The sequence below is a fragment of the Camellia sinensis genome, chromosome 4, assembly GCF_055761805.1.
Source record: "Camellia sinensis isolate YWXY chromosome 4, ASM5576180v1, whole genome shotgun sequence".
Classification (NCBI taxonomy): domain Eukaryota; kingdom Viridiplantae; phylum Streptophyta; class Magnoliopsida; order Ericales; family Theaceae; genus Camellia; species Camellia sinensis.
In genome coordinates this window covers 115329608-115473786 of record NC_138964.1, presented here as the reverse complement: position 1 = coordinate 115473786, position 144179 = coordinate 115329608, and the positions used below count along the sequence as shown (strand labels likewise).

The 144179-nt window shown below is 41.0% G+C and overlaps 3 protein-coding genes, 1 long non-coding RNA gene and 1 pseudogene across 4 annotated transcripts; 1 reads left to right on the top strand and 4 right to left on the bottom strand.

Annotated features, from left to right (window-relative positions):
- Nucleotides 1-7146: 7146 nt before the first annotated feature.
- LOC145823410 (uncharacterized) lies at nucleotides 7147-8160 on the bottom strand. The gene is made up of 3 exons (XM_082922953.1): nucleotides 8043-8160; nucleotides 7862-7960; nucleotides 7147-7653 (listed from the first exon to the last, which is right to left on the bottom strand). Exons 1-3 carry the CDS (start codon nucleotides 8151-8153, stop codon nucleotides 7237-7239), a joined length of 627 nt encoding a protein of 208 aa, XP_082779079.1. The 5' UTR covers nucleotides 8154-8160; the 3' UTR covers nucleotides 7147-7236.
- A 250-nt stretch (nucleotides 8161-8410) lies between these two features.
- On the bottom strand, nucleotides 8411-9780 carry LOC145823990 (protein MAINTENANCE OF MERISTEMS-like). The gene is made up of 4 exons (XM_082923573.1): nucleotides 9019-9780; nucleotides 8730-8891; nucleotides 8454-8636; nucleotides 8411-8416 (listed from the first exon to the last, which is right to left on the bottom strand). Exons 1-4 carry the CDS (start codon nucleotides 9679-9681, stop codon nucleotides 8411-8413), a joined length of 1014 nt encoding a protein of 337 aa, XP_082779699.1. The 5' UTR covers nucleotides 9682-9780.
- A 24300-nt stretch (nucleotides 9781-34080) lies between these two features.
- On the top strand, nucleotides 34081-38336 carry LOC114262574 (uncharacterized). Its single transcript, XR_014365697.1, has 4 exons — nucleotides 34081-34918; nucleotides 36717-36781; nucleotides 37095-37149; nucleotides 38126-38336. It is a non-coding gene; the product is annotated as an uncharacterized LOC114262574 (long non-coding RNA).
- A 33585-nt stretch (nucleotides 38337-71921) lies between these two features.
- Nucleotides 71922-72794, bottom strand: LOC145823989 (uncharacterized). Its single transcript, XM_082923572.1, has one exon. It carries the CDS (start codon nucleotides 72792-72794, stop codon nucleotides 71922-71924), a length of 873 nt encoding a protein of 290 aa, XP_082779698.1.
- Nucleotides 72795-89748: 16954 nt separating this feature from the next.
- Nucleotides 89749-105671, bottom strand: LOC145823988 (protein BIIDXI-like; annotated as a pseudogene).
- Between the last annotated feature and the right edge of the window lie 38508 nt (nucleotides 105672-144179).

Sequence of the window (144179 nt, the reverse complement as noted above, 5' to 3'; positions counted from 1 at the left end):
GCTATGGGCAGATGAGCCGACAACCATAGAAGAGGACTTTGCTAACTTGCAATTTCGCGATGATCAGGAGTTGGAGGACGCGTCCATTAACTGGAATGATTATGAGGGATCAGAGGAGGCCACTGGATGGCTTGAAGATCAACCGGATGCAGTGGGGGAAGCCCAACCAGAACAGAGCCCGGCAGGGGCAGAAACATCATTTGTGGCCGGAACGGCCGAAAATCAAGTTGTACCGCCGGAGAGCGCCGGTGTTAAGAATTCCGCTCAGGACATGGGCATTACGGATGTGGGAACTGTTGAACAAACAACTGTACTGATGCAGTTGGAACAAGCAAAGTTTGAGGAAGCTGAGAGAGCCAGAAAGGCGAAGGGCCCTGAGGGGACCGGAAGTGCTGTGTGCACAAAGACAGACAATGCTGCGAGCGTTTGGACAGAGAGCACTGAAAGTGCGAGTAGATTGGAGCCGGACAGATGTCTGTTGGCTGCCAGCGGAATGTGGTGGGAAGATGACGATTTGTGTCTTGCCCACACCGATGAAGACTGGGGAAATGGCCAACCAGATGATACTTGGTATCTTGACGAAGTGGACCACATGACAAGAAGTGGGCGGTACTTCAAGCCCCCACACTTAGACCAACCCGAAGCATCTAGGAAAGACAGAGAAGCGGAGAGACAGAAGGAGAAGCAGATCGAGGATGAAGCTGTGCTGAAACAATTAAAGAAAATACAAGCAGACATCTCCATCTGGGGACTGCTAATGGCATCACGAGTGCACAGGGAAGCTGTCCTATCTGCCATGGACAAGTCGAAACTTTCTATAGACACCACGCCTGAACAGCTGGTTGGGCTGGTTTTTCCGGGAGGAGGTTCCCCGGCATTAACTTTTTCGGACAAGGAGCTACCGCCTGAGGGTGCAAATCATAACAAGCCTCTCTACATCTCTGTGGAATGTAGAGATAAGTGGATACCGGTGGTACTTGTTGATACCGGGTCTGCGATTAATGTCTGCCCAACCAGAACGGCATATGCAATCGGGTTAAAACCCGCGGACTTCATCCCAACCACCCAAGTGATCAGAGCATATGACAATACCAGCAGAGAAGTGATGGGGACTGTTAAAATTCAAACTAAGGTTGGTCCAGGACAACACAGCATCGAATTTCATATCCTGGACGTTCCCGCAACCTTTAACTTACTATTGGGGCGACCGTGGTTGCACCAGGTCAAAGCAGTCTCTTCCACCCTACATCAAATGCTGAAATACCCTCACGGGAAAGGGGTAGCGGTCGTTTTTGGGAATTCATCAATCCATCCGCCGCCGGAAGTGTCTACACCCGTCTTAGAAATCGAGCACGGCACGGAGGATGTGTTTTTGTCGGGGTTCACTTTGGCCGAAGCTCAAGTAGTGCAGAATGTCATGGCCGCGAATGAGGGCATGTATGTTAGTGCACAATCCATATACCTCATGAACAAGCTAAAACATACCCCTGGAATGGGATTAGGGAGAAGTGGCCGGAAAGGCGTCTCAGTGTTGGCCGAAGTGCCGCACAATCCTCACGCCTTTGGACTAGGTTATCTGCCCACCAAGGAGGATTGGGTGAGGAAAGGAAAAGAAATGGCCGGAAGGGCCAGGGCAAAGAAGGCCGGGAAGCCATTTGATTTAATACACAGGCCCATCTGGGGTACCCTAAACGGACGTTTCGTCCGGGAGGGGGAAGATTTTCCATTCTGCGGCTTCCCGGAGCCATGGCTAAACGCGAAGGGGGAGCGCGTGCCTGGTTTTGAAATCTTCTTCGACATACAACTATCTGGGGATGACGTTGCCGAAGCGCAGACAGACCCACCAACTGAGACTGAGCAGTGTGAAGCAGTGGATCCTGAGAGTACAAAGATGGAAATGGGGGTAGCACTGGCGAGTCTACTATCAGATCCTCCGATCGGCCAAGAGTGCTCGGGGGATAACTCTTCGGTTTCTGTGATTGGAGATGAAATAGCTGCGGGCTTTCCAGCGTCGATCTTGGATGCATCTATCGCACCTTCTCTCATCTGGCAATATGAAGAAGGCTTTTTATCTAGCAATTCCGGGTCAGGTAGTGAGCCGGAATCTGATTCTACCGAATCTTCTGCGTCGGAATCAGATTCCAGCTCGACTGAGTCTGAGTCCGGTATTCCTGGGGGTGATAACCCGGATACCACAGTCCTGTCTAGGTCGTCTTTTTCATTTTCTTTTGAGTCTGTTGTAACAGAGGAATCTGACGGCTTGGAAGTATTTAATGAGAATGATGTGGATGTGGTTTCCGAGTATTTTTCTGTGCCTTTGATTTATTGCTTAAATCAGGATTTTCAAAACTTTGATGAAAACAGCGAGGAAGAAATTCCCCCAGTTTTGCAACGATTAATTGATCAAGAGCAAGAAAGATTTGTTAAACCTTTAATCGATGAAATCACTTCTGTGAATATTGGTACTGAGAAGGACCCGCGGCTGGTCCAGATCGGGTCCACGTTGTCTTCAGAGGAGTGCGAGCGCTTAGTCGCTTTATTAAAGGATTTCAAAGATGTTTTCGCGTGGTCCTATGAAGACATGCCTGGAATCGATCCTAAGATTGTACAGCACCGGATCCCTCTTGATCCAGAGGCCCGCCCTGTCAAACAGAAACTCAGAAGGATTCGCCCGGACTGGGCCCTCAAGATTAAGGAAGAGGTCACCAAACAAATTGACGCAGGGTTCCTGTTGGTGTCTGAGTATCCAACTTGGTTGGCCAACATAGTTCCGGTGCCAAAGAAGGACGGCAGAATTCGGGTCTGTGTAGACTTCAGGGATTTGAACAAGGCCAGTCCGAAGGACGACTTCCCCTTGCCGCACATCGATGAATTGGTGGATTTCACGGCAGGACACGCCTTGCTTTCGTTTATGGATGGTTTCTCAGGCTATAACCAGATAGTAATGGCACCCGAAGACCGAGAGAAAACTGCGTTCACTACCCCGTGGGGGACATATTGTTATCGAGTGATGCCATTCGGTTTGAAAAATGCTGGAGCTACGTATCAACGGGCAGCAACTACAATATTACATGATATGATCCATAAGGAGGTCGAAGTGTACGTGGACGACATGATTGTCAAGTCCAAAGATAGAGAGGGCCACTACACCGCCTTACAAAAATTCTTTCAAAGGATCAAAGAGTTTCGGCTGCGACTGAACCCCCAGAAATGCACGTTTGGTGTTACAGCAGGGAAGATGTTAGGGTTTCTGATCACACAAAGGGGCATCGAGGTCGACCCTTCCAAAATCAAGGCCATCTTAGAAATGCCACCACCAAGGACTGAAAAGGAGGTGCGAGGCTTTCTAGGTAAAGTGCAATTCATAAGGCGGTTTATCTCTAAACTAACCTTGACTTGTGAACCACTTTTTGGTCTCCTGAAGAAAGGAAAGAAATTCCAATGGGACGGCCGATGTCAAGCAGCTTTTGAGCAGATCAAAGAGTACCTACAGAACCCACCCGTGTTGTCACCGCCAGAGCCGGGGAGACCGTTGATACTATACCTTTCAGTAACTGAGACCACCATGGGTTGCATGCTTGCGCAGGAATCAGAAGACAAAGTAGAAAGAGCCATCTACTATCTGAGCAAAAAGATGTTGGATTACGAGACCCGCTATACACCGCTGGAGAAGGCTTGTTTGGCCTTGGTATGGGCAACCAGGAAGCTGCGGCACTACCTGTTAGCCCACTCTGTAATGTTGGTTTCGCGTTTGGATCCCATCAAATATCTTTTCGAAAAACCAGCACTTACAGGTAGGCTAGCTCGTTGGCTGCTGTTGCTCTCCGAATTTGATTTGAAGTATGTGACGCGCAAGTCAGTAAAAGGCAGAGCGGTAGCGGAGTTCCTTGCCGACCACCCGGTTGAGGGGGATGAAGCGGTTGAGTATCTATTCCCAGATGAAGCCATTCTGCACGTCAAAGATGAAACTTGGACAATGTACTTTGACGGAGCGTCAAACCAGTATGGGTATGGGATAGGGGTGTTGCTGATAGCGCCTGATGATTCCCGTATCCCTTTAGCATTCAAGCTCCGGTTCAAGGTTTCCAACAATGAAGCAGAGTATGAGGCATGTATTGCTGGCCTAGAAGCAGCCCTAGAACTAGGGGCGAGACGAGTGGACGTCATTGGGGACTCGAACCTCGTTGTGTCTCAAGCAAAAGGAGATTGGAAGGTCAAAGAGGAAAGGATGATAACCTACCACCAAACCTTGGATTTGTTAATTCCTCGGTTTGAGAAGCTAAATTTCACCCACCTCGTAAGAGAGAACAACAGGTTTGCAGATTCATTAGCAACTCTATCTTCTATGATAGACATCCCGTCCGGAGTCCGGATGCGTCCAGTCATTATTGATCAGAAGTTTGCGCCAGCGTACGAGTCGATTTCCGCCATAGATGAGGTTCAAGACGGCAACCCCTGGTACTACGACATCTGGAACTTCTTGGAAAAGGAGATATATCCACTAGGGGCAAATGCCAAGGATAAGAGGGCTGTCAGAAGAATGGCTGCTCAGTTCGTTATCTGCGGGGGAAAGCTGTACAAAAGGGGTCATCTGGGAATGCATAAGCTCTGCGTAGAAGCCGAAGAGTCAAAACACCTGATGGAAGCCATCCATGGGGGGGAGTGCGGTGCACACATGAATGGAGTAATGCTGGCCAGAAAGATCCTCAGACAGGGCTACTACTGGTCAACCATGGAGGAGGATTGCATTGGTTTTGTTCGGCGATGCCACAAATGTCAAATTCATGCAAATCGCATGAACATCCCACCGTCAAAACTATACAACATGACTTCGCCGTGGCCTTTTTCAGTCTGGGGAATTGATGTGATCGGAGCTGTTACCCCGAAGGGGTCAAACGGGCATGAGTTTATCCTGGTAGCGATAGATTATTTTACAAAGTGGGTCGAGGCCCAATCATACGCAGTGTTGAAGGCGTCGCATGTCGCAAAGTTCATCAGGAACAACATCATCTGTCGCTACGGGGTGCCAAACGAAATAATTTCAGACAATGGTTCCCACTTCAAGAAAGAAGTGATAGACTTGTTGGAGAAATACAATGTGGCTTTCCATAAGTCCTCTACATACAGGCCGCAGACCAACGGAGCGGTTGAGGCCGCCAACAAGAATATCAAGCATATACTACAGAAGATGGTGGAAACCTATCGAGATTGGCCAGACAAGCTGCCATTTGCTCTGTGGGGCTACAGGACTTCAATCAGAACTTCTACTGGAGCAACTCCGTATTCATTGGTCTATGGAATGGAGGCTGTTCTACCCATTGAGATTGAGGTCCCATCATTACGAGTATTGGCTGAATGCCGGATAGCCGAAGCAGATTGGCAGCGAAGCAGATTCGAAGAACTCATGCTCTTTGATGAAAGAAGACTGAAGGCACTGTACCACATCCAAGGCTATCAACGCAGAATCGCCCGGGCTTTCAACAAGAAAGTTAAGTCCAGGAATCTGAAAGAAGGAGATTTGGTGCTCAAAGACAACCGAGCTCCCATCCACGACCCAAGGGGCAAGTTCAAACCCAATTGGACTGGTCCTTATATCATCAAAGCTATCTGGTCAGGTGGGGCTGTGGTTCTGATGGATCTAGATGGCTTGGAGTTCTCACAACCGATCAATATGGACAAGTTGAAGAAATACTATCCTTGAGAGGCTCGCTAGGCCGAAAACCCGCAAAGGGCGACCTAGGCAAAATTCAGAGCACAAAAAAATTAGAAAATATAAAAACTGAGCTCGCAAGGTTGAAAACCCGCAAAGGGCGGCCTTGGCAAAAGTTAGAGCGCAAAAGGAGAGTGAAAATACTCGAGTGAACCTTAGCCTGAACTACGTAAGACTTGATTCCCATCTTTGGGATACGTAGGCAGCTTCGTCTTGAAGTTCAGTCATAAACTTTTCCCCGATCAACTTTGTCCAATTCGATCATCTCAGTCATCTTTATCTATCAGCGTTTACCGTGATCTCCGGTACAGTGCTGTTCAAACTAGGGGCAACTTTCCGTTGCCGCGACGGTGCAGAGTTACTCAGACAAGGGGCAACTTTCCGTTGCTTTGGAGTGCCGCATTGTTCTTCAGACTAGGGGCAACTTTCCAGTTGCAAGGATCTAGGGTTGTGTATCTCAGTGACAGATTTTCGGCATGTCCAGTTCCGATCCACATCGAAAATAGTTTTGAAAAGTTTTAATAAAAGTTGACTTTGTTCAAATCAATCTTTTTATGACTTAGACCATTTTTGGACCAAAAGTGGAAAATTTTCAGTTCCATAACTTTCAATTTCATTGATTTCAAAATAGAGTTCTCCTGCTCTTGTATTACAATCGAGGTTGTTTTTTTTAGTACAATCATAAAGAAAACTTGAAAATACTAATAAGCAATAAATTTGGGGCATAGTTGAATCAAGTATCTCTGTGTCCCACTCCAGAGTTGGACGGGATATCTGATGCCAAGTTGGGCCCAACTTGTACCTCCTTTTTTGAGCCAATCCACATATTCGTCTAACAAAGCGCAACTGAAGGTTGAAACAGGGGCCAGAAACTCTCTAGTCCTCCATGCCGTGGCATGTCTCTGGCCGGCCAGCTCCCATGGATGACTGGCAATGTTGCAGTGTGTCCCCTCGGCCTTGTCTTGCTCTTCGAAGGAGAACTCCAAGCATTACCATACAACAGGAGAGCCGAAGGCCTTCATTTCAGACGCGTTCCGATGCCCAGATCGTCAGAAGTACACCTTTTGTTTTTGAGCTTTTTGCTTATCGAGTTGTTGTACTTTGTTTATCAGTTGTTTGTCGAGCGGACGTGTTTTGTGTTTTGAGTCCTTGCTCTCTGTTTAAGCAAATTTTGTTAAAGTCTTGTTTATTTGCGTTGTTGCATTTTGCTTATCGAGTTGTAAACTTGCTAAAGATTCTGTTATACCTTAGTAAGTTGAGTTGTTTAGTTTGTTGCGTCGGTTCACTACCTGATTTGGTGATTACACAACGTACATTTCCTTTCAAATTCATTTTTGCGCGAAACAAATTGATGCGATACGATACTAAAAGTTCAAAATACAAACACCTTTTCAAAAGCTATTTCATTTCATCATGCTTTACAACGAACAAAAGGTACAGGTTTTACAAAAACAAAACTGCCTAACAATGTGCAAAGTGCTACAAACTACTAGTAAAAAGAAAAATAAAGCATGGAAATAACAACATCAAAATCCTCGGGAACGGGAACGAGAAGCCCGCCTGGTCCTCTTTTGTGGAACAACCTCCACACCATCATCAGAGTCGGAGCTGTCGTCCTCAGGATCCTCCTCAGCCTCGCCTCTGTTCCCCGAGCCAAAACCGGAGCCTCCCTCCTCGACAGATGTCTCGAACTGACGGTCGGTAGCCTCCTCCTCCTCCTCCTCATCAGACTCCACCTCCACAACATGAGCCCTGCGTCTGCGGACAGGTCTCCCTCGAGCTCCTCGAAATGGCCTAGATGGCCCGGCTCCTCGGGAAGGCCGAGATGACCCCTCCCCCTGATAAGGCCCGGATGGCCCAGCTCCCTGATAAGGCCCAGATGGCCCAGCTCCCCAATGAGGCCCAGGTGGCCTGGTCTGTGGCTGACCGGACCATGAAGGCATCTGAAAACAAAGAGTTCAATTCAAATACATCAGTCCGAATATATACATCAGATGCAGATACAAGCAAAAGCTACGTAAAGTGGGTGCATGTAAATACAGTGTACAAGTGAGGTGTGTGTCAGATGTGCTCTACACAAGTAGTCTATCGATGCAGTAGAAATCAGCATGTCATCAGAAGTATGATAAATGCCAAAAAATTGAAGGGTACCTGAATGCCCGCAACAGACAACTGTGCCTCCCTGCGTAGGACCATGCCCTCGAGTGTGGCCACCAGCTCAACCATCTCCTCCATGTACCCTCGCGATGGCTGCAAAAATGAGTTCATAATCATCAGTGAACAAATGAGTATTTAAACATCTGAAATGATGAATGACGAAAGTGGAGCGTACCGGCGGTGAGTCCGGATCAATGGCATATCGATCACTGGGCATCCGAGGCTCTAGTGGAACTGGAATCGGAGAGCTAGTCCCATACTGCCACGCCATCAACTCAGTAGGCATATCTGGCCATCCCGGATGAGGATGAATCGACGGGTTCGGAGGAAACGGTCTACTCCCACCTCTAGATGCGCCAGCCCTGCTAGAAGAAGGGATGTCTGTAGCCCGAGCCTGAGCCTGATCCGAGGATGACATACCGGCAGGTCTCATCATCGGAATACGAGCTTCTGTCAATGGAGGCATCAAATATATGTGACGATAGGTGGCGTAGTCCCCTTCCGCAACATATAACAAAGCATCGCTGCCTAGCATGGCGCCGACTACCTCTGAGTAAGAGAGCCCGTCAGCGGTCCGCATACTAGCCGGAGGTACCGCGGGAACATCCTGAGAAAGATACCCCCGTACCTGGCACAGAAAGCGCTCCCCCAGGAACCAGACTCTGCCGACTGGCCCTTCGAGCAGGACCCTATACCGGGAGATGCCTGATGCTCCGGTATACTGAAGTAAGAGATCATCACCCAGAGGTGCCCAAGGCTGCCAAGTAATCTGCGGATGATAAATGTATAAACCAATCAGAAAACGAGAATATACAGAGCAAATCAAAGATGAAAATGAAAAGAACTGAAAGTTCTGAAATACCTCTGAGTGTCGCACAGTGTCGAAGTACTGTCGCAGGCGAACCAGGGTCTCTCGAGGCCTCGCCCGGTGCGGGCCCTCAAAAATCAATGAATATGGGGTCACGGGAATCCCCACCACCTCCAGCACTGGGGCTAACGATGGGAAATATACATAAGCCCATAACTGAGAAGAGCAGTGCAGAATGTAAATACGAAATGCTGAGAGCAAAATGCAGACTGTAAAAGTACGATGTGTGTGCAATGCACAAGTAATGAAGAGCAGAAATGTAAATCGAGGGGACAGAAAGTACCTCCCAAGCTCTCCAGTAGCCGCCAAGCAAATCGCCCCGCCCGCGGGAGGTCGCGCTCATGTAAAAGTAGAGGGTAGCCAGGCCAGCGCCACCCCAATCATATCTACTGACCTGTGATAGGTCGACTAGAGCGCTCAACAGATATAGCCCAATGGTGTTCCCTCTGTCGGCGAACAGGGTAGTCCCGAAGAGGAACATCAGGAAGCCACGAGTATACTGCTCTGTCTCCTCAGGAGTCTCGGGCATCATCTCAGCCCGCCGAAAATGGGAGGAAAACCAAGTATAGCGGACTCTCCCAGAGACCCTGTCAACAGGTGGGCGAGCCCCCAACAAATACATCCAGGCGGCCTCCCACTCGCCCATATCCTCATCGTATGGGATGGCCCAACCTCCGACATCAAGGCCGGTCAATACAGCAAAATCAAAAGGGGTCATAGTCATGTCCCCGGTGGCAGAGAAATGAAAGGAATTGGTGGTGTCCCACCATCTCTCTACCAAAGCTGCCATCAAGGTCCTCCTGGCAGGACAGCGTGACAACCCGGCGCAGAAGGGCCCAAACCCTGCCAAGTCTACCAAACCCCTGACGCCCTCCGGGAGCTCAGCATACCAATCCCGTGCCATGGTAGAACCATACCCTCGCACACTGCGGGAACCACCCTGCATTCAGAATGAATATATGTGTCAATAATGAAATAAATGGGCTGTGTGCCAATAAGATGAAATGGGCTGTGTGCCGACGAAGTAAAATAAACTACATGCAAATTCTATCTACCTGGGCTGCGTGTTCAGAGAATTTGAATTTTGGGCTGCGTGTTCAACTTTCAGTTAATTTGTGGGCTGCGTGTTCACTATCTACCTGGGCTGCGTGTTCAGAGAATTTGAATTTTGGGCTGCGTGTTCAACTTTCAGTTAATTTGTGGGCTGCGTGTTCACTATCTACCTGGGCTGCGTGTTCAGAGAATTTGAATTTTGGGCTGCGTGTTCAATTTTCAGTTTATTTGTGGGCTGCGTGTTCACTATCTACCTGGGCTGCGTGTTCAGAGAATTTGAATTTTGGGCTGCGTGTTCAACTTTCAGTTAATTTGTGGGCTGCGTGTTCACTATCTACCTGGGCTGCGTGTTCAGAGAATTTGAATTTTGGGCTGCGTGTTCAATTTTCGGTTTATTTGTGGGCTGCGTGTTCACTATCTACCTGGGCTGCGTGTTCAGAGAATTTGAATTTTGGGCTGCGTGTTCAACTTTCGGTTTATTTGTGGGCTGCGTGTTCACTATCTACCTGGGCTGCGTGTTCAGAGAATTTGAATTTTGGGCTGCGTGTTCAACTTTCAGTTAATTTGTGGGCTGCGTGTTCACTATCTACCTGGGCTGCGTGTTCAGAGAATTTGAATTTTGGGCTGCGTGTTCAATTTTCGGTTTATTTGTGGGCTGCGTGTTCACTATCTACCTGGGCTGCGTGTTCAAAGAATTTGAATTTTGGGCTGCGTGTTCAATTTTCAGTTTATTTGTGGGCTGCGTGTTCACTATCCACCTGGGCTGCGTGTTCAGAGAATTTGAATTTTGGGCTGCGTGTTCAATTTTCGGTTTATTTGTGGGCTGCGTGTTCACTATCCACCTGGGCTGCGTGTTCAGAGAATTTGAATTTTGGGCTGCGTGTTCAATTTTCAGTTTATTTGTGGGCTGCGTGTTCACTATCCACCTGGGCTGCGTGTTCAGAGAATTTGAATTTTGGGCTGCGTGTTCAATTTTCAGTTTATTTGTGGGCTGCGTGTTCACTATCCACCTGGGCTGCGTGTTCAGAGAATTTGAATTTTGGGCTGCGTGTTCAATTTTCGGTTTATTTGTGGGCTGCGTGTTCACTATCTACCTGGGCTGCGCGTTCAGAGAATTTGAATTTTGGGCTGCGTGTTCAACTTTCAGTTAATTGTGGGCTGCGTGTTCACTATCTACCTGGGCTGCGTGTTCAGAGAATTTTTGAATTTTGGGCTGCGTGTGTCAAACTTTCGAAATCACATTGAATATATGTTGTTAGCATATTGTGCTTGTTGCAATTTCTCTCTTGCAGGCACGATATTGTATGTACGGTTCAATTGAGGTTGGTGCGACCAGACGAATCACGCAGGTATTGTATCTTCTCCGTGTGAGACATGGCGGGGATTGAATAATCCCCCGCGTTCTTAACTGCATGAAATGTAGTTGTCGCTTTGCATTCTTACTTAAAATTGTTGCATCTATTTGCGAATACTTGCCTCATTACAGCTAGCTGCATTTGCACGATCATCGGGCTACCTTCGGCTTCTTGCATATCATTTGCATTTTGCCCCCTGCCTGCGGGCATGCCTGCAGGCACATCTTTTTCTATCTTGTATGTTTGTCTGAGTCTTCGGCCTTGTCAAAAATGGGTCGTCTCTAGGCTTTGACATTCACTCCCGTCACTTGTGACTTCCGAGTTCTGTCAAAGAGGGGCAACTGTAGACACCCCATTTTTGACCGACCTTAAGACTCAGACGTCACCGATTAAGCGCTTGGTGATGTTGCATAATGTGCTTGTTCAGAAGTTTCAGAGTCGCGGCTGTGAGCCCTGCCTCCGGACTTCCAAACCCTTTTCTGTGCCTTGTCTCGGTTTGCGAGCCAGACTCGGTTTTCTCCGTTTCTTTTCCTGAGGGGAGGGAGAGGTCCCGTAGACCATCTCTCAATGTCCGTAGGCTACATTTGGTGGCCGTAGGCCATTTTGCCCATTTCGGAGTCCGGTTCCCGGTTTTCGGAGCCGTCAGGCCGTGTGCCTCGGTTCGGGACCACCTAACCATCTCCGTTTGCTTTGATTTTTGGCATACATCCTATTTCATCCATTTTGAGGGACACTGAGGGCTGAGAAACCCACTTCGAGGTCAAATACAATTTTCGGTGCTTAACAGCCCATTTCCGGGACCTCGAAATGCGTGTTTTGGCCCCGGAACATTCGTTTTGCAATGGTTTTCGTTCATTTTTGGCAGGTACCTCTGTTTTATCACAGGGAAGGTCACTGAAGGGTGGGAGGCCAGCAATTGTTGCAGCAACCAGTTATCTCTCCTCCGGAGCCTCCCGGCGCCCGTTTTTCCAACTTCCGGGCTAATGTTGAATACCTTAGAGCCAGCGTTGCCAACTTTCAACCACATATCTGTGATCTACACATCTGAGAGGCCCCTAAAAGTTCATGGCCGGCCATTAAGGTCACCTGACCCTTTTGACCCCTTTCTTCCGGGCTAATGTTGAACCCCTTGGACCCTTTTTCTCGAACTTTGAACCACATATCTGTGATCTACACATCTGAGAGGCCCCTAAAAGTTCATGGCCGGCCATTAAGGTCACTTGACCCTTTTGAACCCCTCTTTCCGAGCCACTGTTGAACCCCTTGGGCCCACTTTCTTGGAATTTCAATTACATGGTTGTGTTGTACACACATAGGCCTACCTCCCCAATACCTGGCCGGCCAGAAAAGATGGTTGACCCTTTTGACCCCTAGCCGGCCGGCTAGGGGGTGTGGCCGGCCGGCCACCTCCGGCCAAAGTGAGCGGCCGGCCGTGCTCTCCTCACTGTGCCCCTTCCAGCTGTGAGGCAATATCCCCCAGATATTTTCTGTATCCGGGGGATATTTTGGGAGAGAGTTTTCCTCTCCATTTGACCCCCCTTTTACACCCCCTTTCTTGACCTTATAACCAGCTGAGGACCTTCTTCTAGGGGGTTAGAAAATTTGATCTTAAGAACTCCATAGCCAACTCCATCTTCATCTTCTTCAATTCTTCAAAAACCCTAAGTCCATTAACCTCCATTCCTTCTATACCACCAAACTCTACCACCACTATCTCATTTCCAGCAGCTAGGAAGGGTTCTTGAAGGCCAAAGGAGCAGCAAATCCATCCAAGAAGCAACCAAAGTCTAGATCTTCAAGGGTAAGTTCCACTTTGATCCTTTTGACCCTTTCCCTTGATCTATTTCTAAGCCTCATTTCTTTTTGGTTTCAAGCTTCGGTCCTAACTGAAAAGGACCATATTTTGAGCTCATCATCACTTCTCATTAAGGGCTCAACCTTGTTTGAGCTCTCCATAATATACTTGCTTCATTGACCATGTTGTATGTCATGATTTTGTATGCCTTTTTTTGACCTATGAGCAATTTATTTTCGGGCATGGTGTAAACTGATATGAGGCATATTTTGAGCCCCTCTTCAACATTGGAGAAGGGCTCAACATTGTTTGGTGTTTCCATATGTCACTTGTAGTTATATCCCCTATTTAGCCCCATTTTTGCATAAATTAATAGCTCTCTTTGCTTCTGTTTTTGGACCTTGGTCCGAACTGAAAGAGGTCTTATTTTGGCCTATACTTCATGTTTCATTCACACTTTTTTTCTGTTTGGTGATTATTTTATACACTTCATGTTTTAGCACCTTTTGAGCCTTATTTTGCATCATATTTTTAGCATGTTTGTATACTGATTTTGAGGCTGCCATATACTGTAAATGTTCATATTTTTGGTCCATCTTCAGTGTTGTAGAAGGAAATTTTTCAGTTTGAGTTTTGCTTATACCACTTGCTTCTTTACCCCTCTTTTGGCCCCCATTCTTGTATGCTATGCTTCCCTTACCTATGCTTGCTGTTTGGCCATGTTTATAACTGGAAAAGTGCTTATTTTGGGACTGTCTAGCTTCTGTCTTTGCATTGCATGTCCATGTTGTGCATGTTTAGTATGGCTATAGGCCATTTCGGATGCCTAATGTTGCATTTCGGGTCATTTCCTTGCATTTCATATCATTTCGCTTCATTTCGGGACTGTTTTCCCTCATATTTTGTTGCTGAAATTCCATTAGTATGCTTGCATATCATTTCCATGTCATTTCATATCATTTTATCATCGCCTCGGTTTGCGTGCCCGTGTGCACGCATTTCGAGGCACTTCATTTTCTGCCATCGGCATCCGATGTGAGTGTGGCTGAGGCTCACTCATGTTGGTATAAGCCCATTTGTCATTTCCATGTTATTTCATCACATTTTATCATCGCCTCGGTTTGCGTGCCCGTGTGCACGCATTTCGAGGCACTTCATTTTCTGCCATCGGCATCCGATGTGAGTGTGGCTGAGGCTCACTCGTGTTGGTATAAGCCCATTTGTCATTTTCCATATCATCGCCTCGGTTTGCGTGCCCGTGTGCACGCATTTCGAGGCACTTCATTTTCTGCCATCGGCATCCGACGTGAGTGTGGCTGAGGCTCACTCGCGTTGGTATAAGCCCATTTGTCATTTTCCATGTCATTTGCATTGCGTATGCATTGCCTCGGTTTGCGTGCCCGTGTGCACGCATTTCGAGGCACTTCATTTTCTGCCATCGGCATCCGATGTGAGTGTGGCTGAGGCTCACTCGTGTTGGTGTAAGCCCATTTGTCATTTCCATGTCATTTTATCATTGCCTCGGTTTGCGTGCCCGTGTGCACGTACTTCGAGGCATCTCATTTCCATCATTCTGTCATCGCCTCGGTTTGCGTGCCCGTGTGCACGTACTTCGAGGCATCTCATTTCCATCATTCTGTCATCGCCTCGGTTTGCGTGCCCGTGTGCACGTACTTCGAGGCATCTCATTTCCATCGTTTCATCATTGCCTCGATTTGCGTGCCCGTGTGCACGTACTTCGAGGCATCTCATTTTCATTGCATTTATCATCGCCTCGATCTGCGTGCTAGTGTGCACGTACTTCGAGGCATCTCATTTTTATTGTATCTGTCATCGCCTCGGTTTGCGTGCTAGTGTGCACGTACTTCGAGGCATCTCATTTTTATTGTATCTGTCATCGCCTCGGTTTGCGTGTATGTGTGCACGTACTTCGAGGCATCTCATTTTTATTGTATCTGTCATCACCTCGGTTTGCGTGCCCGTGTGCACGTACTTCGAGGCATCTCATTTTTATTGTATCTATCATCGCCTCGGTTTGCGTGCCCGTGTGCACGTACTTCGAGGCATCTCGTTTTCATTGCATTCCGTCATTTTCTCGGTTTGCGTGCCCGAGTGCACGTATTTCGAGGCATATCATTCCATAGCATTGTGTATGCCAAGATTGTATCTTAGCTGCATTTCATGCATATCATGCATATTGCATCGCGTCCGGAATAGGAGTTAGCCCGGGCACGGGAAACGAGGTACATTTCGTACTCCGAGTGACGGAATGTGTCTCAATTCTCCAGTCACCGACACTCCGGATTACCCATGATGGAGTTAGGTTTTAGCTGTAGTTTCATGTGCATTCATCCTATATTGAGTTGTGCATTTCGACTCCTCGGCCATCATGCCTCGGTATGCGTGATTGGTGGCACGAGGATCGAGACATGCATATATCTGTGCAGATACATTGCTATGCCCCTTTTCTGCTCTCTGTTGCAGCAAATCAGGAATCAGCAACTTTTTGGGACTTGGCACGCATTTCAAGAACAGGTGTAAACAGAGGCTAATTGGGGCATTCCGGTGGATTTCCGCGCAAGACAATCCGGACATGCATCATCCATCAGGAACAAGACAGTCCCTGGCTTGCACGCCAGCTTTACTTGTTTTCTAGTTAATTCATTAATTAATTAGAATTTTGTAATATTTTGGGACTGTAATATTCTTTTATTCGGGACTGTAACATTTGGACTGTATATTTATTCGGACCCTCTGCGCGAGGGCACAACTGTAATAAGTGTGCGTGTGTGTGATGTATGTCTTCCAACCCCACGTCTTTCTCCCTTTTATTTATCCGCTTTTGATGGTTAGATTAGGGCATATTTCAATTAGCATACAGTATGACAGCATGTTTGCATCATTCATCTGTATTGCATGCATCGGGCTCGGCGCATCATGCTAACTGCATTGTACTTTCAATTCCAAATTGAATACATGGTAGTTATAGCATTCCATATGCCATCTTAGAATAACCGAGCCTGCTATAGTTGCATTTTGCATGTGTTGCATTAGGCATTTCTGTACACTTAGGATCATGCATGATTTCTAATATAGTTTCTATTTTGGCTGGGAGTACTCGGTGAGTTTTATGCTTCAGCATCCTTGCATGCGTGTGAGTGAATGCCATGATAGCATGCTTACCATGAGGCTATGTGCTTATATGATATAACTGCCTGAATGCCTGTGGGTGAAGGTCGGGTTATCTGAATTGGAGTAAATCATCAAATGTTTCAAGCCTACCTGCGGATAGCAAAACCTCTTTCAAAAAAGGCAAACATGAAATGTTTTGTTCCAATTCGGGCGACCCGGTCTATACTTATATGCTGTGCGCATCACATAGTAACCTAGGCTAATAACCGGTATAAGAACTCACAATGTTTTCAAAAATTGATATCATGGTTAGTAGAGGCCGGTCTATGACCGGGCGAGCGGGGGTGCTCACGAAGTGACCTTCCCCAATCGTACCCAAGTTCCCGAGCCGAGGCAACTTTGGTGATGACGGACACGTGGCCTTTTGGCACCGAGTCAGGGTTTCCTAAATTTCCCAAAATAAAATATTTAGGTGGCGACTCTGTATCTGGCAAAGCAGTCCATGTTTGGCACTTCTTTCAAAAATCAGTTTTCCTAAAACGATTTGCCGGATTTGGACTCTTTGGTTCAGATTTAGAACCGTGACTGCGAAAGTCGAGTCCGAGCTGTAGCGAGGTCCCCCCGCGGGCTTGTTACAACAATGCAATGCAACCTAAACATGTAAACAGCATGGCATGCAACAAGTATGCAACAATGTTATGTAATGCAACAAGCATGCAACAACATGCAATGTACCAAGCAATGCAACAACATGAAATGCGACAAGTATGCAACAACATGCAAAATGGAACAAGCATGCAACAACATGCAATCTAACAAGCATGCAACAACATGTAAAATAGACTTAAACAATAATGGACAGACCTCAATTATGCCCAAATCAGTGGTCAGAATGCTATGAAATGATGGCATGAAATGCAAGACAAGTATGCATGCCAATTGGCCTATCAAATAAGCATAAGAACACAACTCTCAAAGGTGCTCGAAGAGCGACAAATGCAAGTTGTAGACGTCCCTGAACGCCCCGGGAGGATGAGTCCCCGTTCTGTTCATTTGGGATCACTACAAGTTCGGACTCTCAAATTGTCACGGTTCTAAATCTGAACCAAAGAGTCCAAATCTGGCAAATGGTTTTGAGAAAATAGATTTTGAAAGAAGTGCCAAACATGGACTGCTTTGCCAGATACAGAGTCACCACCTAAATGTTTTATTTTGGGGAAATTTAGGAAACCTTGACTCGTTGCCTAAGGCCACGTGTCCGTCATCACCAAAGTTGCCTCGGCTCGGGAACTTGGGTACGATTAGGGAAGGTCACTTCGTGAGCACCCCCGCTCGCCCGATCAAAGATCGGCCTCTACTAACCATGATATCTAGTTTTGAAAACATTATGCGTTCTTGTTCCGGTTATTAGCCTAGATTTACTATGTGATGCGCACAGCATACAAGTATAGACTGGATCGTTCGAATTGGAACAAAACATTTCATGTTTATTTTTTAAAGTGGTTTGATGGTGCTACCCGCAAGTAGGCTAAGACGTGGATTTGCCACCCTCGGGTGGGCTTAGAAAAACATGATTTTGTCACTATCTAGTGGGCATAAAACTCACAGTCAATGCATTTATTCCAATTCAAATAATCCAACTTTCACCCACAAGCATTCAGGCAGTTATATCACATAAGTATATAGCCTCATGGTAAGCATGCTATCATGGCAATCACTCACACACATGCAAGGATGCTAAAGCACAAACACTTACTGAGTACTCCAAGCCAAAACAAAAGCTACGTTAGAAATCCATGCATGATCCTAACTATACAGAAATGCCTAATGCAACACATACAAAATGTAACTAAGATAGGCTCGGCTATTCTAAAGATGGCATGTGAAATGCTACAACTAACATGTATTCAATTTGGAATTGAGATACAAATGCAGTTAGTATGATGCGCCGAGCCCGGTGCATGCAAGACAGATGAATGAATGCAAACATGCTATCATACTGTATGCTAATTGAAACATGCCCTAATCTAACCATCATAAGCTGATAAATAAAAGGGAGAAAGACGTGGGGTTGAAAGACATACATTACACACACGCACACTTATTACAACATTGCCCTCGCGTAGAGGGTCCGAATAAATAATACAGTCCCAAATGAATAAATAATACAGTCCCGAATAAATACAGAATCCTAATTAATTAACAAATTAATCTAGGAAAGTAGTAAATTGGCACGCAAATCCATGGACCGCCTCAGCTCTGTTCCAAATGATGAATGATGCATGCCCGGGTTGCCTTGTGCGGAGAATCCCTTGCGATGCCCCGGTTTGTCTCTGTTTGCAATTATTCTTGGGATGCGTGCCAGGCTCCGGAAGGTTGTTGATTTCTGATTTGCTACAACAGAGAGCAACAAAGGGGTATGGCAAAGTATTTTCACATATGTATGCATGACTACTCTTCAGGGAGTGTAGTCCTCGATCCTCGTGCCACCAATCACGCATCTCGATGCATGATGGCCGAGAAGTCGAATTGCATGACTCAATATGAAATGAATGTACATATGGACACAACAAGGCCTAGACTCCATCATGGATAATCCGGAGTGTCAGCGATCGGGAATTGAGACACGTTCCGTCACTCGGAGTACAAAACATCCCTCGTTTCCCGTGCTTGGGCTAACTCCTATCCTAACCACTATGCAATATGCATGATATGCATGAATGCAACCCTAACATGTAACCTAGCATACACCATGCTATGAAATGGCATACACAATGCACGATGTAACGAGGCATACACAATGCTCTAACATACAACCTAGCATACACAATGTTATGAAATGAAATAGCATACACTGTGCACGATGGACTTACACCAACATGAGTGGACCTCAGCCACACTCACATCAGCAGCCATGAGATGAAAATGAGACACTCGAGATGCGTACACACATGCACGCAAACCGAGGACTGATCCTGAGGCACGAATGCCACTCTAACAAGGCATGTCAAGGTATGAAATATGGAATACAAACATGCAAGTTCCAGCAGTGAAATGTGGTGCAAAATGATCCCAAAACATGGAAGCATGGCACCCGATGCACGAGATGAACCCCGAAACTCGAAACTGGACACATGGAATGACTTATAGCTATACAAAGCATGCATTATTTGATCATGAAGTCTAAAGACAGAGCCAAGGCAGTCCCAAAACATGAACATTTCCAGTTCAAAGCATGGCCAAAAGATGCTAGCGAGATGGACTAAAGTAGAATGCAACTTTGACTAGCAAACATGAGTTATATGGCAAGTATAGGATGCACATGGAATCTTACCAAACCAACAAAAATCAGTGAATAAAACATGTGAAAATATGCCCAAATAACCATGGAGATGCAACCAATACATGCAAAAATGATGAGCTCCTTTAGAGGGCCATGCAATGGATTATTAAGCACATACAAGGTGGACAATTAGCATGGCATAAGAAACTATGAAAATCAAATATGGTAGTCTTAGAACTCACCAAATTGACCCTGGAAAGTGACTTCAAAGTATGCAAGATAGGGTCTCTTTGGAAGGCCAAAAATGACCACCAAACAAGTCAAGGTAAGAGGGGGTCACCCCCCTCTGATTTGGAGGCTCAAAATAGTGTGCTAGCCATTAAAAATCTACTGGATTTCAGTGGCTAGAAGGCCAAACCAAGCATGCAACAAGAGCTTAGGTGTAAGGCTCAAAATAAGGGACAATCAAGCATACAAGGAAGCATATGACCTCAAACAAGAAAATGCCCTTAATAAAACATGAAGATGGTGTCAAAGCAAGCCTTTTTCCAGTTTATAACAAGTCTCAAAAATGAACATAAATAGGGCTAATCTATCATGCAAAAATAGGCCTAAAAGAGAGAATAGAGACAAGGGATAGAAGCTGGCCCCAAACAGTGAAGTTCCCTTCAACAAAGTTGAAGAGGGGCCCAAAAAAAGGCACTTTATAGTTTATATCAAGTCTCGAAAATAAACGCAAGTGAGGCTAAAACAACATGCAAGAAAAAGGCCTAAGAGAGGGATAAAGAGACAAGTGGTAGCAGCTGGCCTCAAACAGAGGAGAGACCTTCAACAAAGTTGAAGAGGGGCTCAAAACAAGACATTTTACAGCTTAGGACCAAGTCCAAAACAGCTCAAAAGTAAGACTAAAATACCATGCAAAAATAGGTCTAAAAGAGGGATTAAGCACAAAGGGTGAGGATAAAACCTCAAACAGCAAAAAGTCCACTACTAAAAAAAGGGCCTTTTGAGTCAGTTTTTTGAGTCGACAAATTTTACCGTCACAAAAGGTAGCCTTTTTGAGATAGCACAGAGTTACCGACTCAAATACCAAACCTTTAGCGTCAGTACCGTTGGCCGACACAAAAAATTAATATTTGATAGCGTTATTTGAGTCGATTGAATTTACCGACACAAAAGATGGACCTTTTGAGTCGGCATAGACCTTTTACGTCGGCAAATTTGTGCCGACGCAAAAAATTAGACCTTTTTGTGTCGGCAACTGATGCTGTAGCAAAAAAAAAATTTATAGCCAAGATATATATATATATATTTACTTGATTATATTTAATAAATATATTTATTTATACATATACTTTTATATTAATATTGAGTGTATATACTATAAATAATATATATCTCATTTAATATCTGAAAGAGGTATGGTGGTGAAGTGGATTTAGTGCGGTGACCTCAGGTCAAATTGTCCAAATGGTGTGTGTTCGAAACTTGGGAGCCTCAATTAGAAAATTATGAGTTAAATTTTTTAAAACATTTAACCATTTTTTGAGTCGGCAATCTACCGTCTCAAAAAATTAAAACTTTTTGCGTTGGCAAATTGCCGACTCAAAAACTTTTTGTGACCCCACCATTTTCGTCCCTTGAGTTGCCGTCGAAACGCCGTTGCAAAAAGTTTTTGCGTCGGCAAATACGCTATTTGCGACGGCACGCTGCCGACTCAAAAGCCCTATTTTCTAGTAGTGGTCCTTGATCAAACATGAAGAGGAGCTCAAAATATGACTATTTACAGTTCAGGTCGGAGCTAAAAAATGTAAGAAAAATGGGCTCAGATAGCATGCAAAATAGGGCAAGAAAAGAGGAAATAGGGACTCAACCTTGTAGCATAGGTTTCCAGTAGCTTTGGTCCAAGAAAGTGAGCTCCTAACCTCTGAAAAATAGCCTCAAGTTGCTGGAATGGAGTGTGGAGGTTGTAGGCTTGGAGGTGGTGTGTAAAGGTCAAGAACAATGGGTGTTTGGAGCTTGAAAATGGAGAGCAATGGAGGAGGGAAGGGTGTATGCTCCAGCTAGTTTTTCTAACTCTTCAAAATGGTGGTAGAGTGCTGGTTTTAAAGAGGGAGAGAGGCCAAGGAAAGGGGGGGAAAAACAAATTCAAATTTCCCTCCCAAAAGGCAACCCCTCGAATACAGGATCTGGAGGGAAACAGCTGGCACAGCTGGAATACACTTGGAGAAAGGATCATGGCCGGCCAGGTTCAAAAGGTTCAGGTGGCCGGCCGGCCAGGGGTGAAAAGGGTCAATCAAAATTGCTGGCCTCCCATCCCAAAAAGGTGGCCTCCCATGTGTGCACAACACAAATATGTGGTCAAAACCCAAAAAATGTGAACTAGGAGAGAGAAAAGCCAACTTTTTAGAGGGGTTCAAAAGGGTCAAGGACAATTACTGGCCGGCCTATACATATTGGTGGCCTTCCAGGTGTGTACAACACAAATATGGGGTTTAGGGCTAGAGAAAGTGGCCCGGGAGTGCTCAACATTAGCTTTCTAGTGAGGAAAACGGGTGATGGAGAGCGATGAAGAAATAAAACTGACTTTTCAGAAAAATTGCAGGCCTCCCACCCTCCTACAAGCTTTCTAACAATAAAAATAAGGTCTCCACCAAAAATGAACCAAAACGGAGGTACGGGGACCGAAACGCGTGGCCTGGGGCCCCGAAAACGGGCTGTTAAGCACCGGAGGTGGCATTCGACCACAAAGTTGGTCTCTCGGGCCACAGTGTTCCTCAAAAGGGAGGAAATAAGGTGTATACCAAAAACCGGAGCAAACGGAGGTGGTTAGGCGGTCCCGAACCGAGGCACACGGCCGTCGGCTCTGAAAAATTGAAAATCGGGCTCCAAACGGGAAAAATGGCCTACGACCACGAAACGTAGCCTACGGCCACTGAGAGATGATCTATGAGACCTCTCCCTCCCTTCGGGAAGAGAAAACAAGAAAACAGAGCTTGGTTCGCAAACCGAGGCAAGACACGAAAGAGTCCGGAAGTCTGGAGGCAAGGCTTGCAGCCGGGACTCTGAAATTTCTGAACGAGCACAATATGCAATATCACCGAGCGCTCAATCAGTGACGTCTGAGTCTTAAGGTCAGTCAAAAATGGGGTGTCTACACAAGTGTATGACCACACTATAAGCTCTGAAATCATGCATGGAATGGTGCCAAACCACTCAAACAAGTCAAGAATAGCATGCAAGAAAGCTCAAAACTTGAAACTAGCAAAGAGATTTACACCATGGCCACGCAAAGCAAGCCTCAAAGGGCCAAGGGCAACCAAAACAGTCCCAAGACAGGTCAAGATAAGACCAAAAACATGCTTGAACCTAGTCAACACAAGCTAGAACAAAAGACCAAAAGCATGAAGCATGCAAGGCTAACAAGGGGTATTACACTACATCTATCAAAACCAAACATGGCATGACTTTGACAACAAAAATTAGAGTTATGGCATGTCAAAATAAGCCCCAAAACCCACTGAGATGGCATCCCAAAAGTTTAAGCAATAAGACATGCATAATGGCTCATGTTCAAGGTTTAAAACACAAACCTCCCAATGCATGGAAAATGTGACAAATGTGAGTGCATGACCACTCTATATGGACTGAAATCACATATGAAATGATGCCAAATTATAAAAATGGTCTAAACAATGCATGCTAGTGACTTGGACACTCAAAGCTAACAAGCTAGAATGCACTATGGCTATACAAAGTATGGCATGCATGACCAAAACAACACAAATTAGAGCTTAAGCATGGTAAAACAAGGCTAAAAGTTTCTTAGAGTTGAGCCAAAACATGCTAGAATGATGGTCTAAACACAAGATGCATGTTAAGGCAATAGAGAGGATTGCACTACAAGTGCATGGTGCATGTAAGAGGCTATCAAACCAACCTTAGACAGAGGTATATCATGCTGAAATAACGCCAAATACTTGCTGAAATGGAGCCAAAACAAGCTTAACAAACATGTTGCTTTTATGAGCTACCAATACAAGAATACAAGACACAAGGAGAAGGGATGACCCTCGCCTATTTGGGATCTCAAAACCACCTTTCCATCACTGAAAATCCTCTGAGTTTCAGTGGTGACAAGGCCAAAACAAGGTGGTCCCAATAGCTCAAAAAGGAAGGCACAAAACAAGGCCAAACAAGGCCTAAGAGCGGGTAGACTACCCCCAACACAAAAGTGACCTCAAACAAACATTACAAGCTTGAAAAATTAGAACTTTTTACAGTAGAAAGTTAAGCTTAAATCAGCATGCAAATAGGTCCAAAAGCTTAAGCCAAAACAAAGGTTTAAGGGCTAGTTGACTCACCCTTGAAGAGCACCTTCAAGAACACAACTCCAGTAGCTTTTCTGAGCTTAAACCAAACCAAAAACTCTAACACCAACTCCTAAGTACCTCAGCAACAAAAGGATGGTGTTATAGTAGGTGTTTGTGTGCAATAGTGTGAAGAATTTACACTTTTGAGCACAAACAAGAGCAAATTGAGAGAGAGAGAGAGATAAAATATAGAGAGAGAGTGATATATGTTTTGTATATCAACTTTTCAAAACCTTTGGAAAGGGAGAGGGGTCTCCCTTCTTATAGAAAATCAAATCTGAAGCTTGTTGAACAAACTTGAGTCTTGATTCAATCCCACCATACACGTGTAAGAAGGATGAGAATTGTGCTCACCAGCTGTCACAGTTGGCACAAAAATATCTACAAAAGCAGATGGAAAGGTCTCAGCCAAGAAATATGGTTGATCGACCAAAAAGAGTGCCGATCGGCCGCCACTTATGGCCAATGGCAAGAAGAAAAGGCCGATGGCACAAAGCCTTGGCCGATGGGTTGCAGGGATGGCCAACAAGCCACCCTCTTCCCTTAGAAGAAAAACCACAAGTCCTTGGTCCACAACCAAGCACAAAACAGACAAGTTGAGAGATCCTAAGGCAAGGCGCGCAGCCGAGACCTTCGGGAACTCAAAACGAACACGAGCATGAATAATCATCGAGTGTTCAAACGATGATGTCCAAGTCTTGAGGACGGTCAAAAATGGGGTGTCTACAGTGTAGTTTTGGTATACTAATTTAGTTCCATACTTGTTAGTGTTGTTTATTTTTATTTTATTATTTATTTATTTATTATTTTTGAACATATTGAACACATACATACCAAAAAAAAAATGATAATGAGAATTGCATGTGGTGAAATAAGTAGGCAGACTTGTGCTTTGATATTCTCTATTATTCTCATGCTATTTCCACGGGTATGTGTGTATATGTTTTTGGTGTGTGCAAGACATGGGTAGATGGCTTGTCCACCCGAGCCTCCAAAAAGGCCAGAGGTTCATCCTCCTCGGCATTACCGCCGCCACCATTGTCACCACCATCCTCGCCACCACCACCAGTTCAGTCGCCAAGACCGAAGTGGGCTTCTCGCCAGCTTCACAAGCTCACTCCGTTCAACATCCTATATTTTCAAAATGACCCATCCACCTTTTGAGTCATTCAATAGCTTCAACTTCGGCAATAATTAGGCATTTGCACTGTTATTGCGCCAACTTATCCTGGTCTGGTCCAGCTTTTCTACCAGAACATGTACGAGGAGCCCATGGTATCATCTCCCCGCCTTCTGTCCACCATAGATAGCCACATTATCAGCATCATGCAACCCATGATTGCCAGGGTGTTAGGTCTCTATAACGAGCGTAAAGGTGATTCATTCCCTGAAGTTGCGGATAATCAACCCATACCCCGCATTATCCAAGAATTCTTTCTAGGGGCCTATGGTGATCCTAACTTCACGTGCCTGTGCCTGTGCCAGTGCAAGCTACATGCTCGCTTATTATTCCTTGACTCGGTGTTGTATAAGAATGCCCTTCCACTTGGGCACAAAGCTAAGCACCGACAGAAGTTTGTGTGGGTCATACATTGTTACCAGCATGGTTACCGGGTAAACCTTCAGCACGTGATTTGGGTGCATATGCGGAAATTTAGATAGGATGCCTTTCAGCCTCAACCCTTGTAGAACACAACTTGGTCTCTGCCCTTTGCCAACGTGCTCAGGCTCCTCTTCCAGCTAAACGACCTTCCGATTGATCCGAATGAGGAGACTGACCCTGCCTTCCTGACTTTCAACCAGCGAGAATGGAAGCATAGCTTATCTCAGATACCACTACAGGGCGATGTCTTGGTTGCTGAGGTAGATGATCCCATACATGGCCCACTTCCTCCTACCCTGAGCCCATATACATGACTAGAGAGGAGTACTTGCATCTTCAGCACTCGGTGAATCAGGTCCACAGTATTTTTCAGGATCACCACCAGCTTTTCATGGGATTGTGCACGGATTATCAAGCGTATCAGGATCAGTCACTAATGGCATTTGACCAAATCAACACCTGACAGCTCGACTATCAGCAATCGGTTGCATCCATGCAAACTGACTTTTATGCGTATCGGGAGTCAAGCCAGCAACGTTTTGATCAGCTCGACACTTAGGTTCATGATGAAGTGTTTGAGACTCAGACGTTGATACACGCCTTGTTTGAGTAGCATTTTCCACCACTGCCACCGCCAGATTCTCAGTAGTAACAAACTATCTTTTGCTTTGTTGTCTTCTTTTATTTATTTATTCTCTTTCTTAAAATTTAAAAGAAAAAAAAAAGTGTGTTCGTATCTTCCTAGCTAAATGTGCACCTACAATGTCTGGTAATACTCTCTCTCTTTATTATTTACTTTGCATTTGTTTCCTTTAAGGACAATGGCATATTCAAGTTGGGGGATGAGGGTATTTCTTTTGTGTATCTCTACTTGCCTCATAATTCATAATTCATGTTTATACTTGCTTCACTTGATTGCACCACTTCACTTGGTGTTGACTTATTGCTAGTAAGGTGGTGATAGAAGCATATGTTAATTGGGGAACATAGTAGACTTGTATGAAAAGTATTTATTGAGTAAATACTCGCATATGATGTTTGCACTAGGATAGTTGTTTGTGTTTTTAGTATTAGTAGACTTGTCATGGGCATGCCTTGATTCGCATGAACATGCTATTATAGAGATGACCTCTCTATTATAATTCCTAGTGTACATCATTAATAATTTCCAGTGTTGTAGAAAAAATAAATGAGTAGCCTTGATTTTCACCAAAACCAAAAAACAAAAAATATAAAATAAAAACTTGACTTTTTTGGGTTTGTAGCATTTTTAACTCGAGTTATTAAGCCCGTAGGGGTATTTCTATACCTAGTGCCCTAAAACCATCTGGTTTGGGAGTCATTGGCCTAATACTTGCTGCATTGGTTAATTAGAAAGTTTAAGGGACCTAGACATTACACAGTTAAGGAAACATAAAGAAAATGACTTGTTTGGATCCGTAACCTTTTCAACTCAAGTTATTAAGCCCGTGGGGGTATTTTCACACCTAGTGCCCTAAAACCGTCTGGTTGGGGAGTCATTGACCTAATGCTTGTTACATGGGTGATTAGAAAGCTTAATGGATTAGGACATTGCACAATCTTTCAAAAAAAAAAAAAAATTGTGAGATTCTTGGTTGCAAAAGTTTAGTTTTTCTGTATAGGTTGGATGTTATTGTGAGTTACATTGGGTTATTATAGTAGACAGTTAACTAGTTATGGAGATTGCACTTTACACCGAAGGTACTGATGATCTGTTTTACTAGTACTCACAAGTACATGGACCTTAACTTTTGTAATACTGAATTGTGTTTTTTGCTCAATAGATTCCTTCATGCTTGTCCATTGTGCCTTCAATGACTCATCATGTCTTAATATTGCACTATACTGGCACATGAGTTAATTCTTGAGTGTGGTGTGGTTAATTGTTGTTGGGCAGATGTAATTATGTTAATATTTGTGGGTATCATTTCTGAAAACCCTCACGAGACTATACTCATCCACTTGGGGTAATTTTGTGGTTTAAAGGCTTGTTGCATATACTAAATGTAATCGTTCTTTCCACGAAATAGGAGGTAGTTAGATTTTATTTCATTTTTTTTTCCCTTTATTCCTTACATGAGGACTAGCAAGTTGTAAGTTGGGGGGATGTGATTGAGGCCGAATTATACAACATTGAGGCCGATAATTAGGATCTCTTAATCTTACTTGCCAGTCAAATTGTATATTTTATGTTTGCTTAATGCCAATCAAGTTGGATGCGGTTGGAGTACAAAATGAGCAAAACCACAACATGTTAGCCATAAAAGTACTTCCCGAACGTTCGAATGACCATTCCTGCACGTGCAGTCCAACCAATGAAGCAACACAGATACTGCAAAAAATTACATGTGCAGAGGATTTTTCCCGTACGTGTGAAACCCTCTCCGTATGTGCAGTGGTATTTCCCGCACGTGCAGCCGTACCTTGAAAATTGTGCCCGATGTTTTGAACCTGTTTTCAAAATTCTTGAGATATAAAAGGCAGAAGAAAAGGCTGGATTAGGGTTTTTTAATTTTTCAAATGATAGGAGGCTCTAGGGTTTGAAGAGAAGGGTTTCAAGCTTCAAGAATATCTCTCATGGTGGTTTTCTCCTGCTCTACCTCTTCCCACTCCTCCATAAGTAGCTAGTTCTTCTATTTCTAGGGTTGTGATGAAACCCTAGCTAAGTAAATACGGTTTTCTTTTTTATTTTTGATTATGTACTGGTTTGAACAAGTTGTATGGTATTCATGAAGTTTTTAAATAAATTTTTCATTATTTCTTCAAGTATTCTTCTTTCTGTGATTGTAGAATGCTTTCCATGCAATGTTTTTTTTTTTTACTTTCATATTCAAATAATTATTAATATATGAGATTGCGGGCAAACGACATCATTTTGGATGGATTTGGTGCTAAAATTTGAAATTTTCGTTAGTTTAACAAACGGAGATGGACGGAGGACGTAAATTATGACACAAAATGAAATTCAAGGTTTAAATTAATGAAATTGAAACCCTGTGATTTAATTTGAATTTTTTTTTGGTAATTTGTCCTTTTTTTTTACTTACACACACTACGCCAAAACAGGGCATTAACGGCGGTTGTCATTACCGCCGTTAAAGATACTATTAATGGCGGTAACGAAACTGCCGTTAATACCGCCGTTAATGTATCTTTAACGGCAGTTTCGTTACCGCCGTTAAAAAAACCGCCACTAAAGTATCTTTAACGGCGGTAATGAAACCACCCTTAAAAAAATACCACTAAAGCCCTCTTTTAACAGCGATAACGAAACCGCCGTAAAGCCCTCTCATTACCATCGTTAATGACGGTAGTCATTGCTGGCAGAGCTTCGGCAGAACTCCGGCGAGTAGTGACCACGCGCGGCCAGACGTTGAACATGACCATTTACAATAAAGCAAAAGTAATGTTTAAATATTTATTTAGGGAATATATTTCATATAGAGTGGCTATGGTGGAGTGGTTGGCGTGCGTGGATTAGAGGTCAAGGGTTCGAGACCTGGGGGTGCAAGAAGAGAATTACTTTTTTAAAAATTTGAACCTATTTACGGTGGTAAAGAACCGCCGTTTTTGGTCCTATATTACTGTCGTTTTTTGTCGACTTTTAACAACGGTAATTTACCCTTTTACGACGGTTGTACCTTTTCCGACACGAGTATAAACGGCGATCCTAAATTACCGTCGTTAAAGGCTTTAACAGCGGTTTTACATCCTTTAACGGCGGTAAAAAATCACCGCTAAAGCCCAATTTTGACGTAGTGACATGCAACTGTACGAATTATTAGGTGCTCCAAGTGCAACACATGACAATGCCATCCATCAATTTTCATGTTTTTATGTATTGGGTGCTCTAAGTGCAACACATGACAATGCCATCCATCAATTATCATGTTTTTATGTACCAGCACAAAATCAGGGACTCACATTTTTCCATCAATCACAACTCTTTTGTGGCACCACTATTTGGTCATGTCTCCAGAGCACTAAATAACTTTTAAGTAGCCACGCTTCAAGATGTTGATGTGACATTTATTTTTATTTTTGTTCTTTCAAAACTTGATAATTTTTATATATATTCATTTTTAGGGAGTATTTGAAATGCTCTAAATAAGTATATTTTTTAACTTTTTACGAAAAAACATGAAATATGTGTTGAGTTTGAAGTGATGTAACACAGAAGTGATATGACCCAAATAAGATGATTGTGATCTAAATAGGATAATGTGCTAAAATAGTATATGTTGTTTTAGCACATGCCAAACACCCCCTTAATGAAATTTATATTTATGTAATTTACACAACAAGATCTATCAAATAAGACTAATATTGAATATAAAATGTTGTAAGAATAGAATATTAATTTTTTAGTTGTACGAACAAAGAATTTCTTAGTTTGTGAAACCGGGAGTTTCAATTTTTCGCAATTTTAAAATTGAAAAATTTCTCAATTTCGCACAGAAATTTCCATACAGTTGTTTCGCCAAAATATATATATAGATATATTTTTTTTATTTAATTTTATATTTAATATCAATAAGACTACAAACGTATACTTACGAATTCAGAATTTGTCCAGAAAAAAGAAATCAATGGTTTAAATTCATTTGGACTCCACATTTCATCAATTTAGGCCTCTTTTGGCAATATCTAAAAAAGTTAGCTTATTGGCAATTTGACTTATTTATATTACATTATCTCTGTACTTTTTTACACGTCTTTTCATAATAAAAAAAAAAAATCAATTTATAAGCTATACGCAAAGCAATCCTTAATCTCCACTATATAAACATATTATTGACAAATTATGGGTGGATGGTCTTGATTCATAGCATTTTTCATTTAATATTGGTTTTCTTTGATAAATCTCGAAGAGTAAGTTATAAAAATATAAATTTTACAATATAAAAAACGAATGCGTTGTATAAAAATTATGAAATTTTAAATTTTAAAATATAAAAAAAAATGATCATATCATCACGCTTTTGCATCAGTATATTTCAGGTTCTTTCCCTTTTTTATTGAGGAAAAAATCATCTAAAAATAAAAAATAATTGAAAAAAAAGGATTATTAGAATAAAAAACTTTACACGGCACTTATCTTAGCACAAACTCATCAAATAGGACTTGTAGATAATTATTTCAAAAGAAAATAAATATTATTAGGCACAAAACTAGTGGGTATTATGGGGGATTCATTGTCTTCGTGTTTCTTGATAAAAAAATTTGATTAAGGGGTTGTTTGAGATGACCTAAATATGTGTACTTTTTGTCTTTTTACGAAAAGATGTGCATAAAAGTAGAGAGATGATGTGATAAAAAAAAGATAAAAAGATGGATTATTTTAGAGTTGCCAAACTTGACCTAAAAATGGTTCAATTATAATACTTTTTGGCTAATATTTCTTTTTTTTAATGTGTGCTCTAAAGACACATGTAAAAAAATTTAAAATATATATATAAATTTTGTATTGCATTGGGCATATACCATTTTTTAAATAGGTTTTGAGCAAAAATTTATTTTACCCCTTGTGATTTGAGGCCAGAGTATTTTATCACGTTATGGTTTTAATATAGCAAGAAAGTTCCTGTCTAATTTTGGATTAAAGTGCAATCATTAATACTGTTAACAATGGATGTGAAATGGTTATAATACCCTCTAACCTTATACCTCTTTTGTTATTTTCTTTATCTCTCATCTCTCACACACATAATTTATAATGTCTAACATTAATTCATTAAATCACAATTAATTATAAGTTCTTTATATATTGTAATTCTTCAATTTTTATTCTAATTTTAATTTAATTATATTTTAAATATCAATTAATCCTAAATATTTAATTATTTATTGCAATTCCTAACTTTTTAATCTATTTTTAGTTTAATTATATTTTAGATCACAATTAATCTTAAATTCTTATTTATTTATTGTTATTCCTAACATGTTAATTTAATTTTAATTTCATTATGTTTTAGATCTATTCTTAATTATTATTAATTTTATATTTTTATTTAATTACGTTTTAAATCAATCTTTAATTATGTTTTAACTTATTTTAGATTGGGAGAAAAAGGGAACAACATTATCTTTCTGTCGTATTAATTTCACTTCTTTTTTTCAAAAAATCAAACTTACTTTAAAAAATTATGTGTGTGATACACCTTCCGTTAGTTTAAATAGTAAAACCAACCGCGACACAATCTAAAATCACATGAAAATTTTCTTGCTATATTTAAACCATAAGGGGATAAAATCCTCCAATTTCAAACCATAAGGAGGTAAAATATTACCTTTACTTTTTGGATAAAGTACAACAGTAGCCTTTGTATTTTATTCTTGTGTCGTTTTAGTCACTGTACTTTAAATTGACTTGATTTTAATTCTAAATTTATGATTTTGTCTCAATTTTGTCCAATCGATTCAACTCTTAACATTTCTTTTTATACAAAATACGTGCATAAGTGTCACGTGTCATACTTGTAAAGGCAAAATTATAAACTACTCAACTCAATTAGTTAATCTCAACCAATTTAGTGACAATTTTTTTAAAAAAAAAAAACTAACAATATTATTAATTTGACCAACTTAAAAAAAAAATCCAAAATTAAAAATCAAAATCCAACCAATTAAAAATATAAAAATTAAAATAATATAAAAATAAAATATAAAAACCACCGATATTATTTGTCCTATTTTTCTAAAGTTCTCTTCACACTACAGTCCCCAATAATCAATAAGGGCACTGGCACATAGACTATTTTGAAGCTGGGTGATCTTAATGCACCGTCAAATTTTTTTTCTCTACACCCATTTTATCTTTTAAGGCACAACAATTTATTCCCAAAGTGAAAAATTAATTATGCATATGGTGTATGTAAAAAAAAATAAATAAATAAATAAAAATTATTAAAAAAAATTAAAAGATGTACTAAGAAGGTTCCTTAAACCTGTTTTGATCTTTGAAGAGAGGAGAAGATCATGCGTTTATTTTTTATTGAGAAAATTATAAATAAAAAAAAAATTAGAGAGTTTGACCTTTATAACAAAATAATTTTAATTTTTATAATTTTATCAATTTAAAACTTAATCTTTTGATTTATTTTCAATTTAGACCATCAACATATTTTCGTTAAGTAAAACCCACTACAAAAAAATTAAAGTTTTAGAGACCGAAATTTAAGGACAAAATTATTTTTTGGGCAACAAATATTTTTGTTGCGAAAAGTGTCATTATATTTTTAGCAACTAAAATTTGACATTAGTGATGAATTATTATCCTTTTGAAACCAAATTTTCTGTCTCAAAAAATAAACCATTTTGAGATCAAAATATTTTGTCACTAAAAGTCTATTTATTAGAGACATGTTCAAAATTTTGTCGCTAAAAGCCTTATTTTTTTACTTTTCGGGACGACCTTTTAGCGACTCTCCTCGTGACGATGGAAATTAGTCCCTAAATATCTTTTACAACAAAATTTTTACTTTTAGAGACCAAAACATTTGGTCTCTAAAACTCTGATATCTTGTAGTGACCGAGGAAAAAAATATTATTTTAGTCACTAAACTCAATGTAAGTATTTATAAAATGTCTAAATATTATTTCTCATTGAGTTTAATGATTAAACTACTCTCTTTGTTTTTGTCAATTTTATTTAACGAAAATAAGTAGATGATTTAAATGGAAAACAAATAAAAAAATTTGGGTTAAATTGATAAAATTAAAAATGGCAAATTCATAATTTATTTTGTTTCAATGATCAAACTGAGAGAATTTTATCATTATTATTGTTATAATTTCTTCTCTTTGTTTTCTGTATGGTACAATATTTAAAAGGAATACTGCTTCTCTCCGATTATGAGTTGAGATTCTCTCCAATATTTAACATAGGATTTTTGCTCGCTTAATTTTAAAATCTTCATGTATAGATTATAAATGAAAAAATAAGACTATTATAATACCAAGTTCCATTTTCAAAATACATAATCAATTTATTTGAAATGAATATAATAAAGTCATATGTAATTATTTGAGCAATTTAAACTATACACATATCTATTTGTTTTATAGATAGTCTACCCACATGAACGATGAAATATACAAAGTCCTGTGAGACCCAAACGAACATTTTGTGGCACCTCAAAAAAAAAAAAAAACAAAACAAAACAAAAACAAAAACAAAAACAAAAAAAAAAGCTGAAATTAATTATTGGCTTCTTTAAAACAGTTTGACCCCCCAAATAATTAAATTGCAATTTAAAACAATTTTAGAAAGAGCAATTTAAAACAATAATTTGTTGGGAGATTTTATTGTTATCTAGTAAGGTAAAAGGGAATGATTGGAACAGCATGCATGTAAATTGTGTCTGTATGTACCGACCAAGATTATAATAAAATTTGAACTAATTGATTATTTGAGTTCTAATGATAGATGAAATAAAATCTGGGGCAAGGTTCAATGTTGGAAAGACAGTCCTGTTACATGGTTTCCTCCATAGCATGCCAAAGTTCACTTTGAAGAATAAGTTTTGGGTATAGCCAATCAAAATATTCATATTGAGGTAGCATCACTACAAGAATTTACACATTTGCCGGCCAAAAAAATTTTGGTCCCAAAAAAATGACATTTGGCGACCAAATATTAATTAGTCGTGAATGATCATTATTTTTGGTGACCAAATATTATTGGTCGCAGAATGTTATATTTTGGCGAGTTGGTCGCAGAAAGTGGTATACTTTTGCCGACCAACTACGAATTTAGTCGCGGAAGGTCACATATTTTTTGGCGACCAAAAATTTGGTCGCCAAAAACTTTTTTTCAGCAACTAAAAAAAATTAGTCACCAAATTAGTACTTTTAGCGACTAATATTTTAGTCGCCGTTGATTGAGATTTGGCGACTAAAAAAATTTGTCGGCGAAGGTACCCTTTCTGCGACTAATATGGTCTTTTGGTAGCCAAAAATTGGGGAGGGAAATTTGAAACGTAGAAGACATAAACAAATAAAAATATTCGCTTGCTTTCCCTCTCCCTCTCTCTCACCGTTGCCGTTCTCTGTTTCTCTCTTTGCTCTATGTCTATTTCTCTTTCTCTTTAACATTCACATAAACACAAACCCTAGGCCACCATTCAAAATCACTATAGTACAAGAATTCAACAATACTCAACCTTTGCCCTCGGTCTCTCTCCCTTTCTCTCTCTCTCTATATATATATATATATAATGCGGCGAATTTTAGTACAGAGAGAGGGATTTGAGCTCTGATGAATTGATTCCTTTTCTGCTTTGATTCTTCTTCTTCTTCTTCTTCTTCTTCAACATAGCTTCGACTTGCAGCTCTAACAGGTTAGTTCCGACTTTTCTTCTTCTTCTTCTTCACTATTTTTCGATCCTTCTATGTGTGTAACAGAGGAGACCAAACAAAGAGGAAGATGTCAGACCTAGACAGTCAAATTGAGCAGCTGAAGAAGTGCGAGCCTTTGAAAGAGTCCGAAGTCAAGTCCCTTTGTCTGAAAGCCATGGAAATCCTCATCGAAGAGAGCAATGTTCAAAGGGTCGACACACCTGTCACTGTAAGTGATCAACAACATGCTCTTTTTTATACTCTGCTCGTGTATATATGTTAATTGCCCTTAAATCTTAATTGGGTTTTGTTCTGTTTGGCTTATTGTAGTTGAGCTATTAGTGATTTAGTATTTAACCGTTTGATTTGTGTTGATTATGTTTTCAGAATCGATCAAGATTTATGTATTAATTTTGGAGATTTTTGTTAAGAACTTAATAAAAAGAAAAGAAAAGAAAGAATTTGAGGTTTTATGGGATTGGGAATTGGGTTTCTATAAAATATCATTTTCTTGAAAATGTGGTAGTTGAAACCCTCCTCCCCCAATCCTCCGGAGCAACTTGTTTAGCGGGGAATGGGTGTTTGAAAATGCAGAATATCTTTTTGATGGGGCTGACATTTATTTAGACTTAAACGAACTGCAAGAATACAGTGGCTATTTCGTTATAACTTATAATTGTTTCAAATCAAGTGCAATTTATATACTTGTAATTTGATAATATTGCTACAAAGTTTGGTTTTCATTATTTATTTATATATTTATTATTTTCATTATTGAGCTCAAGTATGTGTTGTTGATGAATTTCACTTATCTTTCTTCATTTTTTTAGTTTTATTTATTAATCTAACATTGTGGTTTGAATTACTTTTGACAAATTTGGTCAGATTTGTTAAGTTGACCCAAGTCCTACTGGACGAATCAGTATTGAAACTGAAGCTGGTGATCTATTCTACCAGTTTTTTTTTTTTCCTTGCAGGTTACGTACACCAGTATAATTCATTGGATTCGCGAGTCCTTACATTTGATACCTCATTTGGCCTTATAAAATGGGTTTTATGATAGTGTTTTACATAACTGAACAGATTTTGTTGATTTTACAAATAGGTTTGGAAAATGAGATTTACAAAACCAAATCAAGCAAGACCAGTGGGATTAGAAACTAGACTCAATAGTAGGTTAAACCTGTTGAGTTACATAATTTTTTGGGTTTGTGGTTTAAGAGATAATGATTTTTGCAGTTCACCCATTTGTTCTGTCTTTTTGTCAAAAATGAGTTCCATGCATTGTTTAGATCATAACTCCACTTACACACAATCTGACTTGTTGCGACTAGCGGCATTTGAAAATAGACTTAATAAGGAACACTTCGACCAAATTTCATGATCTTTGAGTAAGTAGATTAAGAGATGTGCATTCTCAAAGTTGATGGTTCTGGAGGAGGTGTTGTCAACACAGCACTCCAATAATAAATTAAAGCTAATTTTGACCCTCATGCCTTAATCCTTAACCTGGCATGGTGCTACACAGATTACTCAGTGTGTGTGAAACACTTGACTTTTCGTTTTAAATTTTAAATGTAAATTATAATAGGCATGTCTGATCAACATGTAATTGTTAATTAAAGGTGTCTGTTAACGCCAAGGGTTTGGCCTGATGGATGAGGCCTGGACTTGGTAAACTCTGATAGAAAGTGAACCTATTAGTAAACTCTGATTGAGTGGGAGCAAATATTGTTTTAAAGAAAGTGATTTATTGCGCTTCAAAGCCTTCTGTTAACAGATTTTCTTTTAAACGTTTGGTTTAACTGATGCTATCACTTTCCAGCCAACCCCCGTATTGTTGGGATCAAACCCAAGTACATTTTGTTTTTGGATCCTGCAACATATTTCTGCCTTGTTTAACAGATCATTTTACTATGGCTGACTATTGTACATTGCAAGGTTACATCTCCCATGATTAATTCTCTCCGAAATTATATATTGGTGTAGTGAGCTAATTTTGAATCTTATTTTAATGTGAATTGCAGAAGCAACACCTAAGACAATGGGGGTAAAAGGTCTTGCCCTTTATCACTTGAAATCGCATCTTCAGGTTTGTTGTTTCCAATTTTTTTGTATGCATATAATTTGATATTGTTCTCTAGTTTTGTTTGTTTGACATGCTCAAATGTCAAACCTCTTTCCCATGACCCTACCTATTCACAAGCACAAAGGAAAATATGAGAAAAAGAAAGACTCCTTGAGCTTTCCTGCTGGAAGGGGTTGAACATTTGAATACCAATTTGAACCATTCTTTTTCAGTTTCATTCTGTTGATTTGTTACTAGCTTTGCTCATTTGCTGACTCTATAGATAACAATCTTTAATGTATTCACAAGCATAGTATTTGGTGTCTCATTTTTGCAGAAATGTCGTTTGGGAAAGCAATCTTGCAAGGAGTTACCTGACAGCTCTAAAGATGGTATCAACCTTGTTCTCACTATAATGCTTAGTAGTTTATACATTGCGTTATTGATAAACCATATGAAATTTAGCCCATCTACTACATTTGTATGTTGAATTTAAGGTGATCTTCAAATCAAACTAATAAAAATAAGTAAGAACTACTTGAAAATTTAAATGCACACAAATGTGAGAACTTTTTGTCCTTTGGTATTAGGCATCCTTATTTCCATTAAGTTCATAAATTGAAGGTCTGGTTTTGGGGTGTGTGTGTTTTATGTGGGATATGAGGGAGCATATCGTTGAAGAGAGGGAGTAGATGAATATCTGATGCATCAGGGAGTGAAAACGATGGATGTTTCATGACACTAGTATTAGTAATTGAAATTCGTATTGATTCATTGGTATTGTGTAATTGGAATTACAGCGTCTTGCATTGCTAAGAGTCAAGACACTTGTTCATGTACAGCATCATCGTCAAAACTAGCTCAAGATTTAAATGAGTATGTTGCACACTTTTTCCTTCTTTTTTACTTTTTATTTTTAGCAAGTCTGAGACACATAAGCATTGAAGCCGAGCAGTACAAATTTAAACTAGCTCACTGTAATACCTGTATATAAACCTAAATTGACCTTCTGGTAACTAGTTTTGAGCTAAACAAAGCAGCACAAATATGTTGTTGTCAATACGTGGTGATGACAAGTACTTGGAATGCTTCAATTTACAGTAGCTCTGTCCCCTGCCTTTGTAATTTTTATTTATTTATTTATTTTAATATGGGTAAGATGTGTTTGAATTTCATGGCACATTGTTTTTCACATAATTTGATTAATCCATGAAAGCCTTGCCCCCCAAATCCCTTATTAGATCATGATCATGAAGAAAGCTGAAGTATTTTTCTTTTCAAATTGGAGTATTGTGACATTGTTTGATTGAGCAAACCAAATAGGATGTGCTGTGAATTGAACATTTGGGTTCATGCCTTGTCTTTCAGGAGGTAATGATGCTTCTCACTCAGCTGAAGCTACAGCCCGTAGAGGATCAAGTAGTTTTGCTCGCCCTGACGTTGTATTGTGTTGTGTTGTTAATGAATGTTAATGAATGTTAATGCTTCAATTTAGAGTTGTATTGTGTCGAATGTTAATGAATTATGTATTGTGTCGAATGTTAATGATTCAGTTAATTTGAATGATGCTTTAAAATTATAGGTTTTGTTATGGATTGAATGAATTATTAGGAATTATAGGTGTATTGTTTTCCTGCTTTGGCGACCAATTTATTAGTCGTAACAAATAAATAATTTTTTTTCGCAAAAAATGACAATTGCCGACCAAGAGTTTTGGTCGCAAAAAAAACATCTATTGCCAACCAAAACAGCTCTTGGTCGTGGAAACTCACTTTTGCCGACTTGGTCTTTTTGGTCGCGAAATGTGATAATTGACGACCAAACTTTTTGGTCGCGAAATGTGACAATTGGCGACTAAGAAATTTGGTCGGGAAAATATCACTTTTTGCGACCAAAGTGTTTTAGCGACAAAATGAATTAGTCACGGTAATTAAATATTAAGCGACCAAAAATTTAGTAGGTGAATCCAACTTTTGCCGACCAACCAAAATATTGGTCGCAAATTACTTTTGCCAACCCTCAATTGGCGACCAAAGTAGCGACCAAAAAATTTAGTCGCGGATAACTTTTGCCGACCAAAAATAGACTTTTAGCGACCAATTTTTTTGTTGCCAAAAGTGTTAATTCTTGTAGTGCATGTATTATATGGTTGGATTAGTATGAGACACTAGATATCTATCTAATTTTGTCGGTAATATTTTATTAGTCAATGACACTATGTAAAACACAAATTCTTTGACAACCTAAAATTGAGATTTTAAACAGGATTTTTTGGACTCACTCCAAGAGTGCAAACTCAGAATATCTGCGACTATCTGCTAACCTCACATATCAGGTGAAATAAGATATCAGAGCTTGAACCTAAGTCTTTGTAAATAGAATTTAAGTGGCTTACATTCAAGTTGAACCTTATGAGTTTGTAAAACATGATATTACAGTTACACTCAATAATTATTCCACTTTGAGAGTGGGAAGAATCTTAGTTGTTGATCTGAATATTAACATTCATATAAGGTCGTGAATGTCCCATTTTTACAAATTGGTAGGATGATGAATATGGGAATAAAAAATTGAATACTTGAATTTAGCATCATGTTCAATAAGAAAATACCTTTTTTACTAAGTCAATTCTTGCTTCAAGGTTAGGGATCTCTCTTTGGTGACAGAAAAGAAGAAAATAACTAAATATGGATTTCTCACTAATTGATGTACTGTATTTGGATTAGTCTTTATGATATCTTTGAGTATTTTAACATTATTGTTCATTAATAATCCATAATATATATATATATGTTACTGAAATGCTTGACAATAATCCAGTGATTTTTATTAATTATTGTAAACCACCATGAATCTACTTGATAATATGTTGTAATTATACATCTGTCAAATAAAATTAAGCCAAATTAATTGAGAATGTGACTTCTAATCATTAAAAAAAAAAAAGCTTTAAAATAAAATTTTAGTATTCAATATAGTTACATTTTTATATTGATAATCTAATGTGTGGCTCACATAATAATCAACTCGATGAGTGCACAAAATATTTAAAAATAATATTCTTGCTTTCTATATAAAAGATGAGATACATCACATTACCTAATTAGTCATATATAAACTATCATACTACCCAATCACAGCAGTATTACTCAATGTAATGGGCTAATATTAAATAAAAATCTGACTAGGGAGAGACAAGAATACCATCCGTAAATAATAATAATAATAATAATAATAAACAGAAATGTATACAAAAATATTAGTGTATGTTCAGGTTCATTTTGATGGGGATTCTCACCATTTTAACGAGCAAGGATCCTCTAGAGTGATTTTTTCCTAAAGTTTCCTAGAGTGCTCCATTGTGTGGTTGAGATTTATTGGCAAGTCACATCAATTTTTCTGATGTGACTTGCCAGTGAATCTCAACCACACAATGGAGCACTCTAGGAAACTTTAGGGAAATTTCACTCTAGAGGATCCTTGGTGCATTTTAACAATGAATTAATTCACACATTGATTTTTTTGTATATATTTTATTATATTTTTTTCTACAAGTAGCATTATTGTAGGATGGAAAGGAAATGAAAAATTATTAACCGTTCTTGGGGTCCTACTTCTATTCGACTTATTGGACCTGCTTGGTACAATTCCATATAAGTTGAAAGTTGATACAGTCAAAGAACAGAAATTAAAAACACATTTTTTACTATTTCTCAATAATCACATTTTTCTAATTTATCTATTTCTACTCCATATGCTATAAACAAAAATTACACCAAAAAATTCGAACATAAAATTTTAAAGTAAATTAATAAAAAAAATTAAAAAATGCCATAAAATACATTAAATTGGACCACAAGTTGACACTTGCTTGTGCTTCCCACTTGCTTCCTTTACTTCTTATAAAGATAAAGAAATGATAAAAGGGTGAGAAGAGAAGGGCACAAAAGGAGTTGGAGATTTTTGGAAGGTTGCTCTCTCAAAACCCAAAGTGTTGCACATGGGACAAAGATGTCTATCTATCTATTCCATTTCCTCTTTTATGTTTTTGTGCTTTCTGAATTTTGAGGGCAGTGGATTTGCCTTGATTGTCCCAACAGTAGGCTCCCCACACTAGGGCACTTCCCCCTAATCTTGTCCTAATAGTCCCAAGACATGTTGGGGCCATTCGCTCCTCAATGGTCCTCTAATCTCTCACCTTGTGTCTAGTTAGGTTTTGTAGTGCATCACTTCCATTGAGATAAGTTAAAATGTTTCTTTTTATACTATAATAATTTGTGAAAGTATGTTAAAGAGACACCAAGATTATATGAAATCCCATTGATTGGATGAATATTCATTCCACTACCAAAAGGGAAGATGAGAGTTTGCTAAAGTACAATGAAGGCATGGCAAAGAAAGGAGATCAACTCATCCATAATGATATTCGTGAAGCTATCACACCACTTTACAAAATTTTCAAAATTACCAGTCCATATACACAAATAGGAAAGGAGAACGGAAGACTTTACTCCATGCCACACCCTTCCCTTGTCTTACTTTATTCATATTTAGTAAATGCTATTTTGATATCAAATATATCTATGTTTAGTGAATGTTATTTTGATAAGCAATCTTATCTATTAGACCACTCTCCCACCCTTGACTGCCCTGCCTGTCTCATCCCATTGGATATAGGCTTTTACAGATTTTTGTAATAGTGTGATTGTAAGGAAATTTTGAAGAATTCAAATGTCTGTAATTCAGTTGGTCTGGTAGCATTTCCATCCAATCAGTAAGTTATTTGGATGACACTTTGCATATTAAAGAGAGTTGTTCATGATCCTTATTTTTCTATCATAGTACATATCAATGCTAAGTTTAATATTGAAAATGCAAGATTTTTTGGGCAGAGAAAAGAAAAAGAGGTGCATAATAGAATAGAAGAGTTTTTTTTTTTTTTTTAAAAAGATCATTTATATGATCCATCAATAATAAATATATATTTATCTCTGTATAATTGGGATGGGAAGGGATTACCATTCCCTAACATTGTCCAATTCCTTTCAAGTTTTTCATTTCATTTTCATCTAAATGCCAATCCTACTTTATTAAAAAAAACTCTCAAATCCTGGGAAGCACGGATACGGATACGGGATATGGGTACGATACGATACGGATACAGCGATATGACAAAATTTGAAAAAGTAAGATACGGATACGGCGGGGATACGTTCATAAAAAATTTGTAATAGGTTGTTGTACGGGAAAGAAATACGCCTTCTCGTATAATCCTGTTGACCAAGTCCACGCTCCTCCGTACGACGTCGCTTTGTCACCTGAAAACACAAACGTGAGCTAGCCGGCGGGTGTGTGCCGGAAACCTCTCCGATGCTTAAGTCAGTGGGCTTGACAAATAGACAAAGCTCTATGTTCTCAGAAAGCAAAATTGTGTTGTGTTCAATTACCTCCTCCAAGGTGATGTTTGTGAGCTTTTATAAGTTTCCTGTGGCACAATCCTAGTAGGACTTTTATTCCTCCATGCAGAGTCCTCCTAGGATTCATACTCCTAAGGATAATGCTTATCCTTTTACACCCTCCCCCACTGCTTAAACCAAGTGGGATGGTTTTTACTTTGGCCGAACTACTATATGACCGAAATAAGCTTGGCTATGCAGAGCCACTGAGTAAACCGAACTATTCTTAGTTCGGTTCCACCTTTAACTCTATCCTTATCTCGGTTTTCTCATGTACAACCAATGGTATGGTCTTAGACCGAACCAATGACTTTCGGCCGGTATGACTCCAAGACCGGCATAACTCTAAGTCGTTCCTGGACCGAAGTATCTTTATAATTCCTGAGCCGAAGTAATTTTACCTCCCTGGCCGGAGTAACTTTGTTTCTCCTAGGCCGGAGTAACCTTGCCTCTCCTGGGCCGGAGTAACCTTTTGCATTTTTATTGAGCCAGAGTAAGCATTACGGCCTTTTTACTTAGTCCTTCGCACTTTGGGCCAGAAAGCCCAACTCGCAGCTCGGCCCAATTTTTCCTAAAAATTACCCTCTCAATTGCCCCTTAATTCCATCTGCGCAACATGATTGGGATTACCAGTCTACTGGCCGAGCTAGAATTTATTAAGCCTTTCCAGCTGAGCTAAAAACCCTTTAGCCTCTCCAACCGAGCCAAAAACTCTTGGGCCCTTAAGCCGAGCTAATTTTACTTCGGGATTTACTTTGTCCGGTTAAAACGTCTCTTCAATCACGACTGTAACGCTTCCCTTTCCGTATACACGTGGCACGCTCCCATTCGTAGAAGGCAGCTGTCAACGTCGTCTTCGTGTTTCGCAATTTTTGAACAGTTCCCGCCCTCTCTCTCTTTCCACAAAACAATCAACCTGCCTTTGAACCATTCACCTTTACTATTCTTCATCTTCTCTCTCTATGCTCTTGCTGTTCTTCCGTTGCTTCCGAAGACTGATTTTGCTGCCACTTTCCCATCTTCAGCCTCCTCTTCTTCAATCTGGTAAGCCAGCCTATCCTTCTTGCTCTGTTTTGCTTTCGCATCTGTATATCTTGTTTTGTATGTTTTTTGCAAAACACATTTGTATAGTTTTGTTTTGCAACTGTACTTTCATGGGAAAACCAGCAGTATCGTATGAGTATATGCTATATATCTCATAAAAAACTTGATTTTGATCCAAAATCATGTTCCAACCGAACTAGGGAACTGTTTGCCCCATATAGGTAGATCACTTTAGATAATAACCGAACTAGCACTTGTAGGAATAACAGTAGTTTCAGAAAGTTACCAACTCCTGATTTCCTCTAGCCGGAATAACATCACCGAACGAAGTTTGCACTTATTACACTAGGAACCCCGTCTTTCAACCGAGATAAACCTTGGGGCTAAGCCAGCTTTCTTAGTTTCTGAACCAAACTCAGAAAGCTGCCCCTAGGGGCTCAACCGAAGTGACAAAACTTCATAGTTCAAACCGAGACAACTAACCTCATAAATAGACCCGATCTTGCAAGCCTTAAGCTCAAACCGAGCTACCTAGCATTATGCTGAACCGAGATAGAACCCGTCCGTAGAGCCGAAGTAGGGTTCTTTACCTTTCTTTTAATTTGTAGCACGGTCCAACGATCTGTGCTTAACCCCTTTGTTTTCTACTTTGCAGAATTAGGTTGCCCAGGCACTCCTCCGTCCGCTCAACCGAGCTACTGAGCATAACTCTTGCACCGATCTAATTTATTCTTAATTTATACCACAAATGGGTAAGTATAGGTATTTAGTTGAGACCCCTGGTGGCATGGCCGAATTCCGAAGGGATTATGGCATTCCAGACGATGTACACCTTACCCTAGCCAAAAAGGACATCATACCATGGGACGAAACAGGCTTTGTACCTTTTACCCTGCTTTCTATAATAGAGACCGGACTAAGGTTCCCGGTCCAACCTTTAATTTGTGAATTCCTTAGGCAAACCAGACTATGCCCAACCCAGCTATCCACCAATACATACCGGATAATAATGAGTATAGCCGAGCTAAACCACCAAGCAAGCCTGAACCTCGGTTTAGCCGAAATCTTCCACCAGTACTCCATAGGATCCAAGGATGATGGCTGGGTTTATTACCTTAGGATATGTCGACGTAGAGAAAAGATAATAAAAGATACACCGGACAAAGACGTTAATGATGATGACTTCTTCTGGGTATCGGGCAATTTTGAAGATCAGCAAGCCCCAATCCAAGGCCGAAGTATAAACTGGAAGAAAGGAGAACCTGGTAGAGTTACTTCGGTTTCATACATGTTTTTCTGTTACTTCGGTTTCAGATTTCACAACCGGTCTAACAGTTTGAATCTTTTTTGCAGACTCAGCTCATCTTGCTTCCCATTATAGTTATCCAAATCTGAACACACTTCGAGCCGCACTACGGATTAAAGAAAGAAGTTGGTCAAAGCTTCTAAACTTTGAGCCGACCTATAGATATAGCGGTCGTCGAAAAGCCCGAGTGACCGATTTCCTTCTTGAAGAAGCACCTGAACCGGACCCAACCTTGCCCGAAATACGACTTGTCCCACTAACTGCTGAAGAAGAAATGGCAAAGAAAAGCAAAGTTAGGGCCCTTTTGACCGCCACAACCAGGGCCGATGTAGAACCATCCGTACAAACGCAGCCTGCCGTTGTGGCCCTCCCTTCTCAGTAGCCTTCTTCATCTCACCCTTCAAAACGCGCCCGATCTACATCGACCGAACAGCAACTTGTCGATGAGGTTGAATCCATCCCCCAAAGTCCTCAACTTACTCTCCAACCGGTGCAAACTGACCGAGCAGAATCTGCAAAATGGGCTCCGAAGCTAACCTTCAACGATCGAGACATCAAAGCTTCTGACTCGGTTGTTGCTGAAAAGGATCATCAATTGGCCTTTAATCTGGCCAAAAGTGTGTGCCTCCCCAAGGACATGGAGCACCACCTAAAGCAATTAAACACCGAAATGAAGTCAATCCGGCCTACATCGAAGTTCATGATTTTGGTAAGTAGCTCTGTCCGCTTTTTCTGTCTGATTTTTCCAAACTTTTACTTCGGCTCAAGAGATGTCTTTGTTTTGTCAGGCCTTACAGAAAAATAACATTACGTACAAGAAAGTCCAAGAGCTTAGAAAAACCACGAGGCAAGCAATGGCGGAAGCCGAAGCAAAAGTGGCCGAGCTAGATGAAGCCGAAAAGAAAGTGGCCGAGCTACAAGCAGAGAACGGCCGACTTGCCGATCTGGTTAATTCGGCTAAAGCGGAGAAGTAGAAAGCCGCCATCGCTATGAAAGACAAATATCTGCGTGAGTTGGTAAAGCTTGAAAAGAAAAAGGATACCGAAATAACTCAACTGAAAAATAGCGTGAAGGGAGCCGAAAAGCAGGGCTACAAGAAGGGTTATAAGAAGGCAGAGGACGCTTATGTCAAACAGTGCGATGCTGCCAAGGAGCTGTTCTTCAACTGCGGCTGGAAGGCGGCTGTTGAGAAGCTCGGTCATGATTCACAGACCGAGGTTTTCAACCCTCCAGCCTATTTTATACCGAGCTCCCTCGGGGAGTATGCTAATGCCTTGCAACAGCAGTTTTTAGAAGACTTAGACTCTGACGACTCCTCTGCTTCTGAAGATACTCCGGTAGTCAGTGCGGAGCCATCAGTTCGGTCGGAGCCCACTGTGGAAGACCTAACTGTTGATCTTCCTGGTGAAACCGTGGTTCCAGCCGAAGTGACTCTTCCGACCGTGAGTGAGCTCTCTTCTGAAGCCGGTCTTCATGCAGATGCTGATGCAGCTTTTGATGCCGAAATTGAAGAACTTTTTTCCTTATTTTTTCTTCTTTTTTGTTACCTTTTCTTTGTAACCGGGCTATGTCCCTCTTGTACTTGCTTTTCAATGAATGAGAATTTTGTTGGACTCTTATTCCGGTTCTGATATGTATGTCTGTACTTCGTAATGCCTTCTAATACTCGAACTTCTATTTCGGTTTTTACTTGTTAAACTATGCTTACCAGCCAACCACTCCTTAGCCGACATAATTACTGCGGCTGAGGAGTACCCAGAGTTTGGTTAATCCAGCCATCCACTTCTTCAGCCATACCCTTACTTCGGTTGAAGAGTAACAAAAGTTGGTTTATTCCAGCCAACCACTGTTCAGCCATACCCTTACTTCGGCTGAAGAGTAACAAGAGTTGGTTTATTCTAGCCAACCACTCTTCAGCCATACCCTTACTTCGGCTGAAGAGTAACAGGAGTTGGTTTAATCCAGCCAACCACTCTTCAGCCATACCCTTACTTCGGCTGAAGAGTAACAGGAGTTGGTTTAATCCAGCCAACCACTCTTCAGCCATACCCTTACTTCGGCTGAAGAGTAACAAGAGTTGGTTTATTCCAGCCAACCACTCTTCAGCCATACCCTTACTTCGGCTGAAGAGTAACAGGAGTTGGTTTAATCCAGCCAACCACTCTTCAGCCATACCCTTACTTCGGCTGAAGAGTAACAAGAGTTGGTTTGTTCCAGCCAACTTCTAAGTTAGTTTTTTCAGCTAACTTAGAATAATATTTGGTTATTCCGACCAAATGTCCTGCAGCCTGGATCCTTATCCTGGGCTTAGGAAGGGTGTTGGTTTATTCCAGCCAACCTCTAAGTTAGTTTTTTCAGCTAACTTAGAATAATATTTGGTTATTCCGACCAAATGTCCTGCAGCCTGGATCCTTATCCTGGGCTTAGGAAGGGTGTTGGTTTATTCCAGCCAACCTCTAAGTTAGTTTTTTCAGCTAACTTAGAATAAAATGCTTGCAATGTACCTAATCTTTACTAAAGCTAACTTTTACAAAGAACAACTTGTGCTGAAAAGGATTGCTTGCTTTATTGAAGAAAGAAAAAATTACATGTTTGAAAAAGAAAAGTCAGAAGTAAAATAACTTGAGATTGGCCGTGTTCCATGGCCTAGGGATCACTTTGCCATCCTTGTCTTCTAGGTGGTATGCCCCTTTGCCTGCTAACCCAACCACCTTGTAAGGACCTTCCCAGTTTGGCCCTAACTTGCCGTCTCCTGGAACCAAGGTGTTTCCCATTACTTTGCGCAGTACCCAATCGCCGATCTTGAATTGTCTTGGATGCAACTTTTTATTGTATTTTCTGATTAACTCTCGTTGGTATGCGGCGATGTGAACCAGTGCTCTTTCTCTTCTTTCTTCTGCAAGGTCGAGTTCTAAAGCTATGGCTTCTCCATTTAAGTCTGGATCAAAATTTTCGCTTCGAATTGTGGGGAGGCCAACTTCTAGTGGGATTACTGCTTCCATTCCGTAAGCTAAGGAGAATGGTGTTTCTCCTGTCGATCGCCGAGGTGTGGTGCGGTATGCCCATAAAACATGAGGAAGTTCGTCTGCCCACTTGCCTTTTGCCTTCTCTAGCCTTTTCTTTAGTCCATCCAAGACGACTTTATTTGATGCTTCTGCTTGGCCATTCGCTTGAGGATATGCTGGTGTAGAATTGTAGAACTCTATCTTGTATTCTTCACAAAAGCTTCTGAAGATTCTGCCGTCGAATTGAGTGCCATTGTCTGAGATTAGGGCCTTTGGTATACCAAATCGAGTGATGATGTTTTACCATACGAACTTCTTCACATCTTTTTCCTTGATTGATGCCAATGCTTCTGCTTCAACCCACTTTGTGAAGTAGTCTGTTGCCGCGAGAAAGAACTTCCTGCCGCCGGGTGCTGTTGGAAGTGGTCCTACGATGTCCAAGTCCCACATTGCGAAAGACCATGGGCTAGTCAATGGTAGGAGTTCTCTAGCTGGTTGATGTATTTGATGTGCGAATTTCTGGCATTTTTCACACTTCTTCACATATTTCTCTGAGTCTGCCTGCATATATGGCCACCAGTAACCTTGTGAAATGGCCCTGTAAGCTAGCGACCTTCCCCCTTGATGGCTTCCGCACACTCCTTCGTGTATTTCGAACAAAAACGCTTCTACTTTGCTGGGATGAACGCACTTTAGGTAAGGCCCTGAGAATGACTTCTTGTATAATGCCAGAGATGGAGATAGCCAAAATCGCTGTGACTTCGCCCTTATTCTGTTGGCTTCTTTTTTTTCTTCTGGTAGGATACCGTCTTTTAGGAACAGGATGATGAGATCCATCCAAGAGGGACCTAATTCTGCGCAACATACCTCTTCTGCTTCGGGGTCTTCTATGCATGGTCTTGGTAATTAGTCGATGAGTAATGGATGAGGGATGGATGTATCAGCCATTGAGGCAACGCCTGCTAGTTCGTCCGCTCTGCTGTTCTCCTCCCTACCAATTTGTTCTATCCTTACTACATCAAACTTCTTGATCTCTGTTCTGACCAGCTCTTGGTACTTGGCCATTCTGTCATCCTTTGCTTCGTAGTCGCCAGAAATTTGATTTACCACCAGCTGTGAGTCGCTGTAGACCATTAGTTCGGTGGCCTTCATGTAGTAAGCTGACTTGAGCCCTGCGAGAAGCGCCTCATACTCCGCTTCATTGTTGGATGCTGGGAAGCCAAGGTTGATTGCTTGCTCTACAACCAGGCCGTCTGGAGAGATGAGGACTATGCCAAGTCCTGCACCATACCGATTGGATGCTCCATCCACAAAGAGCTTCCACATCTCTCCAACGAATAACTTCCAGCAAGTGGAGGGGTCAGATGATGTCGTGGGGTCAAGGATGGTGTTTTCTTCAAGGTCCATGTTTGTTGTCTGCCCTTTGTCATCTGATTGTACTGTTGGTGAATCTTTGTTTGTCTCTTCCTTGTTGTCCTTAGTATGGTCTGCCTTGGTGCTTGATTGACTACCCTCTACTAGGGGTTGCGCTATTCCGGCGTCAACTTCCGTCCCTAGTTCGGTTGTGTCAGTTAGGTCGACTGGGCAGATATGATGACTTCCAAGAGTAAACTCTGCGACAAAGTCTGCCAAAGATTGGGCTTTTATTGCGGTCTTGGGTTGGAACTTGATGTCGAATTGTCCCAACTCTACTCCCCACTTCAAAATTCGCCCACTAAAGTTCGCCCTTTCAAACAGAGCTTTTAGTGGAAACGCTGTGAGGACGACTATGGTGTGGGCATGAAAGTAGTGCGCCAATTTCCTGGAGGCCATCATTAAGGCTAATGCTAATTTTTCCAAGGACAAGTACCTTGTTTCGGCTCCCAACAATGTCTTGCTGACATAAAAAATGGGCAAGTGTTGTATTCCTTCTGCACGAACCAACACTGCGCTTACTGCGTGCTGAGAGACTGCTAGGTACAAAAAGAGTTCTTCACCAGGTACTGGAGTAACAAGTAGTGGTGGGGAAGACATGTACTCCTTCAAGCTTTCCAGAGCTTGGTCGCATTCTTTATCCCACTCAAACTTGGCTTTTAAAGCTTGGAAGAATGGTCGCAGTCTGTCTGATGACCTGCTTATGAACCGGTTGAGCGCAGCCGCCATACCAGTGAGATGCTGCACTTCTTTGACTGAGTTTGGTCTCTCCAACTCCTGGATTGCTTTAATTTGAGAGGGGTCTGCTTCTATACCCCGGTTGGTCATAAGGAAGCCCAAGAATTTTCCAGATCCAACTCCGAATGCGCATTTGGACGCATTGAGGCGCAACTTGTGTTTCTTCAAGATCTAGAACATCTCGCCTAGGTCTTTAAGATGGTCATTCTCATCCTTGCTTTTGACCACCATGTCGTCGATGTAAGCCTCCATTGTTCTGCCTAACAATGGTTCAAACATCTTGGTGACCATCCGTTAGAATGTCGCCCCTGCGTTCTTTAGGCCAAAGGGCATGACCTTGTAGCAGTACAATCCCCTTGGTGTTGTAAAGGACGTGACCTCCTGGTCTGGTTCATGCATGGCTATTTGGTGGTAGCCTCTGTATGCATCCAGAAAGCTAAGTCGATTGTGTTCTGCCGTTAGGTCCACCAGTTGATCTATCCTTGATAGAGGAAAGCTATCTTTTGGGCAGGCCTTGTTGACAGTTTTGTAGTCGACGCAGACACGCCATTTACCATTCTTTTTTGGCACTACGACTATGTTGGAGATCCATCTTGGGTAGTGCACTTCTCTTATTGCTCCTGCCTCCAGCAGGTTGCCTACCTCTTCTGCCACTATTTCGGCGTGGTGGAGTGCCGATCTGCGTGTGCGTTGAATGACTGGTCTGGCGGATGGGTGGACATTGAGTTGGTGACTGATGAAGTTTGGATCAATACCTGGCATGTCGTAGGGCGTCCAGGCAAACACTTCGATGTTAGAGGTCAAGAATCCTAAGACCTCTAATCTCTCAGTGCTGGACAACGATGAGCCAAGCAAGAAGAACTTATCCGGGTTCTTCTCATCTATTTTTACCTCCACCAAGTCCTCCACCGCTTTCTGATCAGCCTCTTTACCGACGTCTGCGAATAGTTCATTACTTTCTGGTTCTTCCACCGAATGAACATATCCTTTGGCAGCGCGGCTGCCATTCACCGTGGCGAAACATTGCTTTGACATGATCTGATCTCCATAGACCTCTTCAATTATACCGGTGTCGTTGGGGAACCTCATTACTTGGTGGTAAGATGACGCCACCGATCGCATGGCATGCAGCCATGTTCTGCCTAGGATGATATTGTAAGTGGAGGGGACCTTCAATACCCAGAACTCCACTTGTTTTGTTACGCTTCCTGCTCTGACTGGAAGAATTATTTTGCCGACGGGCCACTCTGGCATGGAGTTAAATCCAATTAGGGGAGAAACTGCAGGCGCCAAGTCTTTATCTTGTAGCTTCAGTTGCTTGAATGTGTCGTAGTACATGATCTCACATGAACTACCCTGGTCAATCAGAATCCGCTTGACGTCAAAATCCTTGACTCGGAGAGTGATGACCAGAGCGTCATTGTGAGGACAGTATATTCGATCCAAGTCCTTATCCGAAAAGGACATGACATTTGTTGCCTCTGTCTTTCCCTTCTTGATGGCAGGTTGGGCACTTAGCACCTCTCTAAAGTGCTCAGCCTTCTTGATTGATCCCCTGAGCTCGCATACACGCTCAAGTTCAAAGACTCCGTGTATTACATTGATAATTCCTTGACGTGGGGCGTCGATTGGCATTCCGTTGGGGTTATTGTGATCCTGGGGGGCTGGTTGTGTCCCTCCTTCAATGTATTTGTCCAAGTGACCTGCTGCTACCAACTCTTCCAAATGCTGTCTTAACGGTGTGCAATTCTCAGTTCGGTGCCCATTTTCTTTGTGGAAGGTGCACCGTGATCTGTCGTCGTAGTCCTTCTGAGTTTCTCCTAGCTTGGCTGACCACTTGACAAAAGGCTCATCTCTTATTTCGCTCAGGATCCGATATATTGGTTTTTTGAACACCGTTGTTATGGCAGTGTGGATTCTCAACCATCTTTTGTCTGGGTCCTCTTCGTTATCTCGTTTGCTACGTACGTTCCTGTTACTTCGGTCTACCATATTGACCTTTGCTGAGGTTTTCTTTTCTGGTACTGTGGTCGTACTAGATTTTGCTTTGGCACGTGCGCCATCCTCTTCTACCATGATGTGCTGATGCACTCTTTCCATCAGGGCCTCCATAGTGAGGGGTGGCGTCATGGTGATCGAGTCCCTTAGTCTGTTCCCGACTGGAAGGCCTCTTTTATACTGGGCAATGGCAAGATTGGTGGGGCAGTCCCCAATCCGATTGAATGTTTCCCAGTAGTGACTGTTGTAGGATCTAAGGGTCTCTTTATCCCCCATGTCGATGGAGAGTAACTGGTCGATCTCCACCGGTGTTTTTGTGTTTGTTCGGAACCTTGTTACGAACGCTTCTGCCAGTTGAGCCCAGGAGGCTATGCTGCCCTCTGGAAGTTTTTCGAACCAAGTCAAGCCTAGGTCACCAAGGCTTGATGGGAAGAGTATACACATTAAGGCCTCGTTTCGCCTGTACACAGCCATGACTTGGCGAAAGTGGCTCAAGTGTGAATACGGGTCCGTCTTCCCTTCATACGTAGTGAATTTCGGCTGAAGGAAGCCTGATGGTAGGGGCGCGTTTTCAATTGCTGGAACAAACGGCGAAGTCTGTAGTCTTGCTAAGGCTTTGTCCGTTGGTTCGTATGCTGGGCGCGGTATTGGCATTCCAACCTCGACGCTTCCATGCGTCCGAGGAGCCAACCGCTGTAAGGCAGAAACTCTGCGTGGATCTCGCGCCCTGGCATCCTCCTTGCATCGTGCTTTTTCTTCGAGAACGGTTCGTAAGTCGGATGACCTGGGCAGCTCTGTCTGTCTAGATCTGGTTTGGTGTGAGTGCGAAGGCCAATACGTGCTTCCTTCAGTGTATGATCTTTCGGATCTCGTCCTCTCAGACCTGGAGTGACGAGTCCTGGAAGATAAGGAATGAGTGTCGCCTGTCCTGAGGCTTCTGCTCCCTCCTTGGGAGGGTATAGTATTCCTACTACGATTCTCTGAGTGGCGAGGCGGCGTCTTGTGCTTGCGCCCCTCTCCTGTCGCCACATCTTTAGTCTTCATCTGGCGTTTCAAAGCCTCCATGTCCGCCGCCATCTTCCGAATTAGTTCATCTTGCTCCTTTACGCGATCTTCCAAGGCTTGAGGATCAATCCTCCTCCTTTGCCTGTCAGGACTTTGAGAGTGACGAGGGCTGTTATTCCTCCTTCCCCTACCACCCCGTCTGGAGTTATGTTGTTGGGGCTCCAAGTCCGCCATGGGAGGGACAGAGGGCAATCCTTCACGCCTTGCGCCCCCATCTGGAGTTAGCCCGTCGACGGCGGACTGCGGTAGTTCCTCAATGTGTGCCATTGATTGAGAAAATGAGAAACTTAGTCAAGAGGTTTTTGTTCTTGTCTGTTCTTCCCACAGACGGCGCCAATTGTACGGGAAAGAAATACGCCTTCTCGTATAATCCTGTTGACCAAGTCCACGCTCCTCCGTACGACGTCGCTTTGTCACCTGAAAACACAAATGTGAGCTAGCCGGCGAGTGTGTGCCGGAAACCTCTCCGATGCCTTAGTCAGTGGGCTTGACAAATAGACAAAGCTCTATGTTCTCAGAAAGCAAAATTGTGTTGTGTTCAATTACCTCCTCCAAGGTGATGTTTGTGAGCTTTTATAAGTTTCCTGTGGCACAATCCTAGTAGGACTTTTATTCCTCTATGCAGAGTCCTCCTAGGATTCATACTCCTAAGGATAATGCTTATCCTTTTACACCCTCCCCCACTGCTTAAACCAAGTGGGATGGTTTTTACTTTGGCCGAACTACTATATGACCGAAATAAGCTTGGCTATGCAGAGCCACTGAGTAAACCGAACTATTCTTAGTTCGGTTCCACCTTTAACTCTATCCTTATCTCGGTTTTCTCATGTACAACCAATGGTACGGTCTTAGACCGAACCAATGACTTTCGGCCGGTATGACTCCAAGACTGGCATAACTCTAAGTCGTTCCTGGACCGAAGTATCTTTATAATTCCTGAGCCGAAGTAATTTTACCTCCATGGCCGGAGTAACTTTGTTTCTCCTAGGCCGGAGTAACCTTGCCTCTCCTGGGCCGGAGTAACCTTTTGCATTTTTATTGAGCCAGAGTAAGCATTACGGCCTTTTTACTTAGTCCTTCGCACTTTGGGCCACAAAGCCCAACTCGCAGTTGGTCTGGTAGCATTTCCATCCAATCAGTAAGTTATTTGGATGACACTTTGCATATTAAAGAGAGTTGTTCATGATCCTTATTTTTCTATCATAGTACATATCAATGCTAAGTTTAATATTGAAAATGCAAGATTTTTTGGGCAGAGAAAAGAAAAAGAGGTGCATAATAGAATAGAAGAGATTTTTTTTTTTTTTTAAAAAAGATCATTTATATGATCCATCAATAATAAATATATATTTATCTCTGTATAATTGGGATGGGAAGGGATTACCATTCCCTAACATTGTCCAATTCCTTTCAAGTTTTTCATTTCATTTTCATCTAAATGCCAATCCTACTTTATTAAAAAAAACTCTCAAATCCTGGGAAGCACGGATACGGATACGGGATACGGGATACGGGTACGATACGATACGGATACAGCGATATGACAAAATTTGAAAAAGTAAGATACGGATACGGCGGGCATACGTTCATAAAAAATTTGTAATAGGTTGTGATTGCAAGGGAATTTTGAAGAATTCAAATGTCCGTAATTCAGTTGGTCTGGTAGCATTTCCAATCAATCAGTAAGTTATTTGGATGACACTTTACATATTGAAGAAAGTTGTTCATGATCCTTATTTTTCTATCTTAGTACATATCAATGCTAAGTTTAATATTGCAAATGCAAGAATTTTTGGGCAAAGAAAAGAAAAAAGAGGTGCATTATATAGACTACATAGAATAGAGGAATTTTTTTTTTTTTAAAAAAGATCATTTATATGATCCATCAATAATAATATATATTTATCACAGAAAATGCTATGGACTCCAAATAAATTATCAAACCTCTCATATGGGTGTGAGACCCACACACATGTGATTTGTGTGGGTCCCACACCCATGTGAGGAATTTGATAGTTTATTTGGTAATTTGTTTGGAGTCTCTAGTATAACTCATTTATCACAATATAACTGGATATAATTGGGATGGGACCGGATTACCATTCCCTAACATTGTCCAATTCCTTTCAAGTTTTTCATTTCATTTTCATCTAAATGCCAATCCTACCTTTTTAAAAAACTCTCAAATCCTTTCCATTAGGGTCGGGACGGTGGTGGGCGAACAAGGTTGTGGCCCTCTGTTAGAGCTGCTGTCTGGTAGCCTTGATAGCCTTGTGGTTTTCTGGTAGCCTTGTTTGTAGCAGCTGTCTGGCTGCCTTTTGTTTTGTTCTATTGTATAGCTGGGTTATGGCCTGGGATATTCTCCTTGTATTCTTGTATTCTTGTATATCCTTTGGGTTATGGCCTGAGATATTCCTCTTGTATTCTTGTATATCCTTTATTTTATTTTATAACTTATTCACCCAAAAAAAAAAAAGGTCGGGACGGTTAGTGGCCTGGTGAGTCAGTTTTCATTTGGTTATCCCAATACAAAGAAAATTAAATTGCAGAACCAATACATATATATTTATATATATATTTTGAACTCGAATTGCGTAACCAATATGGTACTCAAATTCGTGCAAATAGGCTTTATAACTTGCAAAGAAATATGTATACATGATTCGTTCTATGTTTACATATCTCTAAGACCATCTTTAGTAGTGTAGAATTTAAGTATGATAGTGGTAAAACAGCACAGTACTTAAAAAAATCCTCACCCTCATTGGGCAAAAAAAACATAAGGTGTTATTTTATAATATTTGACTCTTTTTCTTTTTTTTTTAAAATAAAAATTTCGTTTATGCTAATATAATTGAAGTTTAATCTATCATTAATTATAATTGTTATGTGAAGATAAACAAAGTTAGTTAGAATACATTTGGCACAAATAAATTAAAATAAAACAAATGTAATGATAAAAGTTACATCTATGCACAAGCCTATTTATTCATTTAGTAATATGGACTTAAATTCATGAATCTAAGCATTGTTTAGAAATAGCGGTCAAGAATGATGGTTTCTAGGTGTGTATATATATATATATATATACTTAAAAAAAAGAGACACAAAAAAATAAAAATAAAATACTACCCTTGTGCTATTTTAGCATACTAAAGCTTCGTTTGACGTTGACTTATATAGTCAATTTTTTTGTATTGGGACTTTTTTAGATTGACTTTTTTAGTCTCGTTTGGTTTGGAATTTTTAATTTTTTTGACTTTTATGAAAGAAAAAGTGTAATGATTATAGGTATGATGTGATATTTTGTTTTATTAACTTATTTACCCTATTTTGTCATTTTGTACTTTTTTTAGTCCCAAAATAATAGCCAAACTAGGGCTAAATACTACTCATGGTAGAAATCACAACAAATCTATACAAATAATACAAAAGAAAATTAAAAAAAAAAAAATTTGCTCAAGACACTTTAACATTTTTCTTTTGAAAATACAGTAGGTAAAAAGAAGAAGAAGAAGAAGATGTGAAGAAAGAAAAAGAGTTACACGAAATTTTCTTGTAGACTAGGTGGGCAAATATACAATGTATATAACTTTGTTGTATTTCAAAAGAAGGATAACAGAGTCATTAAAGCATTTGCCCGAAGCTCTATATTTGAGTTGACAAACATCCTGGACATATAATTGGCATGAAAAGAAGCTTCATCTGAGGTGTTTATATCTGATGTGAAATTGAGTTAGACTTCAGTTATGCCAAATTTGGCATGGTTGACAGAAATATCAACTTTGAGTCTTTTCATTATTCTAATGGTTCATTTTAAAACTTCAACTAAACGTGTTACTTTTGTTCTCGCTCTCTCTCTCTTAAAGCAAAAAACAATGAGGTAATAAATTTTGCATATAGGATGGAGTGTTTCTTTTAAAGATGTTAAATTTGCATGTGTTAATTTGTCATCCTAGAATTCAAAAAATATCAATTTTGAATATTTAAATAGAGATGCTCTTACTAATTGGAATTGAGATGAAGTCGGATGGCTTCGAGAGATTGCCACATCTTCGTTACATATGTTCTTCTTATTACCATCTCATTGAGAGGTGTCATTTTGTGACTTGCATTGCTTGAATTAATTATATAAATAAAAATAAAATAAAATAATTGTTAACAATGTGCGATCTTAGCTTAATCTTTTAACAAATTTATCATCCAAGTTTGTGATTTTATGAATTAATGGGATTAGCTCATTGATAAATAATTAAAAAAAAAATTGCAATTCACTAAGAATAAACCTCCTAAGATGATGACAAAATTGACAATTATTTTTTATTTATTATTTTTTTGGATAGGAACTCATGTTTGACATCATTTTTTTTTCGGGTAAAAAGAAAACTTTATTGATGAAAAACATACAAGGTATGATAAAGTACATCAATAAAGAGGAGCTTGGAGTTAGCTCAAGCTCCAAGCTCCTAGTTGGTGAGAAACCAACAAACAGAGCAAAAGTAAAGACAACTACTTGAATTTACCACCCATCAACAGCATCCAAAAGCATCTCAACCTAGCAAGCAACAAACAGCAATAACCAGCAAACAAAAATAACCAAGGGTTGCAGCCACTGTTGAGCATAGTAGACCAACATAACAACTGAGCAAACCTTTAACAGCCAGCTTCTTAATAGCAGCATAGCAGCATAACAACCCCTAGGGTATAGCAGACCAACATATCAGTTCAACCATCACCCCTCTTAATAGTCACCAAGACTATGCAGCCGCAAAAACTTCACAGTTCACCCAACACTTCAATCACTAACATCTCCTCTGCTTTATACACCAGAACCTATCTCCAACCATCAACAGCAGAAAATAGCATCACAACCCAGCAAACAACAAATAGCAACAGATAGCACAAACTCTAACCAGCAAAAAACCAACCAAGAGTTGCAGCCACTACTGAGACTATGCAACCACAAAACTACATATCAGACAAACCTGCAAAAAACTACTAGCAAAAAACCTGGAGTTCATCCAACACCTCAATGCAAATCCAAACCCCCAAAGGAGTCATATAGATTCTAACTCTCCCAGATACTAACTCTCCACAAAGAACATTACATCGACACTTCACACCTTTCCACCAATACATTTCCTAATCTGATAAATATTTAACAAGAAATCATTAACAGAATAGTGGAAATCTTTGAATGAAGCTTTGAGCCAAATAGCTATTTCGATGATAATTAATTCCTGCAGCTCTCCCATCTTTGGTTGAACACCATTGAACACGCAATCAAGAGGAATAGCCTTCCAGATTCTCCTCTCTGTTTTGTTAAACCAGATGCCAGCCCACCATTGCAGTAGACATTCGACTAATCTAGGCACAACTCAAAGCACACCCCACCACTGCAACAGACATTTCCGCACCCTCCAGACCATGGGGCACAAAATAAGCACATGCCCTACTGTCTCTGGCTCATTATTGTAGAACACACATTCAGAAGGTACACTCCCATCCAGTATCCCAATTCACTGCAGAAACACAGAGGTTTTTACCTTACGTTTCCAAGCAAGCCACCCAAAGAATTGCACTTTGGGTGGAAGATAATTCACCTAAACTGATCTACTGATAAACTCCAACTCAGCAACAGCTACAGCTGTATGATTATAAAAGGTTGAGACAAAAGACTAACCTGATTTGGCAGCCAACCAAACTGGTTTATCCATACCATCCAAATTAATAGATGGGGCCAATCTCAGCACATCTCTAAGCCTGAGAAGTTCCTCATCCTCCCAAACAAACAGATGCATTCTGAAGCTGAACTCCCAATTTTCTGAACTTCTTTTCTTTTCAACAAAGAGCCTTAATGAGCCCCTCTGCTCAACAGATATCCTGAACAATCTATGGAATTCCTCTTTAAGACATACATCACCACACCATTTATCATGCCAAAATTTCACTCTAAGTCTATTACCCATTGCAATCTTGAAGTGACTTACATAGAAATGGACCAAATTGGTTTTGTGCTCTGCTACAGCTAAGATGTCACTCCACAGTTGAGATCCTATTACCTTGATTCAGAAAAGGAAACCATTCTCTCCATTCAAGATTATACTTGCTGCATATCACCTTCTTCCATAAAGCTTCCCATTTATTTTCAAACCTCCACCACCACTTAAGCAATAGACAATCATTTACATCCCTAATTCTCCTAATACCCAACCCTCCCTATATTTTGCTCATAGTTACCTCCTTCCATCTCATCATATGTAATTTCCTTTTCAAATATGTGCCTCCCCATAAGAATGTAGCCTGAATTCTATTAATTTTCTTAGCAATTCCTTCTGACATCTTAAACAGTGATAGGTAATACTCTGGAAAATTAGATAATACAACCTTGATCAAAGTTAACCTACCAGCAAATAACAAAAATCTCCTTTTCCATCCAGAGAGCTTGACCTTTAATTTATCAATAACTAATTTCCAGATTTTCTTTCTACCTGGACTCACTCCCAGAGGCAAACCAAGATATTTCAATGGATACCCCTGAGTTTTGCAATTCAACAGTGTTGCAAACTCCTTAAGCAATGCATCAGAAATTCCAACCTCACAAACCACACTTTTATGATAATTAATCTTGAGCCCTGATAAAATCTCAAACCACCTAAGAATCCTTTTGAGATTTAACATTTCCTGCCTATTAGCCTCAGGGAACAGTAATGAATCATCAACAAATTGCAAATGAGAGACTACTTTTCTATTGACACCAATTTCCACCCCTTTTATGATTTTCGTTTCCCTTACTGTCCTCAGTAAAACACTCAACCCTTCAGCAGCCAAGTAAAATAAGAATGGTGATAAAGGGTCCCCTTGTCTAAGTCCTTTCTGAAGGGAAAATTCTTTAGTTGGTGATCCATTCACTAAAATTGAGACTCTGGCTGATGACACACATTCCTGTATACATGAAATTCACCTATATCTAAACCCAAAGTTTGAGAGCATTGAAACAAGAAATTCCCAATTAATGGAATCATAAGCCTTCTCAAAATCAAACTTAAACAGCAGCACCTTCTTCTTTGCTCTCTTCCATCCATCTACTATTTCATTGGCTATCAACACTCCGTCCAAGATGTTTTTCCACCCCCCAGAAAAGCGGATTGTGTTTCACTAATTACCTTATGTAACATTGACTTGAGCCTAGTTGCAAGAAACTTAGATAGGATCTTATACATAGACCCTATCAAACTTATTGGCCTGAACTCATTGAAACACATTGCATTGTCCTTCTTTGGAATGAGAGTAATAAATGAACAATTCAAACCATACCCCAACCTTCCTCTGTTGTAGAACTCTTTCATGAATATGATCACTTCTTCCTTGAGCACCTTCCAATTCTTTTGAAAGCACAATAGATTAAAACCATTTGGACCAGGTGCTTTATTTCCATTACAGTCTTTCACTGCTGCTCAGATCTCTTCCTCAGAAAAATCTGTTTCTAGCTCTGTAAAATTTTGACTGTGCCTTACAGTCTTGAAGTCACCCATTAACACAGGCTTACTACTCTAATCTTCTGAAAAATGCTTTTTGAAATAAGCCCACACCTCATGCTTTACTTGATTAGGCTCTTCAACCACAACCTTCCCTACTATAATGAAATTTAGTGCATTTCTATTGAGTCTACAGCTTGTTGTGATATAGAAAAATCTATTCCTATCCCCTTTTAGGTTCTAGTCCAATCTTGATTTTTAAAGCCATACCCATTCAATCATACAACTAAGAGTCGACATCTCACTTCTTAGCTCCCTTTTATGTTTCAGTTCTGCCTCTTCCAATGGACTGTCTTCAGCTTTCAAGTCAAGCACATACAATTCATCCTCAACTTCTTTTAGTTTTGATTCCACATTGCCATACACCTCTCTATTCCACCATTTCAAAGCCATCTGTAAAGCTTGCAATTTTTTTTGTAGAATAAAACTAGCATCCCCTACTGTAACACCTGCATCCTTTAATCCATTGGAGTGTGTATTTATTTCTCCTTTTTTTTTCTTTTTTTTTCTTTTTTTGAAGAGTCTTTGGAGTTGTTGAATGTTGGTCTTGGAGGAGTATGATCCGATTTAAACTCGTTAGGTTTGTTTGTTTGCACTTGTTCTTGTCAAAAAGTTCTTTGGAAACTTAAAAATTCTATTCTGGGGTCGACACCAGCCTTCCTAAGGGTCGACCCTTACCTTTTGGTGAAGTTTCTGGAGGTGTTGCTGGAATTTAGGGTTGATACCAACCTTGGTGGTGTCGACACCTGCCTCTTGTTGCTGTCCACAAGGGTCGACACTAGTCTGGAAAGAATCTTCCCTTGTATATTGCAGAATCTGGGTATTAGTTATTGGAATTTAGGGTCGACACCTTGCTTATTGCCAGCATTGTCTTTTCTTGCTGAAGGGTCGACACCATCACACCAAGGGTTGACCCTTACGTGTTTATTTTCAGATTTATGGGTCTGAATGGGCCTTACCTTTGGGGCATTTTGGGCCTATTATTTTATTAACTTTGGGGCTACTTTTCTACTACAATAAATAGGCTCTAAACATAGTTTCATTTCACTTTTCTCCTCTTTCCTCTCTCTCAAACCGTGAGTTCTCCTCTCTCTCTCTCTAAACCTTAGTTGCACGAAGCGGGAGCGGGAGCGGGGGCGGGAGCGGGAGAACATGGCCACTTAGAGGAGTCGTAAATTAGGAGCGTTTATGTATTATTTTTATTAATTATATTTTATTTATTATAATGAATAATAAATTATGTTAAAATAAATAATAAATAAAAATTAGATGTTTTATTTTATAAATTTTTGATTTTTTTTTATTATATATGATTTCAATAGATTTCTTTTAAACAATTAGATAATTTATTATATGTTAAAAAGTTAAAAAATAATTGTTAAAAAAATAAATAATAAATAAAAATTATATTATATATAATAAAATAAATAATTTTTTATTTTAGAAATAAAAATTATATTGTTTATGATAAATTATATTATAATTTATAATTTATAAATTATATTATATATATATATATTATATATGATAAATTATATTATATAAAATAATGAAATCGAAGAGGGAAAGAAAGAGAGAGAGACAGAGAGAACAGAGACGAAGAAAGAGAGAAGGAGAAGAAGAGACGCAACATAGATCGAGAGAGGGAGAAGCAGAGACGCAACAGAGACGAAGAGGAGATCGAGGGTGAGAGAAGCGAGAGAGAGAGAGAGAGACGAAGACCTAGGGCTTCGAAGAGAGGGACGAAGACTAGGGCTTCGACGGGGAAGTCAAACGGCGAGATCGAAGTCGTCGAACGGAGGATCGAAGCCAGCGACCAGGTACTCTCTTTGCCCTCTCAATAGTGCTCCCTTCCCGCATCAGATTCGCGTTTCCCTCTCCTTAGATTCGCGATTCTGATGCGATCCTTCCTCAGAAGCGCAAAATCGCACTTTTTCCTCGGAGTCGTCGCCATCTGAGACGATTCCTGCTACTAAGCTCTAAACTCAAGCTTTTGGCACTAAGGTCTCTAGAACTACTCACCTAGAGTGATCTTTTCACCATGGTCCTTTGAGAAAGAGTGTACATCTCATCAAGGGCTTCATTTTGATCTGAATAGTTTGTGGTTTCAGCGCCAGTGAATGTTAGGTCGTCGTCTCTTGCTTCAAGAGGTACGGGTTTTTAGTTCTCTTTCAATACCCTCATTTATAGATAGATTTGTGGTATTTTCTTTATATAAATACAAAAGTTTACATTTTTATGCATATTGTGATGAATCATGAGATTGGGGGTTAGGGTTTGAAGAGGGTTGGGTTTATTTGTTGGGTTGTGATCTTGGGTCATGAGTTTGGGTGTAAAAGTAATAGAAGGGTTGAAATAAAATGTGTTTTTGTGCAAAGCTATACTTTCTATTAAAAACCTAGTTTGGCTTATGAAGATGGTTAATGAAATTGAGGTGTTAAATTACGCATGTACAAATTTAATTAAAAATTTAAAGAGTTTGAAAATTTATGCAAAAGTTGCGATTGAGCCCCTCAATGTTGATATTTTAAATTATGTTATAATATAAAACCAAACTTGGGGAAAAGAAATTACTAATGGTAAGGATGATGTGAGAATTGTGATAAAATGATAAAGTGAATATTTAAGAATCTTATTGTATTATGTTGAATTGCGTTGAGTTATGTTAAATTGTGTTAAGTCAAAGTTGGGTTAAGATAAGTGTGAGTAACAATAAATGGGAGATTGTGAAATATGACGGTGTTACGTGAAGGAGTTTTTTTTTTTTGTATCAATGAAATTAATGCTAGAGATTTAATGTATAGCCTCACATAATAATTGATAATCGATGTGTTGTGAAAATTGATTTGGAAGACTTGATAATAATATGGAAGAGTAAAGAAATAGTTTGAACCTAAGAATTATGAACACGTGAATGACTTTGTGGGTAATAGAAAAAGGTGGTGGAACATAATGTGTACTTGTTATGTAAATGGAATTTTAACTTATGGTGGATGCGTTTTGAACTAATGTGTTACGGGAATAATAGATGATGTGTTGGCTTTGCCCACTAATCACAATGATGGATGACTTGATAAAATTTATGGAATGTAATGTTGTTTCGGGGTCCGTTTCTCGCCGTATTTTGAGCCGGCAAAGTGTGACACTTGAAATAGGTTCCACCTTCCTTCCGGAGTAGTGCCCGGTAAAGCGTGTGGTATGTTGGGATATGTAGAGGTTCCGCGTTCCTTCCGGCTTGTGACCGGTAAAGCGTGAGCTTCAGCCTTCCTTCCGGCTTGTGACTGGTAAAGCGTGTGATTCATGGAGATGACTTGTTAATGGATCCGGTGTTTGATATGACATTGTTTGAAAGAATGGAAAATGAAATGGCAATTAGATTAGAGGTTGGTGATGATGGACTCGCCGGATTACCTGTGACTATAAGGGAAAATTATGAGTTTTGTTTTGTAAATAATTGGAACATTGTGTTAAAAAGGGTTCGTTATTCTTGTGTTATGTTTGAACTCTAATTGATAATGCAAATGCAAATGCAAATGCGGATATTATGTAGTAGTGATATGTTGGATTTTAATTGATAATGCAAATGAAGATGTGATGTAATTATTATTGAATATAGAGGAGATTTGGATTTTTACATTGAGGAGTTACAACAAATATGAATAGATTTGTAGGAATAGCATATATGTGGGATGTTTTGGAGTATTAAGGAAACTTGAACTTGAGGTTATGGAGTTTTAATAAATATAACGAGTAGAAAGGGAAAATGGAATTAAAAAGAGGAATATTAAAATGGAAATTAAATGAGGAATATTTTAGAATTGGTTAATAAATTTAAAATGATATTGTTCCTTAAACATATTTGTTTTCAAAAATGCTTTATGGTTCTCTAACGAAAAGGGATAGTTTTTGATGGTCGAAGGTTTTTCCTTAAATGTTCAAATAAATTTTGAGGAAAAGATACACCCTACGTATGATATTTTGAAGTTACAAAATGTCACCGTACTATGTGGTATCACCTTGCATGCATGATCACTTCTATCTATAGGATGGTTATTGATTTTGAACTATGAGATTCTTACTGGGCAATTGTGCTCACCCCTTGTTGTTTCATTTTTCTTACAAGAAGAGAATTTGAATTGATTGGTTGGAGGATTAAGAAGTTCACGTGTCTGTTATGTGTAATTTCATAGTAGATGTGCAAGAATGAATTTTGTATATTGATGTATGTAATTATTTATTTGTAACTCTGTAATAGGAGCTTGGCATGTATTATTATTATTGTTGTATTCATCATGAGAAAGAACATGTACTATTATGTTTCTATTACTCAAGGGTAATAGATATTTTTAATTAATAAAAAAAAATGGACCCAAATTTTAGGCTCTTGGTAATGTTTTCGAGTAATTAAACATTTGGGACGTGACATTTGACCATATTCATATTCCACATAGACACCCATTTGTAGAATCGAACGCACATAAGCAACTTTTCATGATTCATATGTTCGTGTATGCGCATTATAACAAAACAAACTTGTTGTACACATTAGTGCAACAATTCATATCTCATATAATCACAAGTTCTCAATGCTTACATCATGTACTTATCAAATGGATGCACCTTAAGTCTTTTCTAGACACCTTATGGCTCATTTGGACAAGTGTGTGAGTTATTAACGCGTGCTCTGATACCACTCTGTCATGACCCGAACCTGCCTCTATGGATTAAGGTCATAACCGGCCAGTAATCATGAGATTACCTATGGCCTCAAATCAGATTAGAATATACTCCGTCAGAGTTAAGGGGCCAAACGGAAGCAGACTTAAAAATTTTGTCCAACGAGCTATGCTTACATGGCATATCAAAACATTTCACATATACTTAATAATAACTCACACCACATATCAGTAGTCAACATTTTGTACACCCAGGATCATTTAAATATATAGTCAGCTAAACCAAAAGCTTATATACATAAATGGTCTATCATAACCAATAGAAATAGCAAAAAGGAATACGAAAGTTCATAACCAAAGCCTCTTGCGTGAGGCACCTGGGTTGACTTCACAAAACTCGGCTTCCTTTCTTAAACTCCACTAAGGATGGGGTTGAATGTGCCTTTGCTCACCTACATACATATAAATGACAGTGTGCTAACGCCCAGTGAATAATATCAAAATAAAAAGGTTAATGAATGAGATTCGTTCATAAGTGAATCGTACTCATAATCTACATATTTGAACCACTATTCTCATTCACACCAAATTTACAAATCTCAACAAAGCAAAACGACCTTAGGTCCCACACATCGCGTCCATATGCAAAACGATCCCAGGTTCAATTCTTATATAAAACAATACGACCTCGAGTCCATCTATACGAAATGACCTTTGGTCCTACCGACTCTCTATCCAAAATGACCTTTGGTCCAATTCGAACACATCAAACGGCCTCGGGCCCAATTCAAACATATTAGGCGTATCAAACGGCCTCAGGCCCATTCTCTTTATATTCATATCCATTTATATTTCATATTCATGATCATGATCTCTTTCATTCAAACGGCCTTTGGCCCATCACGGTATCCCAGCATATCAAATGACATATTCAAACGGCCTTTGGCCCATCTTTGCATTCATGTCTAACGGCCTTTGGCCTAATCGTTCATATCTAACGGCCTTTGGCCCAATCATCCATGTCCGATGACCTTTGGCCCAATCATTCATATCCGACTATCATTCATGTCAAACAGCCTTTGGCCCAATCATTCATATGTCAGACTATCATTCATTCATGTCATACGGCCTCTGGCCCATTCATTCATATCCAACGGCCTTTGGCCTAATCGTTCATATCCGACGGCCTTTGGCCCAATCACCCATGTCCAATGGCTTTTGGCCCAATCATTCATATCCGACTATCATTCATGTCAAAAGGCCTTTGCCTCAATCATTCATATGTCAGACTATCATTCATCCATGTCATACGGCCTCTAGCCCATTCATTCATGCCTAACGGCCTCTGGCCCATTCATTCATATGTTAGACTATCATTCATTCATGTCATACGGCCTCTGGCCCATTCATTCATGTCCAACGGCCTTAGGCCCAATTCAGTTATATCAAACATATCAATGGCAGACGGCAAACGACCTTAGGCCCAATTCAGTTATATCAAACATATCAAGGGAAAACGGTCTTAGGTCCAATTTAGTTATATTAAACGTATCAAACGGCCTTATACAAAATTAGGCATATAGAATACTCATTCATATTTCAAATCAACAAATACATGAAGTTTACACAGAAGTAACATTTGGAAAGTAACATACTTGAAAATATCTTTACTAAGATATTACTCACAGTGTTCTGCCGGTGGATTTGCCCTTGAACTCGACCCTACACATTACATAACACATATTGGTCACAAACGATTCAATCCGTTCTTAATTCATACATTCCTCTTAGGCTCCTTTCTTATCATTTTAGCTCATTCACAATGCTCAATGCATGCCTAAGAGTGCTTAGAACTGAAAGAGAACGGAAAACAAATCACAAAACCACTTTTCAAAATATCTGAAACAGGGATCCCTGCTCGCGTGTAAACTTCCCCGCTCGAGCGGACCCATTAGGTCTGCAAAAGTACTGGTCACCTTGTTTTTACGCGCAAGTGTGAATTCGGACGCTCGAGCTGAAAGTCACCCTACATAGCTCCCCGCTCGAGTGTGAACTTCCCCACTCGAGCGGACGTCAATGATTGCAAAAATACTGGAGCTCGTATTTCCTACTCGAGCGGCGCTTTCCCCGCTCGAGCGGACATGCCAAATTTTGGGTTTTCTAGAACTGTTCTTGAGGCTCAATCTTGCATTCAAACTCAAATAACTTGCATATCATGACTTATACTTCACATGCAACCCTTCTAACATGATACAAATGCTAGATTACAACATTATGAAGCTTAATTTCCATGAATTACTTACATACACACATGATTTATATCAAACCCATCATCAATACTTCAATTTCATGCATCCAACACTCATGTTTCTATGAATTGCACTTGCATGTGAGTAACAACTTCTATTTCCAACTTAGATGATACAAATGATGATCAAAAGCATGAACTTTAACCACAATTCTACATGGATCATATTTTTCATGCTTAATTACACAACTTCATGGCAAATTCTTACATGCATGCACATATAAGCTTTGATTTCTTCAATTATAGCACAATTCTTGTTTTTGATCACATACTCTCTTCGAATTCACAAAATTACAAACTTAACTTATGAATTTATGCTCAAATACTCACCTAGGAGCTTCAAACTTCACAAATTCTTGTTAAACTTGAGTGTAGCTTCCCAATCCACAATCTTTAAGTCAAAATGCACAGTTCTCCCTCTTTCTCTCTCTAGAATCGACACACTCTCTCTCTAGAGAGCAAATTCAGATTTTTGAGTTCACAAAAATGAGGGTCTTAAGTGTAATAGGGCCCTTATATGGTCTCCCTCTTAATCCAATTTGATTATAGCTAATTAATAGCACTTAATTAATCGTTCTAAATCTAATTATTTTGATCTGATCAATTTTCAATTAAATTTCACCGTAGGCTTTAAAAATTACGCTAATCACAATGGCGCAATCAATTTCGGGTTCTATGGCCGATAAGGCCTTCAATTTAAATTCCGAAGTAGAAAATCAAACAGATTTTCCGACGGTGAGCAGATACAAAGCCAAGACCACACATAATCATGCAACTAACACCCAAATTCGAATTAAGCACGTAATTACAAACATAAGCACGATTAATTAACATAACACAAGATAGGGTTATCATAGGCTTGGCGCAACCCAGTTGAATTTGTTCGCACCTATGGAAAAGATGAGATTGGTGAGAAGCCAAGAGTTGAGGAAAGTGAAACCTTTATGCACTTTAGTGGGAGACTTATAAAGTTGGAAATAAAGATGGAGGCGCTAAACATGATAATGAAGGCATCTATGGTGATTTTGGATGTGTGTTTCATTAGCACCATGTTAATGATTAGTATGAAATGAATAAAATTATGTTTATGAAATTAGTAGTTTTTGAATTTTTATTTTTATTTATTTTTTATTTTATTGCATTCCAATGCCAAAATACAAGCAACATGAAAATGGCTCCAAAATTATTCCAACATAAGTCATTAACCCTTATGAGTTTAATTCCAAAACAAACAAGTAATTCCAAAACAGTGCACTCCAACCAATGGAACAAAAATAACAAAGGACAAATTTGCAATGGCAATGCTATTTAACAATGAACCAAAAAACCATAACATAAGTATTGATCCAAAGTCAAAAATAATGTTTCCCAAAAATCTGCATTACAATGCCATGGTCTTTACATCTGCATTACAATGGCCCAAAAGTAATCCATTTACACAATTAAGCTACATTTCAATACCACAATTGCCAATTAAGTCTAATCTGCTAAAAAGCCACAAAAAAACTTTAAGTTTCATTTAAATTTTCGCATAACACTTGAACCAATTTTTCAAAAACCATAAATCTATCCTCAATGTCTACCCTTCCTTAGCTTAAATACAAACATACAATAATTTTGTTCAATACAAAAACACAAAAAAGAACAACAAACATGAAATGCTCTACTTTGACCCACTAGCCAGTTCTTTGGCTTACCTCCTTGCTCTGGTTGTCTCAAGTATAGAAGTTATGGAAGAAGGGTTGGCATTGTCTCTCACATCAGCATTTATTCCACCACTTGTTGTTGCAAGATTGCCTTTGCCCCTCTCACCAGCATTTACTATACAACTTGCATATGCAGGACCTAGGGGTGTTCACGAGTCAGTTTGGCTATATTTTACCCTTAGACCATTAGCCGAATCGACACATTCTGGTTAGAAAACCAGTTACCCGTTGTTGACCGAACTATAATTTGGAATTGACGGAATCAAAAGTCACGCTTTAGAGGTCGGTTCGGTCCATTTTCAAAATCCGGTAGGAATTTATGAAAAAATGGATTTGAGAGTTCAAAACGACAAATTGATTTTATGATCTGTGATAGAGAGAGTAAAGCAAAGAAAATGAAGGGGAAAAGTGAAAGGGGAGATTGCCTTCACTTATCGCGTGGTGACCACCTTCACTCATCACAAAGCCATCGCTCATTGCCACCAACACTAACACCATTGTTAATTGACCTCATTCGTCCTTGTCATTGCCCTATCACCATTGGAATAGAAATGGAAAGAAAAATAAAAAGAAGCAGAAATGAAGGAGATGGTGAAAGATGATGAGTTCGTCTATCAGAGAGAGAGAAAGGGTGAAAGAAAGAGTCGAAAGGATTGAGAGAGAGAAATATGGAGATGAAAGCTTTGAGAAGTCGAAAGGATTGAGGAGAGAAAAAGCCACAAGAGTAAATGAAGTTGTCAGATCTGTGAGAGAAATGGTAGAGGAATATATTTTTCTTGGAAAAATAAATATTGCCTTGGAAAACATATACAGAGTATTATATATCTCTTAGATTTATTTGAGATAGTTGGTATATATACCAGACTTGAAAAATGTGAAGAATTTATTAATAAGGGGATTAGGTCAGCTGTCATACAACTCTGACTTGGAACGGACAAGTTGTCTTGGAACTTGAACTCGTTTAGCTTATCAAGGTAACTCCAAAAAGCTGAATAATTAAAAAAATACTTATTTATTATATATATATCGGTCAGATAGGGTTTGATCGATATTTTCTAATTAAATTCGACATTCGACCATAAATTTACTTTTTTCATGAAATCTATCCACTGTCGACCAAATGGTCCTGCAAAACTGTTTGTGGCATGCATGGGTCGGGCGGATCCACGGGCGGTTCGATCTTTTTAACACCCCTAGCAGGACCTCATATGCCCCTTCTCATGCCCCTCAGACCAACATTCTCTCTAGTTCTTCTAACATTGACTCCAGTTTCATTAATTGCTCCTCTACCCCTCCCAACAACAATGACTTCAAGTCATTTGGCAACACCACTTGATGCCTTTCCACCATGGGTTGGTAGTTTTGTGGGTTGCAATAGCATTTTCAATTAACAAACTTACAAGTTACAAAAAAAAAAATGAAATACAAAACAAAAAAGTTGAAGTTCTAAACAAGTTAGTTACCTAAGTGGATGGCCAACTTCTCCTCCTTGTCATTCCAATAGAAGCATTAGTCATTGGAGGTTGAGATGTTGATTGGCCTCCTTTTGTGGTTCCCCCCCCCCCAAAACAAACTTGACCTTTGAGAAACAAATTGAAAGTCTTAGTGGTTACGTCTGAAAAGTTAATGTTAACAATAAATTGATAACATAGTTATGTTACCTGACTGGGCGCCCTTTGAGGTGGCTGAGTTGTTGAATGGGCTCCCTTTGATGTTTGTCTCCCACTGGACATCTAAGACAAAAAAATTTAAGTTAGGAACATAAACAAATTGGGCAAACTTGTGTACAAGATAAATTTTGTATTCATGTTACCTGATTGGTTGTCATAGGTGATTGGAAACAATGTGATTGACCCTAGTAGACACCCTAGTAGACCTCTGCTACAAATTAATTGAAGTTAAAGTTAGGACTAAGTTGAAGTAAAATGTAAATTGAAGTTACAAGTCAAATATAAAAGTTAACTTCTCTCATGTTACCTGATTGGATGGGATGTTTGTTATAGGATTAGGAGTAGGAGTAGGAGTTGATACAGGTTGAGATGAAGATAATTGTCCCCTAGTTGATCTCTACTGCGACAAACAAACTAAGTTAGAAGCATAAACAAATATAATAACATGTGTACAATAAACGAATGCATAAGAATACAGTGACCTTCACCATTTTAGACTTTGGATGCAGCATGTTCTTGTATGACCTCTGATTGTGCCTCTTTTGCAAACACTTGCACATGTCACATTGACGTTCTTTCTTGATGCCTTGTGTGGATTTCTTAGCTTATCTACTTGCCTGTTTCTTACTTTTTTTTGGTCTTCCTGCTAATTTCTTTGCTTCTGGTAGGTTCAATTTTTGGCCACCTTACTCATACTCATGCATGTTTGGAACAAGGTGTATCATGAATGCATAAGTATCCAAGTACCTAAACTTGGTGTAATACTCATGTACCTCCTCGTAAAATGATTCACCTCAAATTCCAATTTTCTACACCAGGTTGCAAAACAATTCCTTGATTCCACCATCAACTTCTCAAGTTTGTCATGAATATTGGGACAAATCTCACCAGGGTATTTCTCCGTTTCAGTCTTCTTAATTTGGATCCATTACATCAATTTACTTCTAATCCATTCAAATATAGAGATGATTGGCAACTCTCTAGCTTCTAAAATGTAAGAATTGAATGGCTCACTCAACTTGTTCACAAGGATGTCACACTAATTCCTTAGGGAAAAATGTGACCTTGACCACAAGGTGCTGTCAATCTCCTTCAACACTTTACAACTGTCTTCCTGTTTCTAGTCTTAGGACTTCAATCTTCTTCATTCAGTAATTGAATTCATCCACATTTCCTGTTGATGCAGCTTTCCAGAACAGGTCTTTCAACATATAACCACAATATTTTGCCTTGAAGTTGTTTTACATATATCTCAGGCAGTATCTATAATCTACAGTAGGGTATAACCCTGCAAATGTTTCAACCAACCCCTTTTGTCTATCTGATATAAATGTCCACACCATCTCTTCAACACTTCCAATGTCACTTATCAGTTTCTCAAGAAACCAAGACCAAGAGGCTTTACATTCAATCTCAACCAAAGTCACAGTAATACAGTACATGTTATCATTTCCATCTCTCCCAATAGCACTCAGTAACTGCTCTTCAAAAATCTCTTTTAAATGACAACCACCCAATATTGGTCTACACCCTACTGCAAATCCATTTTTTTGTGCACTAAGTCTGAAATACGTCTTTTGAAATGTAGGCTCTGTCTTTTCAGGATCAGTTGTTATTGAAATGTGACTTGATGAATTTTCCCTTAGAACTGTAACTGCATAATCCCAAATCCTGTGATATTGCCTTGCCAAATCCCCTGCAATGACCTCCTTTGCCTTTCTCTTTTGTTTATAAATTTGAAACCTACTTGCAACCACCATTATTTCTCTCCTCACTTTTTTCTTGAAATTAGCTATGTTAATGTTAGGATCATCTCTTACCCCATGTACAAACTTCTTTCCCAAATACTTAGAGTTGGCTTGTTTGTTGTTGTAATGCCTCTCACATATATGTTTCCCCACTAGACTTTTGATCTGAAAGGTTGTGGTTCTCCTCAATGGAAAGGAATGTATCCTCCAACTACCGTTATGCCTACAAACAGCAGTGATTCTTGCACTCTCATTTTTTATGTACCTTATATCATAGCCATTGATCACATTGAATTCCCTCAAGTACTCTCTGAAAACTTGGGGACTAGGAAACTTCATTCCAACTAAAAGTTTAGGATCATTCATTATCACTTCTTTGTATTCAGTGTATCTATCATCTTTCTCATCTAATGACTCTTGTAGACCAATCAGTTTAGCATCATTATTAGGATCTGAATACCAACTAGTATCATCTACTCGATTCACTGTAGGTGGTGATTATTTTATTCATCTGTGTGAGGTTTCATCAAATATGTCATCATTGGGACCCTCTAGGTCTTCTTACAACCAATTTTGGTCATAACTTTTCTCTACATTATCGTCAGAAGTTTCAGTACTATTATATTCTTCATTGACTACTAGTCCAAGTCCTCAAAATCATCACTGTAAGCTCTCTCCTCATTGGCCAAATCATTCTCATTTTGTGCAATGTCACTCTTATTAGCCTCATCACTTTCTACAGACTTAGTATAAGTAGTATACTCCAACTCCTCCTCATTTTGTGTATTATAACCCTTATGCTGACTTGCAATTTGACTCTTCCTAGCCTCATGCTGACTTGCAACTTGACTCTCCTGACCCTGATTATGACTTGCATTCTCTATACCATCAGATTCCTTAGCCACATGCTCACCCTCAGCTATCTCATCATGATTTGAATCATTCCCAATGCCATCATCAACTATGATCTCAATGTCATACAAGTTTATATCACTAATGTTTGTGTCAACACCACCTATGGCATTATCAACCCGTTCTACACCCTCAATCTACAACACCTTCTCATGTGTACCATTATCTCTCTCTTTTATACCTTCATTTTGCCCTTGTGCACCATTGGGATTTGTCAATAACTCCACATTGAATGACAAAACCATAATAGGATTTGCTCCCTTATTCGCATAAACTACTACATAATCTAAACCCTTATAAGCCTCAAGCATTTTCGTCCCATCAACACTACAATAAATTGCTTTCAACCCAGCATCTAAACTATAACCAGACCATTTATAATACATATTTGTGGAGAAGTAGTTTTTGAAAATACTCTTTTGATCCTGGGGAGCGCTCGTGATCCTCCGATAGTCACCTGAAAGGAAATAAACACTCCAGTTGGGCGTGCCGGAATTAGCACTCCGACGGACAAGTCAATCCCAAGCTCTAGATTACTTATATTCTAAGTTAAATACCACAATTATAACACATACCTTTCCAAGATTGCAGGTCTCCTATTTATAGTATTCTCCTTGGGTCTGGGAGCCTGGCCCACTCCTAGCCCCTATAATGCATTCCTACATTGCACTTATTAGTAGGAACGCCGGCTCTTATACTCGGCCCCTTAACTGGATAGGGTAAATGCCAAATAGAAGTCTTGTTCGGGGCCGACCTGTCTTACTCTCGTTGATCCAGAATTTATTCGGCTCCCACAATTGCCCCCCAAACACCCTACTAACAACAGTTTAGTCGGCGTGTTTGGCTCCTGGTTTGGAGGTTAGAAATCCGACGGTTATTCCTCTTCCCGATGTGTGTCAGAACGCGTTCATGCTCCTTGGTCATTGCAACGCTTTCCTACCCCTTCGTACGCTGCCTCCATTTAATGCGATTTGAATTTGCCTCTTCGAATGTATGTTTTGCATACTCAAAGATATCTGGCTCACCTTTTAGTGGGACTCCCGTACTCCGCGGCTTTTGCAACCCTTTGTTCCTCACCTTTTCCTTCTCCTCCTGTAAGTCTTCTTTCTCCTGCATTCTTTTTTATCCCTTTCTTTATCCGTTTTTAGTTAGTTTTTTTTTTTTATAATCCTTGGGTCGGCCAAAAATGGCAAAACACCTAAAGGATCTCCTTTCTGCGGATCGAATTTCTGGCTTTAGACGTCATTTCTCCATCCCCGACGACGTCCATCTGTCACTTCTGGCAGACAACACCACTGATATGGTGAGGAAAGATGAGAACTCGATCGTCTTTCCTCTCCTATCAATTACTAAGAGCAGCGTCCGTTTTCCTCTTCACTCACTTTTGAGGGCCGTCCTTCGGTACTGGGGTCTCATCCCTTCCCAGCCCAATGTGAACTTCTTCCGCATCATAATGGGAATCGTAAAAATAAATCGGCTTCTTAGAATTAATTTAGGTATCCCCGCCATTCGGCACTGTTTCGTTCTTGCCAAATCTACTGGTCGACTAGGACGCTACTTCCTTCGAGCCAAGGATACTGACCATCACTTAGTGACCATGCTTGCTAGCTCTGGCAAGCGTGTCGACGACGTGATGGTCGTAGTCCGAGGCAATTGGGAATTCGGCGAAGGGGAAGGTCGCCTAGATCATGTGCCAAGGCAAAAAGGCGAACCAGGTGGCCGACCGGATCACTTTGCTTTTGCCATTTACGTATGCATTTATTCGGCACCGTATCTCACCTAACTGTTTTATTTATGCAGGCAGCGATTTGAAGAGAGTGTTAGCCTCAGACGACGAAGTTGTGCTCACAGAAATCAAGACCGCGCTACAGTTCTTCGGCCGTCCAGACCTTAAAAAGCAAGGAAGGGCAGCCCATATGCTGTTGCAGTACGACCCCACCTATACGACGTTCTCGGCGGCAGACAACATTCCCATCGCGCGAGGCGATGACCATCTGACGGCCCTGATCATCCCCAGCTTCAAAAACTTGAGACAAATCGGCCTCGAATCATCTAACTCTCAGAACGAACAAGTGGTCGAACCAATCACTGAGGACGCAGAGGAGTTGGCCGCGGAAGTTGACGAAGCCATAAATTCGGCCTTTGAGGAAGTTGGGTTGAACTCTTCTGACCCTCTGTCTACATCAGGCCGAGGGGACGCCTACGAAGATATCTTTACAAACTTGGGAGACCTTCCCGGCGATTTCTCTGAGGATATGGCTGGGGAAAGCCTAACTCAGATGGCACGAAAAAGGAATGCCAAACGTCTGGCCGCCCAACAAAAGTCCATGGCCGTTCGTTCCGAACTTATTCCGTCTGAATCTGTTGCCCCAACTGTTGTAGAAGAAACGGCTCACGTCGTCGTAACCGATACGGAAAAAGAGGTCGATCGCCCGATTGCGGAAATACAGCCGATTTCGAAAGAACGGGGCGAAAAGCGAAACGCAGAGGGTGAGGACGGCTCCGAAGGGATTCCTACTGAAAAGCGGCCACGCTTAGAGGAGTCGGCCGTGGTTGCTCCTTTTGTTATCGAGCCAAAGATAAAAAATGTGCCGATCTCCTCCGAAGCGTCGGCTTTGAAAGATCCAGCCGTGGCCCTAAGCCTAGCTACCTCGATCTCCTTGCCGGCGGACAGGGCAACCATTCGTTCCAAACCGGATTTGGTGACAGTATCTTTAGCCGCCCAGTCGGCTCTTCTGGTACGTGACACTTTGGTTTGGTTTACACTTGATATTTCTCAGCATATGATGATCCTTTGTTTTGCAGACGGTTGGAAGGATTACAGAATTGGGCCACCGCCAGCATGACGCTGCGGAAAGGATTGGCTATTTACAATCTGAAGGCGAGGGTCAAAGGAGCAAGGCGGAGTTTGAGGCGATGAGAGCCGCTATGGAAAACGCACGGGCGGAGGCCGAGGAGGAAAAGGCCAGGATGGCGGATCGACTCAGAGCTGATGCCGAGAAGAGGGCAAATGCGAGTGAGGAATCGCTCAAGTTAGCCAAGGAGGGGCTTGCCAAGCTCGAGGCCGAGTTTGAGGAGTTGAAGCAGGCCAAGGAGAAAACCGACTCTAAGTCTTCGGCGGCGTTCGAGGCGGGAAAAAACTCTGCCCTTCAGGACTATGTAGAAGAGGTTCCCAAATTGTTAAAATTGATGTATTATTGATTGATGTTTGTTGTTAATTACAAATGTGAGGGGCTCCTTATATAGGAGATGTAGGTGTAGTGGAGTAGGTGGTGGTAGGTGTAGTAGGTGGAGTAGGTAATGGTAGGTTTGGTGGTAGGTGTAGTAGGTGGAGTAGGTGATAGGTTTTAACAGCCCCCCGCAAACTCAAGGGGGATAGGAACTAACCAACTTGAGTTTGGAGAGAGTAACAAAACAAGCAAATAGAATAATACATAAAATAAAAGAGGATAGGAGACACTGATTGGTCGTGTCAGACCGTTGGTGAAGACACGGGATGGTGGTGTCATAACGTTGTAGAGGACACTGGATGGTTGTGGCATAACGTTGTAGAGGACACGGGATGGTTGTGTCATAACGTTGTAGAGGACACTGGATGGTTGTGGCAGACCGTAGTAGCAGATAAAGTCTGGACAGTTGACGAGGTCATGTCAGACCGTTGTAAAAGCTAACCAGAATCAAATGTCGGGAGCAGTTTATGGGGTCATGTCGGACCGTTGTAAAATACACTGTATGAAGGTGTATATAGGCTGCCCAAATATATATATACATGGATATATATATCGAGCCCTCAAAAGTCGTGCCCTCAAAAGGCGCGTCCACTTTATCAAAAGATGTGCCCGACAGAAATCATCGAGCGGCGAGCCATCAAAAGGCGCGCCAGACACTCGGCGATGCACGTGACCGACAGAGCGCGTATCGGCCTCTTCGTCATGGTCTTTATAAACCGAAGCGGAGGCTGAGGCTTGGAAGCATAACAAACCAGTTGAAACCTCTGCATTCTCGGAGAGCTTGTCTCTAAGAGCTGCAAATCTTGAAACACTTTGTAACCAACCCTGTCTGACAGTACCAATCGGTAATCGCTGCTTCTCTGAAACACTTAGCAACCCAAAAACATGGCCTCTTCTTCCCGTGGTCCGCTCACTCTCTTTCCCGACCTCAACGAGTCAACAAGAGAGATAGCTGGTGCGGTGGCTCGTGAACCTCAACCAAACACCTCTGGCTTTGCTCCGTTGAACTTTCTGATGCGGTCGGTGGAGGAAAAAATGGCAGTGCAAACGGATATTGAGGCTAATCAGTATACATTGAAGTCATGTGTGGAGACCATGATGGCGGTTACAAACTTGTCGCACCGGCTTCAGAGTAGGACAAATGAGGTGCAGCAGTTAAACGCCCAACTGGCTCTGCTCCAACGCATGTATAAGGATGCGCGAGTAGAGATAAGTGTGCTAAAGGCGGAAAATAAGGAGCTGAAGCGGAAGGCCACCGTTATGTTCCAATTTGGAGGTCCGCCATATGCTGCAGTGGAGGAGCAGGGAGTAGTGATCGTGCCTAGTGGAGTGGGAAACACGGAGGCAACACCGTCAAGGACCGCCCAGGACGGAGGCAAGAAGAAAAGACCGGCGGAATAGGCGAAGAAGTGAGGTCGGTGGGTGGCCGTCTGCAGAAAAGAAAACAAATCTGTGGGTGTTGTGGTTTTTTTTTTTTTTTTTGTGTGTGTAAAATTGTGATTGGGGTTGATCCTTGAGATGAATAAAATATGGTTTGGTGTGCAAAGCTATATGGTATGAATGGAAAATACGGGGCAAAAATAATAATGAAAAAAAAAAGATTAAAAATAAGGTGAAAGAAAAATAAAGAAAGAAAGAAATAATAATAATATATTTGAAAAACGAGAGAGTGAAGGGAAAAGGAGATTGGTGCACGGGGGTTTCTTGGCCCACGGTTTTGGTTAAATTCAAGAACGGTGATTGGAATATTTTTATTTTTATTTTTTATTTTTTTTTATTTTGTTTTTTTTATTTTTTTATTTTTTTTTAATGGAAAAGAGAAGATAAAGTAAAATAAATAAAGTTGGGTTTTTGTCAAAACAAAGATGTGGATGATGGGGTTGGGTGGAAAATATTTTTAAATGAAAAAGTATATATAATAATAATAAGAATAGTGAATTGGGTGGCCCGAGGAGGATTCAATTCATTTACTTATTTATTTATTTATTTTATTTGTTTTTGGTAGAGTGGATCACATGGGTGAGTAGTGATAATAAAAACAATGTGTTTATCACCGAGGGAGTGAGAGGGGCCGCGGATGGAGAGAAGAATCTGAGAGAAATTTCTAGCTGTTTCCAGCCGAGCAAGACACGAAGATCCCCATTTCCGTTGCCGTGAACGCGCCGATTGCGATCGTGTCCCGATAGTACGAAGCCGAGCCGCCGCCGAGCGAAAGGGACAGCACATCAACGCCGTCAGTTATGGCGCGATCCATTCCAGCGAGTATATCGGCGCCGAAGCAGTCGGTTAACCAGCAGACTTTGTAAGTCGTGACGCGCGCTCTCGTCGCTATCCCACGCGCCGTCCTGCTGGCGTAGCCGAGGAGGCGCGCGTTAGCCACATTGGCTCCTCCGGCTGTGGTCTTCGGATCGTTCCCCGAAGCCATATGGTAGCCTCTCGAGAAGCTTCGAGCGCCGATCAATTTTTTGTTGCAGAGTTTAGGGCTGAAATCGGAAGCCAACTCGCACTCTCCTCGCCACCGTGAAGGAACGTCCGGCATACCGGAATCATCAAAACTCTTCGATTCCGGCCAAACTCCGGTAACGAGAACCCCAATGATAACATCCTGAGAATCGTGGTTCAGCTCTTGCGGTGTGTGACCATCCCATAAACCCATCTGGGTGTCGAGACCAAGAAACTCAGGGGTTCGAGTGGTGTGGAGGGTGTAGACGGTGTCTTCGTAGACTCCGAGGACTGAATCAGAGTGGCGGAAGAGATCGGCTTGGTGTGGGTCGAGAGAGGCGGCGAAGCCGTGGTAGGCGGTGGTGATTTTGTTGATGAGTTGGAAGATGCAAGAAAGTGAAGGTATGTGTAGAGAATTTTAGCAGACTAGGTTGAGGTCCGGCAGGCGGCCAAGGTGAGGTTGCCGCCCGCCGGTGAAGCAAAAATACTAGGTTCTAAACCTGCTATGATACCATGTTAAAATTGATGTATTATTGATTGATGTTTGTTGTTAATTACAAATGTGAGGGGCTCCTTATATAGGAGATGTAGGTGTAGTGGAGTAGGTGGTGGTAGGTGTAGTAGGTGGAGTAGGTAATGGTAGGTTTGGTGGTAGGTGTAGTAGGTGGAGTAGGTGATAGGTTTTAACACAAATTCAAGAATCGGGGGTTCAAACACGGCTGGCTCAAAGCCCTTACTGCCACTGGAGTTACATTGGCCATGCCAATTCCTTACGAGCAAGTGGATGTTGAGTCGCTTGAGTCTGACCTTGAGACTTGATTTGGGAGACATTCTAGTTTTGCTAGGCTTTTCTTACTTTCAATGTCTGTTTTTTGTCTAGTAGATTTTGTCTATTTTGGATTTTCATATGTAAAATGTCCGCTGTTAGCGCTCAATTTTATGAATGAAAATTTTATATGCTTTTCCAGACATTTTTCGTATTGTTTGTTGTATGAGTAGACAATTAGGAGCATCAGTAGTTATGACAAAATTTCAAGACTATGTGAGCCGGCAGGCTTAGGAACCGAATAACACTTTGATGATGATTCTTGTGTTGATGAATCGATTCGTGGAGCGGCTGGGTCATTTGAGCCGAATAGATTGATGAATCTGTCTTTGGCCCAACGGGTCCACAAACGCAGCTCGCCGAATAACATTTTCATCATTCATGTGTTGATGAATCGATTCATGGAGTGGCTGGGTCATTTGAGCCGAATAAATTCATGAATCTGCCCTTGGCCCAGCGGGTCCACAATCGCAGCACACCGAATAACACGTTTATATCGATTCATGGAACGGCTAGGGTATGCGGGCCGAATAGATTGATGAATCTGCCCTTGCCCCAGCGGGTCCACAATCGCATCTCGCTGAATAACATTTTGATGATGATTCTGGTGTTGAAGAATCGATTGGTGGAACGGCTGGGGCATGTGCTCGGTGCACGACCCGGTCAGCGCCGGGTTGTTTGGCGCTTTGACATTAAGGAGATTGCCTCGGAGGTGCTGCCCCCGCATGTAATAAATGGGCGAGTACTTCGTGAACGAGGGTCCTATTTACGTGCTCAGTCAGCAGTTCAGTCCAGCTCTTTCGAGGAAGATTAAATAAGTGCAAATGTCAGATAAACTTTTCTTCAACAACAGAGGAGAAGTGAAGACGCTAGCTGAGCTGGGAAGAGCCATGAGTCGAAGCGGTGAGCCTTCACGCATGGGTAATAGGACTTTGAGGGATCAGGAAAGATGCCAATCTCCTCGTCGTCGGAGTAGGTCGCCCAGGAAGGACAAACAACCTCACCGTAAGTCTCCTCAACCCGGTCCAGGCAGGCAATCTGACGCGACTCCTCGTCCATTGAGTTTCGCGGTCTTCGTGGGTAATAGACCAATGACAGATGCGGACTCAATCATTCGAGATCCAAATGTGACAGTCGAGTTTGCTCGACAGATTTTCCTACCCGAAGTTCAGCAGTCGATGGTAGGTTGATAGGATTTCAAAGTGTTTCGCGAAGGCGTTCACGGAGCGGTGAGGGGACTATATACGGCTTACGAGATTGGCATGCGTCTCCACGCCACTCGCCGCGATATCGAACAGAGAGATGACTGCATTTGGAAATTAGAGGCTCGCGTCGAGAAGGCCGAGCGCGAACTAAGGAAAATCAAGTCTGCGGGGCCCCAATCGACCAGCCACCCCAACTCGATTGTTGAAGAGAGGGTTACTCAAAGGCTGATTAACGACGCGATCGCCGATCGAAATACGGCTAGCATGTTTGCGATCGAGACTGTGAAGACAACGGCCTATAAAAAAGGCTTCCACGACGGCCGAAAGATCGGAATTCAGAAGACCAAGGAGAAGCTCGCCGAAGAAGTCTGTCGATGCGAAAATCGCAGATTTAAGCACGGTTGGATCAAGGTGCTTCAGCAAGCGGAGAGTCTCCGGGTAGCAGGGCTGGATTCGGCGTTTCCATTGTATCAACAGAATGATCTTCCCTTCTCTGCATTTGAAATTGAGAAGAGCGATGACGAAGAAAATGACGAACCGAAGAAAACTTTGTAATACTTTGTAATGCTTTGTAAAAGTGAAGTTATGTATTTACTAGCTGAATTTAATAAAATGCTTGATTTTCAGTTCTTTGTAGTAACGCACTTATAATTTATATTAGTACGCCCTTTATTTATATTAGATGCTTGTGCAGTTTGAACATTCTTATTCAGAATTTGAAAATCTTGTTCGGCACATGCGTAATTTCTGCAGGTCCTTTTTCGGCCCAAAAATTTGGATTGACTTCGAACTCGGAGACTCCGATTGGCCGATCGTGATATCCACGAAGGGCGCTCTGAATACGGAGGATTTGTCGATCTAAAGACGTCTTGCGTCGAGGGCGCTCTGAATCCGAAGGCTTTGATTTGGCCAATCGTGATATCCACGAAGGGCGCTCTGAATCCGGAGACTTTCTCGGCCCAAAGACGCCTTGTGCCGAGGGCGCTCCGAATCCGGAGGCTTTGATTTCGCCAATCGTGATATCCACGAAGGGCACTCCGAATTCAGAGACTTTGATTTGGCCAATTGTGATATCTACGAACGGCGCTCCGAATCCGGAGGCTTTCTAGGCCCAAAGACGCCTTGCGCCGAGGGCGCTCCGAATCTAGAGGCTTTGATTTGGCCAATCGTGATATCCACGAAGGGCGCTCCGAATCTGGAGGCTTTGATTTGGCCAAATCGTGATATCCACGAAGGGCAGTCCGAATCCGGAGACTTTGATTTGGCCAATCATGATATCCTCGAAGGGCGCTCCAAATCCGGAGGCTTTCTCGGCCCAAAGACACCTTGCACCGAGGGCGCTCCGAATCCGGAGGCTTTGATTTGGCAAATCGTGATATCCACGAAGGGTGCTCCGAATCCGGAGGCTTTCTCGGCCCAAAGACGCCTTGCGCTGAGGGCGCTCCGAATCCGGAGGCTTTGATTTGGCCAATCGTGATATCCTCGAAGAGCGCTCCAAATCTGGAGACTTTGATTTGGCCAATCGTGATATCCACGAAGGGCACTCCGAATCCGGAGACTTTGATTTGGCCAATCGTGATATCCATGAAAGGCGCTCCGAATCCGGAGACTTTGATTTGGCCAATCATGATATCCACGAAGGGCGCTCAGAATCCGGAGGCTTTCTCGGCCCAAAGACGCCTTGCGCCGAGGGCGCTCCGAATCCGGAGGCTTTGATTTGGCCAATCGTGATATCCACGAAGGGCGCTCCGAATCCGGAAGCTTTCTCGGCCCAAAGAAGCCTTGCGCCGAGGGCACTTCGAATCCGGAAGCTTTGATTTGGCCAATCGTGATATCCACAAAGTGCACTCCGAATCCGTAGGCTTTCTTGTCCCAAAGACGCCTTGCGCCGAGGGCGCTCCAAATCCGAAGGCTTTGATTTGGCCAATCGGGATATCCACGAAGGGCGCTCCGAATCTGAAGACTTTCTCGGCCCAAAGACACCTTGCGCCGAGGGCACTCCGAATCCAGAGGGTTTGATTTGGCCAATTGCGATATCCACGAAGGGCGCTCCGAATCTGGAGGTTTTCTTGGCCCAAAGACGCCTTGCGCCGATGGGGCACCTTTGAACTGCGTGTGATAAATGAACAGGAACCTTTGTATTACAGAAGAAAAAAGATGTGCATTGCATTATGTCCCACAAGTCGGGTTAATGATAAAATTTGCGTAAATGCGTGGAATTCCAAGGCCGTGGCAGACTCCTTCCTAACATGTCTTTGAGCCGATATGCCCCTACTCCTGCGATCGAATCAATCTCATAGGGGCCATCCCAGTTAGGACCTAATTTTTCATCGGCCGGTGTCTTGGCAGCTGGCAGTACCTTCTTAAGGACCAACTCTCCTAGTGTGTAGAGGCACAGCTGAACACGTTGATTGTACAACTTAGCCAGCTGCTGTTGATACCGTGCCATGGATGCGAGGGCACGGTCTCTTCGTTCTTCAATTAGGACCAAGTCCAAGGCCAGTATCATATCGTTTCGGCCCATATCGAAAACTGTCGATTTCAGGGTTGGGAGGCCGATCTCCAGGGGTATGATGGCCTGTGTTCCGAAGTAGAGAGCAAATGGGGTTTCCCCAGTAGACTGCCTTGGCGTAGTTCGATGAGCCCATAACACACTTGGCAATTCCTCGACCCATTTGCCTTTGGCCTTTTCTAGCCTCTTCTTGATGCCGTTCAAGATAGATTTGTTAGAGGCTTCGGTTTTACCATTGCTTTGTGGATAAGCCGGGGTAGAAAAGTAAAGCCGTATACCGTACTTGTTGCACAGCTCTCGGTAGACGCCACAATCGAATTGGGTGCCGTTGTCTGAGATAAGTGCTCTTGGAGTGCCGAACCTTGTTATGATGCTTCTCCAAACGAATCGCTTCACGTCGGTGTCTCGAATGTGGGTTAGTGCCTCTGCTTCTACCTATTTTGTAAAAGAATCTGTCGCGACAATCAAAAATCACTTGTTACCCGGGGCACGAGGCAGTGGTCCGACGATGTCGAGTCCCCATTAGGCGAATGGCCATGGACTGGTTATGGAGCTCAGCTCTTCAGTAGGCAGGTGGGTCAAAGGAGAGAACTTTTGGCAATGTTCGCACTTTTTCACGTAGCATTCGGCATTTGCTCTCATTGTCGGCCAGTAATATCCCTGCATCACGGCTCGGTGGGCCAACGACCGCCCGCCAGAATGGGCGCCACAACTGCCCTCATGTATTTCATTCAAAAACTCTTCGACTTTGTCTGGGTGCACACATTCCAAATACGGGCCAGAGAGGGATTTTTTATAAAGCCTTCCTTGCGGGTCCAAGTAGTAGCGCAAAGCTTTGTTTCGCAGCTTGTGCGCTTCTTTCTTGTCTTCTGGGAGCTGTTCGAAAGAGAGGAATGCAGCAATGGGATCCATCCAACTTGGTCCAAGTTCTACAACATTGACCTGGAATTCCTCCGATGAGCCAATGCTCAGCTTTGGGATGAATCCTACCTCGATGGTTCGTTTAATCTCCGAGTTGATGGCGGAGGCTAGGCAAGCAAGGGCACCTGCATGTGTGTTCTGATCACGTGTTATCTGGTTCAGCTCATGATGGTCGAATTTTGCCAGCAAGGAGTTGGCCATTTTCATGTAAGCTGCCATACGGTCGTTTCTTGCCGCGTACTCCCCTTTTAGCTGATTGATCACCAGTTTTGAGTCACAAAATACAAGCAAACGCCGAGGGCCCAGAAGATGTGCATTCCTCAAACCGGCTAGAAAAGCCTCATATTCAGCTTCGTTGTTTGACGCTTCGAAGCCGAGCTTGACGGCTTGCTCAATTATTGCGCCATTCGGAGCCATGATCACAACTCCTGCTCCGCTGCCAAATGTCTCCGACATAAATCCTCCAGTTCGGCTCCGATCGACTCTCCTCAACGGACTTGAAATCGGCAAGACCCCCAGTGAATTCGGCAACAAAGTCGACAAGAACTTGTTCCTTGATTGAAGTTCTCGGTAGAAACTGAATGTCGTATTGGCCGAGTTCAAAAGCCCACTTTGAAACACGTCCTGACGCTTCCACACTTCGTAGTACTGATAGGAGGCGATAGTCTGTTAGCACCCTAATACTGTGGCCCTAGAAGTAATGCATCAGTTTTCTTGCCGCCATGACTAGGGCAAGGATGAGTTTTTCCAGCAGAAAGTAGCGTGTTTCAGCGTCAACCATAGCCTTGCTCACGTAATACACTGGCCGCTGCTCCCCCAGCTCTTCCTTTATCAGTACGGCGCTGACAGCCCTGTCGAAGACTGCCAAATACAAAATGAGCGGGTCACTAGCAGCAGGTGTTGACAAGAGTGGTACTGAGCGATGGTAGGTCTTGAGCCCGTTGAAAGAGGCTTCGTATTCGGCGGACCATTCAAAAGCCTTGCCCTGCCGTAGTATATGGAAGAATTATTGGCAGCGATCTGTGGACCGACTGATGAACCTGTTGAGTGCGGCGGCCATCCCCATCAACTTTTGAACCTCTTTTACCGAACGGGGGGAGCCGAGTTCCAAGATTGCTGTAATTTGCCTTGGGTTGGCCTCGATTCCTCGGTGGTTGACAATGTAGCCCAAGAACTTGCCGAAGCCGATTCCAAACGCACATTTGGAAGCATTCAGCTTCATTTTGTATTTTCGTAAAATGCTGAATGTATTCTCTAGATCGGCTATATGATTATGTCCTTCCTTGGACTTGACCACCATGTCATCAATGTACACTTCCATAGTGTGGCCGAGTTGCTCCTTGAACATGGCGGTGACCAGTCTTTGGTAAGTTGCTCCTGTATTCTTCAGCCCAAAAGGCATAACCTTGTAGCAATAGGTTCCTCTTGGGGTGAGGAATGCAGTTTTGTCATGGTCTTCTGGATGCATGGCGATCTGATGGTAGCCTCTGTAAGCATCGAAGTAGCTCATACGTTGATGGCGAGCCGTCGCATTGACAAGTTGGTCGATTCTGGGTAGAGGAAAATAATCTTTAGGGCAGGCTTTGTTTAGATCGGTAAAATCGACACACACTTGCCAAGTCCCGTTTTTCTTCTTCACCACCACTGTATTATAGAGCCATGTAGGGTAGGTTACTTTTCTAATTGCCCCGACGGCAAGTAGCCTGTCAACCTCCTCAACAACAGCGGCAGTGTGTTCTGCGCCTGACCGCCGACTTTTCTGAATAATCGGCTTGCATTTTGGATCGACATTCAACTGGTGCTGAGAAACTGACGGATCGATACCTGGCATCTCATACGGAGTCCAGGAACAGACATCCAGGTTATTGAGCAGGAAAGAGACCAACTGCTGTCTGTCGGCCTGATTCAGGGAGGAGCCAATCATGAAGAACTTGTCCGGGCTTCCATCGATTTCAACTCGGTCTAAACCTTCCGTGGCCTTTTCATTTGGGAGCCGCCCAACATCGTCGAGGCTCTCTTGATCCAGGACCTCAATGGAATTCACCTGCAGTTCCTTTGGCGTTTTGGCAACAAGGAGATAACATGCTTGTGCCGATTTCTGGGAGCCGCAGATTTGCTCAATACTACGCTCCGTCGGGAAGCGTAGCAGCTGATGGTAGGTGCTTGGCACGGCTTGCATTGTATGCAACTAGGATCGTCCCATGATGAGATTATATGGCGATGGCAGCTTGACGACCAAGAATTCTACATCCACTGTTCGGGAGCCTGCTCGAACGGGTAGCCTGATTTTCCCCAACGGATACTCTGGATTGGCATTGAGGCCGAATAGTAGATAAAAGGTCGGAGAGAGATCGGATTCGGAGAAGTCGAGTTTGGTAAAAGTCTTATAGTACATAATCTCTGAAGTGCTCCCCGGATCAATGAGTACACGCTCAACTGTGAACCGATTTACGCGTAACTCGATTATCAAGGGATCAATGTGGGGCAGTGTTACTCCGACCAAATCTGAATCATCAAAAGTAATGCCCTTGGCTTCGTGGGGCCGTTTAGCCGGGGTGAGTTGGTTCTGAGGTTCAAACTCTGACTGGATTTCGTGCACCGCTGATGACATCGACAGACTGTATATCATATGGATTACGCCGGGCAGAGGTGAATCTTGTCTCAAGGCTAATGCTTTGTTTGGGACCGCCGGTGCTTTGAATTTCTTGGGTAGCACTGCCTTTGCAATCCGTCGTACAAAAGGATTATGTTGATCTTCATCCGAGCTGTTTCTTTTTCGCTTAAGCCTTATACGAATCCTCTCTTCAAAAGAGCTGGAAGTTTCAGCTCGTCCCTTCTTCTTGAGCTCCGGGGGTAATGAGTTGGAGTTACTATCAGTGTCTTGTTGTCGGGCTCGAGATCGTCGACCATCTGTCCTCACGGGTTACTCCGGGCCTTGATGGGTGGCTTGTTTAGACTTTGCCACCTTCGGGGCCAAATCCTGGCAGAGACGCTCGTTCTTTGCGCTCATGTTCTCCAACCTCCGTTCATTTTGCTTTGCCTGTTCCATGATTGTTTGCATTGCTTCACACTCTGGAGTCGAAGGTGAGGCGAAGTTTAGGGCGCGTTTTACGGGGATGGTTTCCAGTCCAAGCATGGTTATTGGAGTGAGGTCATCTCTCTGCGTGGTTTCATGAATGACTATCGGAGGGTCCTCCGTTACGCCCGCCATGGATGTGTTTGAGTATTCCCACAGACGGCGCCAGTTATGGAGAAGTAGTTTTTGGAAATACTCTTCTGATCCTGGGGAGCGCTCGTGATCCTCCGATAGTCACCTAAAAGGAAATAAACACTCCGGTTAGGCGTGCCGGAATTAGCACTCCGACAAACAAGTCAGTCCCAAGCTCTAGATTACTTATATTCTAAGTTAAATACCACAATTATCACACATACCTTTCCAAGATTGTAGGTCTCCTATTTATAGTATTCTCCTTGGGTCTGGGAGCCTGGCCCACTCCTAGCCCACTCCTAGCCCCTATAATGCATTCCTACACGGCACTTATTAGTAGGAACGCCGGCTCTTATACTCGGCCCCTCAACTGGATAGGGTAAATGCCGAATAGAAGTCTCGTTCGGGGCTGACCTATCTTACTCTCGTTGATCCAGAATTTATTTGGCTCCCACAATATCTATGTTTGCTCATTTTCCACCATTCAGATCATAATAAAGGTACCTTAACTCAAACATGGACATTTTGTTAGGGTCACAGATAATTATTTCATGTACTATACCACCCTCATAAACAATAGGTGGATGAAACACAAAATGGCCCCCATGGTGCGTTTCAACAGTAATGAAATTGTCTAACATTTTCAGCATTCAATTCTAAAGGAAAAAAAAAAAAAAAAACCACTTTCATAGATACATTTTGGGACCTTTACCCAAAACTCTAAACAAACAAATACTCATGCATGTAACCAACATAAAGTAAATGAGTAAATGAATAATAAAACCAAAAATAGATCACAAAAAACAAATAGAAAATAACCAAAAATAAAAATATCCCAAAACCATAAGCAAACAAACAAATACTGCAGTATATGACAAGCATAAAGTAACAGAATACCCAACAATATATCATAAAAAAAACCAATTCATATTTCTACTGGCACCACAACACGTAACAAACATTATATAATTGATTAAATATCAATAAATGAATAATAAAATAAGAAACTTTAACTTTTTCAGTGTATACCCCACTTCAACAAAAAAAAAAAAAAAAACACAATGAAAACCAAAAACAAAAACAAATCATTTTCATCATCCACTATAAATAAACAAACAACCAAATAGCAAATAGCAAATAGCAAATAGCAAAGAGCAACAGCAATTTACAACAGTGTATAAACAATATTATCGAATATAGTGTCCATCACAAAAAATAAACCACTAACAATACAAAAAATGGGTAACATAAAAAAAAATTGATTTTTATATTTATGTCGAGGTACAAAAACCCTAATATACAAAATATAGGGGACCACACCATACAACAAAAAAATTACATCAACTAACATTATATATATATATATATATAAGAGCAAATTATAGCGAATCAAATATAGAATAAAAAGAAAAGATCAAAAAAATTCCTTCGAACTTGTTCTTCATGAAATTTTGGGCTTCTGTTGCTTCGTAAATCTCCAAATCAGTAACTTCGCACCTTTAATTTTTCAAATCGAACCAATTGAAACCCTACTTTATCAAATCTAAGCACTAATTTGTTCGATTGAAACCCTAACTTGTTCAATCGAAACCCTAAGTTCTCTCCACACAACTTTTGCTCTTCTCAAATGCACCATTGTTTGAAGTGAAATGGTAAACAAGGTTATATATATACAAGGACAAATTAGTCTTTTTCATATCTGTTGTTAACGGTATTAGCTGTGTACTTCAATCCATTAATCACAAAGGAGTTATGTGGTGATATTTAAATATCATGAGGTAATTCACACCCAATCTAAATCATAAGAGGTATAATGAAGTTTATCCTATTTAATTAGAAAGGATAAATTACAATTATGTGCTTCTCCTTTTTTGTTCTAATTTTCTGATCAAACCTCTGATTTTCTCTTTTTCATTTTTTAGAAAGCTATTGTGGTTTATCATTGTTTGTGCAAATGCAAAGACTTTATTAATCTTGAAGATGGATTCATTATAATTCGATGCACACTATTTAGTGAGAATAAATGTTATCCTTATAAAAATGACATTATAATATGCCTTGAAATGTTTCCATCAAATCAGTGATTCAAAAGTTCATCACCGACATCATCATCTTCCCAATAACACTTATAAAACTAATAAATTCACACAAAAAATAAATAAAAATCTCCAATTTTTATCTCTCACTTAACCTACCAAAGTAGGCCAGGACGATTTATACATACATAAATGAACTTTGTAACCCAAATCATAAACCCTCTTACTTCCACTAAAAAACAAATACTAAAACAAAACCACACACACAGACACACATATCTAAAACTCACAAACCTGGAGTTTTGAGCTAGGACTTTAATCAAACAGGTAGTGGGTAACGAACACCAAGCAACTTCACATCCTCAATCACAGGCCCACAAAATGAACCAGAGTTATCACTCTTCATACTATGAAAAACGCTCAGAAACCTAACCCTGGTTCGATTCGACACCGCCGTGAACCTAACCCTAGCCCTCTTAAACCCACCTCTCCCCTTCAACTCGTACGGCACCTGAACTGTCACTTTTCCGGCGAAAGCCTCCACCACCATCGACCCCTCGCATGAATTGCTAGCATCGCCGACTGAGAAAGTGAGGTCATAGACTTTGCCTGGGATTGTTTTGACGATCTGCGCAATCACGCTTTCTTTGCCGGCGATGAGTTCGACGGCGCGTTTGCCTTGGGGGACGGCGAAGTGGTCGGAGTCGATGTATTTGACGGCTTTGAGGGCCTCGATTATCCAGCCGAGCAATAGGGAGTGGTCGTCTTCGATGTTGGGGGGGGATTAGGACTCCCCAGGATGTGTTGGGGAATACGTATGGACCTTCTTCGAAATCTCCATTCTTTTAACATATTCTTAAAACCTACCACTACCACTTACTATCACCTACTCCATCTACTACACACCCAGATCACTACCACCTATTACCACCTACTCCACCTACTACACACCTACCTACTCTACTCTTCTATATATAGACATCATTGTAAACATATTCTACATCAATCAATAATATAATCAATATCTACACAATTCTCTATTTCTCTTTATACATTGATTTTAACATGGTATCAGAGCAAGGTTAACAACCTAGTCATTCTGCTTCACCGGCGGGCGGCAGTCTCGCCTTGGCCGCCCGCCGGACCTCAACCTATTCCGCTATCATCTCTATCAATACATATAGCTTCCAGTTCGCCGCCACCAGAGGCGACTTCTCTACATACAAAGATCAACCACTCTTTTTTATTTTTTTTTCACACCAAAACCTGCTATTTTATTTCAAAAGTGATATTACACTAACCACAGGCACAGTATCTCGTGCTGGACATGTGACTTTGAGGTTGTTGGCAAATGTTTTGTCCATGGTTGTGTCTTGAGGGTAGAAGCGGTCGGTGAAGGAGGAGCAGTGGCTGATATCGATGGTGTGACCACCCTCCTCTCCTCTCTTGCGACAAAAAAAAAATTTGATGCCACCGACGAGTTCGAAGCCCTCACTCAGTCCATCACCGAGTTCCACACCTACCGAGTCAAGTCAGGCCAATGCTCCTCCCTCCTCGCCCGGCACATCCAAGCCCCAAACGACGTCGTCTGGTCCATCCTCCGACGCTTCTACAGGTCCCAAACATACAAGCATTTCATCAAAGAGCTGCACCGTCAAGGTTGAATCGTCTGTTGTGGATGTGCCAGAAGGGAATACGGAAGCGGACACGCATCTGTTTGCTGATACGGTGGTGAGGTTGACTCTGTAGAAGCTGGCGTCGGTCGCTGACGGAATGACACGTGATATGAACTCCTCCCAGTCAACCCATCACCACCAATTGTCTCGTCGGCGAGCTTTCACGCCTCCGCCGCACTCCCGTCGAGATCAGCATTTCACCCTTGCCATGAACAAGCTGACTTGTTGCCGTGGGTTGGTTGGACTCTCCAGCCATACCAGCTTTGTCCAAGAACCAATTGCCGATGCTACTTCATCTAAATCTGTTGTATTCACACGTTTGAACCAAAGAAAGGGTGGTCTGCACCACTTGCAGATCCGCACTCTCTCATAGTGCCTCCTTGGACAGCCACCACCATGCCTTCTCTCTCTCTCTAACCATACTTTTCCACCACCCAACTTTCTTTTTATTTTATTTTATCACACATACTTTTCCACCACCCAACTTTCTTTTTATTTTATTTTATCACACATACTTGCAAGAGAGACAGCCCCATGTGAAGAGAGAGAGAGAGATACCATTCACACGGCAGGCCACTTTTCACACATTCACTTCACCAAAAACAAAAACAAAAAAACAAAAAAAAAAAAAACAAAAAAAAAACAAAAAAACAAAAAAAAACAAAAAATATATATATATATATATATTCTGATTACTTTTCACACATATATCTTTTGATTCCTTTTCATTAGTATATATCTTTTACCAACCCCACTCAACTTTCTTTTACTTTATATATATATATATATATATATTTATTTTGCTCCACCTTTTCCAGCGTGTTCCCACTCTCTTCAACTTTCTTTTATTTTCTATCTATATATATACATATTTTTTTTATTATAATATATTATATCAACATACGAGCCCACAGATTCAAACCACCTCTGATTTTTTCAAATCTTTATTTTATTTTATTTCATTTCCCACAAAAAAAAACCAAAACAAAAAAAAAAAAAAAAAAAAAAACAACCAACACCACCAACAACAAAGACCACCATCATAACAACAAAAGATTTGTTTTCTTTTCTGCAGACGGCCACCCACCGACCTCACTTCTTCGCCTCTTCCGCCGGTCTTTTCTTCTTGCCTCCGTCCTGGGCGGCCCTTGACGGTGCTGCCTCTGTGTTTCCCGCGCCGCCGAGCACGTTCACTCCCTCCTGCTCCTCCACTGCAGCATATGGCGGACCTCCAAATCGGAACATAACGGTGGCCTTCTGCTTCAGCTCCTTGTTTTCTGCCTTTAGTACACATATTTCTGCTCGCGCATCCTTATACATGCGCTGGAGCAGAGCCAGTTGGACGTTTAACTGTTGCACCTCATTTGTCCTACTCTGAAGCCGGTGCGACAAGTTTGTGACTGCCGTCATCGTCTCCACACATGACTTCAATATATACTGATTGGCCTCAATATCTGATTGTGCTGCCATTCTTTGCTCCACAGATCGCATAGGAAAGGTCAACGGAGCAAACTCCGGGGCGCTTGGTTGAGGTTCAAGGGCAACCGCACCAGTTATCTCTCTTGTGGACTCGTTGAGGTCTGGAAAGAGAGTGAGTAGACCACGGGAAGAAGAGGCCATGTTTTGGGTTGATGAGTGTTTCAGAGCAGCAGCGATTTCCGACTGGTAATGTCAGAACGGGTTGGTTACAGAATGTTTCAGAATGACAATACTCAGAGGTTTCAGCCTGGTTTGGTTTACACAGCCTCCGCATTGGTTTATATCGACAATGACAACGCGGCCGACACGCCGCTCTGTCGCTCACGTGCATTGCCGCATGCCTGGCGCGCCTTTTGATGACTCGTCGCTCGATGCTTTCTGTCGGGCACGGCTTTTGATGCAGTGGGCGCGCCTTTTAAGGGCGCGACTTTTGAGAGCTCGATATATATATCCATGTATATATATTTGGGCATCCTATATACACCATCATATAGTGTATTCTAAATCGGTCCGGCATGACCCCATAAATTGTCCCGACATTGATTCCGGTTAGCTTTTACAACGCTCCGACATGACCCCATAAACTGTCCCGACATTGATTCCGGTTAGCTTTTACAACGGTCAGGCATGACTCCATAAACTGTCCCGACATTGATTCCGGTTAGCCTCTACAACGGTCCGACATGACTCCATAAACTGTCCCGACATTGATTCCGGTTAGCCTCTACAACGGTCCGACATGACCCCATAAACTGTCCCGACATTGATTCCGGTTAGCTCCTACAACGGTCTGACACAACCATACAGTGTCTTCACCAACGGTCTGACACGACCATACAGTGTCTCCTATCCATTTTTATTTTCTGTCTTAGTCTATTTTCTTATTTTGTTACTCTTTCCAAACTCAAGTTGATTTGTGTCTCTTCTCCTTGAGTTTGCGGGGGGCTGTTAAAACCTACCACTACCACCTACTACCACCTACTCCACCTACTACACACTTATACCACTACCACCTACTACCACCTACTTCACCTACTACACACCTACCTACTCTACTCTTCTATATATAGGCATCATTGTAAACATATTCTACATCAATCAATAATATAATCAATATCTATACAATTCTCTATTTCTCTTTATACATTGATTTTAACACATATCGTCTGCAACAATATGGAAAACATTAGGAAAACTCTATTCACATATATAAATTCAAAGAGTAATGCAACGTGGCCTGAATTTTGACTTGTTCGAATGTTTTCAATTTTGGCTGGTTGGTCGTATGGAAATAAAGGGATAGTTGTGGTCGATAAAGTATGGAAATAAAGGGGTAGTTGTGGTCGATAAAGGATGTCAATATAGACAAGTGTTATATCGGTTTTCTAAGTGACCGTTCGGCGGATCGACTAACATGTACAGATTTAAATGTTCGGATAAATTCAATTTCGCGCTATCAATTATTTTCAAAATTCAAGTGGAGGAAGGATGGTTGTTGTAATTATAAATATTTTTTTTAAGTGTTTTATTTTAAAATGATAATTTTTTTAATAAACATTTTATTTTATTTCATTTTTTAAATTTAATAAATATTTTGTTTTAAAGTGATATATTATTATTGTGTCACATCTGTATAAATTTAACGTTAATAAAGTTTCAATCACATTTTGGTTGTTTTGAAGTTTTCAGAAACAGAAAAAGACAAGGAACAAAATTTGAGCTCAGAATTTTACTGAGAAATTGATGAATGATCTAGTTCTTAGATAGTGTAATTTAAATTTTTCAGTGGATCTTTTATTTTTTAACTTTGTGAGGAAATAAGTAATTTGTTGATAGGTATGATGTAATATTTTGACTTTTTAAACTTTTAATAATTTTTTAATTTTTTGATTTCAATAAATCTAGGGACCCAATTTAGGATCTCAAATTTATCCCAAATTCAGTAAACAATGTTATATTTTTTATTGTGGAGTTTACATGTAGAATGAATTTGAATCATATATTGATATTTTCAAGTAATTTCTGAGTAAAATTCTTGCGATTGTAGCATTATTGTCTTGATTTTTAGCCAAAAAATTAACTGGCAAACAGGAGTTTAAAATAAAAGGCGAATTACATTAACAGTTCCTATAATTTGGGGTTTGTGTCACTTTAGTCTCTGACTTTTTAATTGTGGCACATTTAACCTTAAATTTTGAATCTTGTTTCAAATAAGTACAATTGAAGATACCATTGCCCAATTTCAATTTGATAAAATGTAAACAAATTTGACGAAAATAAATGTCAAAAAAATATTTTTGAATTTTTAAAAATTATTTCTACCAACCAAAGATAAAATTATGTAAAATTAATAAATCTTTTACACATTAATTTATTTATTTATTTTATCAAATTAATTTTTATTATGTATTTAGATGATAATTATGTAATGGGTGGTTGTTAGGTTTTTAATGTGTAATCAATATATTTAATATATGGAATGTTTTTAGTTTTGGATTTTTTTAGATTTTTGGCTAAAAAAGGACAAAAAGATAAAATTAGCTATATAAGTCAATAAGATAAAATGTCACATCCAAATTATAATCATTACACTTTTTCTCTCAGAAAAGTGAAAAAAGCCAAACCAAACGAGGCTAAAAAAGTCCCAACATAAAAAAGTTAGCAAAAATAGCCAATGCCAAATGAAGACTTAATGGACTGGTTTAATAATGATATCAAAGTTGTCGCCATATTTGATTTTTAGAAAAATAAAAACTAATTTAACAAAAATAAAAACAACCACCAATTACATCATCATCATCCAAACATATAATAAAAATTAGTTTGGTAAAATAAATAAATTAATTAATGTGTAAAAAATTTATCAATTTTACATAAATTTATCTTTGGTGAGTAGAAATAATTTTTAAAAATTTAAAAATATTTTTTGATATTTATTTTTGTCAAATTAATTTATATTTTATCAAATTAACGACTTTGCTCTTGAAATTAATCAATGGTATCTTCAATTGTCCTTATTTGGAACAAGATTTAAAATTCAGAGTCAAATTTGTCACAATTAAAAAGTCAGGAACCAAAGTGACACGAGTCCCAAACTATAGGAACTGTTAGTGTAATTCGTCCTAAAATAAATCGCAGTCACATATTGAATTATTTTTTAAAAAAATTCGACTTGTAGAACAATTGCTTCAGAAATGTAAAATGTGTTAATTTTTTTATGGTGCAAGAATAAATTTGATTAATACATTTTTTAATTTTAAATACTTTTCAAAATATTTTTCTACCTGTGAAATTTTAGGATAAAATTTATATTTTATATCCACCAACTTTCATTTTAATCACGTTTTCTAACTACAACAATTAACTTCCCGCTGTTTAGAATTTGAATAAAAATTAAAATATGAGGAACTAAAATAGAATTTGAGGAAAAGTTAAGCGTAAAAAATTACTATATATTTTTTTTCAAATGTTCTGATCTTCAGGTGGGCACTTGGCGTGTAAATTTTTAAGAAACAATGATGAGAAAATCATATTAAAACACAATTGTTACAATTAAAATAATGAAAAATGAAATAAAAATAATGAAAAATAAAATAAAATATTGGAGAAAAGTGTAATTTATTTATTTATTATTATCATTTTTTGAGAAAATCTTGAGTGAGTTGGTTGGTGAAGCCTAATATGCATTGAGAATGCCATTTGCAATTCCCAGGCAACCTGCAGCCATATATGTTTTGAGCATGAAAAAAAAAATAATAATAATAATAATAATAATTTGTAAAAATAAGAACGATACAGGAGCATGTGGGTTGGATCTGTATTCAAAAAGAGGACAGAGAAAGCAATTATTCCATAATTTTGGACCACTTATTATTCTTGGGAAAAAATGAGTACACACACAAAAATAAAATAAAAAAGTTATTAAAATTATTGACCTCCCACAAATGTTTGTATCTGTAGATGCAATTATGTTGTTCACATGTAAATTATGAATAAAAGCGAGGAATTAAAGATTTCGTTGATTGGATATTTTAATTGAGATACAATAATTCTTTTTTAGAGTCTTAGTAATAAGAATTGTATTGTCTAATATTGAGTGCGGGACCAATGGGTATTGGGCATGAGCAATAAAACATTAAGAAGTCTATTCTAGTTGAAGGTCAGGAACGTGTTGAAGTAGTGTATTATGTTTTTTCTCTTCAATTTTAAGGTGATTGTTTATGAGTGAGTAAGATCAAAGATGATATGATGGTCAATAGATTGTTTGTTTAAGATAACAGAATATGAGTCATTGAGATCAAAGATGATGTGAAAATCCAAATAATAGCATAAATTTCGTCAAAAGAGTAAGAAAGAAAAATCATCTCTAGCTCTTTTAGGAGGATTCAAAACCTTCAAAGCAACCGAATCAATAAGCGAACCACAAGCCGCATCCTCTTTCTCCACAGTCGGGTTATGAATCGAAATTTCAATCTCGTCAGAGTCTGCCAAGAAGCCCCACGAATACGAGTCCCAACCATCGCTACTATACATGGTTTGAATTGGCAAAATGCCCCAATCTTTTAGCTCTAAATTTGGTGACAGTGACTCATTAAGTTTCTCCTCTTGCGCGCAAGTTCGAGCTGCGCTAAATGTTAATGAATAGAACATTTCTTTATGCTATGTTTGGTTGGAGAATTCGAGAAAGGATTTAGAAAGGGAACGGGAAAGGGAAAAGGTGAATGAAATGTGAATAAAATATACCTAAATTTCACCTAGTTTCAGATACATTTTCTCTTTCTTTTTCTAAATCCCTTCCCAAATCCCCAAAACAAACATTAGTGACTTTGGCTCTTTGTTTTATCAATGCGTCGTTGCCTAGACTCACTGCGAATGTTCCTTCGGGGTCTATTAGTTGTTGGATTTATTTTCTAGTGTAGCTCAATAGCCTACATATATCTACATGTTTTTAATTTATTTGAACTCTACAATTAGATAAAACCAATATTTGAGATAAAGTTCAGTAATTACAATTTTAATATAATTACTCTTCTAAGATAAGAAGGAAACCTTAATGGATATGAATTCTTCTAATAGAGTTTATCTGATCCTCTTCTCTCCTCTATATAAAGATGGGTGACTCTCCTTTTATATGATAAGTGTTTTTTTGATCACTCTAAGTTTTATAGTCATCCTAATTAAGACAGACAGAGAGAAGAAGGTGAGCCAAGAATTAAAGGTAGCCAAGAATTAAAGTTTCAACTATTAGAGATATTTTCTCAACTTCTCTAATTCAATGACAACGTTCGTTTTATTATTGAATTGTATTAAATTCAAAATCCTGTAAAATTTAATTTCGCATTATTATTATGATTGCATGTATTATTAAATCTTACATTAATAACATGTCGCCTTGCTTTTGCCCTGATTTTATGTATTCGATGAAGCCTGAAAGTTCCCAGTTGGGTATCGCATTGGGATCGATCACTTTGGTGCCTTTCATTTGTGATGGTTTTGGGCCTAATTCGAAGTTTCCATTAGGCAATAATCCTGGAATTCGATGTTTGTTATTGTTAGGTTCGGTTCAATTGTTAGGAAAATCAAGTAGAGCATAGAAAAATCAACGTTTTTATAACTTTTTCACGTTCATTTAGCAAGAAATGATGTGTTTTTCCTGCAAATCTATCTTGCAAAAAATTCAAAAATTTGCAGGAATTTTGACAATACACTTCCATTTTTCTGACAAACGATTTTTTTTTTTTTTTTTTTGGTGTTACACTTTTTCTGGGACTCTCACACATTTCAAGTGATTGTATTATAGATTTCTAGAAGAAGGTTTTGGAGTTGACCTTCTGTTGTGCTAGTTTAACTTAGGCAGTGGCTTTGGTCCAGTCCAAGATCGGATTGGATTGTGCTATTGGATTCATAGAGGCCCATCATGGGTTTCGTTTTAATAATCTGAACCGTTCAATGTGTAGAACTCATCGAGTACTATATGCCTGTAAAAAATCACGTTAATCGAATATCGATAGCTATGAGAATAAAACAGTTTTTTATCAACCGTTAATTGTTTCACCGTCCATTTTTTTTATACAAAACTGATTTGATCACATAACTATTGATATCCGATCAACGTACAAACATGTAGTACTCGACGAGTTCTACACATTGAACGGTTCGGATTATCAAAACGGGCCCAAAAATGGGCCCCATGGGCCGAACTGGACAGGTCCATTAATATATTAATCTTAAGGAAATGGAAGGCAAGTGTTCTTTTGTAAGTAACTAACTAGCAAGTAATAGCATTTCTACAGCAACCATGGAAAAATTAGGTGTTACTATTGACACAATAAGTATTCCTCTAACAACAGCAGATAATTTTTAAATTTAATTTGCCTTTCTCACAATTGAGGATAATGCCTCGAAAAAGAAAAGTTAATAAAATATTCATTTATAATTCTTTGATTCGTCGTGATTCACTTTCTTTTAAAAAGTTTAGAAAACCCATATAGATTATGACCTAAATTAGATTAATGCTTTTTTTTTTTTTTTTTAATTGGGAGAATTACATATAAGTGGCAGAAAGAAAAAAAAAAATACTAACATATGAAAGGATGTAAGTGACACTTGCACTCTTATATGTTTATAATATTTTTTTTCTTTCCATCTATACGTTATTTTCCCTTTTTAATTTCTATACACACAAGTTTATCATTGTTAGACGATATTATCTTTTACGTTTTTTTTTTTTTTTTTGGTTTGGATAAAATCTTGCATTTTTTAATCTTCTTTTAAGTGGTGCCACCTAATAATCACTTGCCCTGTCCGTCACCGACGTTATATAGGGCAAGGCTAATTTTTATCTTTTTCAAACCTCCATGAAATAGATTTCAGTAGTGGTTACTCAAACAAAAAATTATACTACATAAAATTAATATAGAAATAATGTGATAATTTTTAATTTAATTATATTTATATAAAATTATTTTAAAGTGATTTATATTTTTAAAAATACAACTGTAATGACCTAAAGAATTCTAAATTTTTGGAATAACCCAAACTAGTCCTAACAATGAACCCAACCTAAACAAGAAAGCCCATTAAACAAATATTTAGGGCAAACCATACTCACCTCTATAAAAGGAAAGTACTATCAAAGAAAATAGGTATGCCTGAGTCCCACCTTAAACCACACTTTTCATATTATTTTGTTCCTCTTTCATAAACGAAAACTAATTCTATCATCGGACAGTCTTTAATTAGCAATCTTGATTGGGTGACATCAACTTTTTTTATCGTTGCAGATGTATAAGGTAAAACTTATCTTTTCGTTGAATTTCTTTAACAATTCATGCGAAAAGAGTTTTTAAGTCTCACAACAACTATTATATAATTTTAATATTAAATTTTGTATGAAAATATTATAAAAATATCATTTTTCACTGGATATAATATAAGGCTTACAAAGTTGCAATAAATGGATACGATTTTCTAAATGGAATTTCACGTGAGCTATGGGCATTAATGAGTCAATGAACACCAACCCAACCTTGAATGCCAAACTGTGACGAGGAGTACATCCAACAAAGACATATACTATAAGTTCATTAATGAGCCAATTTATTGAGAGTCAGTGTAATAATAAGATGATAAATAATGGAAGATCTAGGGCAATTGTCTTAATGGTTATGGAGGGATATTAGTGAGATTTTAAATTTAAGTTGATGGAGAGACGTTGACTTATATTGTAATTTAATTATTAGAACATCTCTATATGATATTTCAAATATGATGTGATATTCTAATTGTCATATTTTGACATCAAGTATCAACTCCATCTAGTGTGTCAAAAGCTGATGTCGCATTTGGTATCACCCCTTTATGCCAATTTTGACATATTCTCACTTCATGTCTTTTTTTTTTTTTAAATAAAAGAATTTTCATGTGAAATAAAAGAATTCAAAATTAAAAAGTAATAGACTAATAGAATTGACATATCGGGTAAAGAGCTTAAACGTCAAATTGATATATGCCAATTTGCCACCTAAGTCTTCAAAAAAAAAAAAAAAAAAAAAAAAATTTGACATCAAATTTTAAAGATTTGGGTAGGGATGCTCTTAATGCTTCGTATGTTTAGATAAAAAAATATTTTTTATGGAAAACTTTTTTTAGGATATTTATGGTGGCAGTGGTGGTGGTGGAACAAAGATGGAGGTAGAGGTAGTGACAACAGTGGCATTGATGGAAACAATGATGGTGGCGGTAGGCATGGTGATTGTGGTGGCGCTACAAAAAATTAGTAAGATTTTAGAGACCAAAATTTAGGGATGAAATTATTTTTTAGGGATCAAATTTTTTTGTTATGAAAAGTGTCGTTATTATATTTTTGGCAACGAAAATTAGACACTAGTGATGAATTATTATCTTTTTGGGACCAAATTTTTTGTTTCAAAAAATAAACCATTTTGAGACCAAATTATTATGTCCCTAAAAGTGTATTTATTAGTGACATTTTCAAAATTTTATCGCTAAAAGTCTTATTTTTGACTTTTCGGAAAGGCCTTTTAGTGACTATCTTCAAGACGGTAGAAATTTGTCCCTAAATGTCTTTTGTCACAAAATTTTCACTTTTAGAGACCACAAAAATTAGTTTCTAAAACTCTTATATGTTGTAGTGTGGTGTTATGGTGGTGGAGGTGAGAGTGATGGTATTAATGCGTTGATATTGGTAAGATTTTAGTTCAGAAAATATTTTTTATTTTTTAAAAGTAGAAAATATTTTCTATCAAAGAAAGTTGGTTTGTTGACCATAAAATATGTTTTCAATTGATTTTTATTTTTTATTATATCAAATACTAAAAAAAAAATAAAAAAAAAATACTAAAAAACCACCCAAGTCTGTTTGGCAAGAGCTAAACGGGATTTTTTTGGTTATTTTAGCCACAAAAGACAATAAGCTATTTTAGTCACAAAAAAATAAAATATCACATCTAACCCATAATTATTACATTCTTCTCTCACAAAAAAAATTAAAAAAGCCAAAAAGTCAAAAAGCCCTTCCTAAACCAAACTTTTTAGCCTAAGCTAAAATAGTTAAAAAAGTTAAAAAGTTAAAAAGTCAACTCACTTTCCAAACGGAGGCCAAATGAAACATACTAACAGCAACCTTTTGTGGAAAAAATAATAATAATAATAAATAAAGAGATTCTAAACAATCCTCTGATTAAAAATAATAATAAATAAGAGATTCTAAAATAATAATAAATAAGGAGTTTTATTTTAGGACCACAATCCTCTGATTAAAGTCCAAAAATGTTTCAGATCCCCATTGAGTGATCCTAAAGACCCAGTAAAGTTTGATTGGCTAGAATTTTTTTTTTTTTTTCTTCTTCCAATAACTAATCCCACGCGTGTTTAAGGATGGTGGGGTGGGAGAAAGTGAGAGTTTCAATCACGTTTGACTAAAGTTACTGTCCAAGTGGGTTGTACAGGTGAGAGAATGATGTTTGGTAAGGGTTTAAAATTAATTTTTTAAAATTTTGTCGGAAGCTCTGTTTATATGTCAAAGCATTCTGTTTGTTGTAGAGGGGGCGTCGGAACATCCGGCCGGTCGTCCGGCCGGTTGACCGGCCGGCTGTCCGAAATAGTGAATTTTTTTTTTTTGCAATTGATTTATATAATCAGAAAAAATATTTTCTGAAAATTTTTAAATTTTTTATATGCTTTAAAATAATTTTGAGTTGTATGTTTAGTTATGAGTTATAATTTTTTGTATCGCATATCAAATGTCACATCAACAATTCCCCACTCAAATCAAACCTTTTTTCCAAAACTATTTTCAAAACTCTTTACCAAATAAATTTTCCACACTCAAATCATAATTCTACAACACACAAATTCAAAATATAACTCATACTCTCAAATCACATTTATAAAATACAACCAAAAGCAGGCGAAGTTGTTGGATCTCATATTTATATTTGCTCAACTACCTCATAACCAGTTAAATGCTCGCTCAAAGTAAATGGTGAAATGACAAATTACCCCTTCACAAATTTAATATCCCAAGTGCCAAAAGTACAGGAGAGTATAACATGTTTATTCTCTTTACAAGAGAATGGAAAAAAAAAATGGTATAAATAGTAATAAAAACCAAGTGTACACTATATCTAGAATGAATTTGGTCCATATATTCTATTTTTGGAACACTTTCTCTGTTATTTTTTCAAATTATCTAAAATTCTTTAAAAAAAAAAAGTACAAAAATTTCCGTGTATTTATTAGTATAATTTTTATATTACTATGTCTAGAGTGAGAAATGGGAGAATGTATTCATTAACAAAGCCCAACAACAACATGCAATGCAATACAACTTGTGTGTGTACAACCAAATTCAATTCAGCCACGTCCAAGCAACTCTACATCGACTATAGCCGGTGGCGGAGCCAAAAAAAATTAAATTAGAGGGGGTATTTATTAATTACAACATTGAAATTGTTTACAAAAATATTTCACATAAATTTTTACGATTGACTTCAAAAAAGATTAAAAAAAAAAAATCAATGTGTTTGGTTTGAATTTTTTGAATTAAATTTTTTGAAAATTGAGTTTTTTATTATTATTATTACTATTATTATTATTATTATTATTATTATTATTATAGTGAATATTTTTAAAATTTTAAACATTTTTTTTAGATGCATCTGCATCTAAAAAAATAAAATATTTGTGAAAAAATATTTTAAAAAATTAATAAATATATAAAAATATGAAAAATATACTATTTTTGGTATTTTTTATATTTTTGATATTTAGTGAATTTTTTAAAGATTTTTATCGCAAAAATTATTCTTTTTGAGTGTATTTATGTTAAGTGTGTCTAAAAATTAAAAAAATTGCTTAAAATATTAAAAAAAATAATAAAAACAAAAAAACACAGAAAACAAAAAAGTAAAATTTTTTGAAAAGTATGTTTAGAAAACTCAAACCAAATAAAGTGAATGTTATTTGAAATTAGTGTATCATGGACAATATTAAAAAAAGTCCTGGATATAAAGTTTTAAAATAAATTATATAATGATAAAGTAATTTTTTATACAAAACATGCGTAAAAATTCAATATAATAGTCATACCACGTCTTCATTGACATGTGATATTATCAATCAATAGTAAAGAAAACACATGGAGGATGAACCCTACATATTAAATGTAACTAACAATTTAATAAATTTTATATTTTCATTGAGATTAATTATATTTGCATGTCAATAATGATAGAGATCACCATTATATTGAAATTTTCATAGATAATTATATCGTAGTCTCTTTATTTTCAATCAAAACAATTATTATTGTTCTTATAATTTAAAAAATGACATTCACATTTCACTCTAAATAATATTTTTATAAATTTTTTTATTTAAAATATTTTTTTTATATTTGTCACACAAAAAAAATATATATAAATTTCAAAACTCAGGGGGGCACATGGCGCCTAAAAGTTAAAAATACTTGTTTTCTTACTTTTCATTAATAAGGTTTTTTATTTTATTTTATATAAACTATTATCATAAATGCACTAAACACTCTTAACATAAATTTTCAACCAAAAAAAAAAAAAGTCATACCTACCTTTGCTTTTGAGATGTTGAATTTAAAAAATGAATTTGAACCATTATTTATTAGGTGCAGAACTAGAAATTTTGTCAAGAAAACTAAGGTGTGTAAAAAATGTAGGGTTAGCTTTAATACATCACTAATTGAAAATATTTCTTATATAAATACTATAAAATAAGTATTTCATAAAAGAAAAATAAGTAAATACATCTAATAAGTCTATTTTCCCTCCCTAATTTTGAACTATTAATTATATCTCAGTACAGAATCAATTAGACTTGTTTTAAGTCATTTTGTTGGCCGATATAATCTAATATATGAGAAGTGAAAAATACTTAAAACCTTTAAAACATGACTTTTAAATTTACCCTTATGGCATGGATTGTCATATATTAGTTGTTGATTTGTTCTAAAATCAATTACCTAAGATTAACTCTCATGCCACATCGTTGTGGGCAATTTTGGAATGATATTTTAGAGGTCTTTAGCATTACTAATAAAAAGTATATATGCCATTTGATTTTTAACATTAAAACAAGTGACATGTACCTCTTGCATTAATAAATTGACTTGATTAAATTGATGTCATCAATTAGAGTGTGAAATAATTTGAGAAATTTTCTCACTATACCTTGTGAAAATGATAATGAGATAGAGTTAATAAATTGATTTTTATAAAATGAAGAATATATCTCTTATGCATTTTACAAATACTTATAAATAAAGTAATAATAACATTTTAAAATTTTTGACAAGGATGGCCCCCTCTTGGCTCGCCCCAACCTTATGTAGTTCTACCCTGATAATCGAAAAACAATTTAATCGTAATTATAAAGTCCCCATAATAGGTCATAATTCACTTTATTTTGAAACATAATTAAAATTATAAGATGTAATTAATTTTAATTTGATAATTTGTTGACCTACTACGACAATAACATATAACCAATCATCACTTAATTAAGATCAATTTGAACAATAACATACATATGGCATCGTGATCCAACAGACATAACGAGGAGAAAAAAAGGAAATACGAGAACTCACCTGCTGCTAGTTTGGTAGCAAAGGCAGCAATCGAAGCAGGGTCACTCACCTCTAGCACTGCAAATATAGATTGCTTTATGTCGGTTAAAACTAGAAGAAAAACGTAAATAAATATGCAGTACTCATGCTTTCATTCATACAGATGCAAGTCATGTTATATTGTGTAAGTATTTAACTCAAAATTAATAGGTGATCAATGCATAGATCATTTTATTATATTTTGGCAATTGGGTTAACTTTTTGGCTTTTTGGCTTTTTAAGGTCACATCACCTCTCTAATTTTTTTTCAAAAAAAAAAAAAGTTAGCATTTAACCTACTTCTCAAAATAAGCCTAAGGTTGAGTGTGATTCAGAAGTCTGATTGAGAGATGAACAGTTGCTATACTTGAGGTGAAAGGCTACTCAAGCCTTATATTTGATACTCTGTTAAAATATCAAACTCAAAATTAATTAACTATAAATAAAGAGATTGCTCCATTATATTAACTAAATTTAAATACCATAGATTGACGATATAAATTTATGTGTAACATATTGCATGACCTAAGAACATTTATCATTAATTAATAGAAAGTTTTAAATGGGATAATTTGAGGCCAATGTTATTTTCCGCTTAATTTATTTCGTATTGCACTCAATTTCAATTTTCTTATTGAAATATGGCATCTATTAAACTTAAAACTTTTAACCACTTGAATTTTGTTACCAAAACATTAACTATAAAATGAAACACAAAGGAATGAATAAGATTTTATATAATTTGTTGACTCATTTGGGTTATGTTTTGGTACATAACCTTCAAATAGTGTGTATCATGAGAATAAATTCCTTACGGATGAGCCATAACAAGTGTACTTTACGGTCATCTAATTATGATGAGACACGTCTTTAACTTTTATTAAATTTTCACTCGTTCATTATCTAATCCGTTATTGTAAGAATTGTACCATTAACTAAACTTAGGGTAAATTATACTTTGCTCCTTTATATTTTATCATTTTTGTTTTCTTATTTTGGTCCTTAAGTATTTTCTTTCTTACTTTGGTCTTCACATTTTAAGGGCTTTTTTTTTTTTTACTTTTCTAATTTATTTGTAAAGTTAACTTTGTCAAAAATTAGACAAAAAAGTCACATTGAAAACTACATGACATGAAATATATCATTATATTTAAGGGTAAATTATAGTAAACCCCCTTAAACTATAATCCATTTGCATTTTGTTTTCTTAAATTTTAAAACTCAATCATTAATCAGCTTAAAGTATTATCTTGTTATAGTTAACCTTTTTTGTTAAGATTCTGTTAGAGATTTACATAAAATCAGATCATGTGTAAGGTACATGATAGATTTATTGAATTATTAAAGCAATAATGCACTTATCTAGTAATCTCATTTTCATTTTGTCACAAAGAAGGGAGACAGCAAGTAAGATCACCAGCAATTAGTATTATTATTCTAAAAAAATTAATAATGAGTAATGTTATTTTAAAAAATAATAAGTGTCACATGCTTCATATATAACTTGATTCCATTTAAATTCTTAATAGAATTCTAACGAAAAGTGTCAAGTGTGATAACATAATAGTTTGAGGTGATTAACTGTTAAGTTCTAAAGTTTAGTGAGGAAAAGTGTAAATGAGCATCCCTGAACTGAGATCTCATCCAAATTGCTAACCTCACCTTGATACATTCACACAGAACCTGAAAATTGGGCTGGACTGCCTTAAACACACACTCATTTCTATAACTCCACACAAACCACAACACTGCTGTTGGAAGGGCCTTCCACACCAGATTAATATGCTGAACTAATGCCCCAGTCTGCTAATATTCTATTTTTTTGTTCTATCTCTTTTGTTGGTTGCTTTGATTGGTTTCTTACCAATCTTGGGTCAAGTGCTAGCAAATGATTTTGCTTCCTTTGCGGTGCCAACCAAGTTGGGATTGTAGAGGGTAGCTATGATGCTTAGTGCACTTCCCTGCTTTATTGATACATTTTTGCATGTATTTTGCTTTTCCATCAATAAAGTTTTTTTTTACCGATCAAAAAAAAAAAAAAAATTGTAAATGAGTTATAGCTTAAGGAGATTTACCCTATATTTAACCTATACCTCTACCATAAACTTAAACTCAAATTTAACCTATACATCTAACATAAATTTAAACTCAAATATAATAATAAAAAAAATTATGTTAGGTGACAATCAACATGATGTTTTCTATCTAATTTTGAACAAAATTTAGTTTTAAAAAAAATAAAAAAAAGTTAAGAGCAAAATGAGAAAATTGTAAACATATAGCGGGGTAAATATAATTTACCCACTAAATTGAATCGCCATAGAAAAATAAAAATAAAAATAAAAATGGATAAATTACAAATACGTCACATGAAATTTGCTTAAAATACAATTATTTCTGATGTTTTCAAAAATTATATCACGTTCCTTCATGTTTATAATCGCATAATGTTGACACCCCATTTTTGACCGACCTTAAGACTCAGACGTCACCGATTGAGCGCTTGGTGATGTTGCATATTGTGCTCGTTCAGAAGTTTCAGAGTCTCGACTGCGAGCCTTGCCTCCGGACTTCCGGGCTCTTTCGTGTCTTGCGTCAGTTTGCGAACCAGGCTCCCTTTTCTCTGTTTCTCTTCCAGAAATGAGGGAGAGGTCTCGAAGACCATCTCTCAGTGGCCGTAGGCTACGTTTCGTGGTCGTAGGCCATTTTTCCCGTTTGGAGCCCGGTTTCCGGTTTTTTGGAGCCGACGGTCGTGTGCCTCGGTTCGGGACCGCTTAACCACCTCCATTTGCTCCGGTTTTTTGCATGCATCTTATTTGCTCCCTTTTGAGGGACACTATGGCTCGAGAGACCAACTTCGTGGTCGAACACCACTTCCGGTGCCTAACAGTCAGTTTTTGGGGCCTCGGGCTGCGCGTTTCGGCCCCCGAACCTCCATTTTGCATCGGTTTGAGTTCATTTTTGGCAGGGACCTCTGTTTCATTGTTAGGAAGGTCGTATAAGGGTGAGAGGCCAATAATTGTTCTGACAACCAGTTTTATTCCTCCATCGCCCTCCGTCGCCGTTTTTCTCACTTGAAAGCCAATGTTAACCACCCTAAGGCCACTTTTTCTAGCCCTAAACCACATATTTGTGTTGTACACACCTGGGAGGCCACCAATATCACATGGCCGGCCAATAATTGTGTTTGACCCTTTTGAGCCCCTCCAAAAAGTGGACTTTTCTCTCTCCTGGTTTACTTTCTCCAGTTTTTGACCACATGGTTGTGTTGTGCACACATGGGAGGCCACCAATCTGTGGTGGCCGGCCACTAAAACTTCTTGAGCCTTTTGACCCTTGGCCGGCCGGCCATGGGAAGGGCCGGCCGGCCACCTGCAACTTAGATACCCGGCTGGCCATGATCCCTACCTCTGGTACATTACAAATATACCCTCTGTTTCCCCCCAGATTTTGTATCCGGAGGGGCCAACTTTTGGGGGGAAACTTGAATTCCTTTCCCCCCCCTTTTTTCTCCCCTCTTTTACCTATATAATAGCACCTACAGCTGCATTTCAAAGGGCTAGAAGGTTTGGTTTAAGCCTCTTGCATTCAATCTCTCTCTCTCTACATTCCAACCCTCAAAACCTCCTAAACCCTACACCATTTCTACACCACCACCTAGCACCTTGCCACCACTATCCATTTCAGCCACTTGGAACTGTTTTCCAGAGCTAAGGAGCCACCAAACTTGGTCCAAGAGTTGTCAAAGATTTGGTCTTCAAGGGTAAGTCTGCTCCTCCCTCTTTCTTGCCTTATTTTGCTCAATATATTAGCCATACTTTCTTGCATATTTGGGCTCCAATCCTAACTGAAAATAGCATTATTTTGAGGTCCTTTTCATGTTTGTTTTAGGGTCCTTCCATGTTTAAGGTCCCTAGCTACCACTTGCTTCTTTACCTCTCTTGTATGCCTCTTTCTTGCATAGTATTTTAGGCCTATTTGTAAACTGTTTTGAGCTCGGTTATAAACTATAAAGTGGCTTATTTTGAGCCCTTCTTCAATATTGTTGAAGGGCTATTCACTGTTTGAGGCTTCCTTTTGTCACTTGCCTCTTTATCTCTCTTTTGGCCTTATTTTTTGCATGTTTTGTTAACCCCTTGTGTTTGTATCTTTAGGCTCTGGTCCGAACTGTAAATATCCTTATTTTGACCCCCTCTTCATGTTTGATCAAGAGACTTTTGCTGTTTGAAGCTCCGTTTTTGCTCTTTGTGTTTAAACCTCTTTTTAGGCCTTATTTTGCATAGTATTTTAAGCATGCATGTGCACTGTTTTGGGTTTGGTCACTAACTGTAAAATACCATGTTTTGGGCCCCTCTTCAACTTTGTTGAAGGGCCATCCTCTGTTTGAGGCCAGAAACCATCACTTGCTTCTTTGTTTCCCTTTTGGCCCATTTCTTGCACAATAGTTTAGCCATACTTGTGTTTGTTTTCGTGGCTTGTTGTAAACTGTAAAGTACCATATTTTGAGCCCCTCTTCAACTCTGTTGAAGGGCTCTTGGCCATTTAGGGCCAGAAGCTGCTACTTGCTTCATTATCTCTCTTTTGGGGCCATTTTTGCATGTTAACTTAGCCCTATTTGTGTTCACTTTTTGGCCTTGCTTAAAACTATAAATATGCTTGTTTTGGGACTGTCTTGATTCTGTCTTCACACTTCATGTTCAAATAATGCATGCTTTGCATAGCCATAGGTCATTCCATGTACCTCATTTCATGTTTCGGGATTCATTCCATGTATCGGGTGCCATGTTTCCATGTTCGGGGCTGTTTTGCATCATTTTTTGGTACTGAAATTTGCATGTTTGCATATCATGTTTCATACCTTGCCATGCTTTGTTAGAGTGGCATTTGTGCCTTAGGTTCAGTCCTCGGTTTGCGTGCATGTGTGCATGCATCTCGAGTGTCTCATTTTCATCTAATGGCTACCGATGTGAGTGTGGATGAGGTCCACTCATGTTGGTGTAAGTCCATTGTGCATTGTGTATGCCATTTCAATTCGTAGCATTGCGTATGCTAGGTTGTATGTTAGAGCATCGTGTATGCTATGTTACATCGTGCATTGTGTATGCCATTTCATAGCATTGTGCATGCTAGGTTGTATATTAGTTGCATTCATGCATGTCATGCATATTGCATTGTGCTTGGGATAGGAATTAGCCCAAGCACGGGAAACGAGGTACGTTTCATACTCCGAGTGACGGAACGTGTCTCAATTCCTGGTCGCCGACGCTCCGGATTATCCATGATGGAGTCTAGGCCTTGTTGTGTCCATATGTGCATTCATTTCATATTGAGTCGTGCAAATTGACTCCTCGGCCATCATGCATCGAGATGCGTGATTGGTGGCACGAGGATCGAGGACTACACTCCCTGAAGAGTAGTCATGCATACATATGTGAAAATACTTTGCCATGCCCCTTTGTTGCTCTCTGTTGCTCTCTGTTGTAGCAAATCAGAAATCAGTAGCCTTCCGGAGCTTGGCACGCATCCCGAGAATAATTGCAAACAGAGGCTAATTGGGGCATCGTAGTGGATTTCCGCACAAGGCAACTCAAGTATGCATCATCCATCATCCGGAGCAGAGTTGAGGCAGTCCCTAGCTTGCATGCTAATTTACAGCTTACCTAGTTTAATTTGTTAATTAATTAGGGTTTTGTAATTATTTGGACTGTAATATTTATTCGGGACTGTATATTATTTATTCAGACCCTCTGCGCGAGGGCAATGCTGTAATAAGTGTGCGTGTGTATGATGTATGTCTTCCAACCCCACGTCTTTCTCCCTTTTATTTACCCGCTTATGATGGTTAGATTAGGGCATGTTTCAATTAGCATACAGTATGATAGCATGTTTGCATTCATTCATCTATTTTGCATGCACCGGGCTCGGCGCATCATACTAACTGCATTGTATTTTCAATTCCAAGTTGAACACATGTTAGCTGTAGCATTTCATATGCCATGTTTAGAATAACCGAGCCTGCTATAGTTGCATTTTTGCATGTGTTGCATTAGGCACTTCTGTATAGTTAGGATCATGCATGGATTTTTAATTAGCTTCTGTTTTGGCTTGGAGTACTCGGTAAGTTTTATGCTTTAGCATCCTTGCATGCGTGTGAGTGACTGCCATGAATAGCATGCTTACCATGAGGCTATATGCTTATGTGATATAACTGTCTGAATGCTTGTGGGTGAATGTTGGGTTATTTGAATTGGAACAATTCATTCACTGTGTGTTTTAAGCCCACTAGATAGTGGCAAAAATCATGTTTTCTAAGCCCACCCGAGGGTGGCAAATCCACGTCTTAGCCTACTTGCGAGTAGCACCATCAAACCATTTTCAAACAAACAAACATGAAATGTTTTGTTCCAATTCAGGCGATCCAGTCTATACTTGTATGCTGTTGCGCATCACCTAGTAAATCTAGGCTAATAACCGGAATAAGAATGCATAATGTTTTCAAAAATAGATATCATGGTTAGTAGAGGCCGATCTTTGATCGGGCGAGCGGGGGTGCTCACGAAGTGACCTTCCCCAATCGTACCCAAGTTCCTGAGCCGAGGCAACTTTGGTGATGACGGACACGTGGCCTTAGGCAAACGAGTCAGGGTTTCCTAAATTTCCCCAAAATAAAATATTTAGGTGGCGACTCTGTATCTGGCAAAGCAGTCCATGTTTGGCACTTCTTTCAAAATCTGTTTTCTCAAAACGATTTGTCGGATTTGGACTCTTTGGTTCAGATTTAGAACCGTGACAAATTTAGAGTCCGAACTGTAGTGAGCCCAATATCGAACGGAACGGGGGACTCGTTCCTCCCGGGGCGTTCGGGGGACGTCTACACATAAAAAATGATATTTTTTATTAATAAATTATCAAGTCAATAACATTTTTTAATGATATTATAAATATATTTTAATTAACAATTCATTTATTTTTATTATTGTATAAAAAAATGGTTAGAAGTTTCATTTTTCTGATAATTCTGTTAGATAAAAATTCTGATAATATATATTTTAAAAAAACATTTATAATTTATTAAGAAATAAATAATCCATAATAGTTGGAAAAGAAACCCAGCTCAAGTCGGGAAAGTCAATTATAGATAGAATAATAAAGAGAATAATTGTTCCACAGTGACTGATTTGTCATCAGTTAATTGACCAACCGTGAACCAAAGAGTTTACGGGTCATTCGTGTATAATTCATTCTCGTGTATCATATCCACTACTGTCATACATTTTTTATTTATTCTCGTGTATCATATCCACTACTGTCATACATTTTTTATTTGGTAAAAATGAGTTATTAGTTGTTAAATAAGTATTTATGAGAGGTGAATATTTGACCTCTCTCATGGAACTAATCTTGGAACTAAATTCTTAAGAGAGTTATAATAGCTAATTAGGCTTAGCCTAGTTAGTTCTATTGTTATACATTTTTGTAATATATGTTACGTATTTTTATTTGTAGTTATGACAATTTATGAATCCTAAATAAAGATAGGCATTTTGTAATAATGTATCGTATTTTTGTGATTATGTTACATATTTTTTATTTAAATATTTTCTAACTACAAAATATATAATATTATCGCAAAAATAAGTAACATTAATACAAAAATACGTAATTTCATTTCTGAATTACAAATTGTCATAATTCTATTAAAAAAGTACATAATCTTTATTACAAAAATACATAGTATACACTATAAAAATACATAATAAGATGCCTGGGACACATTTGAGGGCATCAGCCCAATTTCATGTGTAGATTACTTTCAGTTTACATACCCAGATTTAGGTGTACAGCATGCTAGTACATTCATTACATAAGATCCTTTTCCCATTAGTAGGTGTAGATTAAAGAGCACCAATCCACAACTGAGTATTTATATTGTTAATATATAAATATAATTGTATATAATTACAATATAAGTTAGTAATATATTATAATGCAGCATAGGATTCACCTTTCGGCCCTTTCGGTGGTGCGCCATCTTTCGGCCACTTTGTTCCTTATTATATTCAAAGGCATCATCATCATGTTTGTAACAAACTCCTATATTAAGGAGCCTCGCAGACTGAATTCGCAGACTGAATTCTTCACTGAGAATTTACATTACAATTCTCTTTCAATATTACTCTCTCAATTTATAATTTGTCTTTCAATATTTGTTTATCATGGTATCAGAGCATAGGTATTTTTCTTAAGTCTCTACATCACATCTTTCGTGGCAGATTGCTGCGTACATCTCCCTTACCTCATACACAGATTGGAGAGTACCAACACCTTCGTCTCTCCACGACGAAGCCAACGCCACCAGACTCATCCTCATCTGACGTCACACGCGCCCTCACGCGCCACCAGAACATTCGGCCACGCGCCTAATCGTTCCAGACGCGCTCCACGCGCTTCCTACACTGTCCTGTGCTATTGTGCGCCGCGGCCTCATCTGCTAACGTGAGCCGCGTGTTCTGACGTCAGCTGACGTCAGCCCTGACTGCTTCCGTGCGCCGTGTGTCTTCACCTGCTAACGTGCGCCGCGCCACTCTCTGCTAACGTGCGCCGCGCCATCCTGTTTGACCAGCAGCGTTGACTACTCCATTTTCAGCCTTTCTGGTCATATTTTTGGTCCGTTCACTCCTTTTCTGACTAATTTTGACCCTCTGAATTCACTGGTACTCTCGGTTTTTTCTGATTCTCCCTCATTTGTGCTATTTTTCGCTCATGGATCGCTTGGACTCCTCTACCCAACCTATTTCTGTTATTCTTGACGGGACTAATTATGTCTTATGGGCACAAGCTATGTCTGTCTTCCTCAAAGGAAAGAAACTTTGGCGCATCATCACTGGGGATGTGTGCAAACCCGTTCAAGGGACCATCGATTCTGCTACCACGGACTCCGCTGCCAAATATGTCGATCGACTGGAAGATTGGGATAGTAAAAACTATCAGATCATCACTTGGTTTCGCAACACTTCTATTACATCTATCAGCCTTCAGTTTGGTCGGTTCCAACTTGACTCTGCTTCCTCTCCTGCCAAAGCCATCTGGGATTTTTTACAAGAACGCTATCGGACTACTAGCCTTGCTCACCAATATCAGCTTCTGAGTCATCTTCACGGTATGCGTCAAGAAACAACTCAAACCATTAATGATTTTCTCTCTCAAATGTATTATGCTTGGGATCAGCTCGCTCTTTCTGAACCTTCGTGGGATTGTACTAAGGATGCTACCTTGTTTACTGCCTACCGTGACCAACAGCGCTTAGTTCAGTTTCTCATGGCTCTCACTCCCCGATTTGAGCCAGTCCGCGCATCTTTCCTTCATCGCACTCCTTTACCCACTCTTGAGCAAGCAATTTCTGAACTCTTGTCCGAAGAAACCAGATTTGGTACTCTCCATCCACACCCTGTGGACTCTGTTCTTGCCACTCCCCAGATTCGAAGTTCTCCTTCCTCACCATCACCACAGAGGTCCAATGCCTGCAATTACTGTCACAACCGCAATCTTCCGTCGACTCATCTTCTGGTTAATTGTCCAGTTCGTCTTTGTCGGTTTTGCAACAAGACTGGCCCTGGTCATCTCCAGCAAGATTGCTTCCGCAATCCAGCCCGTGCCTCTCGCAATGGACCTTCCACTGGGAATTTTTCTCGCAGCCACTCTCACCGTTCTGGGACTCCGTTTAAACCAATGCCTGCCCAACGCACTACTGCTGCTGCCTCAGAGGATTTACCTTCATCTGTCCCTATAGACCCTTCGACTCCAGTTTTCTCTCAAACTGACGTCGCAGCCATGTTTCAACATTTTTGGCAGAATTCCGGTACTCCTCCATCTACTGCTTTATCTGTCACCGCAGGTAACACTTCTTGGTACTTTGACTCTGCTTGTTGTAATCACATGACCTTTGACCCTACTATTTTTACTCCTCTTTCTTCTACGCCTCATATTCCTTCTATCCATACTGCTGATGGGTCTCTTCTGTCTGTAAGTCATGTTGGTTCTGTTTCCACCTCTCACTTATCTTTATCCCATGTCTATCTTATGCCTGCTCTTACTTTAAATCTTATCTCCATTAGTCAATTATGTGAGCATGGTCTAACTGTTACCTTTTCCCGTACTGGTTGTTTGGTGCAGGACCCTCGGACGGGGAAAACTCTTGGGATAGGCCGTAAGCATGGACGTCTCTACGAACTCATCCATCTTCATGTTCCAGATTCCTCTCAGATCACAGCTCCTACCACTGCTACCACTGCTTCCACTGCTCCTCCATTATCTCCTTTTCAGCTTTGGCATTGTCGTTTAGGCCATGTTTCTGTTGGTCGTTTAAAATCTCTAATTTCCAGTGGTCATTTAGGTCATGTAAGTTCTGATGTTTTAGATTGTGTGTCTTGTCAACTTGCCAAACAACCTGCTTTGTCATTTAATAAAAGTGAATCTGTTTCTCTTGCACCATTTGATCTCATTCATTCTGATATTTGGGGACCTTCTCCTACTCCTACTATGGGAGGTGCACGCTATTTTGTTGTTTTTATATATGATTTTTCCCGTTTTACCTGGTTGTTTCTTATGAAAAATCGCTCTGAGCTCAAACAACTTTATTATAATTTTGCTACAATGGTTAAAACACAATTTTCTAAAACCATTAAACTTTTTCGCTCCGACAATGCTATGGAATATAAAGATTTTGACTTTCTTTCCTTTCTTCAGAGTCATGGTACTCAACCTCATCGTTCCTGTCCCGGTACGTCTCAACAAAATGGACGTGCTGAACGGAAACATCGACATATTCTTGACACTACTCGAGCTCTCCTTTTGTCTTCCTCTTGTCCGGAACATTTTTGGGGAGAGGCAGCTCTCACTGCTGCTTACACTATCAATTGTATTCCTTCCCCCGTCATTCATAATCACACTCCTTATGAACGTCTGCATGGCACCCGTCCCCCTTACACCAACCTTAGGGTCTTTGGATCTGCCTGTTTTGTTCTTCTTCAACCTCATGAACGTACCAAACTTGAACCCCGTTCTCGCCTTTGTTGCTTCTTAGGGTATGGTATTGAACACAAGGGGTATCGTTGTTGGGATCCTCTCTCCCAGCGCCTCCGTATCTCTCGTCATGTCATCTTTTGGGAACACAAAATGTTTTCCTCTCTCTCTCTCTTCCGATTGTCCGTTCCCTCACCTTCTCTGTTTTTTACTGACCCCTCCACGGATCTGTTCTCAGATGAGCTTACTTCACCGCCCTTGCCGGCCCCTCTCGAGTCCTCTGCTGAGCTTACTCCACCACCGCTCACGACTGCCGTGCCTTCTGGTCTGTCCCATGCACCTGCTCCCTCTGATGGTCCTGCTCTTGCCCCCTCGGGATCCTCTCCTCCTGGTGAGTCTCTCCCTCTGGCTCCTCCTGCCTCTACTCGACCACACCGGGTAATACAACCTTCCACTCGTCTTCGTGACTTTATTGTTGGTTCTACTGCTTTTTCTACTTATGAACCAACCTCTTATCGTGAGGCTCGCTCTAATCCTCTTTGGCAGCAAGCTATGACTGATGAATTGCAGGCTTTAGACAAAACTCACACTTGGGACATTGTTGATCTTCCTCCTGGCAAAACTGCCATTGGTTGCAAATGGGTCTACAAAATCAAAACTTGTTCTGATGGTACTATTGAACGCTACAAAGCCCGCCTTGTTGCAAAAGGCTTCAACCAAGAATATGGTATTGACTATGAGGAGACATTTGCTCCTGTTGCTCGTCTCACCTCTGTTCGCAGCCTGATTGCGGTTGCTACCACCCGACACTGGGATCTTTATCAAATGGACGTGAAAAATGCTTTTCTTAATGGTGTTCTTCTTGAGGAAGTCTACATGCAACCTCCCCCTGGGTCTCCTTGTCCACCTCATAAAGTCTGCAAACTTCAGCGTGCTCTATATGGTCTCAAACAAGCTCCGCGCGCTTGGTTTGCCAAGTTCAGCTCTACTATTCATGACTGTGGTTTCACCTCCAGTCCTTATGATACTGCTCTTTTTATCCGGAAAACTGCTCAAGGGACCACCTTGCTTCTCCTTTATGTGGATGATATGATTATCACCGGTGACGATCTGAATGGTATTGTCTGCCTTAAACAGTTTCTTAGCCATCATTTCGAGATGAAAGACCTTGGTCCTCTCAGCTATTTCCTGGGTCTTGAAATCTTCCATGATTCTACGGGGTCTTTTCTCTCTCAGGCTAAGTATACCTCTGATCTTCTCACCCGCGCTGGTCTTACGGATTGCAAGACTGCCTCCACTCCCCTGGAGCCTCAGAGTCGTCTTACTCCTCTTGATGGGACTCTTCTCTCTGATGCTACCCTATATCGTCAGCTGGTTGGCAGCCTTGTCTATCTCACTGTTACTCGTCCTGCTATTGCCTATGCTGTTCATATTGTCAGCCAGTTTATGTCCGCTCCTCGGCCCCTCATTATGCTGCATTAGTTCGTATCCTTCGTTCTCTCCAGCTTCGTGCTTTTTCTGATGCTGATTGGGCTGGGGATCCTACTGACCGGCGCTCTACTACCGGGTTCTGCTTTTTCTTGGGTGATTCTCTTATTTCTTGGCGCAGTAAGAAACAGTCTCTTACTGCTCGCTCCAGTACTGAGGCTGCATATCGTGCTCTTGCTGATACTACTCAGGACCTTCTCTGGCTTCGTTGGCTTCTTGCTGACATGGGTGTTTCTCCCTCTGGTGCTACTGCCCTCTTTTGTGACAATCACAGTGCTCTTCAAATTGCTCACAATGATGTTTTTCATGATCGCACCAAGCACATTGAGATTGACTGCCATTTTGTTCGTCAACACGTTACTCATGGTACTGTCCATCTCCATCCCATCTCCTCTGCTGATCAACCTGCTGATATCTTCACCAAAGCCCATTCTCCTGGCCGCTTCGTTGAACTTGTCTCCAAACTCCAGTTGGTTGATGTTTGTCCTCCTTGCGTTTGAGGGGGGCTGTTAATATATAAATATAATTGTATATAATTACAATATAAGTTAGTAATATATTATAATGCAGCATAGGATTCACCTTTCGGCCCTTTCGGTGGTGCGCCATCTTTCGGCCACTTTGTTCCTTATTATATTCAAAGGCATCATCATCATGTTTGTAACAAACTCCTATATTAAGGAGCCTCGCAGACTGAATTCTTCACTGAGAATTTACATTACAATTCTCTTTCAATATTACTCTCTCAATTTATAATTTGTCTTTCAATATTTGTTTATCATATATAAATTTTTGAAATTTATTTGTGCAACTAAAATTTCTCATTTAAATTTTCGTAATTCATTCACTCCCTGAATGAATTTGATCAATATATATATATATATTCTAAACATTATACTGTGCATATTTTTTCATGCATAACATTAATATTTATATAAATGCTATATACACAGAATTAAAGTATTTTAGAAAATATAAAAAAAGGTATATATATATATATAGATCTTTTAATTTTAAATTTGTAGTATTACTGAATGTTGGTTGTGCATGTAAACATTATTAGACTAAGTGAATGGAGAATAACACATAGGGAGAGCCAACCAAAGATAAGGGAGTACAAGGAGATGGGGATACATACTCGAAACCTGCGCCACACTCCCCTTCATGAGCATTTTGTTAAAATTTTTGCCATCCAGACCACCATGTTGCAATTTTTAAAAATCAAAAGAAAAGAGTAAATATGATCAGCGCTCGTCAAAACAATATGAAATGTCAAACAAAACTATACCATGTCATCTATGCTTGTACGTTTTTATGTGATGAGCTGAAAAACACTCACTTCTCAACAATTCGGTAACACAGGTTCTGGTATATAGGTGTGTAGACACCTCATTTTTGACCGACCTTAAGACTCAGACGTCACCGATTGAGCGCTTGGTGATGTTGTATATCGTGCTCGTTCAGAAGTTTCAGAGTCTCGGCTGCGAGCCTTACCTCCGGACTTTCGGACTCTTTCATGCTTTGTCTCGGTTTGCGAACCAGGCTCTGTTTTCTCCGTTTTCTCTTTCCGAAGGGAGGGAGAGGTCTCGTAGATCATCTCTCAGTGGCCGTAGGCTACGTTTCGTGGTCGTAGGCCATTTTGCCCGTTTGGAGTCCGGTTTCCGATTTTTCGGAGCCGTTGGCCGTGTGCCTCGGTTCGGGACCGCTTAACCACCTCCGTTTGCTCCAATTTTTGGCGTGCATCTTATTTGCTCCCTTTTGAGGGACATTGTGGGTCGAAAAACCAACTTCATGGTCGACCACCACTTCCGGTGCTTAACAGTCAGTTTTCGGGGCCTCGGGCTGCGCGTTTCGGCCCCCGAACCTTCATTTTGCATCGGTTTGAGTTCATTTTTGGCAGGGACCTCTGTTTCATTGTTGGAAAGATCGTAGAAGGGTGGGAGGCCAGTAATTATTCTGACAACCAGCTTTATTCCTCCATCGCCCTCCGTCGCCCGTTTTTCTCACTTGAAAGCCAATGTTGACCATCCTAAGGCCACATTTTCTTGCCCCAAACCACATATTTGTGTTGTACACACCTGGGAGGCCACCAATATCACATGGACGGCCAGTAATTCTGGTTGACCCTTTTGAACCCTCCTAAAAGTGGTCTTTTCTCTCTCCTGGTTCATCTTCTCCAGTTTTTGACCACATGGTTGTGTTGTGCACACATGGGAGGCCACCAATCTGGGGTGGCCGGCCACTAATCTTGATTGACCCTTTTGACCCTTGGCCGGCTGGCCATGGGGAGAGCCGGCTGGCCACCTAAACCCTAGATAACCAGCCGGCCATAATCCTCTCTCCAGGCACTTTACAGATATGCATTCTGTTTCCCCCCAGATTTTGTATCCAGGGGGCTGCACTTTTGGAGGAAAACTTGAATTCCTTTCCCCCCATTTTCCCCCCTCTTTTGCCTATATATCAGACCCTCTAGCTTTGTTTTGAGGGTTACAAAAAATTGCTTAGAGGCTCCCATGTTGTATCTCTCTTCCTCTCTTTCAAAAACCCTCAAACCCTATGCCCCTTTACACTATTTCCATACCACCACATAGCATCACACCACCATCATCCATTCCAGCAGCTTCAAGGCCACTTCCAGAGGTTGAGAACCACCAAACGTGGTCCAAGAATTGTTGAAGACATAGTCTACAAGGGTGAGTCCCTATTCTCCCACTTTTGTGCTTTATTTTGCTCAATATATTAGCCATACTTGCTTGCATATTTGGGCTCCGACCCTAACTGAAAATAGCATTATTTTGAAGTCTTTTTCATGTTTGTTTAAGGACCTCTCCCTATTTGAGGCTTCCTTTTTACATTTTCTTCTTTACCTCTCTTGTATGCCCCTTTCTTGCACAGTATTTTAGGCCTATTTTTAAACTGTTTTGAGCTTGGTTATAAACTGTAAAGTGGCTTATTTTGAGCCCTTATTCAACATTGTTGAAGGGCTCTTCACTTTTTGAGGCTTTCTTTTGGCACTTGCCTCTTTATCCCTCTTTTGGCCTCATTTTTGCATGTTTTGTTAGCCCCTTGTGCTTATATTTTTGGGCTTTGGTCCGAACTGTAAATGGCCTCATTTTGACCCCCTCTTCATGTTTGATCAAGGGACCTTTTCTTTTTGAGGTTCCATTTTTTCTCTTTGTGTTTAAACCTCTTTTTAGGCCTTATTTTGCATAGTATTTTAGGCTTGCATGTGCACTGTTTTGGGTTTGATCATAAACTGTAAAATACCATGTTTTTGGCCCCTCTTCAACTTTGTTGAAGGGCCCTACTTTGTTTAAGGCCAGAAACCATCACTTGCTTCTTTGTCTCCCTTTTGGCCCATTTCTTGCACAATAGTTTAGCCATACTTGTGTTTGTTTTCGTGGCTTGTTTTAAACTGTAAAGTGCTTCATTTTGAGCCCCTCTTCAACTTTGTTGAAGGGCTCTTGGCCATTTAGGGCCAGAAGCTGCTACTTGCTTCATTACCTCTCTTACGGGGTCATTTTTGAATGCTAGCTTAGTCCTATTTGTGTCCATTGTTTGGCCTTGCTTAAAACTATAAACATGCTTGTTTTGGGACTGTCTTGATTCTGTCTTCACACTTCATGTTCAAATAATGCATTCTTTGCATAGCCATAGGTCATTCCATGTACCTAATTTCATGTTTCGGGTCTCATTCCATGCATCGGGTACCATATTGCCATGTTTCGGGGCTGTTTTGCATCATATTTTGCCACTGAAATTTGCATGCTAGTATGCCATATTCCATGCCTAGCCATGTCTTGTTAGAGTGGCATTTGTGCCTTAGGGTCGGTCCTCGGTTTGCGTGCACGCGGGCACGCATTTCGAGTTGTCTCATTTTCATCTCATGGCCTCTTATGTGAGTGTGGCTGAGGTCCACTCATGTTGGTGTAAGTCCATTGTGCATTGTGTATGCCATTTCATTTCATAGCATTGCGTATGCTAGGTTGTATGTTAGCGCATTGTGTATGCCATGTTATCTCGTGCATCGTGTATGCCATTTCCTAGCATTGTGCATGTTAGGTTGTATCTTAGTTCCACTCATGCATGTCATGCATATTGCATTGTGCTTGGGATAGGAGTTAGCCCGAGCACGGGAAACGAGGGACGTTTCGTACTTCAAGTGACGGAACGTGTCTCAATTCCCAGTCACCGACACTCCGGATTATCCATGATGTAGTTAGGTCTTGTTGTGTTTTCATGTGCATTCATTTCATATTGAGTCGTGCAATTCGACTCCTCGGCCATCATGCATCGATATGCATGATTAGTGGCACGAGGATCGAGGCATGCATACATTTGTGAAAATACATTGCCATGCCCCTTTCCTGCTCTCTGTTGCAACAAATCAAGAATCAGCAGTCTTTCGAGGCTTGGCGCGCTTTCCAAAAAGTTATTGCAAAACAGAGGCTAATTGGGGCATCACAGTGGATTTCCGTGCAAAGGCAACCCGGATATGCATTTTTCATCATCTGAAGAAGAGTTTAGGCAGTCCCTGGCTTGCATGCCAGTTTATTGTTTTCTTAGTTAATTCAGTAATTAATTAGGATTTTTGTACATATTTGGACTGTATTACTTATTTGGACTGTACTATTTATTTGGGACTGTATATTATTTATTCAGACCCTCTGCACGAGGGCACAACTATAATAAGTGTGCGTGTGTGTGATGTATGTCTTCCAACCCCACGTCTTTCTCCCTTTTATTTACCCGCTTATGATGGTTAGATTAGGGCATGTTTCAATTAGCATACAGTATGATAGCATGTTTACATTCATTCATCTATTTTGCATGCACCGGGCTCGGCGCATCATACTAACTGCATCGTATTTTCAATTCTAAGTTGAATACATGCTAGTTGTAGCATTTCATATGCCATGTTTAGAATAGCCGAGCCTGCTATAGTTGCATTTTTGCATGTGTTGCATTAGGCATTTCTGTATAGTTAGGATCATACATGGATTTCTAACCTAGCTTCTGTTTTGGCTTGGAGTACTCGGTAAGTTTTATGCTTTAGCATCCTTGCATGCGTATGAGTGACTGCCATGAATAGCATGCTTGCCATGAGGCTATGTGCTTATATGATATAACTGCCTGAATGCCTGTGGGTGAAGGTTGGGTTATTTGGATTGGAACAATTCATCAAATGTGTGTTTTAAGCCCACTAGATAGTGGCAAAATCATATTTTCTAAGCCCACCCGAGGGTGGCAAATCCACGTCTTAGCCTACTTGCGGGTAGCATCATCAAACCATTTTTAAATAAACAAACATGAAATGTTTTGTTCCAATTCAGGCGATCCAGTCTATACTTGTATGCTGTGCGCATCACATAGTAAATCTAGGCTAATAACCGGAATAAGAACGCATAATGTTTTCAAAAATACATATCATGGTTAGTAGAGGCCGATCTTTGATCGGGCGAGCGGGGGTGCTCACTAAGTGACCTTCCCCAATCGTACCCAAGCTCCCGAGCCGAGGCAACTTTGGTGATGACGGACACGTGGCCTTAGGCAAACGAGTCAGGGTTTCCTAAATTTTCCCAAAATAAAACATTTAGGTGGAGACTCTGTATCTGGCAAAGCAGTCCATGTTTGGCACTTCTTTCAAAAATCTGTTTTCTCAAAACGATTTGCCGGATTTGGACTCTTTGGTTCAGATTTAGAACCGTGACAGTTTGAGAGTCTTGAACTGTAGTGAGCCCAATATCGAACGGAATGGGGGACTCGTTCCTCCCGGGGCGTTCGGGGACGTCTACAGTTTCTGGCGACTCCGCTGGGGATTTAGAGAACTTGACTCGAACTCATGATATCTGTTTTTGACTACACTTGTGTGTTTCTTTGCATTGCATTTGCATTGGTGCGCCTAGGTCACCGTGTTTGCCATCTGCTATTCCTGAACGGTTTGCCGGAGGCTTGTCTTGTCAAGGCATGACCATAAGGCTGACCGGTTGTGGGCTCTGCCAGTATGGGAACACAAATCCCGGTTTTACCAGGGCACCCTTTTTGACCATTCGACCTAGTGCATATTCGGATCCATAGTGACCATTCCAAACTAGGACAGGTTGCTTACCCGTTTATAGGTTGTTTGAAACCGCTGCGTGTGTAGTGAAACCCTAGCTCCTGACAAAATAGGACAGGGAAAACCCTACCCCAACATAGGGGTGTTTTGGCTCTCAATTATCTGTTATGTGCTGTTAGAGTGCGTCTCTACAGGGAAATGCATGTATCAGTTCATGAGTTCGGGGCATCAGGCCTACGGGCATCAGTCAGTGTTTGAGAATCAGTTATCTGCGGGTATCAGAGATTCAGTTTTGGGGACAGTGATTCAGGGATAATGATCAGTGATTGAGGGTAGTGTGTATTCAGCTTATCGACCGTGTGTTGTTATGCCCGGCTGTGTGTCATGCATTTACTTTAAGCTGTTATGTTGTCCGTTTATCTGTTTATTTATTTCCTTATTGCTTTATTTATCTTTTTACTAGGGCAGTTTTAGCACAATTGCTTCCGACCCAATAGATATTCCCCAAGCACTTTGGACAAGAGGTCGCCGGCTCAATCGATCCGAGGATCTGGTTGACGGACAGCCAGTGTTTCATTCTCTACCCCCAGTTGTCAGAAGAAGGCCGAGAAGACGCAGTGTGTCTGAGCAGAGGTTACCAGAACAGTGGTCTACCCTAGCAGTGAACAGTCGGGCTGAGGTTTTAGTTTCTGCCATAAAGATACACATACCAGTCAGTCAGCAAGATCAGCAGAATACTGCCAGGATGGAATAAATGATGCGCCAGCTCCAAGAGAGCATGAAACAAATGCAGGAGGACGCTGTCCGCCAACCGGAATTCTCTAAGCAGCAGGCCGCAATCATGGCCCAACAGGCGGAGATAATTACCCGGCTCCAGCAGCAAGCCGGAGCGTCAGCCTCACATCTAGTTCCTCCCCCACCAGGGATCCCGTTACCAGAGCAAACACCAACTGTCCAGAATGCCCTGCCAAACACCCAGAACACCTTACCCAATGTCCAGAACATCCAAGAGGACACAGACCTTCTAACGGGGCCAGCTCTGCCCCCGCTTCCGCCTCAACTGTCCAAGACCCATACACCCAACCACCCGGACTCTCCCTTCAAGTTCGAAATAGACCATACAGCTCTGAAACTGAGCAAGCTCGAGAAGCTTTTTAAGAAATCACAAGAAGTAAAGGCTATTCCGGATATCGAGGACGGATATACTGATGTGGCCGTAACGTTGCTAGATAGGTTCAAGATGCCGCAGATTGATCGTTTCGACGGATCCGGGGATCCCATGGTCCACCTCCGGTTATTCTCAGATATACTGCGGCCAATGGGCCTAACCCGACCAAAAAAGCTTTCGCTGTTCGGCCGAACCCTGTCGGGTGTGGCCGCTATCTGGTACGCGAAGTTGGAAGATGAGGTAAAAAGAAGTTGGGATGCAATGGCTGAGGCCTTTGTCGCACAGTACTCATACAATACCCAGATCGAGATTACAACTCATGATCTCGAAACAACGAGGCAGGAGCCCAAGGAGACTTTCTCAGATTTCGTAACCCGGTGGAGGGCGAAGGCATCGATGATGACTTTGAGGCCCACTGATAAGGACTAAATCAAGATGATTGTGCGCAATCTCCAGCCAAAATTAATGCAAAAGATGGTTGTACTCCCCTTCCCCACTTTTTCAGATCTGCACGAGATGGGGGTACAGATTGAAGATGCAATGAAACAGAGTTTGATCGACCAAGATAGGGAGCAACCAAGGAGGACTTTCAACCGTAACAACAATGCAGGCCCGAGTGGCGCTGCAACCGCAAGAGCTTCAGAGGTGAGCATGGTCACCACCATCCCCCCTCCCCTTCCAAGACCCATGGCAGCCACACCCTTCTCCGGTGCATCCGGAAGCAATACTCAAACCTCTAAATACCAGCCCAGAGGCCAAAGAACCTTCACCCCACTGTACATGCCTTTGTCTAAGGCTCTGGGGGTCTTAATTAGAAAAGGGCATCTAAAACCCCTAGAGCCGAGGCCATTACCAAATCCACTTCTACCCTCTCACAACCCAGCCAAGTAATGTGCATACCACCAACAACACGGTCATGATACTGACCAATGTTTCAGGCTGCGTCACGAGATTCAAGACCTCGTTGACAAAAATGTGATTCTACCTCCAGAGAAACCCAACGTCACAACCAATCCTCTCCCACCGCATAACCAAGCTCCACCTCCCAAAAGAGTCAATCTTATCCAGACTGGGGTCATGTCTTACGATCCTAGCATCTATATTACTCCTACCCATCTACCTAAGCCGGAGGTGCTCCTTCCCGACTGCACTGACTTCTTGTGCATGATGGACATCTCCACAAGTGGTGACCATCGAAGATAGGGCAGGGCAGACATCAGGAAAGAATGGGATTGTTGAGTCTGGGATTGAACAGTCTGAGAGTTTTACTGGGGAAATCTACGACCCAAGTGAGTACGTCCTGTCAGTGGGCCAATCTGAGCTAAGTGTAGGGCTGCCAGAAAAAGCAGAATTATGTGTGATTCAGGGGGACAGATTTGAACAAGGAATGGACAATCTGACGGCTGTGGAGGAGGACTTTGCCAACCTACAGTTTTTCGATGACCAAGAATCAGAGGGCGCGACAGTCCACTGGTTTGATTATGAGGAATCGGCAGAGGCCACTGGATAGCTGGATGATCAACCAGATGTAGTGGAAGAATCCCAACCAAAATAGGGGCGAGAGTATCAACCGTGGCCGGAAAGGCCGGAAATCAGGTTACATTGCCGGAGAGCGCCGGTACAAAGAATTTTGCTCAGGACAGAGGCATCGTGAATGTAGGGAAAGTTGAACAACAAACTGCGCTGACGCAAGTAGAACAACAGGGTTCTAAGAGAACCAGGAAAACCAAAATCCATGAGGGGATCGGAAGTGCTATGGGGACAAGGACAGAGGATGCTGTGAGCATGCAGGCTGAAAGTGCTGTGAGTACAAACATGCCCGAGCCAGACAGGTGCCTTTTGAATGCCAACGGAATGTGGTGGGAAGACGATGACTTATGTCTTGCCCACACAGACGAAGACTGGGGAAACAATCAACCAGATGACACCTGGTACCTCGATGAGGTTGATCAAATGACAAGAAGCGGGCGGTACTTCAAGCCCCCGCACCTGGACCAGCTAGAAGCATCTGGGAAGGATAAAGAAGCTGAGAAACAGAAGGAGAAACAGCTTGAAGATGAGGCTGTATTGAAGCAGTTGAAGAAGATACAAGCAGACATCTCCATCTAGGGACTGCTTATGGCGTCGCGAGTACACAGACAGGATGTCTTATCTGCCATGGACAAGGCCAAACTCTCTATAGATACTACACCAGAACAGCTGGTTGGACTGGTTTTTCCGGGAGGAGGTTCCCCGGCATTAACCTTTTCAGACAAAGAACTGCCACCTGAGGGCGCAAATCATAACAAACCCCTTTACATCTCCGTGGAATGTAGAGGCAAGTGGGTGCCAGTAGTTCTTATCAATACGGGATCCGCCACTAATGTATGCCCGCCAAGGACGGCATATGCGATCGGGTTGAAGCCCGCAGACTTCGTGTCGACTACTCAAGTGATCAGAGCCTATGATAACACTAGCAGGGAGGTGATGGGGACTGTCAAAATTCAGACTCAGGTTGGTCCAGGACAACACGACATTGAATTCCATGTCTTGGACGTTCCCACAACCTTTAACCTACTTTTGGGGCGACCGTGGTTGCACCAGGTCAAGGCGTTCTCTTCTACTTTGCATCAGATGTTAAAGTACCCTCACGGGAAAGGGGTAGCTATTGTTTTTGGGAATTCATCAATCCATCCACCGCCAGAAGTGTCTACACCAGTCTTGGAAATCGAGCATGGCATGGAAGATGTGTTCTTATCAGGATTTACTTTGGCTGAGGCTCGAGTGGTGCAGAATATTATGGCTGTGAATGAGGGGGTGTACGTCAGTGCTCAATCCGTCTACCTCATGAACAAGGTACAACACATCCCCGGGATGGGATTAGGAAGGAGTGGCCGAAAGGGCGTCGTAGCATTGGCCGAAGTGCCACACAACCCTCATACCTTTGGTTTGGGTTATCTGCCCACCAAAGAGGACTGGGTAAGGAAGGGAAAGGAAATGGCCGGAAGAGCTAGAGCAAAGAAGGCGGGGAAGCCTTTTGAGCTGATGCATAGGCCCATTCAGGGTACCCTAAACGGACACTTCGTCCGGGAGGGGGAGGACTTCCCATTTTGCGGCTTCCCAGAGCCGTGGCTAAACGCAGAGAAGAAGCGCGTGCCGGGATTTGAGATTTTCTTTGACCTGCAACTATCCGGGGATGACGTTGCCGAAGAGCAAACAGACCCATCAGCTGAGATTGGGCAGTGTAAGGCAGTGGATTCCGAAGGCGCTGAAATTGAAATGGGGGTAGCACTGGCAAGTCTACTCTCAGATCTTCTGATCGACCAAAAGTGCTTGGGGGATAACTTCTCGGTATGCGTGATCGGGAATGGAACAGCTGCGAGCCCGCCAGCAACTATCTTGGATGCATCTATCGCACCCTCTCTCACTTGGCAGTACGAGAAGGGGTTTTTGTCCAGCAGCACCGGGTCAGGTAGTGAGCCGGAATCTGATTCCACCGAGTCTTGTGAGTCGGAATCAGGTTCCAGCTCGACTGAGTCTGAGTCTGGTAATCCTTGGGATGATAACCCGGATGCCACAGTTATGTCCAAGTCGTCTTTTTCTTTCTCGTTTGAGTCTGTTGTAACTGAGAATTCGGATGATTTGGATGTGTTTAATGAGAATCAAGTAACTGTGGTTTCTGAGTACTTTTCTGTGCCCTTAATTTATTGCATGAACTCAGACTTTCAAAATTTTGATGAAAACGACGGGGAAGAAATTCCTCCGGTTTTGCAACGTTTAATTGAGCAGGAGTAGGAGAGATTTGTCAAATCCTTAACGGATGAAATCGTTACCGTGAATATTGGTACTAAGGAGGACCCGCGGCTGGTCCAGATCAGGTCCACGTTGTCTTTGGAGGAACGCAAGCGCTTAGTCGCTTTATTAAAAGATTTCAAAGATGTTTTTGCGTGGTCCTACGAAGACATACCTGGGATCGATCCTGAGATTGTATAGCACCGGATCCCCCTTCACTCCGAGGCTTGACCTGTCAAGCAGAAACTCAGAAGGATCCGCCCGGACTGGGCTCTCAAGATTAAAGAAGAGGTCACCAAGCAAATCGATGCAGGCTTCCTGCTGGTGTCCGAATACCTGACTTGGTTGGCCAACATCGTTCCAATGCCGAAGAAGGATGGCAGGATCCGGGTCTGCGTAGATTTCAGGGATTTGAACAGAGTTAGTCCGAAGGACGACTTTCCCTTGCCGCATATTGATGAGTTAGTGGATTTCACAGCAGGGCATGCTTTGCTCTCATTCATGGATGGCTTCTCAGGGTACAATCAGATAGTAATGGCACCTGAAGATCGGGCAAAGACTACATTCACCACCCCGTGGGGGACATACTGCTACAGAGTAATGCCGTTTGGGTTGAAGAATGCTGGAGCTACTTATCAACGGGCCGCGACTACAATATTACATGATATGATCCACAAAGAGGTTGAGGTGTACGTGGACGACATGATTGTCAAGTCGAAAGAAAGAGAGGGCCACTGCACCGCCTTGCAAAAGTTCTTTCGAAGGATCAGAGAATTTCGGTTGCGGCTAAATCCTCAGAAGTGTACATTCGGTGTTACAGCGGGAAAAATGTTGGGATCTCTGATTACACAAAGGGGCATCGAGGTCGACCCTTCAAAGATCAAAGCCATCTTAGAAATGCCACCACCAAGGACTGAAAAGGAGGTGCGAGGCTTTCTGGGTAAAGTACAATTCATAAGACGGTTTATCTCGAAATTAACCTCGACTTGTGAACCACTTTTTGGTCTCCTGAAGAAAGGAAAGAAATTCCAATGGGACGGCCGATGCCAGACTACTTTTGAACAGATCAAGAAATATTTACAGAACCTTCCCGTGTTGTCGCCCCCAGAGCCGGGGAAACCATTGATATTGTACCTTTCAGTGACTGAGACTACAATGGGCTGCATGCTCGAGAATCAGAGGATAAGGTGGAGAGGGCCATCTACTATCTGAGCAAGAAGATATTGGATTACGAGACCCGCTACACTCCGCTGGAGAAGGCTTGCCTAGCTTTGGTATGGGCTACCAGGAAGTTGCGGCACTACCTGTTAGCTCACTCCGTAATGTTGGTTTCACGACTGGATCCCATCAAATACCTTTTCGAGAAACCGGCACTTACGGGTAGGCTAGCTCGTTGGTTACTGTTGCTCTCCGAATTTGATTCAAAATATGTAACGCGCAAGTCAGTCAAGGGAAGAGCAGTGGCAGAGTTCTTAGCCGATCATCCAGTCGAAGGAGGTGAAGCAGTCGAGTACTTATTCCCAGATGAAGCCATTTTGCACATCGACGACGAATATTGGACGATGTACTTTGATGGAGCGTCAAATCAGTACGGGTATGGGATAGGAGTGTTGCTGATAGCACCCGACAATTCCCGTATCCCTCTAGCCTTCAAACTTCGGTTCAAAGTCTTGAACAACGAAGCAGAATATGAGGCATGCATTGCCGGTTTAGAAGCAGCCCTGGAACTAGGAGCAAGACGTTTGGACGTCATCGGGGATTCAAACCTTGTTGTGTCTCAAGCAAAAGGAGACTGGAAAGTCAAAGAAGAAAAGATAATGATGTACCACCAGACCTTAGACTTGTTAATTCCTCGGTTTGAAAAGCTAAACTTTGCTCATCTTCTAAGAGAGAACAACAGGTTCGCAGATTCTTTAGCAACTCTATCTTCCATGATAGACATCCCGTTTGGAATCCGGATGCGTCCAGTCATCATTGACCAGAAATTTGCGTCAGCCTATGAGTTGATCGCTGCTATAGATGAGGTTCAGGACGAAAACCCCTGGTATTACGACATTTGGAATTTCTTGGAGAAGGAAGCATATTCGCCAGGGGTAAATGCCAAGGATAAAAGGGCAATCAGAAGAATGGTCGTTCAGTTCATCATCTGTGGGGGTAAGCTGTATAAGAGAGGTCATCTGGGAATGCATAAGCTGTGTGTTGAAGCCGAGGAATCGAAGCGCCTGATGGAGGCCATCCATGGAGGAGAATGCGGTGCGCATATGAACGGAATAATGCTAGCACGGAAGATCCTTAGACAGGGTTACTACTGGTCCACCATGGAGGAGGATTGTATCGGTTTTGTTCGGCAATGCCACAAGTGTCAGATCCATGCAAATCGCATGAATATCCCGCCGTCAAAACTGTACAACATGACTTCGCCATGGTTGTTTTCAGTTTGGGAGATCGACGTGATCGAGGCTGTCACTCCGAAGGGGTCGAATGGGCATGAGTTTATCCTGGTCACGATAGATTATTTCACAAAGTGGGTTGAGGCCCAGTCTTATGCAGTGTTGAAGGCGTCGCACATTGCAAAGTTTATCAGAAATAACATCATCTGTTGCTATGGGGTCCCAAACGAGGTCATTTCAGATAATGGTTCCCACTTTAAGAATGAAGTGATTGACTTGTTGGAGAAATACAACGTGGCTTTCCATATGTCATCTACATACCGGCTGCAAACCAACGGAGCAGTCGAGGCCGCCAACAAGAATATCAAACACATACTGCAGAAGATGGTGGAAACCTACCGGGATTGGCCAGATAAGCTGCCATTTGCTCTGTGGGGCTACAGGACTTCAATTAGAACTTCTACCGGAGCAACTCCATATTCATTGGTTTATGGGATGGAGGTCGTTCTACCTATCGAGATTGAAGTTTCGTCATTACGAGTATTGGCTGAGTGTCAAATAGCCGAAGCAGATTGGCAGCAGAGCAGGTTTGAGGAACTCATGCTCTTTGATGAGAGAAGACTGAAAGCACTGTACCATGTTCAAGGTTATCAGCACAGAATCGCCTGGGCTTTCAACAAGAAAGTTAAGTCCAAGAATCTAAAGGAAGGAGATTTGGTGCTCAAGGACAACCGAGCTCCCATCCACGACCCAAGGGGCAAGTTCAGACCCAATTGGACTGGTCCCTATATCATCAAAGCTATCTGGTCAGGTGGAGCTGTGGTTCTGATGGACCTAGATGGCCTGGAATTTTCCCAACCGATCAACATGGACAAGTTGAAGAAATATTACCCCTGAGAGGCTCACTAGGCCGAAAACCCGAAAGGGCGACCTAGGCAAAAGTTAGAGCACAAAAAATTAGAAAATATAAAAACTGAGCTCGCAAGGTTGAAAACCCGCAAAGGGCGACCTTGGCAAAAGTTAGAGCGTAAAAGGAGAGTGAAAATACTCGAGTGAACCTAAGCCTAAACTACGTAAGGCTTGATTCCCATCTTTGGGATACGTAGGCAACTTCATCCTGAAGTTCAGCCATAAACTTTTCCCCGATCAACTTTGTCCATTTTGACCATCCCGGTCATCTTTATCCATCAGCATTTATCGCAATCTCCGGTGCAGTGCTATTCAGACTAAGGGCAACTTTCCGTGGCCATGCAGTGCCGCGGTACTCTTCAGACTAGAGGCAACTTTCCAGTTGCAGGGATCTGGGGTTGTGCATCTCAGTGACAGATTTTAGGCGTGTCCAGTTCTGATCCATATCGAAAATGGTTTTGAAAAGTTTTAATAAAAGTTGACTTTGTTCAAATTAATCTCCTTACAACTAAGACCATTTTTGGACCAAAGCAGAAAATTTTCAGTACCACAACCTTCAATTTCATTGATTTCAAAACAGAGTTCTCCTGCTCTTGCATATAATCGAAGTTGCTTTTTATTACATTCATAAAGAAAACTTGAAAGTACTAATAAAGCAATAAATCCGGGGCATAGTCAAGTCAAGTATCCCTGCGCCCCCTCCCAGAGCTGGTCGAAGCCTCTGATGCCAAGCTAGGCCCAATCTGTGCCTCCTCATTGAGCCAATCCAAGCACTCGTCAGACAAAGTGCAATTGAAAGTGGGAGCAGGGGCCAGGAGCTCTCTAGTCCTCCATGCTGTGGCATATCGGGCAAGCTGTGCACCTCGGACCGGGAAAGCAGTCGGGTACTCAATCCCCTCTGGCGGGAAAATCTAATCATGACCGAACTGGCGCAGGAACCGGAACGGAAAGTAGAACACACAGTGGGTCAGACCAATCAACTGGATCCCGATCAGCCGGGATATGCTATAGCTCATTGCCGGGAGATTGAGCCAAGGACAACGCCAAGCAATGCGATCTGCAGACAAATTGCACATCCAGTCAAACCACCACCTTTCATCAGGGGCATCGGCTAGGCGCTGTCGAAAGAAATAGCCTCGGGTTGAGTAGGCTGGGCAAGGGTCCACAACCTGCAATTTATCCATCAACCATACCTGGGGAGGGATGAAAAATGAGAGAATAAAGAATAGAGAGATGTACGGTGAGAGAAAAGTGAGAAAAGGGTTTTTGTGAGAAAAACCGAGCCTGAGGGCTGAGTGATGTGCGCAAATACATATGTAAGATTAGGTGGGAAACATTACCTGCAACAGCAGTGGACTCCCAGCAAATCTAGTCGTCTCCCAGCGATAGATAGCATCCAAGCCCATCAGTGTCTCGGCCAAAGTCATGGCGATGCAGCTCTTTCCTTCTTTTAAGCCTTGAGCAATTTCAATCAGACGAATGCTAAATCCGCCAAAGCCCGGGGAAAGCAGAAAGTGAGACAGCAGGCACAAGCAAAGGGCGTGTTGCCGGAAACCTTGCCAATAATGGTTGCTGCGGTCACCAGCATCAGAAAAGCAGTGAATCAAACCGAGGATATCCAATTCCCCATTATAGATTAGAGACTGAGCGTCATGCGTGGTGAGTCCACACATCTGCCCTAAAGCTTGGGCGTGGCCGAAGCGGAACTGGGGCAAGATCTCTTCATGACATTCAGATTCCATCAAAACTTGAAAATCTTCAAAAGTTGGACATACCTCTTGCCCGCCGAAGCTAAAGACATGCATCACCAAGTTCCAAAACCTCGCCGCGGCATGGAGGAAAGGAAGGTGCAGCGGAGTGCGACTCAGCGCGAACAGTGCATTCAAGCCGAAACCCCGGAAGTTTAACTTTTCCGAACCATCTAGAGAAGCGATCCAAGCTGTGAGATTTTCAATGAGAAACGCCTCCATTTTTGGTGCAAAACTAAGATGAATTGGATGAAACACGGAGCTAAGGCTTTTAAAGAGGAAAAGACACTATTCGGGGGACAAGTGTCAAAAATTTGACGGTTGCTGAGCTGAGTGGCCGGCCGGCCCCCTTTTCTGGCAGGCCGGCCATTTTTTTTTTAGAACCTGGCCGGTGGCCTCCCCTCTGCAATAAATCTGGCCGGTCGGCTCCCAAAAGTAGCTGGCCATGCTCCAATGTGTGTCTTTAGCCCCGTTTTACCCTAAAAGAGAAAGTTTCAAGCATTTCCATGCAACGGGTGTGTCGAAGGCCTCTATTTCCCTCTATTTCGGATGCGTTCCGTTGCCCAGATCGTCCGAAATACACTTTGTTTTGTTAAGTTTTGTTTATCGAGTTGTTGTTTTGTTTATCGAGTTGTCGTTTTGCTTATCGAGTTGTTTGTCGAGCTGTCGTGTTTTGTGTTTTTGAGTTGTTACTCTTTGTTTAAGCAATTTTTGTTTGAGTCTTGTTTATTGAGTTGTCAACACTATTGTGTTTTGCTTATCGAGTTGTAAACTTGCTAAGGTTTTGTTATATCTTTGAAAGTTAAGTTGTTGCGTCAGTTCACTACCTGACTGGGCAAAATGCACAATGCACATTTCCATTCAATCTCATTATGGTGCAAAATAATGCGATATGATGCTAAGAGTTTAAAATACAACACCTTTTTCAAAAAGCTGTTTCATTCCATCATGTCTCGCTCGTTACAACATTTTATAGACTAAGGCACAAGTTCTACAAAGAATAAAACTGCCCGATAATGTACAATGTGCTACAACTACTAGCAAAAAGATAAATAAAACAGGAAACAGCCGCATCTGTGCTCTCAAGAGCAGGAATAAGAGGCCCTCTTCGTCCTCTTCTGCTGAATAGACTCTCCGCCACCATCGCCATCATCATCATCTGAATCGGAGTCGTCATCCTCGGGATCCTCCTCAGCCTCGCCTCCACTCCCGGAACCGAGACCGGAGCCGTCCTCTCTGTCAGCAGATGTCTCCGACTGACGGTCTGCAGCCTCCTCCTCTATAATGTGTGCTCTGCGTCTGTGAGACGACCCCCCTCCAGCTCCTCGAAAAGGCCTGGATGGCCCAGCTCCTCGAAAAGGCTAGGATGGTCCACCTCCCCGAGAAGGCCCAGGTGGCCTGGCCTGCGGCTGAGCATATACCGGGGGCATCTGAGAATAAAGAGTTCAATTTAAGTACATCAGCCCAAATATGTACATCAAATGCAGATACAAGAAAACTACATGGAGTGGGTACATGTAAACACAGTGTATAAGTGAGGTGTGTGTCAGATGTGCTCTACACAAGTAGCCTATCAATGCAGTAGAAATCAGCATATCATCAGAAGTATGATAAATGCCAGAAAACTAAAGGGTACCTGGAAGTCCATGATGGACAACTGCGCCTCCCTCCGCAGGACCATCCCCTCAAGTGAAGCTACCATCTCGAGCACCTGATCCATGTACTCAACAGGGGGCTACAGATACAAAGGCAAGGGTATCAGTAAAGGAATGAACGTCCACGTATCTGAGTAATGAATCAAAGCCGTAAAACATACCGGTGGTGAGTTGGGGTCTCTGACATGTCGATGGCCGGGCATCGGAGGCTCTATCGGGATCGAAATCGGAGAGGTAGTCCCAAATTGCCACCCCGTCAACTCGGTCGGCATGTCCGGCCATCTAGGATGAGGATAAGTCGGAGGAATCGGGGGAACCAATCCACCCCCACCTCTAGATGTACCAGCCCTGCTGGTGGAAGGGGCATCTGCAGCCCGAGCCTGGGCCTGGCTCAAAGATGGCATACCAGCAGGCCTCATCATCGGAGTGCGTACTCCCGTCAATGGAGGCATCAGGTATATGTGACGGTAAGTAGCGTAATCCCCCTCCTCAAGATGTAGCAAAGCATCAGTACCCAGCATAGCATTAACAACATCCCGAGAAAAGAGCATATCAGCAATCCGCATATCGACTGGGGGTGCTGAGGGAGGGTCCTGAGAAGTGTACCCCCAGACCTGACGCAAGAAGCGATCCCCCAAAAACCAGGCCCTACCAACTGGCCCTTCGGACAGGAGCCTGTATCGGAAGGCACCCCACCCTCCGGCAAACTAGAATCGGAGACCTTTACCTAAAGGCGCCCATGGCTGCCATGTAATCTGTGGATAACAGACGCATAAACCAAGCAGAAATCGAAAATATACAGGTCAAATCAAAGATGAAAACAGAAAGGACTGAGAGTTCTGAAATACCTCCGTCGACCGCACCATGTCGAAATACTGTCGCAGATGAAGGAGAGACTCCCGAGGTCTTGGCTGGTGCTGGCCTTCAAATACAAGTGAGTACGGGGTCACGAGAGGTCCCTCTACCACCAACTCCGGGGCCAATGTCGGGAAATACACATAGACCCACAACTGTGAAAAACAAAGCAGAATACGAAGTGCTGAGGGCAAAATGCACGATACAGAGTCTAAAATGCGCCGTGTGTGCAATGTGCAGGTAATGAGGAGCAGAAATGTAAATCAAGAGGGCAGAAAGTAGCTCCCAGGCTCTCCAATAGCCGCTAAGTAAGTCCCCCTCGTCCGCGGGAGGTCGCGCTCATGTAGCAATAAAGGGTAGCTAAGCCGGCGCCACTCTAGTCATACTGCCTAACCTGTGACAGGTCCACCAAGGCACTCAATAGATAAAGCCCAACAGTGTTCCCTTTGTCGGCAAACAAAGTGGTCCTGAAGAGGAACATCAGAAAGCCGCGGGCATACTGTGCTGCCTCCTCAGGGGTCCCGGGCTCCATCTCCACCCGCCGGAAATGGGAAGAGAACCAGGTGTATCGGACTCTCCCCGAAGCTCTATCAACAGGCGGGCGAACCCCCAGCAAATAAATCCAAGCAGCCTCCCACTGGCCCATGTCCTCGTCGTAAGGGATAGGCCAACCTCCCACGTCAAGGCCAGTCAGTACAGCAAAGTCAAACGGGGTCATAGTCAAGTCCCCCGTGGCAGAAAAATGGAAGGAGTTGGTGGTGTCCCACCATCTCTCCACCAAGGCGGCCATCAACGTCCTCCTGGCAGGACAACGAGATAGCCCAGTACAGAAGGGCCCAAACCCCGCCAAATCAACCAAATCCCGAACAGCCTCCGGGAGCTCGGCGTACCAGTCTCTCGCCGCGGTAGAGCCGTATCCCCGCACAGTGCGAGAAGTCACCTGCATTCAGAATGAATACATGTTTCAGCATAAAATGAATAAGCTGCGTGCAAATAAAATGAATAGGCTGCGTGCAAAGTAAAGTAATTGGGCTGCGTGTTCAACTCTCAATCGGTGTGTGTTGTGTGTTCACCTTCAATTTGGGCTGTGTGTTCAGAAAATCAGTGTTTGGGCTGCGTGTTCAACTCTCAATCAGTGTGTGCTGTGTGTTCACCTTCAATTTGGGCTGTTGTAGACACCCCATTTTTGACTACCTTTAAGACTTGGACGTGACTGATGGTTTACTTGGTGGAGAAAGGTGTGCAGGGGAAAGGTGCAATTTCTTCGGCAAAGAGAGAGTCAAATCTCAACTTCATACCCCTGTTCTGGACCAAAACAATCTTGATCAAAAGATTTTAGTCTTAAAACCCTCTCTCTCAAAAACGTTTTTGAAATAAAATTCCTACGATGTTCTGACGCTTGCATTTTGTTAAATGTTGCGCTTTTCGGTAAACCGAGCAAGGGAAAAGTGGAAAAGAATGAAAGAGAGATGAAATCTTTGAAAAAATCTTTCAAAATACCGTACTTAGGGGTTTGAAGTTGAAGAAAAGAGGAGAAGAAGGAAGAAATCCAGTTGGGGGAGAAAATGGGCATGAACTGTTAAGAAAGAGTCAAACAGCCCTGGCCGAATCGAGCCTATTCATTGACATACTTGGAATCAAGCTATGAGGCCACCACCATCAGAAATAATACTTCCGGGGTTTCATTTTTCACTCAAGAATCTCCGAAATCCAATTCCGGACGGGGAAGATATAGTTGATTGAAGTAGGGCATCACTCTGGTTGGACCAAAATCTGTGCGGCTTCACCAAAAAGGGCATAACTTTTTCCACAGGAGGAATTTTAATGCAAGGTTTGCGCCATTGGAAATCTAACTTCCGGGGATTCAATTTGGACACTTGAACGGCCACCATTGGACCTTCCTACCACCCACCGGCCACTTTTCTTTCCGGCAGTCCATTTTTTTATCCTGAAAGTAGCTGGCCGGCCACCTATTTGGTGAAATGACTTTTTTTCCCTTTTAAACTAGCCGGCCATGCCCCCCTCCCCAAGTGTGTCCTAGAAGTGAATTTTGTTTTCCACTAAACCCATGTCCGAGGGTTTGGCCATTTTGGGGGGAAACTTGATTTGTTTCCCCCCCCCTTTTTTTCCCCCTCTTTTCCACCTCTTTTGCTTATATATACAGCCCCTCCCCTTCAGATTTTAGGGTTACAAAATTTGTTTTGAGAGCCTTGCATCAATTCTCCCTCTCTTTCTACTCTAAGCCTCAAAACACCAAGTCCTACACCCTTTTCTTCATCACCACCTAGCACCACACTACCACTTCCATTCCAGCAGCTTGGAGGTCTTCTCAGAGGCTAGGAGGCAGATTTTCTTGGTCCAAGAGGCAGCAAAGGATTGGTCTTCAAGGGTGAGTTGATTTCTCCCTCTTTTTAGCTCATTTTTGCAAGTTTTCTTAGCCCCTTTTGCTTGCTGTTTTGAGCTCCGACCAAAACTGAAAGTGGCATTTTTTTGAGCTCTATTTCATCTTTCATTAGGGGTCTTGCCCTGTTTGGAACCCCCATTTTGCACTTGCTTCATTATCCCTTTGTATGCCATAATCTTGCATAGTATTTTTGGCCTATGTGTAATCTGTTTCGGAGCATGATGTAAACTGTAGATAGGCTTATTTTGAGCCCTTCTTCAACATTGAAGAAGGGCTCATTACTGTTTGGGACCTCCATGTGCCACTTGTCATTATCCCCCTCTTTGGTCCCCATTTTTGCATGATTTATTAGCCTATTGAGCTTCTGTTTTTGGACCTTGTTCCGAACTGAAAATAGCCCTATTTTGACCCTCTCTTCATGTTTCATTAAGGGTCTATGGCTGTTTGAGACACCCTTTGTATACTTTATGTTGTAGCTCTTTTTTTGGCCTTAATCTTGCATAGTATTTTGAGCATACTTGTATACTGTTTTGGGCTTGGCCATCAACTGTAAAACATCATATTTTTTTCCCCTCTTCAATATTGTAGAAGGCCCCTTCTCTGTTTGGGGCCAGCATTTGTGAGTTGCTTCATTACCCCTCTCTTGGCCCCATTTTTTTATGCTAATCTAGCCTCATTTGTGTTCCATGTTTGGCCATGCTTTAAACTGTAAACATGCTTTATTTGGAGCTGCCTAGCTTCTGTCTTCATACTTCATGTTCAAATTATGCATGCATTGCATAGCTATAGGCCATTTCATGCGCCAAAATTCATGTTTCGGGACTCGTTCCATGCATCGGGTATCATTTTGCCATGATTCGGGGCTGTTTTGCATCTCATTTTGCCTCTGAAAATTGCATGATCATATGCCATATTCCATGTTTTGCCATGTCTTGTTAGAGTGGCATTCCGTGCCGTAGGTTCGGTCCTCGGTTTGCGTGCACGCGTGCATGCACTTCGAGTTGTCTCATTTTCATCTTATGGCCTCCTATGTGAGTGTGGCTGAGGTCCACTTGTGTTGGTGTAAGTCCATATTGCATTGTGTATGCCATTTCATTCCATAGCATTGCTTATGCTAGGTTGTATGTTAGCGCATTGTGTATGCCATGTTATCTCGTGCATCGTGTATGCCATTTCATAGCATTGTGTATGCTAGGTTGCATCTTAGTTGCATTTCATGCATATCATGCATATTGCATTGTGCTTGGGATAGGAGTTAGCCCGGGCACGGGAAACGAGGTACGTTTCGCACTCCGAGTGACGGAACGTGTCTCAATTCCTCAGTCACCGACACTCTGGATTATCCATGATGGAGTTAGGTTTTAGTTTTGCTTTCATGTGCATTCATTCTATATTGAGTTGCACAATTCGACTCCTCGGCCATCATGCATCGAGATGCGTATTTGGTGGCACGAGGATCGAGGCATGCATACATTTGTGAAAATACATTGCCATGCCCTTTTCCTGTGCTCTGTTACAGCAAATCAAGAATCAGCAGTCTTGCGGGGATTGGCGTGCTTTCCAAGAATCATTGCAAAACAGAGGCTAATTGGGGCATCGCAGTGGATTTCCGTGCCAAGCAACCCGAGCATGTATCATTCATCATCCGGAACGGAGTCGAGGCAGTCCCTAGCTTGCATGCTAGTTTACAGTTCTTAGTTAAATTTGTAACTTAATTAGGATTTTGTAATTATTTGGACTGTAATATTTATTCGGGACTGTATTATTCTTTCGGACCCTCTGCGGAGGGCAATACTGTAATACGTGTGCGTGTGTGTGATGTATGTCTTCCAACCCCACATCTTTCTTCCTTTTATTTACCTGCTTATGATGGTTAGATTAGGGCATATTTCAATTAGCATACAGTATGATAGCATGTTTGCATTCATTCATCTGTTTTGCATGCACCGGGCTCGGCGCATCATACTAACTGCATTGTATTTTCAATTTCAAATTGAGTACTTGTTAGCTGTTGCATCTCATATGCCATGTTTAGAATAGCCGAGCCTGCTATAGTGGCATTTTGCATGTGTTGCATTAGGCATTTCTGTATATTTAGGATCATGCATGATTTCTAACCTAGCTTCTGTTTTGGTTTGGAGTACTCGGTGAGTTTTATGCTTTAGCATCCTTGCATGCGTGTGAGTGACTGCCATGATAGCATGCTTACCATGAGGCTATTTGCTTATATGATATACCTACCTGAATGCCTGTGGGTGAAGGTTGGGTTATTTGAATTGGAACAATTCATCAAATGTGTATTTTAAGCCCACTAGATAGTGGCAAAATCATGTTTTCTAAGCCCACCCAAGGGTGGCAAATCCATGTCTTAGCCTACTTGCGGGTAGCACCATCAAACCATTTTCAAATAAACAAACATGAAATGTTTTGTTCCAATTCAGGTGACCCAGTCTATACTTATATGCTGTGCGCATCACATAGTAAATCTAGGCTAATAACCGGAATAAGAACACACAATGCTTTCAAAACTTGATATCATGGTTAGTAGAGGCCGATCTTTGATCGGGCGAGCGAGGGCGCTCACGAAGTGACCTTACCCAATCGTACCCAAGTTCCCGAGCCGAGGCAACTTTGGTGACGACGGACACGTGGCCTTAGGCAACGAGTCAAGGTTTCCTAAATTTTCCCAAAATAAAATATTTAGGTGGCGACTCTGTATCTGGCAAAGCAGTCCATGTTTGGCACTTCTTTTCTAAAAATCTATTTTTCTCAAAACGATTTGCCGGATTTGGACTCTTTGGTTCAGACTTAGAACCGTGACAATTTGAGAGTCCGAGTTGTAGTGACCCCAAATGAACGGAACGGGACTCACCCTCCCGGGGCGTTCGGGGACGTCTACAGCTGTGTGTTCAGAAAATCAGTGTTTGGGCTGCGTGTTCAACTCTCAATCAGTGTGTGCTGTGTGTTCACCTTCAATTTGGGCTGTGTGTTCCGAAAATCAGTGTTTGGGCTGCGTGTTCAACTCTCAATCAGTGTGTGCTGTGTGTTCATCTTCAATTTGGGCTGTGTGTTCAGAAAATCAGTGTTTGGGCTGCGTGTTCAACTCTCAATCAGTGTGTGCTGTGTGTTCAGAAAATCAGTGTTTGGGCTGTGTGTTCAACTCTCAATCAGTGTGTGCTGCGTGTTCACCTTCAATTTGGGCTGTGTGTTCAGAAAATCAGTGTTTGGGCTGTGTGTTCAACTCTCAATCAGGGTGTGCTGCGTGTTCACCTTCAATTTGGGCTGTGTGTTCAGAAAATCAGTGTTTGGGCTGCGTGTTCAACTCTCAATTAGTGTGTGCTACGTGTTCACCTTCAATTCGGACTATGTATTCAGAAAATCAGTGTTTTGGGCTGCGTGTTCAACTCTCAATCAGTGTGTGCCGCTTGTTCACCTTTAATTCGGACTATGTATTCAGAAAATCAGTGTGTGGGCTGCGTGTTCAACCCTCAACCGATGTGTGTCGTGTGTTCACAATCAATTTATGGGCTGAGTGTCCAGGAATTCAAGTGATTGAACCGTGTGTTCAGAGTGCAAACAGAATGCATGAAAAATTCATAATATGTTACAGAAAAGGCAAAAACGAAGTAAATACCTCTCGTGCCTCATGGGAGAGGTGATACTCTGGCTCCCGCAGAAGGAGATCCCCGGGTGCTCGCTCGTCGAAACCAGTGAAGTGATAGAAAGTAGCCCGCAGGAGGATATGAGCCGGTGGGTCGTACCTCTCGGGGATAAAGGGGCGAACCCTCGGATGCAAAGACATGATGTCAGGCTCGCCTCCAGCGCCTGGAGAACATCCGCCGTGGGGAAATTGACCCGCCATTTCAAGAAATCTGCAAAAGGGGCAAAAATGAGCCAAAATTGGAAAAAGTCAACAAAAGTCAACTCCCGGGAAATGAAAAGGTCAACAAAAGTCAACTCCCAAGAAAATCTTCCAAATATTGAGACAAACTCACCTTAAGTGGCGAAAATGAGAAAAGAAACCCCGAAACCAAAATTTAATCGGTTCAATGTGCTTAAAACTGAAAGATTTCGCGAAAACAACTTGCGTGGGACGTTGGAAAACGCGTATAGAGTCCAGATCTGAGGGAGAAAATGGTTTGGGAAGGAAGAAGGGATGTTTTCGGAGCTGCACTTGTGAGCACGAAGTGTTTGGATGAGTGTATTTAAAGAGAGAAGGCTGAAAAGACAAAATTGCCCCGAATCTGGGCTAAGTGGCCGGCCGGCCACTTTTTCTGGCAGGCCGGCCATTCTCTTTTCAAAAAATGGCCGATGGCCTCCCTCTCCCAATAAAACTGGCCGGTGGTGTTCCCCACATGCCCCCCAAGGTCCCTGCAAATTTTGAGGAGGATTGGAGTCCCCGAGACCTGAAAAAGTACAAGAGAAATGCACTTTCTGTCGCGAAATCGCTCCGCCGGAACTTCAGCTTCAACTTCCGATGCGTGCCTCAACATTACTCATTGAAAGTAAGATGTATCCTTTTGAACATGTTGTAACCTCTTCGGGAGGTGAACCGAAGGCCGCGATCGAGTCGCCCTCGCCAAAATGCGCATTTCCTTGCTCGTTGTTTTGTGACAAACATACATCCTGGTTTACGCTTGTACTGCATTATCATGCACGTAACTTGCATTCTCATGCACATACTTGCATTGTTATGCACGTCTCTTTGACATCACCAAGCCTCCGTGCTTAAACTCGCGTTGTCACGCACGTTTCTTCCGGCATTGCGATGCACTTTTCCATCAACACCGCGATTGTCTGCATTCGATATCACATTGAACATATATTGTTAGATATGTTGTGCTTGTTGAGTTTCTTTATTTTGCAGGCACGATATTGTATGTACGGTTCATTTGAAGCTGGTGCGACCAGACGAATCGCACAGGTATCGTACCTTCTCCGTGTGAGACGTGGCGAGAATTGGATAATTCTCCGCATTCTTAACTGCATGAAATGTAGTTGTTGCTTTGCATTCTTGCTTAAAACTGTTGCATCTATTGTGAATATGTGCTTCATTACAGCTTGCTGCATTCGCATGATCCTTGGGTTACCTTTGGCTTCTTGCATTGTCGGTTGCATTTTGCCCCTGCCTGCGGGCACGCCTGCGAGCACATCTCTGTTTATCTCACCTGTTTG

What these genes read in the sequence shown, in the direction of transcription:
- LOC145823410 (XM_082922953.1), bottom strand. Translation starts at nt 8,153, where the DNA reads ATGCCTACTGAGTTGATGGCGTGGCAGTATGGGACTAGCTCTCCGATT. An exon ending in TTGATCCGGACTCACCGCCG is followed by an intron (nt 7,961 to 8,042) that starts GTACGCTCCACT and finishes TCATTTTTGCAG; the next exon opens with CCATCGCGAGGGTACATGGA. An exon ending in TGTCTGTTGCGGGCATTCAG is followed by an intron (nt 7,654 to 7,861) that starts GTACCCTTCAAT and finishes CTTTGTTTTCAG; the next exon opens with ATGCCTTCATGGTCCGGTCA.
- LOC145823989 (XM_082923572.1), bottom strand. Translation starts at nt 72,794, where the DNA reads ATGAATGATCCTAAACTTTTAGTTGGAATGAAGTTTCCTAGTCCCCAA.
- LOC145823990 (XM_082923573.1), bottom strand. Translation starts at nt 9,681, where the DNA reads ATGCAGGGTGGTTCCCGCAGTGTGCGAGGGTATGGTTCTACCATGGCA. An exon ending in GCTACTGGAGAGCTTGGGAG is followed by an intron (nt 8,892 to 9,018) that starts GTACTTTCTGTC and finishes TGCTCTTCTCAG; the next exon opens with TTATGGGCTTATGTATATTT. An exon ending in ACACTGTGCGACACTCAGAG is followed by an intron (nt 8,637 to 8,729) that starts GTATTTCAGAAC and finishes TATCATCCGCAG; the next exon opens with ATTACTTGGCAGCCTTGGGC.